The 143,027-nt window shown below is 47.3% G+C and overlaps 2 protein-coding genes across 6 annotated transcripts; both read right to left on the reverse strand.

The window, feature by feature from the left end:
* Positions 1 to 6,846: 6,846 nt before the first annotated feature.
* Positions 6,847 to 66,721, reverse strand: USP2 (ubiquitin specific peptidase 2). 5 transcript variants are annotated; one of them, XM_049856743.1, is made up of 15 exons: positions 63,097 to 66,721; positions 62,674 to 62,772; positions 34,355 to 34,453; positions 24,301 to 25,115; positions 11,760 to 11,810; positions 11,157 to 11,280; positions 10,613 to 10,724; positions 10,404 to 10,514; positions 10,153 to 10,217; positions 9,862 to 9,965; positions 9,692 to 9,772; positions 9,482 to 9,560; positions 9,144 to 9,251; positions 8,828 to 8,948; positions 6,847 to 8,587 (listed from the first exon to the last, which is right to left on the reverse strand). In XM_049856743.1, exons 4-15 carry the CDS (start codon positions 25,072 to 25,074, stop codon positions 8,500 to 8,502), a joined length of 1,818 nt encoding a protein of 605 aa, XP_049712700.1. In that variant the 5' UTR covers positions 25,075 to 25,115; positions 34,355 to 34,453; positions 62,674 to 62,772; positions 63,097 to 66,721; the 3' UTR covers positions 6,847 to 8,499. The 5 variants fall into 5 exon arrangements, with proteins under 5 accessions (XP_049712700.1, XP_049712699.1, XP_049712701.1 ...); XM_049856742.1 differs by having other exon boundaries at positions 62,924 to 66,721; XM_049856744.1 differs by lacking the exons at positions 34,355 to 34,453; positions 62,674 to 62,772; positions 63,097 to 66,721 and adding an exon at positions 33,844 to 33,972.
* A 141-nt stretch (positions 66,722 to 66,862) lies between these two features.
* THY1 (Thy-1 cell surface antigen) lies at positions 66,863 to 72,210 on the reverse strand. The gene is made up of 4 exons (XM_049856747.1): positions 72,119 to 72,210; positions 69,942 to 70,002; positions 68,935 to 69,270; positions 66,863 to 68,420 (listed from the first exon to the last, which is right to left on the reverse strand). Exons 2-4 carry the CDS (start codon positions 69,976 to 69,978, stop codon positions 68,308 to 68,310), a joined length of 486 nt encoding a protein of 161 aa, XP_049712704.1. The 5' UTR covers positions 69,979 to 70,002; positions 72,119 to 72,210; the 3' UTR covers positions 66,863 to 68,307.
* Between the last annotated feature and the right edge of the window lie 70,817 nt (positions 72,211 to 143,027).

Below are 143,027 nucleotides of genomic sequence, written 5' to 3' on the forward strand. Positions count from 1 at the left end.
CACATTGTTATGTGACCCTACTTGCTCTCCCTGTAATGAACAGCACATTCCTCCTTTCCATCCCGGATTTCCCACGTCCGTTCAACCAGCTCCTGTCTCTTTCTGCCTTCTTATCTCGCCTCCAGACCGGAGCTGCCCATCTAGTCTCCTGTATCTACTTGAGCTAAGAAGTGCACTTCCCACCAGTATCATTTTGTGTCTTATAGTCCACTCTAATCTTTGTCTGAAGAGTTGGCTTCAGGAATGGTTTTAGTTCTGGGCTAACAGAGAGTCCAGGGGCCATGTCCTCTGGGGTCCCTCCAGTCCCAGTCAGACCATTAAGTCTGGTCTTTTTACTAGAATTTGAGTTCTGCATCCCACTTTTCTCCTGCTCCATCGAGGATTCTCTGTTTTGTTCCCTGTCAGGGCAGTCACTGGTGGTAGCCAGATACTATCTAGTTCTTCTGGTCTCAGGCTGATGGAGTCTCTGGTTTATGTGGCCCTTTCTGTCTCTTGAGCTCATATTTTCCTTGTGTCTTTGGTGTTCATTTTCCTTTGCTCCAGGTGGGTTGAGACCAACTGATGCATCTTAGATGGCCGCTCACTAGCTTTTAAGACCCCACATGCCACTCACCAAAGTGGGATGCAAAACATTTTCTTAATAAACTTTGTTATGCCAACTGACCTAGATGTCTCCCAAAACCATGTTCCCCAGACCCCCGGCCCTACTACTCTGCACCACGAAGTGTTTGGTTGTATTCAGGAAACTTCTTAGCTTTTGGTTTAGTCCAGTTGTGCTTCCCTTCACCTAAGATAATTCTTGTCTGTTACCTAGGTAGTAGACACTCTTTTTCTTAACTGGCGCTCACAGCTCTGAGCAGATACTGTTATACGCATATTACAGTTGAGGAATTGAGGCACAGAGAGTAAGTAGTTTGTTTGGATGGTTTGCGACTGGCTGCTAACCTAAAGGTTGGCAGTTCAAACCAATCCAGGGTCTGGCAAACTGCTTTTGTAAAGATTACAGCCAAGAAATGCCTATGGAGCAGTTCTACTCTGTGACACGTGGGGTTGCCATGAGTCAGAATTGACTCAGAAGCAATGGGTTTGGTTTTTGGTTTTCATAAATGCTAGCCTCAAAAAAAAAAAAAAAAAAAAGTGCTAGTCTCTGCTGCCTTCTTCTGCTTCCTTCACAGGGGCTTGTTTCTTCCCACGCAACTAGGAAGGATGCAAGGGGAATGGCGCCCTCAGGAGTGGCCGGCCCAGACCTACTAGGGACCAGGTAAGCCCAGACCTGCTAGGGACCAGGTAAGAAGTAGATCATGTTGGTTTTCTCTTGAGTGTGTGTGAATGTAGAGTCACAGAGGTCTCATTACATTTTTGTTCAGCTCGGTTCCTGATAAACTAGAAATCTTGCAAGTATGCTGTCAATTATTCCACCAAAAGGCAGAGTACTCAGAAGGAAAAAGAACTGGGTGGGTAGTCGAGATACCTGGGTTCCATCTTGGCTGTGCCATTGACAAGGCACATGGCCTGCTCTAGGCCTCAGTGTCTCACTGGGAAAAGAGGAGTATGGACAAGGTGACCTCTACGGTTCTAACTCTAAAGCTTTGTAGAAAGTAATTAAAACCCAACTCTTTGCCATCAAGTTAATTCAGACTCTGAGCACTGGTCACTTAAAAAAAAAATAAGTCTATAAAATGGAATAGGGGAACCAGAGGTATGTAAATCCCCTAACTTGAGACTTGGGGCATGTATTTAGAGGAAAAGTGACTCAGAATTGTAACATACGAGCTGGGACCTTTGAGATCCATGAGTCCAATGCCCTTCATTCACAGATGAGGCACCGTTATGGACTGAATTATGGCCTCCAAAATATGTGTTGTAAATCCCAACCTCTATGCCTGTGGTTATAATCCCATTTGGGAATGGGTTTTTGCAACAACATTGATTACCTTTGTGTGGACTTTCTAGCCATGGTCTTGTAACTCCCACCCAAGTGATTGGGTGGAATTGTGCAGAGAGGGTAGTTGTAGCTCACCAAAGGAATTGATCCGTTTCACCATCCTGCTCAGCTTGAAATGAGTCACCACAGAGGAAGGAAGGAGAAGGGCCCACCGCCACCAAGGAAGGAGAGACAGGCAGCAGAGAGAAACAGCGACAGTAGAGGCAGCAGAACCAGGAGACCAGCAGGAGGTGGTGCATCGGTCTTCCCAGCCCACAGAGGGAGAAAGCTGAGTGCCTCAGGGCAGGAGGCTTGCTTGTGGAGTGGGTGCCTCCAGGCACTTGTCGGCAGAGCTAAAGAGCTTTGAAACACTTGCCTGAGCAGGTCAGAGGCCAGGTCGCCCCAAGAGGCCCAAGACAGCTGAGGGGCCGAGAGGCCAAGGGGTTGAAGGCCAGGCCAGGGAGAGGCCTGCCTGTGGGCACAGCCAAGAAGCTGTCCTGACGGAAGAACTGTATCCTGAGTCGAGTCATTCCTGGTCCTGAATTGTAACGTGTTACTTCCCTAATAAAACTCATAATCATGGATATTGTCTGTGAGTTCTGTGTGGCCACTGCAACAAATTATTGAAACCAGCAGAGAAGTACAAGAGTGCCTTGGGAAGGATTGCTGGTGTCATGATTGAAAAAAGGTTGGAGGGAGGAGGTATGGCTGACCTGCTTCATAGGAATCAGCTGTGGGCTGATGATGACGGTGATTCTTTCTCCCCCTTGTGAAGTTAGAGGAGGTCAGACGCCCCTTGTCGCCATGCCATTTTTACAATGTACTTCTGGTGAGGCTTCAAAAGAAAATGATGAAAATGCGATTGGACAATGGAGAAAGAATGAGCATTTTTATGCAGGGGCAAAGAATTTGTCTGAATTATGTTCACATGTTTGGTGGAAGGTAGAACGTGTAAGTGATGATCGTGGTTATCTGGCTGATGAGATTTCTAAGCAAAATATTAAAGTGGCTGAATAGTTTCTCCTTGCCGCTTATAGTAAAATGTGAGAGGGAAGAGATGGACTTAAAAATCAACTGTGTAAAATGGAAACAGAACTTAAAGATTTGGGAAATTCTGTTGTACAGACCAAGGACACGTGTCCTAGAACGTTCACCAAGGATGTGGCTACACAAACTATCGTTAAAGAGAGTAAGCCTGTGACTGATGGATGTAACCACCTACCGCAGCAGAAAACCCATCGGCTTAGACTGAAGGGGACAGAGAAAGAAGGAAAGGAAAAACGTTGTCTGCCTCTTGGATTTCTACAGACAGGAAACAGGCCAAAGGAGCTACATCTGTTGTCCTCCAAGGAAGGAAAAAGACCATCCCTGGAGCAGCTCAGAGATCATCCGAACCGTTGGAAGGAGCATGGGAAGCAGGGCCTTCCTGGTTTCAAAAGGCGGGGCCACAGTCTTCTGGATTTCAAAGGATGGGGCCATGGTTTCCTAGGTTTCAAAAAGTCAGATCTTCACCAGCTAGGTTCCGGAATGTGGGGCCGCCGTTAAGGTGTACCAGGAGAATGGGGCCACTGCCCAAAGTTGAGAGGATGGGGCTGCCATGCCCAAGGGGCAGAAGAAAGGGGCCTACTGGAGCTGAGGGGGTGGAGTCATCACTCAGATGGACTAAGGAAAATGGGGCCGTCTAAAGATAAGGGAACGGAGTTGCCATCCCAGAGGGTCTTGAAGGTGGAGCTGAAGCCCAGGGCTGAGGGGCCTCCACCCAGAATCCAGAGGGTATGGCCAACACCCACAGTCTGGAGAGCGGGGCCATTGCCCAGATGGTCTCAGAGAAGACAGTATTTTCAAGACGAGAGCTAAAGTAATTTGTTCTGCTGGGTTTTGGACTTGCTTGGTGTTCCGCCACTGCTATTTGGAGACAGATAACTTGTGCTCTAGATTTCACAGGTTCACAGATGAAGAGGAATTTTGCCCCAGGATGGAATACGCATAAAGTCTCACCCATATTTGATTTAGATGATCCAGAAGATGAAGTTTTGGGCTTGGAGTTGTTTTAAGACTTCTGGGATGATGTGATGGGGTGAATGTGTTTCACATGTGGCAAGGACATGAATTTGGAGGCGGGGGGCGAAGGGTAGAATGTTATGGGTTGAATTATGTCCCCAGAAATATGTGTTGTAAATTCTAACCTCTAAAAAAAATAGTTTTTTTATGCTTGTGGTTATAATCCCATTTGGGAATGGGTTGTCTTTGTTGTGTTAATGAGACAGGATTAGTGTAGGGTGTATATTGAGTCAATCTGTTTTGAGATATAAAAGAAAAAATGCAAGCAAGCCAGCAAGAGAGATTGGGTAAGATAGATGCTAAGAAACATGGAAATCTCCGAGGAACCAGGAGAGACAAGGACCTTCCTCCAGAGTCGACAGAGAAAGAAAGCCTTCCCCTAGAGCCGGCACCCTGAATTCTGACTTCTAGCCTCCTAAACTGTGAGAAAATACATTTCTGTTTGTTACAGCCATCCACATGTGGCATTTCTGTTACAGCAGCCCTAGATAACTAAGACAGGCTCTAAGGCCCAGAAAGACGGAGCTTCTTGTTCAAGGTCACACAAGAGCCCTTGCAGAGGGAGCACCTCCCCCAGGGAGAGGCCTGCCAGAACCCGAGCCGTCAATGGGGGGAAAAATCCAAGTTGCTAGGAAGCAAAGCTTGAGAGACACAGAAACTTGGGGACAGACCTGTTTGTTTGGACTGGTTGCCATGGTGATGAGAGAGCACTGCAGGTTAAGTACTGAAGGGAGAGCTGGGAACAAGGGTGGAGTTGAGCCCCTGCCCTGGAGGTTAACTATAGTTTGCCTGTTCCCTAGTGGAAGACAACAAAAAGGCACAGTGTGGCCCCTACCTCCAGTGAAAAGCTAGTCAAAGGAGAGGTATAGAAATTTACATTTATTTGGGGCTGGCCCATCCGCATTGTTGTAAACCTACTGGTTCCATTTGAAGGGGGTCCTGTTCACCTGTGGCCTGGGAGAAATCCTCAGCACAGAGATCTTATCCTGGGCCGGTCCACTTCCAGTATCTGAGGCCCCCAGGGAGAGGTCCTGGGGTGTTAGTCACTGTTGTTTTCAATCTCTCTTCTCCACTCTTGGGAAATGCCCAGAACTGTCCCTGTTCCTTTCTCACCCCATGAGGTGGTTGGACAGCAGCACACAGGCCTCCAATGGCAGCAGCTGCTTTTGTCTCCAGGAGTTCAGAACAGATAGGCCTGCTTGGCTTTTCAGTGTCTGGAGTAGTGAAGGCAGTTAGAAAGCATTCCTCTCAAAGCCCAACTGGCGGAGGCTTCAGCTTTCCAAGGTCTAAGATCAGTGGCAGAAATGGAAAAGCTGAACAATAACAAGAATTAAAACCAAGGGAGACAATGTCCCTGACTGCCCCAAAGAGGCAATCTCCTTAAGGGGTCAAATCTGCATGGAATCTTGAAAAAAGCACTTTAGAGAACAAGACTTTTAACACAAGGCAGCTGTTTCCAGGTTATTTGTGGAGAAGACTGAGATCTTTATCAAGGACCAAGTCCTGACTGCTCCACTTCCAGGCACAGCCACTCTGCTCTAAGGGCAAGTTTTGTTGTATTCGGAATCTGCTAGAGGGACCTATGTTTTAGCTCTTCAAAGGCGTTGTACAGGCACCCAGGTGTTTTAACAAACAACCATAAGAGTACCCATATCAGCAGTTAAAAAGTACACAGTTCACAGAGCTGCTGTGGAAAACAGTTTGGAATTTCCTTAAAGAGTTAAACATAGAATTACCCTAGGACCCAGCAATTCTGCTTCTAGCTATGGACCCAAAAGGCTTGAAAGGAGTGATGCAGGTACTTGTACACCGATGTTCATTGCAGCACTCTTCAGAATAGCCAGAGTGTGGGAGCAAGCTAAATGTTCACCCAATGAACAGATAAACAAAACGTGGCACATACGATGGAAGACCACTCTGCCATAAAGAGAAATGGAGTGCTGATACATGCTACAACATGATGAACCTTGGAAACAGGCTGAGTTAAATCAGTCAGTCGCAATAGACAAATATTGCATGATTCCACCTATATGAACTACGTAGAACGGGCAAATGTATAGAAACCAGTTTAGTAGTGGTTACCAGGGATGGAGGAAGGGGGAAGGAGGAAGTCATTGCTTGGGGCCACTGAACTTTGGATAAGTGATGGAAAAATGTGGAAATGACACTGGTGATGGTTGAAAAATATGAAAATGTTACTGAATTCGCTCTTGTTGCCATCGAGTCAATTCCGACTCATAGCGACCCCAGAGGACAGAGTAGAACTGCCTCATACGGTTTCCAAGAAGTGCCTGGTGGATTCAAACAGCCGACCTTTTGGTTAGCAGCCGTAGCATTTAACCACTATGCCACTAGGGTTCTTACTGAATTATACATGTAAAAATGCTGAAATGACAAAACTTTTGTGCGTATAATCACAAATTTAAAAAAAGCTGTCCTACATAAAAAGTTAAAAGTGGAGTTCATTTAAAGACATGTGTACTAGATATGCTCATTTTCTTAGGCGTGAGAACCGTGTTGAGGTTACGTAGGAGAATGCCCTTTTCTTAGATGATAATGAAGTATTCAAAAGTGGAGAGATGACCACTTACTCCTAAATGTTTTGACCAAAAGAATGAAGCGCATACAAACAAATGTGGCAAACTATTGACAATAGGTGAATCTAGACGAAGACTAGGGTGTTGAAAAAAAATTTTTTTTTTTCCTGTAGAACTGAACATTCTAAAATGAAAAAGTGCGTAGTTGACTTTTTCCAGAACTCGGAATTTACAATCTGGCTGAAGCTGTAAAATATGCTAGGAGCCCTTCCTGGGTTCAAACCCCTCCCAAATCAAGATTCCACCACTCATCAACTTCTTTCTCAAAGCTATTATTTATTCTGTACAAGGTTCCACCGTACATCAGACATCCTTCTACTCTTGCTTACACGGTAAACAAGTGTGCATTAGCCCTTTGGCTCAGGTTCACAGGTCTTCCCTGGAGAAGGGCGTCAGGTCAGTTAAGCTTAGGATGTCTTTCTCTGATGCCTCCTCCCGGGAGCCCAGGCTCCGAGGGGCACAAACCAGGCCCAGCTGTGCAGGTGTGCAAAGACACACAGAGCTCCATGCCTTAGTGTCCAACAGCTTTGCTGTCTGGGACAGCAGAGGTTTTCCAATTACTTAGGGCATAATCAAGCTCATGGGAGAGAAGCATACAACTGAGGCAAGATGTCCCCAAACACCCAGGCTTCAGCTCCCAAGATGGACTGAAGACTGATGCCAAGAGGCAGCACGGGCATCCCTGAGAAACTCGGTCCAAAGGGCCTATGTCTAGAGGTTCTGAGAAGGCAGGGGGTGGGCAGGCGGCAGGAAGGTCAGGGAGTAAAACGATGTTAAGGAATAAATTAAAAGAGAGAGAAGCTCTAGGGATAGAGGGCTTGTGCTATCCTTCAAACAGCTGGGGAGTAGACCAGGGGTGGGTTAAAGGAAGTGGGCTGGAAGAACTTGACACAATGTTGTAAGAAATCTCCTTTAACCTATCTTCCTCTTTACCTCATTGCAATGCAAGCCAAGCCAGGGGTTTAAAGGGCATGACCCCTGTTCCCCTCAGCAGGTCTGAACATGGCACTGGGGAAAAGGGAAGAGGTTGAGGGATATTTCAGGGAGGGCAGTTACCCCCTGGTCCCCAAAAGCTATAAGGCACAATTTTTGGAGGCAACTATATTCCATCTAAAACATTAAAAACAAAAAACCTTGTTAGATCCCAGGTCTACTGTGGCTGTGCTTGGGGCCTGGCCAATACCCACCTAGCACCACTGGGGGCTAGCATTAGAAAGTTTTATCTGAAGGATTAAAAAAGAGAAAAAAAAAAAAAAAATACCAGCACAACTTCCCAGCTGTGAAGAGGTGTGAAGGAGAGCATCTCCAGTCTGAGAACTTTAGTTATGGTAATAAAAAAAAAAATGGACTTTTAAAAACCAAAGAGCTTGTTTCAAAGATGTCCCCTAGTCTGTCTCCCTAGAGTTAGCAGCGTTAAGAGGGCTCTTGGCTCATGTGTGTTTTTCTTGCTTCTGGACCAGTAAGCACAGTCCAGGTGAAGACAGGGCCCCGCCGGAGCCAGCATTTCCAGGCAGCGATCCTCTCGTCAGGCTCCAGAGGGCGCAGTCTTCTCAGGAGGCGTGGGAACTGGAGACTGCAGCAAGTGGACGAGGATCTTCTCCCCACAGACTGCTGTTGTTTATTACACACAGGAAAAAACCACAAGCTTAAATAATGACAACAAGAGAAGCCGAGGGAGCACCATACTGACTGGTCTCTGTGTCCTGTGGATCTTCCCCGCCAGGCCATGGCTCAGGAGCACCTGGCTCCTTGCTCCAACCCTGACGAGGCTGCATCAACTCCTGCTCGGCAGCTTTATTTTAGTTTATTTCTCTCTCATTTGTCAGGTTTTTTTTTTTTTTTTTTTGGTCTTTTTAAAAAACTTAGGGTGTAGGGCCACCATGGGGGAGGGAGAGAAAGGGATGTAGCTCCTTGCTGCTACATACGGGAGGGTGGACTGGCCAGTTCATAGAAGAGCAAGTAGGCGTCGCTGGTGCGCACTTGGCTGGAGGACATAGGTGTGACGCTGTGGAGAGAGCAGGGCAGAGTCAGAACCCAGGTGAGGGAAGGTCACTGGGGACACAGCCGAGTGGGCTTTGACCTCTCTGGTTATCTTTTAGAGATTCTTCCAATGGGCGGCAGACTCATACATGTGGCATAGCTTTTTGGGTCTGACCTCTTCTGTCTAACCAAGGTAGAAGCTAGAGAGCTAGATGAGGTACAGGTGTCTGACAGCTAGATGCCCCGCCCAATACCTCTCTCTCACCTGGAGTCATTGAAAGTGTGCCATTCGCCTGTCCCAGGACTCCGGCAGTAGGCTGTATAATGGCCACCCATGGTGGTTCCAGAGTGATTGGACACAGCATACAGGTTGTAAACAGCGTGGTCTGGGGAGGAAATACAAGGTTTTAAGCCTCTGAGGCATTTCTTGCCCCCTCATCCCCTTCCCCTCCTGCCTGTTATTCCCACTGTTTCTATAACTCACTCTTGGGCAGCTTCCCTCTGCCTCCCACCTGTGTCACAGACACACGTGCCTTGCTCCTTCTCCTCCTGCACCTCTCCTTCCTCCTGAAAATACTCACTGGTGTTTTCAGAGGCAAATTCTCTCAGGTCCAGGTCTCTTAGCGGGAAACTCACAAACGTTGTGAGCTTGCTGGTTCGTATCCTGGATTCGGAGAACCGCTTCAGATCTGGTATTGTTGTGAGTCAAGGACAAACAGGGCAGCAAGAACAGAGTCAAGCTAAATGAGGCAAGAATCCCAAATGGGCGACTGCGGTTCTAAGAGAGCAAACGACAAAAGGACACTCTATCCGGTTTTGGTTTCGTTTTTCCCTGCTCTGTTCACCCTCGCTTTCTGGCCCCTTGTCATCAGTCAACCTCTAAAGTCAAGACTGCTGCCCTTTTGAATCCTAAGGATACGGAGCACCAAGATCTTTGGGAACCTCTGGATGGAGAACTTCTTTATACATCGTTTTCTGGCTCCACAGCGACAGCATGTCTGAAAGACAAACAGAGGTAGAGAGGACTTGTGGGAGGTCAACCGGGCCCCAACTCAGCAACTCTGGGGCTGGTTCTGCAGTGCAGCACTTTCCCCAGAGCAGCCCCACTGTGGATGGAAGGGTGACTCACTGGCTTTTCATCTCCATCAAGCACATCCTCTTTGGTGAAAAGCCTCATGCAGTCCATTAACGTCACCTCAGGGTAACCTCGCTGGGAGAGAAAAAAAATAAAGGTCAGAGGTCAGAGACAGGAATGGCTAGGAGTGTGAGTTTCAAAAGCTGGTCAATGGGGGTATGCACCTTAGCGATGGGCAGTGAGAGGTCCCAGAAGGGGTCAAAGACTGTGGAACAGTAACCGCACTCAGTACACGTCAGGGAGCTCTTCAGCTGTCCCACAAAGAGGTCTGAGGAAGAGATGGACAAGAGATGCTCACACAGGGTCTTCTACAGGGTCTTCTGCAGTGTCTTCTTTCCCCAGGTGCTGGGCAGCAGGCAAACACAGTGTCCCTGGGAGCTTTTCACACTCTTCTCAGGCAAAAGCAGGCAACAGTGGAAGTAGGCACTCCCGACGTCCCCCGTCCATGCACTCACCACCAATGCGACTGTCTTCTCGTTCTAGGTATTTCCTCCACATCTGTCTCCCTTTCTCATCATCACTGGGGGACCACACGAGAGGGAGACAATTGGGTCAGAAAGCAAACCATGACAACTTTAAAGGTCTATCAATCTAGAGCCTTAATGCTTAAAAGTAGGTCTGCTTCTCCTCAAATCATTACCCCCAAAGAGTGGGTAAAAAACTCTACTTCGCAAAAGTGTTGCTTCCCCACAGCACTCTTACTTACGGAAGACGATCGAGGTTCTCAGGGTTGGACTTAGGCCTCACTGTTACTCGGTTCACCTCATTGTGGAGCCCATCCAGAAGAAAGCGAAGGAACTCCTGAGCATCCTGCTGACTGAGCCCGAAGAAAAGAAAGTGAGCAATGTCTCTTGTCCCAAGAGCCTGCTGCTGCTGACACCCACCCTGGGGAGGACATGTCTGCAAGGCCCTTACTTATAGCCAACGAAGCGCGGTGCGTATCTCTGAATCTGGGTCTTGAACTCAGATGGGCTCACCACATCATTGGGGGATGACGTCCATATGGTCTGGATTAGTTTTGCAAACTCTATTGGGAGGCGAGGGTAGAGGAGGGTGGAAGGGTGTGGAGGACAGGGGAGGTGTTCTCTATAAGAAACTGCAACTGGAACCCCCACAGAAAGTAGCCAATGAAGGAAAAACAGGAGAGGTACATATATATAAAAGACAGCTATGAGTACAGCAAGAGGAGCCCTGGTGGCACAATGGCTAAGCGCTTGGCTGCAAACTGAAAGGCTGGCAGTTTGAACCCACCCAGCAGCTTTGTGGGAGAACAGACCTGGTAATCTGCTTCCGTAAAGATTACAGCCAAAAAAACCTCTATAGGGCAATTCTATTCTGTCACGTGGGGTCGCTATAAGTTGGAATTGACACTATGGTACCTAACGACAACAGGACAGCAAGACTAGAGTGGCAGAAGTGTCCAGGGGCAACAGGACCATGCCCACGGACGGCTCCCCACCTTCCATGAGGGCTGTGTGCGCACTGCTGCTGTGGCTGAGATCCCGTAGGTAGAGCCTCTGGAGGCAATAATCTCGTAGCTCCCGGGTGTTGCTCAGGCACTGCAGAATCGAGTTCATGAAGCACTGCGAAAGATGACCCGCTCAGTAGTGGGGAAGGCAAGAGCGCTGTCTGGCACCGCTATTTACTTCCCACCAAAGGCTCTCTGGCTTGCTCATCCATCCCAGGAATGGCTCCTCCCCCAGCCTCAAGTTCCTCTTTTCATAAGACAAAGGAGTGAAGTGAGGCAAATTCCCACGACCGCACTGGGGACATAACTGCTTGTTTACTATAGAGGTGTGCAAAACGTGAGGGTGTGTTAGACAGAAGTGGGAAGTGATGGATGTCCCTGAAGAGAAGGACCCAGGAAAGCAGCTGACAGTTAAAAGGGCAACTCCCCTTTGGCAGCGCTTCCTTTAGGGGGTGGGGATGAGACAGAGCCCAGCAATTCTATGAAACACGGGACAGATCAGGAGGTAACAACTGCTCTAGAGGGTAGGGAGTCAGCTGGGACAGGAGGGGACTCTGGTGGCCCCAGGAAAGAAGTGGGTTGGGAAGAACTCACCGTGTTCCCAAGGTTTCGAAGACCAGCCAGACCCTGGGCGCTCTTAGAATTCTGTAAGCAAAGAACATATGGTATATAAGGTTGAAGACAAGGAAGCTGGCCTGTACTAGGCTCTCTTATGCAACATTCTGCTACTTGGAGCCGTGAGCATCAGGCCACACATATTATTCTCTTCAACCTTAGTCTATGTACCTTGTAGAAAAGAGGACTGACGAATGCCTTTCATTTTCAACACACAACAAAAATACTCCTCAGGGCTCTGCTTCCTTTTATTGACAGTATTTCCTTTCATTTTTACACTACTCTTCATTCTCTGCCATAGTGGAGACTGAAGATTAGAACTAGAGACTAGGAATTCACATATCTGGGTCCATCTTTGACTCCTGGCTACAGGAAATGTCACGTTTCAGATCCAGGTGCTACCTCAAATGACCCCTAGATGTCCAATATAAAAAGCAGCTGTCATGATAGGCACTTCGAGGTCTTGAAAAGTTCAATGACAAAACACCGTTAACTGAGTTTAGATTTTCAACTGGAAAAACTCATGTCTGCCTGCCATTCCAAACTGCAGTGGACAGGTGGAATTCCTTCCAGCTGAAATCAGCTCTTAAGGGCTGATTACAGGCTGGGAGAATCCTCCCTGCCTGGCTTAAGTTTCAACCAGGGCTTCAAACTGGTTTGTTTTGATTCAAACTCCTGCTGAGAATTTGTATTTCAAACAAGTTCCCTGATGAGAATTTGCAATTCCACTCCAGATATACTGAATCAGAATTTACATTTTAACAAGACCCCCAGGTGATTCTTATGTACAACGACCTGGGAACTTGTTAGAAACCCAAATTCCCAGCAGGGGTTTGAACCCAAATGAACAGTTCTAGATGCCCTTGTTTCAACATCCTGACTGGCCACTGGCTGCGAACCATTGTGATGGCAGACTGTGTCCAAGCAGAGGTAAACTCCACCTCCTGAAGGTGCCACTCTTGCTCTTGTCCCTATTGTGGAAGCTGGTGAGGGGGTTGGAGATAGAAAAGGTGCTAGGCCGAGGACTCTGGGCACTCTTTGTTAAGGTCTCTTGACTAATCCAGGGCATACCTCTAAGGAGTCAGATAATCTTAGGATTCAAAAGGTTAAAGAAGCAGTTTGCACATGAGCCTGCCACCGTTTCTCTCAGGGAGGGGACCTAGGAGCAGGCAACTCTGGAGCAACACTGGCTGGGGCATGCGTAGGGCCAGCTCAACCCTGATCAGAACAGGAGCCTGAAATAACTCAGCTAAAATTACTCATGCCGTGTGCTGACAGCCTATGAGGCTGTCAGCAGCTCTGAGCCCATGAGGTTGTCAGCGCTAGGGAGGGGAGCGGGGAGAAGCAGGTTCAGGGAGGGCTTTCTTGAGAATTCCTTTGCTGACCCCATAAGAGGATCCCTTCCCTTACCAGGTACCAGGCCTAATACGAACAGGTGGGGAAGAAAACATACCCGGAAAAGCACCCTAGTTTAAACCTGCAGCTTGAGAGAAAGCCTACTGGCAGCAGGTGGGGTATAAGCACCCTTGAAGACTCTGCCAGGGCTGGCAATATATGGTGCCAAACACAAATTTTGAATCTTACCTTCCTGACAGTCTAAACCCTGATGTTCTAGTAAGAGAGCCACCATAGGGATAATTCCCTGGGACAGAGACCTTACCAGCATTGTCAGGTAGACCTGGTGGGTGAAGGACCCTCACAAGGTCCAGCAAACACTGCAAATGTCTCCTTGTCGCCCGTGCAAAACTAAACGTCGCAGCCTGCTCACAACAGACCCCGTCTTATACCTACTTTTGGCACTGCTTTATTAGTTCTTACCCCCTGTACTTCACACGACATTTGTCTAAACAGACTGGAGAAACAAAGCATTCTTCTACTGGTGACCATGTTAGTGTCCACCAAACAGGACCCTCAGCTGAGACAGTAGCGCTAATTAGGGTGGGGGGATGGGGAAACTGGTGTCATCGTTCTACTGAGGCACATCTTAAAAAGATGTTGACACCCTGGCAGAGTGAGGGTCAAGAAGCACATGTCATCATCACTCAGGGTTACTATTCCTGAGAATCTAACACTTTTATCCACCTGGAAGTGGGAAGATGGGGAGGCTCCTCTAGGGAATTGCGAGGACCCTTTGTTAGTTTTTGTTCAGAGTGAGGGTCGTGCCTTTGTCTAAAATTTCTTGAGCTCAAAACCACTTGCCAATTTTTAAGTGTTCTCTGTAAAAGGGCATTGGATAACAGGAGGCAGGGGGTGGGAATGGGGGCTGGGAGAGTAGGGCTGCTTCATGCCCAGGCAGATATTCTGCCATGAATAGGAAATCAGGGGCTCCAGGGAAAGTCTGCACTTTCCATTCCAGAGAGGAACAAAATGTCTCTGGAGTGACCTTTCTTATGGGGGAAAAACAGTCCTACCTCAGGGCTGACAGAGAGGAGCTAGAACCGGAGAAGGTGAGCAAGGCCCTGCCCAGCCAGGCTCACACTGGGAGAGAAGGAAATGACTCCAGCTGTTAGGATGGAGCTCATGTGTGAAGAGTTGAGAAAGTTTTGACCAAGAACCTCCTTAAAATTAAGCCACCAGCAAACCTAATTTTGACTTAACAGCAATCACTGTTCTAGAGAGTAGATGTCACCTCTTTATCAGTAAACAGCATTCACCTTCCATTCAAGAAGCAGGGGGCTTGCAAAGAGCCCTCTCCGAGCTAATGCAGAGGCAACATCTGGGCTTAAGGGCCATAAGAAAGGTTGACTGCGGTTTGTGCCTTCGCGCTTAAGGCCCCAGTAAAGGGGTTTCCTGCTTACTTCACCTGTGCCGTGAGGGTCAGCCATGAGTCCTGGCTGCAGCCAAGGAGCCTGGTGTGGCCCTGGCACGGGGCAGTGCACGCACTGCCAACACGGGAACTGGTGCCTGTTACATAAGACCTGTCAAGCTGTAGCCCCTTCTCCCTTCCCCAAGGGGGCACTACCCAGCTTGTAGCCCCACCATTACTCTGGGATGGCCACTTCATTTGAAGGATCCATTGTCCACTAAGCAGAACTAGAGAGGGGCAGAAAGAAAAGGGAAATTGCCCTTTTTCACCTGTCTGCAACTCCTCTGCCCTTTACAGGGTCAAGGGACCCTTGTTACCAACCCCCTGAGCCCTTCGGTGGGAGCAGTGAGAGGGGAGGCTGCCCCTTTCTGACCAGCCTTTCCTGCTGGGTTTTGGCCTTGGAGGAGTCACACCCGCAGAGTCCGGCGTGGTGCCCGTCCCCTCACACACGGAGAATTAGTCAAGGTTACGCTTTCTTGCACCTGTCCTGATAGGTGCTGGGAATGGAGAGCCCCCTGGTGCCGGGGTCGCGGAAGGGGGAGGAAGGGAAGAGGTACTCCAGGGACTCAGGGGCTGGGACCTCAACAAGGGGAGGGGGCCGCGAGTAAGCGTGGGATCACCTGGGGAGGGGGCATTCCTTGCCGGGAGACCCTGGGAAAGGGAGGGGTGGGGGCTGAGGAATCCAACCCGAGCCGAGGGGCGCGTGGAGGGCGGGTGGGGGAAGCGTCCCGGGGAGGAGGCGGGTTCCCGGGTCCGGCGTGGGGGTCCCGGAAAAGGGTCCCGCGTACCTTGGCTTTGTTGAGCAGCAGCCCCACGAAGGTGGATAGCAGCAGGGAGGGGGAGAGAGGGGAGCGCGGCCGCAGCTCCTTGGCGAGGGCGGGAAAGGGGGCGGCGGGGGGCTCCTCGGGCAGGGTCACGGTGTACGAGGTGCGCATGCTGGGGAGCGGGCGGCGGGCTCGGCCCCACACTTAACGTTGGCTAAGGGGGCACGGGGTGACCCGCGCGGCTCCACCGCCCGGACGCCAAAGCCGTCCAGGCCACACAGGACACTGCGCCCGGCGCCCGGCGGTAAACCGCTACAGGGGCGCGAGCGCGCGCTCCCCCGGCCTCGCGAGACCCACCCGCCTCAACCTCCCCGGCGCGCGCTGCCAACGGCCCCGGCACCCGGCTCTCGCGCCCCGGCGACTGGCGGCCCCGGGGCGGCTCCAGCCGCGTGACGTCAGCGCCAGAGGCGGGGCCCGAACAAGGCTGCCCGGCCTGCCCCGCCCCCCCACCCCCGGCGGCTCCCCCCCCCCCGGCCCGTCCTCCCCCTCCCCCGGCCCGTCCTCCCCCTCCCCCGGCCCGTCCTCCCCCTCCCCCGGCCCGTCCTCCCCCACCCCCGGCCCGTCCTCCCCCTCCCCCGGCCCGTCCTCCCCCTCCCCCGGCCCGTCCTCCCCCTCCCCCGGCCCGTCCTCCCCCTCCCCCGGCCCGTCCTCCCCCTCCCCCGGCCCGTCCTCCCCCACCCCCGGCCCGTCCTCCCCCACCCCCGGCCCGTCCTCCCCCTCCCCCGGCCCGTCCTCCCCCTCCCCCGGCCCGTCCTCCCCCACCCCCGGCCCGTCCTCCCCCTCCCCCGGCCCGTCCCCCCCGGCCCGCCCACGACCCGCTGACCCTCGGCCAGGTCAGCCCTCCGCCAAGAGCTGCAGGCCCCGAGAGGCAAGACCCGAGCACCGAGTCCGGAACCAGCTAAGGGTTGGAACTCTGGAGAATTATCTTTGGGGCCCGCAGAGGAAGCATCCCCAAGAGCGAGTGTCACCCGGGTGAGAGTCCTCCAGGGCAGCAGGCAGTACCTAACTTTTGAGGGCTGATGAAGGGTCGGTGCTCTCTTCAGGGAAAACTGCACGTACGTGCAAACTTTCGTATAGCGTTCAGGGGGTCCTCAGACCCTTTTGAAGCTCAACATCCACAAGGTCCGAGGGCGTTGACCGGCCCAGGTGAAGATCATTTCCATGGCCCTGGATCTAAACTGCTCCTCCCCCCAGCCCTAGTTTGGCACCGGTACCTTAACCCCCTTTTATCTAGAGCCAACGCTCGTATTTTATAAGGTCCAAGAGGTCATCGCTCCTTTTGGCCTCAGGAAAGAACATTTTTTTGGCCTTTTCTAACCAATTACCCAACTCCATCTCTCATGGAATCTCATATTTTGACTCATTTTTTGGGAGGTAGGAGAAAGTAACAGAACGGTGAGCAAACAGGTGCTTGTCAGCTGGCCTGGGGTTAGTGTACTACTCTGTGCCTAATGGCAGCAATGCTTGAGGACCAGGGGGTCTTTGAGCTTTATTTCTGATGCCCTGGCCTCTTCACCTATCTGCCCACAGGAATCTGCCTTAGAGAAAGTATCTTGTTTGGCGCTTGCTGGCTATTTTTAGCCAGTATTTTTAGCATTTAAAAATACTCTGAGCCGTTGCAGTGTGCTGTTGTTACTCATCCGTGGGCTCCTTCTGTCCTCGTCATGCTCATACCCACATGCACACGTGCGCACGCATGACCACAGCCACGTGGGGAGCCGTCTGGGACACCTGTATGGGCTGGACCCTAGGCCACCCACAAAACAGCAACTTGGTGATGTGAGAGGGGAGCAGGGAGGCAGCCCCATGTGCAGCAGCAGTGGTGGTGGGAGGAGGGGCTGGGGGCAAGAGGCACAGGGCATTCTACTTGGTGACTGTCAGGAGCGGCCATCTCCACAGTCACTGCCCTCGCCCATACTTGGACCAAACCTGGACCCTGGACAAACTGTAACAGCCTTCTTCTCAGGGTTTCCCTCCTTCCGGCCACGCCCATTCCAAGCTAGTGCTACACTGTGGCAATATTTGCTCTCTTGTACCCGTTTGATCACATTACTCTTCTGCCCTGAAACAACTAGAGCACTTGACTCTTGAACCCAGTCCAAAAGTCGCAGGTGGCCCTGTCTGTAAGGTCATCCCCAGGCTTCTTCCAGATTCCTCACCCTCACTCTTCAGTGGGAATCCCTGCTCTTTTCCTCTGCTTTAGCACTTGATATTTCTCACTTAAAAAACAAAATTGCCACTCTTTAAGCACCCATTAAATGCCAGGCACTGAGCTAAGTGCTTTATATGTATTATCCCAGTTAATTTCATAGTAATACAATGGCATCCTATTACCTCTATTTTCTCAGTGAAGATCCTTAAGCCCAGAGAAGTCAAATGACTTGCCAAGACCACGAAGCTAATAAATGACAGTGTGGGGCTTTGAACCGACACCTGTCTTATAGCAAGACCCAGGAAATTCTGGAATGCCCTTCCTGTTCCCTACCTTGTGATTCTGCTTCAAGCTCACCTTGTCCACAGTGCCTCCTCTAATTAATCCCACCCAGCAATAAACACCCCAGCCTCAGCCTGCTCCCAGTCACCCAGTGCTGTCGAGTCGACTCATATCAGTTTACACCGTATTAATTCATCTTAATGTGTTTATCTTTGTTTTATAAGTGTTTCTGAGACGTTGTAAATGTTCTTAGATTGTGTGCGGCTTGTCTGGATTGTGCCATTCCACGGAAACCTCCTCAAGGGCAGAGCTGTGAATTCCCTCAGTGGGTGCTTAATAAATGGTGCTGATCTCCTCTAAAGAGGGCCAGGCTCTGTTGGGATCCTGGAAGCCCCCTGAGCCTCAGAGGGTGGGGCGTAAGTCTGGCTTTGCATGCTGAGCAGACATGCTGGGAGGGGGAGGGGGTGGGACAGGCACTTATCCACTGTAATATTTCGGGGTCTCCCTGTGACTTAGACCCAGTGATCTGCGTACACCCACACCAGGACATGTTAGCATTCCGCCAGCCCTTCTTTGCCCTCTTCCTGGGATGCAGAAGGTTAGAGGGATTGCTGGAAGCAGGGAGGCCCAGAGGGGAAAAGCGCCTGCACAGGAGCTCTTTGAGAAGTCTAGGGTGAAGGGAAAGAATTCACACAGGGCTCAGTCTGGTCAGGCAGGTCTGACTGCTGCAGGATATGGCCAGCAAAGAACTGTGGCTCGTTTCTCCTCTACCCAAGCCCCTTAGAGCCCCTTTCTCCCCACTGCTGTTTCTGGAAGCAGGATGGGTACAAAGGCTATAGACTTTTGGGATCCAAATCTGGCTCTGGCTCTGTGACTCTGTGCCTCCAGTACATGGAGCAAATCTGAGCTGGGCTGATTCTTGCAGCCAGAGACTGGGCTTGGCATGTCTCCCCTGTCGGATGAGTGATTTTCTTCACCTCAAATCCTTCCTGGCACAAGATAGAGTATAAACAAAGTCAGGGTTGGCTCTGTGAGGGCCAGGCCTGAGAGTATCCCACTTCCTGGAGATCTTGGTGGGCAGTTTGGTCCAGGGTTTGTCCACGATGCCTATGCCCAGGTAAATGCCTCAGGGCCAGCGGCCCTGCTCCCAGCAGCATCTGCTACCACTGCCAATGGACAGACTGATTGACAGATGGCAGGATTCTGGGATAAGAGTGGAGGGGTAGGGCTGGGCTTGTGGATTCCTGGCTTTCAGCCCCAAGTGTGCCTGGGGCGGGGTGGTCGGTCTGCCCTACCTGCGTTAGGAAGCTCCGCTCCCCTACGTTACAGTTACTGGGGCTCTGGGAGGTGGAAAGCTCTGTACTCCTTTGAGCCCCAGGGCAGTCTGGTCTGAACCAGCTGGATTCCAGAGGCCCACACACTTCCTTCCTTCCAGGGGTGCTAGTTTTACGCATCCACTGAGGTGAGAGGGTACAAGAGGTCACGTGTGCCGCTGTGAGTTCTGAACATGACGTTCATTCCTGCAGCCTATGGTCAGTGGAGCGGGGCAGTTCCCCAGGGGGAGGGAATATTCTTCCAGGTTTGGATTAACTTCTGCCTTGCTGAGCCCTGCCTCAGCACGACATTAACTCATTAAGACATCCTGCGGGGGGGGGGGGGGGGAGGGATGGGGAGGTGCCAGGGAAGATGGAACTGGGCACTGATTGAGAACTGGAGCCTGGGTCAGGCAGCCCCGAGGCCACCAGCCAGGCCACAGCCCACAGGCGGTCTTCAAGAGGATGGAGACATCAGTGTCGTGCTGGCTCTAACCACTATGACTGCCCTTTCCTTCTCAGCAGCTAGTACTGGTCCAGCCATGGGACCCCTCTGGCTGAAAGTCTCCTCTGAGTGACCTTCCCATGCTGTCAATTCAGGTTCAAACCCTCAGGAAGCTCCCTCTTATCAGATGGCTGAGTGAGGGGAGGGCAGATTGGGTGAGGAGAGGCCCCAGGGTCTCAGGCTGCCAGGCTGGACAAACAAGACATGCAATTCAACGGCTGAACAAACAGAGAAGGTAAGGGACAGCAGAGGAAGGTCACAGTTCTCACCCAGGAGCTCTCAGGCAGCCTCTGCTGTCCTCAGCTCAGGCTCTTTGGAGTAACCCCCCTCCCTCACTGCAGGGCAGCTTTCAAGTCCAAAGTCCCACCCCAGAAAAGTCACATGACCTCAGCTTATATAATCTCCCTGTCACTAAACAGCTGGAACCCAAGGCCTGAGGAGATGAGTCAGCAGCCCCAATGGCAAATAGGACCCAGGTGCTCTGGGCAGCGTTTCGTTCTGTTGTGTGTAGGGTCGCTATGAGTCGGAACCGACTCAATGGCACCTAACACCACCATCACCACTCTGGGCTCCCAGGCCCTTTGGTCCTAGAAACAGGTCGCAGAGCAGAGGGCAAGGGAGTGGAACAGACTGTGTAGGGGTGGGAGCAGGTGCCCAGCCTGGTGACTGTACTCTGGAGGGCCCTGGGCCAACCCCTGGCTCATCCTGGGGCGAGGAGAGGTGGCCTGGGCAGGGCGGGGCAGGGCTGAGGCCGGCAGGCAGAATGCCAGGGCCGGGGAGGGAGCAGCTGGAGAGGGTGGAGCGGAGGAGGCTTAGGAGGATTGTAGGGGTTAAAACACAGCCCTGGCAGGGCTCAGTGGGAACAGCTTGTCCTTCCATAGGCCCTGGGAACAGGAGAGGTGGGGTGGAGGGGGTGAGATGATGGGGGCTGGGTACTTGGGCTCCTGGCTCTCTGCGGGTCCAAGCCACCTGGGCTGGCTCAGAGTCCCCACAGAGTAGCGAAAGCTTTTTTCCCACCAGTCCTGGATCATCACGTCCCTTCTCTCCCATCTGTCTGGGTTTTAAGCGGGAGGTGGAGGCTCAGAGCAGCCTTCATTATCCTGGTGCTGAGCTGCACCCCTCACAGACCACTGGTGTTTTGTAGGTGCTTATGCAAGCATGGGGGAGGGCATTTAGAATGCATGCCCCCTTCCCCAGTTCTTTACTCTGCTCAGCTGAGTCTGTGTTACTCCAAGTTCATGTTGGCTGTTAGTATTAACGAGGGAAATGGAGTCTGGTTAGAACTGCTCTACCTCCTGGTCGGAGCCTGCTTTGGACCTCGCTTTATTAAGGGTGTCAGCTGCGGTTCAAGTCAGCTACCCTGAGAGCCCCCTGAGCCAGGATGCCCTGAAGGACCACAGAGGAGTCAGACCCCATTACGCCACACTTTTGCTCCTCTGTCCCTCCCACTTACCACCTCTTGGATCTGACCTGCCAAATGCCCCTTTTCTAGTGTTTGCTTTTTTCTATTAAATTGAAACTAACTATTCCGTAGTTTTTACTGGCTTTGGGTTCATACACATGTATTATTTGCTTTGAGTCTCACGACATCCCTGTGAGGTGGGCAGGGCAGGCACAATCACTCCCTTTTATAGACGAGGAAATACAGCTCAGATGATAGATGTGCAAGGTTAAAGAGGTAGACGGTTCCAATGGTCACAAGCAGCCCATCCCAGCCTCGGACGGCCTCTCCCTTCTCTCACCCCTATCACATTTAACAACACCCAGGGCGACCTCCTCTTGCGGCTGCTTAAGACCTTATTTCCCCAAATTGATTGTGAATGCACCAAGGGCAGGGACCCTGGCTCACACATCTCTTGCCTCCTGCGGCACCTGGAAGGGTTCAGGAGAACTAACACTTATCAGGTGCTGACGGTGGGCCAGGCCCTTTCACATACATTGCCTTTTGACTCCTCACGAAAATCTACGAAGTGGCAACTGTTACGGCTCTCTTAAAAAAAAAAAACGAAACAAAACCCACTGCCTTCAAGTCCACTTGACTCATAGTGAAACTATAGGATAGGGTAGAACTGCCCCAGAGAGTTTGGAAGCCTGCCACGTCTTTCTCCCACAGAGCAGCTGGTGGGTTTGAACCGGCGACCCTTTTGGTTAGCAGGCCAGTGCTTTAACCACTGCACCACCAGGGCTCCTCCGTCTCATTAGGAAACAGGTTCAGAAGTTCAGGAGCGTATCTGAGGTCACACTGTTAGTGAGCTGAGCACGATCAATGAATGAATAAGAAGGGAAGGATCCCAAATGGAGATGTGAAAAGAAACTGGATCCTATTTTGAAAAGAAAGTGGATCCTATTTTAAAAAGAAATGGTCCAGGCCCCTTAGCAGGCTTGTTCCCACCTTGGCAAGATGCAGCCAGCTCCAGAAAGTGAGTGGGCGTGGTGAGGAGAGAGGTGGGGAGGTTAAAGAAGAGTCTGGCCTCGTTGAGCCTTGAGAGCCCTCTCATGGCTGTTTTTCCTTGAACATAAGCTCAGGGTGAAAACTAGCTCAATGGCAGGGGCCTTACTAGCCACTTAAGTGTTCAGTGAGTTGCTTCTGGATAGGAGGGAGGGATGTTAATTGCCTGAGGCTGAGTTTGCCCCAGGGCCATCTGTCACTCCTCTGCAGTGCCCTCTCAAGACAGCAAGACTGCCCTCACCCTGGCCCGGAATGGGATAGAGGTGGAGCCAGATGTCCCCCATGGAAGACTCTAGGGAGGGTGGGATATGTTTGTGCAAAGGAGGCAGAGGCCATCTCTATGGAATCGGACCAGCAGTAAAGGAGAAAACCACCTCCCCCCTCAACAATTGGGGCTAAGGATAGGTCTGCAGCTTAGTCTGTAGAGAGGAGGTTTTCAAACCTTAGTGTGTATCAAGACCACCTGAAGAGCTTGTTAAAAGGGCAGATTCCCAGGCTCTATCCCTAGAGTCAGGAAACCCTGGAGGCGTAGTGGTCAGGTGCTATGGCTGCTAACCAAAGGGTCGGCAGTTTGAATCCACCAGGTGCTCCGTGGAAACTCTATGGGGCAGTTCTACTCTGTCCTATAGGGTCGCTATGACTTGGAATAGACTCGACGGCGCTGGGTTTGGTTTTTTTGGTTATCTCTAGAGTCTGATTCAAGGGGTGTGGGTGGGGCCCAGGTCCTTGGATTGTTAAGCTGTGCAGGTGATTCTGACGCAGGCAACTTGCAGACTCTACTTTGGGGAACACTGCTTACTACCCAGAACCTTTGGCTTCTGAGCAAAGGGCCCCACGGACCCCCGATGGACAACACCAGACATGGCATCCTCCACCCCAAGCAGAGCACACGTGCCTCCAAGAGCACGGATTTCTCTCCCATGCCAGCTCTGGCATGACATATCTCTTCTTCCACTCCTTTTCCATTAACCCTCCAGTGTCGCCAACCCTGCCTTGTCTGAAGGTTCTGGGAGGCCCCAGCTTTTGTATCTCCCATGACATTTCACAAGTGGCCCAGCAAGGCCAAGGCTCTCTTAAGTAATGCTATCAAAGTTGTCTTCTCCCGACCTTTAATTATGACAAGCTTCAAGGTCTGTGATCCTGCCCCGCCCTGCAATCCTGAACCCCTACTTCGTTTGGACAAGCCCCCTAAGCAGCAGTTCCTGCTGTCACGCAGCTGTTGTCTCTAAAAGCAAATGCCCTAGGAATTGGGGAAGGGTATGTAAAGTAATGGAGCAGACACAACACCCAACCCTCCTGCCCATATGCTTGTTTGTCCATCTGTCTATCCGTCCATCCACCCATCCCTCCATCCCATGTAGTCAGCAGGTCAGCTGAGCTCCGCACTATGCTAGGCACAGGTGAGCAATCAACAGATAACATGTGATTTTTTTCTCACCCTCTGGGCACTCTCCACCTAATGGGTACACTGGTAACTACAAAGAAGACAATGTGCGAGTAAGGCTGTGCCAGCCCTTGGTCAGGCTTCAGGGGAGCCTCTTCCTTGTTCCAGCCCAGGCAGGGCTGGAATATAGAGGTATTGGATTGTCTGCACGAAAATTTCTCTACTATTTTCTCTAAAGACACAGGGTAAGAAGAGCTGTCCAGACACCCCAGTCCTGAACCAGCCAGTGCTGGTTAGAAGAGAGCCCCTCATCCCCTGGTGCCTTATGTCCAAATGATAACTCTGGTCTCCAGGGTGGGGATAAAAGCTGGAGCCAGAGCAGAGAGGCCTCTCTTGCCATAGGGAGCGCTGGTGGTCTGGGGGCCCCAGCATCTAGCCCAGGATGGGGCAGGGCTTGCAGGGAACCCAGGCATGTTGGGTGGAAAAGGCAAGAGGAAGAATAGCAGTGTGTGTCGGGGTGCTCAGCATTCCGTGAGAGGGTTGCTGAACAGCCTGAGCACACAGGTTCTGAAGGGGCTTCCCAGGAGAGCAGGAAAGCCCCTCCTCGACGAGAGCACCAGATCTACTGAAGTGATGCTCCTCACTGGCCTCGGCTAGGGCCGCAGGAGCCCAGCCATGAGAGTTGGGAAGCAGACCTCTGCCGTAGCTTATCAGTCACGCTGAGAGCCCTCTCTTCATCCTGGCTATTCTACGTCAGTAGCTCCCTCCCAAGCCCATCACCCGGGTCCCCAAGGGGTAAACTCACCATGGTGTCTCGCCCTGGGGAGCTGGAGCGGCTGGGCCCAGGGGTCTGGCTCTTGGCCTTCTCCCACAGAGTATAGCGGCCACTGGGTCGGAAGGTAGGGCTGAGGACTTCAGGGACTCGGGAGGGAGGAGCCTGGGTGGGCACCTGAGGTGCACTGCCCTTGCGACCATAGTTCTCCAGATAGTCGGCCAGGTACTCGGAGCGGCTGGCTGCCTGGTATAGGCCCTGCAGAGCACACAGCTCCTTGCGCGTGCGGGCCAGCATGGGGCTCCGGCCCAAGTTCCCTGGGTCTATCCGGTAGCTATCTGAGGTCCGAAGGCTGGAGAAATCCCGGACCAGGTCTGAGTGGCTGTTTGATTTCTTCTGGGACAGGTTTATCCCCTGGTCACGAGCATTCACAGGCATGTAGCTGAGGGAGTTGCTGGTCACTCCATAAGTTAATCCACTGCCCCCGCTGAGTCCACTCCCTGAAGCCCACTCAGTGCCCCGTGTCTGGCTCTCTGCCCGCTTACTACCCCCGATGTCGGGTCTCAGTAGGGGGCGCCCCCGGTCATAGTCCAGGATGGAGGAGGGGCCATAGGTTCGGGGTCGGGTGAGGAAGCTGGAGGGGGGGCCCGGCTTGAAACCAAGCTTCTCCTTCTCCAGGAAGGAGGCAGTGAGGTTGGCCCCATACGTGGAGGGGGTGTAGGTGCCGTAGCCTGATTTGGCGTAAGGGGCATCTGTGTAGCGGGCCGATTCTGTGTAGCGCTTCAGGGTGGAGGAGAGCTGGGACATCCTTCAGGGTGGCACTCAGAGGGGACTGGGAGCCTCATGGGCTGAAAGACAAGGAAAGCAGTTGTCAAAGGGCCCTGGGCCAGGTGTTAGACTCCTCCTGTACCTGCTCTCCATCCCCAGCTGGTTCAGAACCTTAGATCTCAACAAGGGACCACAGGATCCATCTCCACGGAAGGCTGGCAGGCTGCTGAGAAACTCAAGTATGCGTGTGTGTACACACACAGGCACACAGGTATGCGTGCAGGTATGCACACATGTATACATGCACCCATGCATTTACAACCCCAGGTGAACAAGAGATGAGCCTGGCTTTGAGAAACCATGCAGTACTTCCTTCATACTCCAAGCATTCCCCTCAAGTACCCAGCATGCAAGTAGGAACTGCCCTACCTCTGCAGCCCTCAAAGCCACCAGGGTATTCCACCCAATCCCATCTGGTTCCTTTCCTCAGCTTCTCATGAGTTGAGGGGATCCCAACACTCTAACCTCCTGCATTGAATATGCTAGAAATTTCAAGAGTTAAAGCCAGCTTTCCCTCCTTTCTGACTTATGTCCTGGGAGAGCAGGAATCTTCTTGGAATCACAGATCATTTGAGCTGGAATGACCTTAGAATCATTTGGTTAGATCCCTCGTGAGAAAAAGGCAGCTCATGAGAGGAAGTAATGAGGGAGGCCCTTGAGGTGGGGGAGGCAGTATGTTGCAAAGAGCGGGCTTGAACTCCACCTCCAGATTCCATCCCAGAATTCTTCTCTGGACACAGATCACCTGATGCTTGGTCCTGCACTGGGGATGCGTGTGTGGTAGAACCCACCCTCTTAACTGTGCTAAGCCTTCTGCTCTAAAGAAGGTTAGGACCCTAGCGCCTCCTCCCATGGGTTCCCCTACCGCCAAAACAAAAACAAAAACAAAAACAAACCCACTGCCATCGAGTCCATTCTGACTCATAGTGACCCTATGGGACAGAGCAGAATTGCCCCATAGAGTTTCCAAGGAGCGCCTGGCGGATTTGAACTGCCAACCCCTTGGTTAGCAGCTGTAGCACTTAACCACTATGGCACCAAGGTTTCCCCCCACCGCCATCACTCCCAAATTGCTGAGGTACTGGACTTGTGCAAAGGGAGCCCCCTAGAGGCCAAAATCTAGCATTGCAGGCAGCACTCCCGGCTCTCCGTTCTTGGAGCTCGGGTGGGTCTAGTGAAGAAACACACTCTATCAATGTGGCACTTAAGAGAGCCCTAAGAGATCACCCATCTTCACCTCTTTGTTGTACAGACGGAAAAACTGATGGTGATTTGCCCCAGGTCACACAGCAGCAAAGCCTGAAATCCAGGTCTTAGATTTCCAGTCCAGAGCTCTCTCCACTTTATCTTGACTCACTGCTCCCCGTCACATTTAAGCTCACTTGGGGACCCAGAGTCCCTCCATCACCCCAAAAGTGCAGCTTTTGTCTACAAGGGGGCTGGAGGGCAAAGGTGCTTTGGAGAAGAGAGCAGGGAGGATTACTAGCAGGATCAGCCTCTTCCTTGAAGGGCATCAGAGGCTCTTGGGGGGCTCCTGGGGGGACCGAGATGTCAGGGAAGACCTCCAGGACTCCCAGCTGGTTTTGACTCTGCCCTGTGGCCCACAAGCTGGGTGATTCTGCACTACTCATTTAACCTCTCCGAGCCTCAATCTCCTCACCTGTAAAACGAGTATCAATCATCTCATCACGATTCCTACCTCACAGGGCTGTACTGAGGAAGAAACTCAATGACAACACGTGAAACAAACACGTGAAAGCACTCCACAATGACGACGGTTATTACCTCCTCCCTCGGCCCTGGGCGCCAGGCTTCCCCTGCAGCCCCCGTGAGATCATCAGGCGGTGGGCAGGCATCTAGCCGTTCAGCAGACACTGACTCCGGTGGCCACAGCCTGCCCTAGGCCACCGGTCCAGCTCATTAGGGTAGAGTAGCTGGTGCCAAGACCCAAATGCTTGGCAGAGAGCTTAAAAAACCCAGTCCACGCAGTGCCTGGGATAGGTCCGGGGTGGAAGACCAGCAGGTGGCAACTTTCATATGGGCCCCAGAACAGCACTTCTGGACCCTGCCAGAAACCTCCGGTGTTTTCTAGTCCAGGCTGACAGCAGAAAGGCCTGGTCTGTGCTTACTACGTCCCTTTTCCGGCCTGGCCCGGGGACCCCCTACCCTTCAGATACACTCTCCTGACCACCGTGCTTCCGCCTCCAGCGCTACTTTCATACCTTTTAGGAAGAGGTAACGGGAGGAAAGGTTAGAGTGAAACTACAAGCTTTCCTCCTATTTATTCAGCTTTTAGGGGCACAGAGAAGGGCAAGAATGAAGGCTGCTGGAGGCGGGGAAGAGACAGAGGCACGGGACCACTGCTGCTCTATTTCACTTTGGAGAACTCCATCAATAATTCAAAGTCAAAGAGACTCCAGGTCTCAGGAGCTGGGCTCTGGGACACCAGGCAACCAATCAGTTACCTGTCCCCTCGCCCCCACGGCGTGAGCTCATGGCTCTTCCCACTGCTCTTACTCGCCCCTCCCCCACACCAAGGCTCGCTTGGAATTGGTATTCTGCAGCCAGTGTCCCAAACCCGTGACCTTTCCCAGACCTGCTAATGACGCAGAAGTGCTGGGGCCAAAGGAGGTATAGCAGAGAGGGACAGACAGCCCTGGGACGCCCCGCAAGTAGCCCTGAGAAGGGCTGGCTGCTGGAGGTGGAGCTACACTCTGGCTCCTAGACCCCAGGAGAGCTCCTAAATCCCCGCTCTCCTGTCCGCTCGGTCGGCAGGAACAGACAGACCTCCTCCCCTCCAGCTATGGGGAGGGAGTCATGCCATCACTAATACCCTCTGGAAGCACCTCGCAGCTCTGACATCTGACTCACAGCTCCCATGTCTGGGGAGAGGGTCCCTACAGGGGCTGAGGCCTTGAGCATGCCTATCTCCTTCCCTGACCCTCCAGTTTTACTCTTGAAAATAGTCCCAGCACCTTCCAGGTGAGAAGACAGCTTGGGTCAGCACCCCTGGGCATTACCTGGCAAGGGCCGTCCCTGAAGGCTGCAGAATGCACCATGGGCGGGAAAGCGAGCTGGGGCCCAGCCGGAGCCTCGGAGCCTCGCTGCGCAAGACCGGGACAGGACGGGCACTCACAGGGCTGTGAGTCTCCCGGTTGCTACAGGAACCAACGGGCTGAACTGAATGGCCCTTTCACCGGGCAGTGGGAGGCGAGCCGATTGGCCGGCATCCCTGACCCCCTCCCTGCCCAGTGTGGGGCCCCTGCTGCCCGGCTCCTTCCACTGTTTACTCTGAGCCAGCAAGCACAGGCATGCAGCTCCAGGCGGCACCTCCCCAGGTGCCAGCCACCTTGGACAACAATGGGGGCAATCCACCTGCCAAGCTCCTCCCTTGTGCCGTCTTCACAGGGCATCTCAACTCTTCCTTTCCCTGTTAGAGATTCCCATAGCTTTGCTCAGTTTCCCTGCCTGGGAGGAACAGCGCAGAGGCACTCAGGTTCCTGCCAGGACATCTGCGCCAAGCAATCATCGCTCTGGCCAGTAGGTGCTGAACACCGATGCACCAGGCTGTGCTGAGCGCTTTACAGGCAGTTTCTCATTTCATGTTAACACACACTTACACAGCCCTCCCCATGTGCCAGGCATTTTCTACAAAAATCAAACCAAACCAGTTGCTGTGGCGGTGGTTCTGAATAGGGCAACCTGGTGTGTTGCACAGTAGAACTGCACTTTATACAGTTTTCAAGGCCGTGGCTTTTTGGAAGCAGATTGCCAGGCCTTTCTTCTGAGGCACCTCTAAACCTTTTAGTTAGCAGCCGAGCACTTAGTTGTTTGTACCACCCAGGGATCCCGGCACTATTCTAAGTGCACTTCATACACTGTCCCAAAAGTCTTAGTGTGGTTTTAAGCTTGAATTGCTTCAGAAAGATAAATGCCTGAAACCCACAAACATTATTTGAAGGCTAATTGTTTATATTACATTAAAATTAAATTAGGATAAAGTTTAGTTTTCGAAATAAAAAAAACTGATTCTTCCCAATTCACAAAACTAAATAAATAGGCAGGAAATTTAAATAATTAAACTTCCAAATGAAGTTTTTCTGAAGTTATTAAAACATATAACTGCTCTAAGTCATTTGGAGCACTGTATACTAACTCACTTAACCCTCAGAGCTCCCCCAAGCAGTAGGCGCTATTATTATACCCATTTACAGACAAGGAAACTAGAGTTCCTGGAAGTGATGTGGATTGCCCCCATGTCAAGCTGGCAGCAGTGGCCCAGCTGCACTGGGAGCTGTGCTCTTTCCATTACAGCCACCTTGAAGACGGGGTGGGGAGGCCTGCCTTCCAGTTCCTCTACTTCATACTTCGCTGGACTTTCCTGAGGCTGGGGCAGGGCTGGGGGGCCTGCTGGGGTTGCGGGGAGGGACTGCTAAGGGCTCCAGATGTCCTCGTGGACTGGGGGGTACAGACTCCCGCCGGAGCAGCCCCTCCAATTTTCCACTGCAGGTGAATGAAAAGGAAGCCAGGTGTAACCTGAGCCTCCGAATAGTACTGATCAGCCAAGAGATGGTCCAGAAGGTCTCCATTTCATTGGTGGTGCCAGGCTCCTGCGTGTCCCCTGGCACCAGCATCTAGCCCCAGCCCAGGGCCCTGGTTCCAAGGCCTTGATACGGCCATGCCCCTCCGGTCCTACCCTCACTGCTGCTTACCCCACTCCCCAAGGTACCCAGGCCAGGTGAGTCAGGGGTTAAAACGAACCCCCTCCCCCTGGGGCAGCCAACTCCCTTGTGTCAGCCACTGTCATTTCCTGTTGCTCACGTGAAGGGCTCCCTAACCTGCCCAGCCAGGGGAGGGACTTGCTCCCCAGGAATCCCAGGCACTCCTGGCCCTGGGGGCAGAGGGCAGGTAGTGTCCCACATCCCAGCAGCGTTCATGGCCCTTCTCTGCCCCATCCACCCTGCCTTAAACGGCACCCCTGTGGGCTTTCTGGGGTGAAGGCGAGCCAGTTTCTGTGGCTTTGCCACTGCGCAAATGGACAGCCCTAAGCTCACCTTCAAGCTCAAGCTCACGTCAAGTTCAGAGACACGCCTAAACAGGGTTAAGTTCCTTCCCACCTACCCAGGTGCCCGGGATAGTTGAGTGGAGAGTCCTAGTCAGTCCCTCCAGGTGCCTGACAACCTCCACAGTGCTGACCTCAGAGCTTCCCAAAGCCATTCGCTAACAACATGGGAATGAGGCACGCTGACTGCTGGCATGCTGACCTGAAGAGTCAGGTGGGCTGACAGGGGCCTTGCTTACTCCATCTACACTTTCCTACACTCACTCCCAGCTGCCCAGGTCATCTGCCTGGGTCACCTGCCTGGGTCACCTGTCCAGGTCACCAGCCACACAGTCTGGGCACAAGTGTCCAGTCTTGGAGGAGTGGATGAGGAATGTCCTAGCAGATGTGGAAGACATGGGTGGAGTGGAGGACGGGGGAAGAGGATATTTGGGCTCAAACAGCCCAGGAATTCTGTCTACTCCTCTCAGCGCCGTGAGCCTCAGCTGCTCCTCCCCCACCCTCCCAACCTCCAGCCTGTCTTCAATAGCTCTACCCATCAGGGGCTGGCATCCAGTGACCCACCAGCTTAGGGCCTAATCCTCTTGCCTGCCTTGGCAGAGGTCATCCAAGGGAATTTTGGTCCCTCTCTGTCTGTCTCCCCATGAGCTGGAGGAGGAGGGAAGAGGTAAAACAAAGAGATTGGAGATTAGAGCAAGAATCCTGACCCGTGGAGAAGAAGTGGGTGGGCCCAGGGCTGTGTGTCTATAGGCGTTTTCTTAATTTGGGGTTGGAAGGCAGTGGACATCTCTACACTTCCAAGGAAAGGCAAAGAAATGGGTCTCCAGGCAGTACTGGTCTCCTTAAACTCTCTTTTCCAACCACCTCCACCCAGACACTTTCTGGGTGCCCGCTTTCTGGGTCCCAGTCTCCCTCCCTCCCCTTTAGGGCTTTACTTTTTCTCTGTCCTCAGCCTCCAGAGCCCTCAGCCTTGTCCACAGCACCCACCAGGCCCAGCATGGTGGCTTCTCCCATGTTGCCCCAAATTCACTAATGCGTGCCACCCGGATGCCAAAAGAAGCTCAGAAGTCGAAGGGGCAGCTACTGACCTGTGTCCTGAGGCACTGGACGGGACCTGGGGGTGCCTCCTTCCCCAGCAGGGCCTGGATGAAGTGGAGAGCCCAGAAGCTGGAGTCTGACTAGGGGCTGGGTAATCCGGAGCTCAGGTTACCAACTCCGATATATATAGTATCTTATCTGACCTCACGGAGATGGTTAGCGCAACTCACTGGCATTCCAAGCCCGGGGAGAATTAAAGGGGCAGTGGCGTGCCTACCTCGAGGGTCTGCCTGGACAGGCCAGTGCCAGGCAAGGAGATCCTACTAGGAGCTATAAAGGGGCATTTTGAAGTGGAACAGAAGGGGGCAAAGGGGAAACTGAGAATTGCAAAGAGATAGAGGGGTGGGGGTGGGAAAAAAACTAGAGAACAAGAATTCTCTGGAGGTGTCAGTCGCAGAATTAGAGAACAGGAAGAAGCCTTAAAGCTAGTCGGACTCTTTCGATTTTGAGCTGGAGTAGGCCTAGAAATGTAAAACAACTTGCCCAAGGACACACAGCTCGTGAGAGGCGGACAGGGACCCCCTCGCAGGTTTTCAGTCCAATGATCTTTTAAGACAATGGACTTCTACATCTGTGCTTGCATTCTCGTTCTTTCCCTTATTGGCTCTGTGGCATTGGGGAAGTCACTTATGCTCTCTGAATTTGTTATTAAATCTGTGAAACAGGAATAATACCAATAATAATAATACTGCTATGCCTCACAAATTTGTGAGGATTAAATAATATTTATAAATTTTGTGGCACATAGTAAGAGTTCAATAAATGATATTATTATATTGAACACACTACTTATTACTATAATTAGCAGTAGTATTAGTAGTAGCACTGTACCCGGTGATCCTTCCCAGGGAGAAAAGGGCCTCTAGCTACCCTTTGGGGAGCTCTCTGTTCCAATGCCAGGGACTAGCCCCCTGGTTTTCTGAATTGGTCCATGTGCTAGGCGTTTACCAGATCATCTGTACTGAACAATTTCACATTTTTTCACCACATCAAAGATTTGGCTTCTAGGTATGGCTGGCATCGGTCTCCCAATCTCACAGCACATCCTACAGATTCAAGCCTCTTTTCAAATTTACAATCCCTGACAGAGGTAGGTGACCCAGTAAGCAAGGTAAACCTGTGCTACCTTGTGCTTACTTAAGTAATCTGTAGTGTAAATTTCACATTACCCACATGCAATTGTGCACTACAAATTAAAAGTAAGCACAAGTAAGCCGGTGCTTACCTTGCTGTGGTGAAATCCATGTGCGTTACTGATTAGTAAGTAAGCACAAGTAAGCCTGTGCTTACCTTGTTTACTAGGTTATCCACCTGGTCTGTGTCCCATAACTGGGGAGGACAAACACGGCTTGCCATATTTCCAGGATGTCCAGTTCACCAAGAAGAGAAGCACCAAGCCCATCTGGGCTGCTGCTCTCTTTGCTTAGAAAAATATATCAAGTGCAGCTCCCCCCAGGGTGCCAAGAGAACACCTGCCCTCCTCTCTGGGCTGGTTTCACTCTACCTGTACCAGGACTCGAGATTCCAAGGCCACAGAGCTAGGCTGGGCAGGAGCACAAGAGAAAGAAGCAGGATTCTCAGCCTCTCCTGCCTTGATGCACTTGTCTGCTCCCCGGATGTCCCTCCTGCTCTGGATGGCTCTCCCTGAGGACTGGGAGTACCCCAGGCAGGTGCCTCCACCCTGTCTCAGCAGAGGCTACTGACTCAGTCCTGGGTCCTGATGATGCACTCCAGAGGACGCCCTCCTACCGGCCCTCATTCCAACTCTGGGCTGGCCGGCAGCTACTGCATCAAAGGAGTAGGAGATGCCTAAACCGGAGCTCAAGGAAGTAATTTCCTGTCTCAGCTTCACAGGATCTGACTAAAACTGGGGCGGGGGGAGGGGAGGGGGGAGAGGAGGGCGTCCTCAGGCCGTGCCTCGAAGGTGAGCAGCCCCTTCCAGCATCTCGGACTCAGCCCCATTCTGACAGCAGCCAGGTCAGGAGGCTGGGATGCTCCCTTCTCCGAGGAGAGCCAGCACGGGTGCGCCAGGGCTTCCCTGGGCTGTAAGTTCAAGTTGCTTGCCTTGGAGCACCGCGTGCCAGATTCTGGTCTGGGACTGGTGGGAGTTTCAAAGATCTCTCCTCCTGGTTTGGGATTAGTGGGAAAAGCTCCTCTTCGGTTTACCTATTGTCCCCCTCCTCACTCTCTTCCTCCCACTTTGGCACACTGACCGGAGACAGCTCCTGGGAGCTTGACGTGAGCCGGCCAGGGGGCAGCACGCACACGTGGGAGGGTGCTGTCAGAGTCCAGGCGTCACTCAGGCCACATACCACACAGGGCACACCGACCTGGACCCGCCAAAGCAGCGTTTCCTTGGAACACCCTGATCAGCACACAGATGGCTCTTCCTGGCACCCTGGGCTGGCAGCTGGCAGCCCCAGTCACACAACTGGTCCCCACAGCTGGAGCTCCCCCGCACCGCGGGCACTCGCCCTACATTTCTAGTGCCCCTTCTGCCACGGCTGTCGTTGACATTCCACTTCCAGAGCTTCCAACCGGCACTGACCTCCGCATCCCCAACCCGGTTCCCGACAGGTGGCACGTACCTGCCTCTTGTCGGAGGATGGACGAGTCGAGCCGGGCACGAGCATGGAGCTGCGGGTGAGTCCCGGCTGGTAGTGGCGCGGCGAAGTGAGCAGCAGCTGACGCAGAGGGCTCCCTGGCCTCACTCGGCTCCCGCCCGCCTTGCCCCCACCTCCGCCCGGGGCTCAGAAAGCACCTCCCCGGGAAATCGGCGCCACCCAGCGGGCAGCCGCCTCATTGCGCCCGGGCTGGCAAAGCCACACCCCGCGCCTCCCGTTACTGAGACGCGTCATGGCTATTGGCTTGTTCCTATTGTGGCGTCATAGGGCCCCGCCCGGCTGGGGCCTCCCGGGCAACCGATGTATACAAAAAAAACCACGTGGAGGGAAAGCCAGCGAGTCTGGAGGGCGTGGAGCTCGAAAAGAAGTGGACCTGGAAGGTACTGGGAAAGAGGAGGGATCTTCAGGAGAAGCCCGGAATTTGAGCCCCGGGGCACACCGATTTTCAGGTATTTGGGTTCTCACCCCTTCTCACCTTGCTAGGGGAGAGCCTGTTTTTCAGCCGCTCCTCTCTTTCTCTTCTCTTAAAGGCACTCCTTGCTCATTTTTCTTCCAGGAGAGCAGTGATGACTTCCTGAGTGGGTAAACAGAGGCACTTAGTCCGTGGAAAGGATTCTCCGGTCTTTCCAAGAAGAAACTAACACAAAATTTGAATTTTTGCCGCTCCCATGCCATCCCATCGCATCGCATCCCATCCCATCCCATCGCATCGCATCCCATCCCATCGCATCCCATCCCATCCCATCCCATGTCTATAACACCCTCCCCCCCCGCCACCCCCCCCGGCCTCCCCCGCTCCCGCGCTTGTGAAAACTACACAACCAGGTAGATGGATGCTAAGACCAATCCAGGTTTTCAACTTCACCTGGACCATCAGTCCTTCCAAATGCCCTTAGTGCCTGCTCCCATTCTCACACAGGTATTTCTATTTATCACCATCCTCCTCAAGCCCCCCCCCCCTTGTCTTCTATTTCCCAGAGAAAATAGACAATCAGGAGAGAAAGCCTTAAATTTCTGCCTACAAACATCTGCTTCATTTCTTTCTTTCTTTAAGTAATAATATTTTATTGTATTTTCAGGGAAGGTTTACACAGCAGTTTAGGTTCCCATTCAACAATTTCTACACAAGTTGTTCAGTGACGTTGGTTACATTCTTCACAATGTGTGAACATTCTCATTATTTCCATCTGGTGTTCCATTTCCATTAATCTGATTTCCTTGCCTCCTTATGTTCTTATCTTTGTGGTAAAGTAATTGTTGACCATTTCGCTTCTTAGATGATTTTTTTTAAAGAAGCACAGTACTTGCTGGTGATATTATTTTTTGAGTCAATTTGTTATTTAGCTACAAGGTGACCTCGGGTTAGTTTTGGTGCAAGGTTTGAGATGTCTAAGAGATGTTCAAATGGAGATGTCGAGAAAGCTGTTGATTGAGTTTGGTGATACCTGGGCTGGGGATGTAAAATTGAGAGTCATCAGCATATAAAAATGGATGTTATTTAAAGCCATAGGACTTGAAGAAATCATCAAAGGAGGAAGAGTAGTTAGAAAAGAGAGGAGCAAAGACTAAATCTTGGGGCCCTATAATGTTAGATGATTTCAGAGATGAATAGGAACCTGACTGAAGAATGGTTAGTTAGAGGGAAAACCCAGGACAAGGTGAATTCTGGAAGCCAGAAGAAGCAAACCTACCAAGGAGGAGGGAAAGATCAATAGTGTCAAATGCTGCATACCAGAAAACCAAACCTGTTGCTGTTGAGTCAATTCCGACTTATAGCGACCCTATAGGACAGGATAAACACTGCCCCATAGGGTTTCCAAGGAGCAGCTTGTGGATTCGAACTGCTGACCTTTGGGTTAGCAGCTAATTTCTTAATCACAGAGCCACCAGGGATCCAAAGGCTGAGCAAAGATTAAGTAACATGAGTCTGAGAATTGATTTAGTAGATTGTTGGTGACCTTGATAACATTGGTATTCGTGGAATGCTGGGGTCGAAAGCCTAATTGTGTGGAATGAAGAAAGAATGAAAGAAGAGGCATGGAAACAAAAAAATATAGATAACTCTTTGGAGGAGTTTTGTTGTAAAGGAAGGAGATAAATTAAGTGGTAGCTAAAAGGAAGTGAGGTCAAAGTTTGTTTGTTTTTACTGTAAAAATAACTACATGTTTGTATGTTGTTGGGAAAGATCTAGTAGAGAGTGAAAATTGATGCTGGAGGAGAGAGTGAGGAGAATAGCTGGAGCAATGTCCTTGTTTAGATGAGAAGGGATGGGACGAGTGCAGAAGTGGAGGAGCTGGCTTTGGTTAGGGGCACAAACACTTCAAAGAAAGAAGAGAGAAGGTATGATATTTGGACACAGATGCATGGAGGTGGATGGATGTGGTGGAAGCTAGTGGAGATCCTCTCCTGATTGCTTCTTTTCTCTATGTGAATTAGGAACCAAGATCAACTGAGGGGATGAAGGAGGAAGGGTTGGAAATTTAGAAAGGAGGAGTTATAATAAAATAGTCATCTAGAACATTACATGAGAATCACCTGGAGAGCCAGTTAAAGCCCCACTTGGAGGTTCTGATTCAGGAAGCCTGAACTGGGCCCAGAGAATTTGTATTTCCAACAACTTTCTAGGTGGTGCTGACTCTGCTGGTCTAGGGACCACCCTGTGAGAACTACTGGGCTGGAGAGTGGGAGAGTGAATGGACTGTGGCAAGACAGTATTAAGGGCCAGGCAGCATTAACGGCTCATTTCTTTCTTTCCTTTTTTTATTGTGCTTTAAAAGGTGAAAGTTGGAAACCCTGGTGGAGTAGAGGTTAAGAGCTATATGGCTGCTAACCAAAAGGTCGGCAGTTTGAATCCACCAGCTGTTCCTTGAAAACTCTATGGGACAGTTCTACTCTGTCCTATAGCGTCACTGTGAGTTAGAATTGACTCAATGGCAGTGGGTTTGGTTTTTAAGTGAAAGTTTACAATTCAAATTCGTTTCTCATACAAAAACTTATACACACATTGTTATGTGACCCTAGTTGCTCTCCCTATGATGTGACAGCACACTGCTCCTCTCCAACCTGTATTTCCTGGGTCCATTCAACCAGCTCCTGTCCCCCTCTGCATTCTTATCTTCCCTCCGGACAGGAGCTCCCCACAGAGTCGCATGTGTCTACTTGAGCTAAGAAGCACACTCCTCACCAGTATCATTTTATGTCTTATAGTCCACTCTAATCTTTGTCTGAAGAGCTGGCTTTGGGAATGGTTTTAGTTTTGGGCTAACATAGTCTGGGAGGCCATGTCCTCTGGGGTCCCTCCAGTCTCAGTTAGACCATTAAGTCTGGTCTTTTTACTAGAATTTGAGTTCTGCATCCCACTTTTCTCCTGCTCCATCGAGGATTCTCTGTTGTGTTCCCTGTCAGGGCAGTCATTGGTGGTAGCCAGATACTATCTAGTTCTTCTGGTCTCAGGCTGATGGAATCTCTGTTTTATGTGGCCCTTTCTGTCTCTTGGGCTCACATTTTCCTTGTGTCTTTGGTGTTCTTCATTCTCCTTTGCTCCAGGTGGGTTGAGACTCATTGATGCATCTTAGGTGGCCTCTTGCTAACTTTTAAGACCCCACACACCACTCACCAAAGTGGGATGCAGAACATTTTCATAATAAACTTTGTTATTCCAATTGACCTAGATGTCCCCTGAAACCATGGTCCCCAGAGCCCCGCCCCTGCTACTCTGTCCTTCAGAGTGTTTGGTTTTATTCAGGAGACTTCTTAGCTTTTGGTTTAGTCCATTTATGCTGACTTCCCCTGTATTGTGTGTTGTCCTTCCCTTCACCTAAGATAATTCTTGTGTACTACCTAGTTGGTGAATAACCCTCTCCCTCCCTCCCCACCCTCAAAACCATTAAAGAATGTTTTCTTCTGTGCTTAAACCTTTTCTTGAGTTCTTATAATAGTGATCTCATACAATGTTTGTTCTTGTGTGACTAATTTCACTCAGCATAATGCCTTCCAGATTTGTCCACGTTATGAGATGTTTCTCGGATTCATTATTGTTCCTTATCATTGAGCAAAAGTACATTCTGTGAATATACCATAATTTGTTTATCCATTCATTTGTCAGTAGGCTGTTTCCATCTTTTTGCTATCGTGAACACTGCTACAATGAACATGGGTGTGTATGTATCTATTCCTGTGACGGCTCTTATTTCTCTAGGCTATATTCCAAGGAGTGGGGTTGCTGGATCGTATGGAACTTCTATTTCTAGATTTTTAAGGAATTGCCAAGTCAATTTCCAAAGTGGTTGTACCATTTTACATTCCCGCCAGCACTGTGTAAGCGTTCCAATCTCTCCACAAAATCTCCAACATTTATTATTTGTGTTTTTTGGATTAATGCCAGCCTGTTGGGGTAAGATGATATCTCATGGCAGTTTTGATTTGCATTTCTCTAATGGTTAATTATCGTGAGCATTTCCTCATGTATCTGTTAGTCTCCTGAATGTCTTTGATGAAGTGCCTGTTCATATCCTTTGCCCATTTTTTAATTGTGTTATTTGCCTTTTTGTTGTTGAGGTTTTGCAGTATTGTGTAGATTTTAGAGGTTAGATGCTGACTGAATTTGTCATAGCCAAGTTTTTTTCCCCAGTGTGTAGGTAGTCTTTTTACTTTTTTGGAAGTCTTTTGATGAGCATAAGTGTTTGACTTTTGGAGCTCCCAGTTATCTAGTTTCTCTTCTGGTCTTTCTGCATTGTTAGTTATGGTTTGTATTCTGTTTATGCCATGTTTTAGGGCTCCAAGCATTGTCCCTATTTTTTCTTCCATGATCTTTAGCATTTTAGATTTTATATTTAGGTCTTTGATCCATTTTGAGTTAGTTTTTGTGCATGGTATCAGGTATGGGTCTTGTTTCATTTTTTTTGCAGATGGATATCCAGTTATGTCAGCACAATTTGTTAAAGAGACTTCCTTTTACCCAATTAATGGACTTTGAGCCTTTGTCAGATATCAGCTGCTCATAAGTGGATGAATTACGTCTGGTTTCTTGATTCTGTTCCATTGGTCTATGTATCTATTGTTGTACCAGTACCAGGCTGTTTCGACTACTGTGGCGGTATAATAGGTTCTACAATTAGGTAGTGTGAGGCCTCCCACTTTGTTCTTTTTTTTTCAGAAATGCTTTACTTATGGGGGCCTCTTTCCTTTTCATATGAAGTTGGTGATTTTTTTCTCTATCTCATTAAAAAATGTTGTAGGCATAAATAAAAAGAGTCACCTGATCATCTCAATAGACACAGAAAAGGCATTCGACAAAGTCCAATGCCCATTTCTGATTAAAAAAAAAAAAACTCTTAATAAAATAGGTATAGAAGGAAAATTTCCCAACATAATGAAGGGCATATATGCGAAACCAGTGGCCAAAATCATTCTTAATGGAGAGAGGCTGAAAGCATTCCCCTTGAGAACAGGAACAAGACAAGGATGTCCTTTACTACCATTCCTATTTAACATTGTGTTGGAAGTCCTAGCTAGAGTAAGAAGGCAAGAAACAGAAATAAAGGGCATCCAAATTGGTAATGAAGATGTTAAACTCTCCCTATCTGTGGATGATATGATACTATACATAGAAAACCCAAAAGACTCCGTGAGAAAACTGCTGACACTAATAGATGCAGCAGATTAACAGGATACAAGATAAACATACAAAACTCAGTTGGATCCCTATACACCAATAAAGAGAAAGATGAAAAGGAAATCAGGAAAACAATACCACTTATAATTGCCCCTAAAAATATAAAATACCTGGGAATAAATCTAACCAGGAATGTAAAAGACCTATACAAAGAAAACTACCAAACGCTACAGGTAGAAACCAAAAGAGATCTACATAAATGGAAAAACATGTCGTGTTCATGGATGGTTAGACTCAACATTGTAAAAATGATAATTCTACTGAAAGTGATTTACAAATACATTGCAATCCTGATCCAAGTACCAACAACATTCTTTAAAGAGATGGAAAAACTTGTAATTAACTTTATATGGAAGGGGAAGAAGCCCCGGATAAGTAAAGCCCTATTGAAGAAGAAGAATAAAGTAGGAGGACTGGCACTACCTGACCTCAGAACCTACTATATAGCTACAGTAGTCAAAACAGCCTGATACTGGTATAACCACAGATACATTGACCAATGGAACAGAATTGAGAACCCAGATGTAAATCCATCCACCTATGGTCACCTGATCTTCGACAAGAGCCCAAAATCCATCAAATGGGGAAAAGACAGCCTTTTTAACAAATGGTACTGGCAAAAGAAGTCCATCTGCATACCTCACACCACATACAAAAATTAACTCAAAATGGATCAAAGACCTAAATGTAAAGCCAAAAACTGTGAAGTTCATAGAAGAAAAAATAGGTTCAATGTTAGAGGCCCTAATACACAGCATTAACAGTATACAAACCAAAACCAGCAACACACAAGCTCCAGAGGGTAAGGTAGATAACTGGGATCTTCTAAAAGTTAAACACTTATGCTCATCAAAAGACTTCACCAAAAGAGTAAAAGGAGAACCTACAGACTGGGAAAAAATCTTTGGCTATTACGAATCAGACAAAGGTCTAATCTCTAAAATCTACAAGAAAATCCAACACCTCTACAACAAAAAGAGAAATAATCCAATTCAAAATGGGCAAAGGAAATGAACAGACATTTCACCAAAGAAGATATTCAAGCAACCAACAGAGACATGAGGAAATGCTCACGATCTCTAGCCATTAGAGAAATGCAAATCAAAACCACAATGAAATACCATCTTATCTCGACATTGCTGGCAAAAATCAATAAAACAGGAAATAACAGATTTGGAGAGGCTGCAGGGAGATCAGAATGCTTATGTACTGCTCTTGGGAATGCAAAATGATACAACCATTTTGGAAAACAGTATGGTGCTTCCTTAGAAAGCTAGAAATGGAAATACCATATGATCTAGCAATCCCAATCCTGGGAATATATCCTAGAGAAATAACAGCTGTTACACGAATAGACAAATGCACACCCATGTTCACTGCAGCATTGTTCACAATAGCAGAAAGATGGAAACAACCTAGATGCCCATCAACAGATGAATGGATAGACAAACTGTGGTACATATATACAATGGAGTATTACCCAAAGATAAAGAACAACAATGAATTTGTGAAGCATCTCATAATATGGATGAATCTGGAGGACATTATGTAGAGTGAAATAAGTCAATTACAAAAAGACAAATACTGTATGAGACTGCTACTGTAAATACTCATGAAAAGATTGACATACGAAAAGAAACAATCTTTGATGGTTAGGAGGGGGGAAGGGAAAAACATTTAATTGACAATATGGAAACTTTGGTAAAGGGTAATACAGCACTCAATGCTGGGGAAGCCAGAACAACTTGTAAAATGCAAGGTCATGGTAGCTCCATAGACACATCCAAACTCCCTGAGGGACCGAATTGCTGGGCTGAGGGCTGTGGGGCCATGGTCACAGGGAGCATGTAGCTCAATTTGCATAACATAGTTTATAAAGAAAATGTTCTACATTCGGCTTTGGTAAGTAGCATCTGGGGTCTTAAAAGCTTGTGAGCAACCATCTAGGATACTCCACTGGTCTCACCCCTTCGGGAGCAAGGAAAAATGAAGAAAACTAAAGATACAAGGGAAAGATTAGTCCAGAGGACTAATGGATCACATCTACCACAGCCTCCACCAGACTGAGGCCAGAACAACAAAATGGTGCCCAGCTACCACCACTGACTGCTCTGACAGGGGTCACAGTAGAGGTTCCCAGACAGAGCTTGAGAAAAATGTAGAACAAAATTCTAACTCAAAAAGAAAGGCCAGACTTGCTGGCCTGACAGAGACTGGAGAAACCCTGATAGTATGGCCCCTGGACACCATTTCAGCTCAGTAATGAGGTCACTCCCAAAGTTCACCCTTCAGCCAAAGATTGAACATGGAACAAAACAGAACTAAGGGGAACAGGAAAGCTGGTAATAGGGAACCCAGGGTTGAGAAGGGAGGGTGTTGACATGCCATGGGATTGTTAACCAATGTCATAGGACAATCTGTGTACTGTTTGATAAGAAACTAGTTTGTTTTGTAAACCTTTGTCTAAAGTACAATAAAAAAAGAAGAAAAAAGTTGGAATTTGGGTCGGGATTGCATTGTATCTGTAGATCACATTGGGTAGAAAAGACATTTTCACAATATTGAGTTTTCCTATCCATGAGCAAGGTATGCTTTTCCACTTTTGTAGGTCTCTCTTGGTTTCTTACAGTAGTGTCTTGTAGTTTTTTTTGTATAGCTCTTTTACATCTCTGGTTAGATTTATTCCTAAGTATTTTATCTTCTTGGGGGCTATTATAAACGGTATTGACTTGGTGATTTCCTCTTCGACGTTCTCTTTGTTGGTGTAGAGGAATCCAACTGATTTTTGCATGTTTATCTTGTATCCTGATACTTTGCTGAACTCTTCTATTAGTTCCAGTAGTTTTCTTGAGGATTCTTTAGGGTTTTCTGTGTATAAGATCATATCATCTGCAAATAGAGATACTTTTACTTTTTCCTTACCAATTTGGATGCCCTTTATTTCTTTTTCTAGCCTAATTGCTCTGGCTAGGACCTACAGCACAATGTTGAGTAAGAGTGGTGATAAAGGGCATCCTTGTCCGGTTCCTGTTCTCAAAGGAAATGGTTTCAGACTCTCTCCATTTAGGATGATGTTGGCTGTTGGCTTTTTATAAAAGCCCTTTGTTATGTTGAGGAATTTCCCTTGTATTCCTATTTTGCTGAGTTTTTGTCATGATTGGGTGTTGGACTTTGTCAATTGCCTTTTCTGCATTCGTTGATAAGATCATGTGGTTCTTGTCTTTTGTTTGATTTATGTGATGGATTACATTGATTGCTTTTCTAATGTTGAACCATCCGTGCATACCTGGTATAAATCCCACTTGGTCATGGTGAATTATTTATTTTTTTTGATATGTTGTTGAATTCTATTGGCTAGAATTTTGTTGAGGATTTTTGCATCTATGTTTATGAGTGATATCGGTCTGTAATCTGTTTTTTTTGTGGTGTCTTTACCTGGTTTTTGTATCAGGGTTATGCTGGCTTCATAGAATGAGTTTGGGAGTATTCCATCCTTTTTTATGCACTGAAATACCTTTAGTAGTAGTGGTGTTGACTCTTTGAAAGTTTGGTAGAATTCTCTAGTGAAACTGCGGGGCCAGGCTTTATTTTGTTGGGAGTTTTTTAATTACCTTTTCAGTCTCTTTTGTTGTAGGCGTGTTTAGTAGTTCTACCTCTGTTTGTGTTAGTTTACGTAGATAGTGCGTTTCTAGAAATTTGTCCATTTCCTCTAGGTTTTCAAATTTGTTAGAGTATAATTTTTCATAGTATTCTGTTATGGTTCTTTTAATTTCAGTTAGGTCTGTTGTGATATTGACCATCTTGTTTCTTATTTGGGTTATTTGCTTCCTCTCCTGTTTTTCTTTTGTCAGTTTGGCCAGTGGTTTATGGATTTTGTTGATCTTTTCAAAGAAGCAGTTTTTGGCCTTGTTAACTCTTTCAATTGTTTTCTCTATTCTCTGTTTTATTTAATTCTGTTCTAATTTTTATTATTTGCTTTCTTCTGGTGCCTGAGGGCTTCTTTTGCTGCTCTCTTTCTATTTGCTCGAGTTGTAAGGATAATTTTTTGACTTTTGCCCTTTTTTCCTTTTGGATGTGTGCATTTATTGATATAAACTGACCTCTGAGCACTGCTTTTGCTGTGTCCCAAAGGTTCTGGTAGGAAGTGTTTTTATCCTCATTTGATTCTATGAATTTCTTTATTTTGTCTTTAATTTCTTCTGTAACCCAGTAGTTTTTGAGCAAAATGTTGTTCAGTTTCCACGTTTTTTTTTTTTGTTCCCCCTTCCTTTTTCTGTCATTGATTTCTACTTTCATAGCTTTATGGTCAGAAAAGATGCTTTGTAATATTTTGATGCTTTGGATTCTGTTAAGGCTTGCTTTATGGCCTAATACGTGGTCTATTCTGGAGAATGTTCCATGTGCATTGGAAAAGAAAGTGTACTTGGCTGCTGTTGGGTGGAGTGTTCTCTATATGTCTATGAGGTCAAGTCGGTTGATTGTGGCATTTAGATCTTCCATGTCTTTATTGAGCTTCTTTCTGGATGTTCTGTCCTTCACTGAAAGTGGTGCGTTGAAGTCTCCTACTATTATTGTGAAGCTATTTCTCTTTTCAATGCTTGTTTTATGTATTGTGGAGACCTGTCGATGGGTGAATAAATATTTATTATGGAAACCCTGGTGGTGTAGTGGTTAAGTGCTATGGTTGCTAACCAAAGAGCCGGCAGTTCGAATCCACCAGGCGCTCCTTGGAAACTCTATGGGACAGTTCTACTTTGTCCTATAGGGTCGCTATGAGTCGGAATCGACTCGACGGCACTGCGTTTGGTTTTTTGGTGGTTTGTGGTTGTGTTCTCCAGGTGTATTGACCTTTTAATCATTATATTGTATCCTTTTCATTTGTGGTCAATTTTACTTTAAAGTCTATTTTGCTAGAGATTAATATTGCCACTCTTGCTCTTTTTTGATTGTCGTTTACTTGATATATTTTTTTCCATTCATTGAGTTTTAGTTTGTTCGTGTTTTTAAGTCTAAGGTGTGTCTCTTGTAGGCAGCATATAGATCGATTGTTTTTTTTTTTTTAATCCATTCTACTACTCTCTCTTTATTGGTGCCTTTAGTCCATTTACATTCAGTGTAATTATTGATAGGTATGGGTTTATTTATGGGTTTAGTGTTGTCCTTTTGATGTCTTTTTGTGTGTGTGTGTGTGTTGTTGACAGTTTCTTTGTTCCACTTAATTTTCTGTGCTCAGTTGTTTTTCTTTTCATCTTTTTCATTGTTGATTTTGCATTTGCTGAGTCTTTATGTTTTTCTTGTTTTTTGTTTTGATATGTAGGATCATTAGTTTCCTTTGTGGTTACCATAATATTTACCCCAATTTTTCTAAGCTTAAACCAATCTTTTATTTCTTTGTATCACCTGACTTTCTCTCCATATGAAAGATCTATTACTACATTTTTTAGTCCCTCTTTTTTGTTTTAATGTTGTCATCTTTTACATACTGATGTCTCTGTTTCCCTACTTTCAGTGTTTTAGCTTTGATTTATTTTTGTGCCTTCCCTATCTGGGTTGATATGTGGTTGCTGTGTCCTGTGTTCTAGTCTTGGGTGTTATCTGATGTTATTGATTTTCTAACTGGAGGACTCACTTTAGTATTTCTTGTAATTTTGGTTTAGTTTTTACAAATTCCCTAAACTCCTGTTTATCTGGAAATGCCCTAATTTTGCCATCATATTTGAGAGACAGTTTTCCTGGATATGTAATTCTTGGCTGGCAATTATTTTCCTTCAAGGATTTATGTATGTCATCCTATTGCCTTCTTGCCTACATGGTTTCTGCTGAGTAGTCCAAGCTTAGTCTTATTGATGCTCCTTTGTTGATGACTTTTTGTTTATCCCTAGCTGCTCTTAAAATTCTCTCTTTATCTTTTCTTTTGGCAAATTTGATTATGATATGCCTTGGTGACTTTCTTTTGTGGTCTACCTTGTGTGAGATTCAATGAGCATCTTAGATAGTTATCTTCTCATCTTTCACAATATCAGGGATGTTTCCTGCCAACAAATCTTCAACAATTCTCTCCGTGTTTCTGTTATCCCCCTCCCCATCCTGTTCTGGTTCTCCAGTCACTCATAGGTTATTCCTCTTCATACGGCCTCACATAATTCTTAGGGTTTCTTCATTTTTTAAAAATTCTTTCATCTGATTTTTCTTCAAATAAGTTGGTGTCAAGTGCTTTATCATTAATCTTACTGATTCTGACTTCCGTTTCCTCAGTTCTGCTACTATGACCTTCTACTGAGTTATCGGATTCTGAAATTTTATTGTTAATCTTCTGGATTTCTGTTTGCTGTCTACAGATTCTTGCATCCTGTTAAATTTGTCCTTACGCTCTTATATAACTTCCTTAAGTTCCTCTATTGCTCCACCTGTGTGTTCCTTCCTGATCTCTTGAAGAGTTCTCTATATTAATCTTTTGTATTCTACCTCCTGTAATTCCAAGAAATTCTCTTTCTCTGGAAGATTTCTTGATTATTATTATTATTTGGGAGCTTGCTGAACCATCATGGTCTGCCTCTTTATATGATTTGATATTGATAGTTGTCTCTGAATCATCAATAAGTTATATTTTTTTATTTTATGTTTGCTTACTGTATTCTAGTTTCTTGTTTTGTCTTGTTTTGATATGCCCAAATAGGCTGCTCATGTGAGCTAGTTTGATTATTGGCACCTTTGAAGCTCTCACGTCCTGTCACCAGGTGGTTAGATCTGTTATTAGGTATGTGAGCCCAGGAGTCCGTTTACTTTTCTTGTATGAATTCAGCTCAGGTGTTCAGGTAGTCAGTCACCAAGTGTGTGGTGCAGGGCCTCACCTACAGTCCTAGGCGGGCAGGAGTGATTGGTGTAGGCACAGATATCTGGCTGCAGTAGGGGGTCATGCACTGAACAAGTCAGGGGCTTGACAGCTGCCCGTGAATGCCTGTGAGGAAAGAGTGTATCTGTTCCCTAGAGCGTGTAGATGGGTGGGTTTTGCAGGTGGACTATGGGTACTCAATGCTGTTGGCTGTAAGGACTGGGAGGTCCCACTTATTCTTAGACCTCTGTTACAGGTGGCTATGTGGCGTGGGTAGAGTCACCAGTCCTCAGGCCCTTGATGTGGGTAGGTGAGGACCCTGCTTAATCGGCAGAGTGGTGTCAAATGTCATGAATCTGCCACTCCACCTTATAGCTGGTATAGTTGAAAATAGGCTTCAGGTGTATATCCAGTTGTACTGTGCTAAGGAGGGCCTACACTGTTAAAATGGGCCCACACAGGTGTATGCGGGGGTGAAAGGCTTTCAAAGTCCGTGGACCCCTTATGCCTGTGCGGAGGCAGAGGAGCTGTGCCTGCCCTGAGTTCTTGGCGTAAAGGAGCTGGGAGATTATTTTTTTCCTGTTTGTTAATTTTTTCCCTCTCCGAGGCTGGGAGAATGGCTCACAGCATATGACAAGTCCTACTTCTGGCCCAGGGGACAAGACAATCTCTGAAGCTGGTCTGGGACCCGGTGCAGAGCAGGGAGTGGGCAGGTAAATGGGAGAGAAGTTTTTCCCAAACGGGTGTTTTTTGATCCACAAGGTAGGTTAGATGCATATACTTATCTTTTGCTGATTGAGTGACACTTTTCACTGGTTCTGGTGGGTTGAGCAGACTTTCCACTGCTCAGTCTCTCTCGATGTGGAAAACGCATCCCGAGTTTCACTGCTTGCCTCAGCGCGCATGCCAGTGGATCTGGCCTGCAGGATGCTGGTTCCTGCTGCGTCAGGTCTAGCGACACTTCACTGCCTCTGAACCATCTCTCCCTCCCCCTGCTGCTCAGTCTGACTCCTCAACTTTGTCTTTGATGTTCAGGGCTCCTAGATTGTCATATATGGTGGATTCACTTGTTTGTTCTGGTCTTTGTTGTAAGAGGGACCACAGGAAGCATCTGACTACTCTGCCATCTTGGCCCCGCCTCCACAGTCCGCTTCTTGCTTTTTAACACTTTAAAGAGGCCTTTTGCAGCAGATTTGCTCAGTACAATGCATAGTTTGATTTCTTGACTGCTGCTTCTGTTGGTTTTGATTGTGGATCCAAGAAAAATGAAATCCTTGACAACTTCGAACTTTTCTCTGTTTATTGTGATGTTGCTCATATGGTCCAGTTGTGAAGACTTTTGTTTTCTTTACGTTGAGATGTAATCCATATTGAAGGCTATAGTCTTTGATCTTCACCAGGAAGTGCTTCAAGTTTTCTTCACTTTCAGCAAGCAAGGTTGCGTCATCTGCATATCAGAGGTTGTTTATGTTTTGGTCACTTACTGGAGCCATCATGGTCTACCTCTTTATGTGATTTGATATTGACCGTTGTCTCCAAGCCATCAATAAGTTACTTTATTTATTTATTTTGTGTTTGCTTACTGTGTTCTAGCTTCTTGTTTTGTTTCGATATACCGAATAGGCTGGGTGTGTGAGCTACTTTGATTGTTGCTGTCTTTGAATCTTTCACCTTCTGTCACCAGGTGGTTAGAGCTGCTACTAGGTATGTGAGTGTGGGAGTCCATTTACTTTTCTTGTGTGGATTCGGTTTAGGTGTCCAGGTTGTTGGTCACCAGGTACGTGGTGCAGGCTCTCACCTCCCATCGTAGATGGGCTGGGCTATGTAGAGGTGATGGGAGCAGGCACAGGTATGTGGCTGCAGTATGGGGTTATGTGCTGAGCAAGGTAGGGGGCCAACAGCTTCCCCTGAGTGCCTAGGTAGAAGGCATGCCCCTGTCCCCTAGATCATGTAGGTGGGTGGGCTTTGTAACCAGACTTTGGGCACCCAATGCTATTGGCTGTAAGGACTGGGAGGCACCACTTGGACTCATGTCGTGGGTGGCTCGTTGTAGTGGATAAAGCCACCAATCCTCAGGCTCCTGATGTGGGTGGGTGAGGACCCTGCTTAATGTGCATGGGGTGTCAAATGTCACGTATCTGCCACTCCCACTTAGCTGTTGCAGTTGAAAATAGGCCTTAGATATATACTCTGTTGTACCGTGCTAATGAGGACCTATGCTGTTGAATGGACCCACACAGGTCTAGGCAGACGTGAAAGGCATTCAGAGTTTGAGGACCCCTTATGCCTGTGCCTTTTCAGAGGGGCAGTGCCTGCCCTGAGTTCCTGGCTTAGGGTTCGTGGAGAATCTTTAAAACTGCAAGACTGGTTTGGCATGGTTAGCCCTGAGGTCCCAGCTTAGGGGAGCCGGGGGTTTCCTTTTTTGTTTGTTCATTTGTTTACTTGTTCCCTTCCTACAGCCAGGAGATTGGCTCCAGTGCAAGGGGTCGCACTTCCTCTGGCAACTCTGCCTAGCTGGCACTTGGGCAGAATGGGGAGGGGGTGCGTGAGGGGAACAGAGGCCCTTCCCAGATTGGGAAGGGTTATTTTGATCCCTCGAGGTAGGTTAGACACTTGCACTTAACTTTTTCAGACTTTTCCAGCGCTGCTTCCCCCTAGCTCTGGACTTCTTCTAATCCTGATGCCATGTTCTTCTTCATATAGTCCAGCTTCTAGGATTATTTACTCACATACAGATTGAATAAGTATGGTGAAAGGATACAACCCTGATGCACACCTTTCCTGATTTTAAACCACACAGTATCCCCTTGTTCTGTTCAAACTACTGACTCTTGGTCTATGTAGAGGTTTCTCACAAACGTATTATCTACAATTTGTTATGATCCACACAGTCGAACGCCTTTGCATAGTCAATAAAATACAAGAATATCTTTTTGGTATTCTTTGCTCTCAGCCAAGGTCTATCTGACATCAGCAATGATATCCCTTGTTTCATGTCCTCTTCTGAATCCGGCTTGAATTTCTGTCAGTTCCCTGTTGATGTACTGCTGCAACTGCTTTTGAATGATATTCAGCAAAATTTTACTTGTGTGTGATATTAATGATATTGTTCAATAGTTTCCACATTCTGTTGAGTCATCTTTATTTGGAATGGGCACATATATGGATCTCTTCCAATTGGTTGGCCAGGTAGCTTCCAAATTTCTTGGCATAGACTAGTGAGCACCTCCTGTGCTGCATTGCTTGTTGAAACAACTCAATTGATATTCCGTTAGTTTCTGGAGCCTTGTTTTGACCAATATCTTCAGTGCATCTTGGACTTCTTCCTTTAGTACCTTTGGTTCTTAATCATATGCTACCTCCTGAAATGGTTGAATGTCAACCCATACTTTTTGGTATAGCGAATCTGTGTTTTCCTTCCATCTTCTTTTGATGCTTCCTGCATCATTTAATATTTTCCCTGTAGAATCATTCAATATTGCAACTTGAGGCTTGAATTTTTTCTTCAGTTCTTTTAGCTTGAGAAATGCTGAGCATGTTCTTCCCTGACTCTGTCTTAGTTCACAGTGTTATTATTATATTTCCCCTGGTTTGGTAATACTTCCTCTCAACACTGAGGATTAAATTTCTGAAAGAGTAGGAGGTTTTGAACTTGAAGATGCTTGATAAGAAATAAGATTTGGAAGATGGAGTGACCTATGAAACACCTTCACTAACATCAAACACTAAAATTTAGCACACTCAATAAAGGAAACATCAATAGACATTTCCAGGTCTTAAGTTAGCAGTAATGTGTATTGTATAATTTGCACTTATCACCCCTGGGTGATTTAACATTTATAGGATTTCCCTTTCCTGATCCTTCAACAGGAGAGTGGTAAATGCAGTTTGCTTTGATGCAGATGGTCTATAGCTAAGTGTTCTCCCTCTGTCTGGTTCTTTATCCAAACATCCAATACCTTCTTGGTTTTAGGCCTTAAGTTGCTATTGCCTCTCCTTGGCCCCATCATGGTCTCAGAACCAGTTTTGTGGAACCTTCTATAAAAGGGGTCCTGCTTGAGATTGGATCCTATGATTTTTGAAAAGTTCATAAGGAGAAGCAGAAAAAACTATCACTTAAAACTTATAAGCATACATTGCAGATGCAGAGCAGAGACGGCAGAATAGACAGACGCTTCCGGCGAGCCCTCTTTACGACAAAGACCCGAAAACAAGTGAAACGAGTACATTTGTGACAAACTGGGAGCCCTGAGCATCAAAGGCAAGCTTAGACAATGAACTGAGGGGCAGGGGAAGGAAGAGACCGTTCAGAAGCAGAGAGGAGTTGCCGGACCTGAATCACGGGGAGCCCTCAGGCACCATCCCTGGACCCGCTGCGGCGGCGGCAGGCTGGTCCTAGCGTTTGGCCTCAGTTTCCTCAGGGAGGAGCAGCCAGCGGCACAGCCCACTCACAAGTCCGTAACCTGAGGAGAACGGTGTGCTCTTGGCAAAAGCAAAGTATTTGCATATATTTTACCGTCCCTCTCTAGGCCTGAGATAGACCCTGGTGAGCACCTGTAGCTGTCCTCCCGGCCTTGGGGAAGGAAAAAAGTTTGCAACTGGGGGGAAAAGATAATTTGCTAGCTCCATTAACTGGAGGAGCTCAGGACAGAAGCGGCTCCTGTCCAGGCATAAACCGTCCATGGACCTTGAGCACCTTTCCCTTCTGCATGGACCTGTGTGGGCCTATTTCAGGAGAATAGGCCCTTGTTGGCAAACTCCAACCATTTCAGTGGTGTGGTGGAGAAGTGGGTGTTTGATGTTTGACATTGCTTTGCCTGTTAAACAAGGTCCTCGCCTACCCACAACAGGGACCTAAGGACTGGTGGCTCCACTTGGATTGCCCAGCCACCCACGACAGGGGTCCAGGGATAACTGGTACCTCCTGGTCCTTACAACAAAAACTTTGGGTGCCCATGGTCCATCTGCAGAGCCCACCCACCAGCACGCTGTAGGGAACAGAGATGCATTTTCCTCAGAGACACTTGGGGGTCGGTTCTCAGGCCCCTGCCTTGTTCAGAGTGTGACCCCCTGCTGCAATCAGATACGGGTATATACGCCAATCGCCCCTGCCCCTCTAAGAGTGTAGGACAGAGGCTGTACCACACACTTGATATCAGCTACCTGGAAATCTGAGCTGAATTCATATAATAAAACTGAATGGACTCTTAGACTGATATACCTGATAACAGGTCTAGCCAGCTGGGGATAGGACACCAGAGCTCCAAAGGCGAAAATAATCAAGCTGGCTTACTCAAGCAACCCATAGGGGTATACCAAAACAAAACAAAGCAAGCAGCTACGACACAGTAAGCAAACGTAAACTAATACAAGAACTTCTAGATGGCTCGGAGACAAGAGTCAATATTGAGTCACATAAAGAAACAGACCATGATCACCTCAACAGGCTCTCAAAACAAAGAATCCAGGGATCTTTTAGATGAAAGTGCATTCCTGGAATTACCAGATACAGAATACAAAAGTTTAATATACAGAACCCTTCAAGACATCAGGAAGGAAATGAGGCAATGCGCAGAACAAGCCAAGGAACACACAGATAAAGCAACTGAAGAAATCAGAAAGATTATTCAGGAACATAATGAGAAGTTTAATAAGCTGGAAAAATCCATAGACAGACAGCAATCAGAAATTCAGAAGATTAACAATAAAATTACAGGATTAGATAACTCAATAGAAAGTCAGAGGAGCAGAATTGAGCAAGTAGAAGATAGAATTTCTGAACTCGAAGATAAATCACTTGACACTAATACATTTGAAGAAAAATCAGATAAAAGAATTTAAAACAATGAAGAAACCTTAAGAATCATGTGGGACTCTATCAAGAGAAATAACCTACGAGTGATTGGAGTACCAGAACAGGGAGGGATAACAGCAAATACAGAGAAAATTGTTGAGGATTTGTTGGTAGAAAACTTCCCTGATATTGTGAAAGATGAGAAGATATCTATCCAAGATGCTCATCGAACTCCACATAAGGTAGATCGTAAAGGAAAGTCACCAAGACATATTATAATCACGCTTGCCAAAACCAAAGATAAAGAGACAATTATAAGAGCAGCGAGGGATAAAAGAAAAGTCACCTACAAGGGAGAGCCAATAAGAATAAGCTCGGACTACTTGGCAGAAACCACACAGGCAAGAAGGCAATGGGATGACATATTTAAAAAATTGAAGGAAAAAAATTGCCTGCCAAGAATCATATATCCATCAAAACTGTCTCTTAAATATGAAGGTGAAATTAAGACATTTCCAGATAAATACAAGTTGAGGGAATTCGTAAAAAACAAACCAAAACTACAAGAAATACTAAAGGGAGTTCTTTGGTTAGAAAATCGATAATATCGGGTATTGACCCAAGACTAGAACACTGGGCAGAGCAACCAGAAGTCAACCCAGACAGGGAAAAAAAAAAAGCAAGATTAAAAAAAAAAAAAGCCCAACATAGGGTAACGGTGATGTTATTATATAAAAGATGACAACATTAAAATAATAAAGAGGGACTAAGAAATGTAATCATACACTTTCCATATGGAGAGGAAGATATGGCAATACAAAGAAATAAAAGTTAGTTATAAATTTAGAAAAATAAGGGTAAATAATAAGGTAACCACAAAGGAGACAAATTATCCTACTCATCAAAATAAAATACAAGGGAAGAATACAAACTCAGCAGAAACAAAATAAACAACAACAAATATAAGGAAAGGACAATATATAAAGAAAATCTACTCAGCACGTAAAATCAAGTGGGAAAAAGAAGCTGTCAACACACAAAAAAAGATCAAAATGACAGCACTAAATTCATACCTATCCATAATTACCCTGAATGTAAATGGACTAAATGCACCAATAAAGAGACAGAGAGTGGCAGAATGTATTAAAAAACAAGATCCGTCTATATGCTGCCTATAAGAGACACACCTTAGACTTAGAGACACAAACAAACTAAAACTCAAAGGATGGAAAAAAATATATCAAGCAAACAACAATCAAAAAAGAGCAGGAGTGGCAATATTAATTTCTGACAAAATAGACTTCAAAGTTAAATCCATCAGAAAGGATAAGGAAGGATACTATATAATGATTTAAGGGACAATACACCAAGAAGATATAACCATATTAAATATTTATGCACCCAATGACAGGGCTGGAAGTTACATAAAACAAACTCTATCGGCATTGAAAAGTGAGATAGACAGCTCCACAATAATAGTAGGAGACTTCAACACACCACTTTCGGTGAAGGACAGGACATCCAGAAAGAAGCTCAATAAAGACATGAAAGATCTAAATGCCACAATCAACCAACTTGACCTCGTAGACATATACAGAACACTCCACCCGACAGTAACCAAGTATACTTTTTTTCTAGTGCACATGGAACATTCTCTAGATTAGATCACATATTAGGTCATAAAGCAAGCCTTAGCAGAATCCAAAACATGGAAATATTACAAAGCATCTTCTCTGACCATAAGGCCATAAAAGTGGAAATCAATAAAAGGAAAAGCAGGGAAAAGAAATCAAATACTTGGAAACTGAACAATACCCTGCTCAAAAAAGACTGGATTATAGAAAACATGAAGGATGGAATAAAGAAATTCATAGAATCCAATGAGAATGAAAACACTTCCAGTCAGAACCTTCAGGACACAGCAAAAGCAGTGCTCAGAGGCCAATTTATATCAATAAATGCACACATCCAAAAAGAAGAAAGGGCCAAAATCAAAGAACTATCCCTACAACTTGAACAAATAGAAAGAGAACAACAAAAGAAACCCACAGACACCAGAAGAAAACAAATAATAAAAATTAGAGCTGAACTAAATGAAATAGAAAACAGAAAAACAATTGAAAGAATTAACAATTAATGTAATCCACCACATAAATAAACAATTAACAATTAATGTAATCCACCACATAAATAAAACAAAAGACAAGAATCACATGATTTTATCAATTGATGTAGAAAAGGCATCCATGATAAAAATTCTCAGCAAAATAGGAATACAAGGAAAATTTCTCAACATAATAAAGGGCATTTATACAAAGCCAACAGCCAACATCACCCTAAATGGAGAGGGCCTGAAAACATTCCCATTGAGATCGGGAACCAGACAAGGATGCCCTTTATCACCACTCTTATTCAACATTGTGCTGGAAGTCCTAGCCAGAGCAATTAGGCTAGATAAAGAAATAAAGGGCATCCACATTGGCAAGGAAGAACTACAAGTATCTCTATTTGCAGGTGGCATGATCTTCTACACAGAAAACCCTAAGGAATCCTCCAGAAAACTACTGAAACTAATAGAAGAGTTCAGCAGAGTGTCGGGATACAAGATAAACATACAAAAATCAGTTGGATTCCGCAACACCAACAAAAAGAACATCTAAGAGGAAATCACCCAGTCAATGCCATTTACAGTAGCCCCCAAGAAGATAAAATACTTAGGAATAAATCTTACCAGAGATGTAGAAGACTTATACAAAGAAAACTACAGTACACTTCTGCAAGAAACCAAAAGAGACTTACATAAGTGGAAGAACACACTTTGCTCTTGCTCATGGATAGGGAGACTTAACATTATAAAAATGTCTATTCTACCGAAAGCCATCTATACATTTAATGCAATTCCCATCCAAATCCCAATGACATTCTTTAATGAGATGGAGAAACAAATCACCAATTTCGTATGGAAGGGAAAGAGGCCCCGGATAAATAAGGCATTACTGAAAAAGAAGAACAAAGTGGGAGGCTTTACTTTACCTGTTTTTAGAACCTATTATACCGCCACAGTAGTCAAAACAGCCTGGTACTGGTACAACAACAGATACATGGACCAATGGAACAGAATTGAGAATCCAAACATAATCCATCCACATATGAGCAGCTGATATTTGACAAAGGCCCCAAAACAGTTAAATGGGGAAAAGACAGTCTTTTTAACAAATGATGCTGGCATAACTGGATATCCATCTGCAAAAAAATGAAACAAGACCCATACCTCACTCCATGCACAAAAACTAACTCAAAATGGATCAAAGACCTAAATATAAAATCTAAAACGATAAAGATCATGGAAGAAAAAATAGGGACAACGTTAGGAGCCCTAATACATGGCGTAAACAGTATACAAAACATTATTAAGAACACGGAAGAAAAACTAGATAACTGGGAGCTCCTAAAAATCAAACATGTATGCTCATCCAAAGACTTCACCAAAAGAGTAAAAAGACTACCTAGAGACTGGGAAAAAGTTTTTAGCTATGACATTCCTGATCAGCGCCTGATCTCTAAAATCTACATGATACTGCAAAAACTCAACTGCAAAAAGACAAATAACCCAATTAAAAAATGGGCAAAAGAAATGAATAGACACTTCACTAAAGAAGACATTCAGGTAGCTAACAGATATATGAGGAAATGTTCACGATCATTAGCCATTAGAGAAATGCAGATCAAAACTAGAATTAGATTTCATCTCACTCCAACAAGGCTGGCATTAATCCAAAAAACACAAAAGAATAAATGTTGGAGAGGTTGTGGAGAGATTGGAACACTTCTACACTGCTGGTGGGAATGTCAAATGGTACAACCACTTTGGAAATCGATTTGGCGCTTCCTTAAAAAATTGGAAATAGAACTACCATACGATCCAGCAATCTCACTCCTTGGAATATATCCTAGAGAAATAAGAGCCTTTACACGAACAGATATATGCACACCCATGTTTATTGCAGCACTGTTTACAATAGCAAAAAGATGGAAGCAACCAAGGTGCCCATCAATGGATGAATGGATAAATAAATTATGGTATATTCACACAATGGAATACTACACATCGATAAAGAACAGTGATGAATCTGTGAAACATTTCATCACATGGAGGAACCTGGAAGGCATTATGCTCAATGAAATTAGTCAGTTGTAAAAGGACAAATATTGTATAAGACCACTATTATAAGAACTTGAGAAATAGTTTAAACTGAGAAGAAAACATTCTTTTGTGGTTATGAGAGGGGGCAGGGAGGGAAGGTGGGAGAGGGGTTTTCACTAATTAGGTAGTAGATAAGAACTACTTTGGGTGAAGGGAAAGACACCACACAATACAGGGGAGGTCAGCACAATTGGACTAAACCAAAAACAAAGAAGTTTTCTGAATAAACTGAATGCTTTGAAGGACAGTGTAGCAGGGGCAGGGGTTTGGGGGTCATGATTTCAGGGGACATCTAAGTCAATGGGCATAATAAAATCTATTGGCAAAACATTCTGTATTCCACTTTGAAGAGTGGCGTCTGGGATCTTAAACGCTAGCAAGCAGCCATCTAAGATGCATCAATTGGTCTCAAGCCACCTGGATCAAAGGAGAATGAAGAACACCAAGGACACAACGTGATTACGAGCCTAAGAGACAGAAAGGGCCACATGAACCAGAGACTACATCATCCTGAGACCAGAAGAACTAGATGGTGCCCGGCTAGAACCGATGACTGCCCTGACAGGGAACACAACAGAGAATCCCTGAGGGAGCAGGAGAGTAGTGGGATGCAGACCCCAAATTCTCATAAGACCAGACTTAACGGTCTGACTGAGACTGGAAGGACCCTGGTGGTCATGGCCCCCAGACCTTCTGTTGCCCCAGGACAGGAACCATTCCCGAAGCCAACTCTTCATACATGGATTGGACTGGACAATGGGTTGGAGAGGGATGCTGATGAGGAGTGAGCTTCTTGGATCAGGTGGACACTTGAGACTATGTTGGCATCTCCTGCCTGGAGGGGAGATGAGAGGGTGGAGGGGGTTAGAAGCTAGGGAAATGGACACATAAAGAGAGAGTGGAGGGAGAGAGCAGAGTGTCTCAGGGGGAGAGTAATTGGGAGTGTGTAGCAAGGTGTATATGGGTTTTTGTGTGAGAGACTGACTTGATTTGTAAACTTTCACTTAAAGCACAATAAAAATTATTAAAAAAAAAAACTTATAAGCAGTTTCAGCTTTTAAAGAGGGAGAAAGACTTCCATTTACCTTGGGACTGATGGTTGGCTTTGGGAAATCACTACAAAGGACTTTTCAATGTAGAGCAAGTACCCACCACTGATCTGAGAGGAAAGTTAAGTGTGGTTCAATGGGAATTGTTTTTTAGGCTTCTTGCTTTTTAGGAGGCAGTGGGGGAGAAAAGCGTTTCTTTGCCTTCCCATGTCTGTGTGAGTTTCAAGTGCTGTGTGCAGAAATGAGAAGTGAGACAGAGAGGACTGGGGTGGGCAGGAGGTGGGAGCTTTGCCTCATCTGAGGGATAGAATGTGAAAAGGATTGGGATGGACTAGAGACACCCCACAGGCCTCTTGATTTCCCACATAACTGGCTAAGATGGACATTTTGGAATGTACTGATTTGACTTGTGTTATGAGTGAGTGTCTTGTTAAGGGTTAGAGGCATGACACAGCCGTATGGGTGGTGGTGTGTCTGTGTTTCCCTGAAGGAAATGGACTTTCTACTGTCAATCAAGCTGGGGCAGGAAATAAAGAATGGAGTGGGGCTGGCCCTAGACTAGAGGTGAGAAGAAACTTTCCTCTCCCTGTCCCTCATGCCACTGTGCTCTCGGCTCTGAGATGTTGGTATACTCAGAGAATTCCTGGAGCTGAAAGTAAGCTGACCTTTGCCTTAGCGAGCCAGGCTGAGGGGTCTTCTTATAGGGGCCTTCTTGTTCTGCCTCCCCTTCATGAGTTTAGTCTCTGATGAACAGCTCTGCCTCATAAGGACAGTGGTTGAAAAAAATCCATATCCATGGGCTAATGCAGCTCTGTCCAATAGAACTTTCTGTGATTTTGGAAATTTTTTGTGCTCTGTCCAATATGGCAACCACTAGTCACATGTGATGTGGCTATTGAGTACTTAAAATGTGGCTATTATGGACTCAAATAATCATGAAGATGGCGAAGGACCAGGCAACATTTTATTCTGTTGTATTTAAGGTCATCATGAGTCAGAGCTGACTGGGTGGCAATTAACAACAACGGTGTGACTGAGGAATGGAGTTTTAATTTTTATTTAATATAATTGATTTAAATTTAAAAAGCCACATTTGGCTAGTGTGACTGAGGAACTAAATGCTTAATCTTACTTAATTTTAATTAACTTAAATTTAAATAGTCACATGTGGCAAGTGGCTACCATACTGGACAACTCAGGTCTAGATGGCAGAAAACTTTATAGCTCCAAAGTCTGAGCCCAGAGCTGTGGTGATGCCTCTTATCACAGGATCTAGAGGCTCAAAGAGGTTTCATCACACCTGTGGTAAGTAATGGAGCCACTCCAGAAGGCCCACACAGTAGGGTGCAGTCTCCTCAGACTGTTCCAAGGCTTAAGCTGCCTGAGAGCAGGCCCCTCCCTCAGCTGACCACGCCATGGGATGGTGCAGCTGTCCCCAGAGGGAGGGACTAAGTCCCTTAGTGTAAACTGATTACCATCTTTCCTCAGTGACTGACTGAACTGACTGTCATGCCACTCTGCCTATCTCAGTCACCAGAAGGCCAGAGAGTCTAAGTAATCCATTATCACTATGTCTCTCACATCGCATCTCCTCATCTGAGCCAACTCTCCAGCTCACCCTGTCCTCCCACACCCTCTCATGACCAGGTACTTCTTTGAGGTAAACAAGCTTCACTTTGTCCTCAACATTTTCTCTAAAGATGCCCTTGATCTCCTTGCCTTAAAGAAACTCGCTGTCTCCTGAGCACACCATTTCCCCTAAAGTCCTTATAAGTGGAGCCTATTTTTATTCTTACTCCACGTACCTCAGTGTCAGGTGGTGAAACAGTGTTCTGCTCCCTTCCGCCTTCCTTCAAACACTCCTGTTCTCTGAAGCTCCTGCCATTTTGTTATTCCGTCGTCACCCTTCCTTATTACTATCATTATCTGGCTTCAAGTCTCTTCGTCTTTCTCATTAGCAGCTAGCTCCTGTCTGTTGTCTTCCTCTCCGCCCCTCTTCCTGCTATCATTCGTAGTAACTTCAGTCACCATGTGATGGATGATCCATCCAACCCTCTGGCCTGTCAGTTTTTTTACTTCTTTTCCTCTACTTTCTTACTTTCCATAATCTGTACCACCCATTGACATCTTCACACCTTTACCCAGTTTAGATTCTATAATGCCTCATTAAAATCTCCCCTTTGCCAACTTCCTCAATTCTTTTGCCCTTCTTTCTCTCTGCTGCTCTTGCATGGAAAAACCTGGATCCTTGCTGAGGCTGTCTTATCCATCCCTCTGTGCCTATTCCAGGCAGATGAATGATAAACCAAACCAAGCAAACCCAGCGCCATCGAGTCGATTCCAACTCATAGCGACCCTATAGGACAGGGTAGAACTGTCCCATAGAGTTTCCAAGGATCGCCTGGTGGATTCAAACTGCCAAGCCTTTGATTAGCAGCCGTAGCACTTAACCACTACGCCACCAGGGTTTCCAGATGAATGGTAGCAGGGAAAAATCACTCAGTTAGGTCTACTTTATATTCATGACCACGAACCTCAGATGGATACACTCAGTACTGCTTTGCATTTCTATTACATTTCTCTGGTATGTTTCCTTCCCCATCATGATAGTTTTCTATTGCTGCATAGCACATTCCCGCAAACTTAGTGGCTTAAAACAATACTCATTGCTGAGTAAAAGAAGCTAGTCACAAAAGATCACATATTACGTGATTCCATTCATATCAAAGTCCAGATAGAGAAATGACAGAATGTAGATTAGTGGTTGCTTAGGGCTGGGGTAGAGCTGGGGAGTAGAAGGCTGACAGCTAATGTATACGAGGTTTCCTTTTGAGGTGATGAAAATGTTTTGAAATAGACTGTACACTTTAAATTGGCAAATAGTATGTTAAGTGAATTATATTTCAATAAAGCTGTTTAAGAAAAACACCAGCACCCATTTATTACCTCACAGTTCTATAGATTGGAACTCCAGGTGGGCTTGGCTGGTTCTACAGCCTGGGTTTCGCAAGGCTAAAATCAAGGTGTTGGCCTGGCTGGGCTTTTATCTGGAGGCTCAAGGGAAGAAGCCACTCGACAGCAATGGCTTTGGTTTTTGGTCGGTTTCCTCACCTAATTTCCCCCCAGCCTTTTCTATCTCAACAAATGATATCACCATCCAATCATTGTTCAAGCAAAAACCCGAAGATCATCTTGGATTCCTTCTCCCTTTCTCTTATACCCCTGCATCTAAACCATCAGAAAGAAAGTTTTTTTTGGGCCAGTATTAAAGTATTTCTTTAAATATATTTGATTTATATTGTTTAGCAAACTAATATGTTCATATAGCCAAAAGTACTCAGAGGCTTATAATGTAACAGAGGTCTGTTACTGCATCTCCTCCCATCCTAAATTCTACTTCCCAAAAACCACTCTCAACTATTTTAGCTCTTTTTCTGCTGGTACTTCTGTTGACCTTGGAGTAAAATTCAAACTCTTCACCATGACCTCTGTCTTAGTTATCTAGTGCTACTATAGCAGAAGTACCACAATGGATGGCTTTAACAAACAAATTTATTCTCTCACAGTCTCGGAGGCTAGAAGTCTTAATTCAGGGTGTCAGCTCCCAGGGAAGGCTTTCTCTGTCGGTACTGGGGGAATGTCCATGTCATCAATCTTCCCCTGGTCTAGGAGCTTCTCACTGCAGGGACCCTGGGTCAAATAACATGCTCTACTCCTGGAACTTCTTTCTTGGTGGCATGAAGTCCTTCTCCTCTCTGCTCAATTCTCTTTTTTATGTCTCAAAAGAGATTGACTCAAGATACAACCTAATCTGTAGATTGAGTTCTGCTTCATTGACATAACTGCCTCTAATCCTGCCTCATTAGCATCATAGAAGTTAGGATTTACAACACATATGATAATCATACCAGATCACAAAATGGTGGACAATCACATAATACCGAGAATCATGGCCTAGCCAAGTTGATACACATTTTTGGGGAACACAGTTCAATCCATAACAACTTCCAGGGCACTGTGGGATCTGGCTCTTGCCTACCTCTTCAATGACGTCATCCCACTCCTCCTCTAAGCGCCTTGAGCTGGTCCTTGCTGTTGTGTTTCCTGCAGCTCTTTCAAAAAGATTTTTTTCATCTTTCAGTTCTCAGCTCAAATGCTACCTCCTCAGGCGCTGCCTGATCATCCTTCTAAAGTGCTGACCGTTATCCTCTACCACTCCCTGCATATAAATGATCCCAGTCCTTAATAGCTTAGTTATTTATTGGTTTACTTGCTTATTAATGTCCATCATCTGCTCTAGAACATAAGTTTTATTGGGGGGTGTTATGGATTGAATTATGTCCCCCCAAAATATGTGTTATAAATCCTAACCTCTATGCCTGTGGTTATAACCCCATCTGGGAATGTGTTGTCTTTCTCATGTTAATGAGGCAGGATTAGTGTAGGGCATATCTTGAGTCAATCTTTTTAGAGCTATAAAAGAGATTAAACAAGCAAGCGAGTAAGAAAGATGGGGAAGAGACACACCACACCACATGAAGATTGCCCAGGAGCAGAATCTCAGAAGAGACAAGGACCTTCCTCCAGAGCCGGCAGAGAAAGAAAGCCTTCCCCTAGAGCTGGCACCCTGAATTTGGACTTCTAGCCTCCAAAACTGTGAGAAAATAAATTCCTGTTTGTTAAAGCCATTCACTTGTGATATTTCTGTTATAGCAGACCTAGATAGTGAAGACAGGGCAGGAACTTGTCTGTGCCATTCACTGCTCTGTTCTCATTGTCCTGCACAGGGCCTGGTATGGAATGAACACTGAGTAAATGAATGAATATTGGATGAATCAGAGAACCTGATGTTGGGCCTGTATGCCCTGAGAGTTGTTCTATCAACCAGCAGTTGTGAGATACTGTAGGGAGGGCTAAGGCCTGTCCTCAGATTAAACTCACAGTGGCTTCCACTCCCTCTATCCAAGTTTTGCAGGATAGAGAAGAAATAAAATTACTTTCTTTGTAATCTGCTTACAAAATAGTTTATATTTTGTGCTAACACCTACTCAGGACTCCTCCTTGGGGAAGCCTTCTATCCTGGCAAAGGTACCCTACATATATATTCCCAAAGCACTTTCCAAACCCAAAACACATAGCCATCGGGTTGATTACAACTCACATTCTAGTCTGCAGAAAGGTGAAAGGGTGAGAAAGGCATGCCTTTTCCCTTTAAGAGCACTTCATAGAAGTTACACATACCATTTTGCGCTTATGCTTCATTGGCTACAACTTAGCCACATAGGCACATCTGCTGCAAAGATGCTGGACCACATATTCCAGTTCTAATTTGTGAGTTCACTGAGAAAGAAGAGGAGCTAGTCACTTAGTTATAAAGAGCGCTGGGGTCAGCCCTGGTCCCTGTACACATGGCCCAGACCATACCCTATTAGCCTCCTCCCCACCCCTCCTCACCCCTTTCATGTCACCTTTCAACTATCTAAGCCTCTACCTTCTGAAGCCCCTCTCCACACTGCCATTTCTGGATTGAATTGTCCATTGAGACAGAGGAATATTTACAGAGGCACAGTGTAAGGGTCTCTCCGACATGTAGGGACTCCCCTGAAAGGCAACGGAATTGCCTTAAGGAGATTCAGGGATTTTCACTAGCCAACAAATTCATACAGTTTCCAGAAGACCTGTGGGACGCATCCTCCACCTTCTCAGCACGATACCGATCTCCTCTCTCTATTTGCAGCTTTGGTGTTGTGAAGGGCATGTCTTCACATGTGAAAGAAGGAAATCAAAGTTAAAAGTAAATCATTTCCTCATTTACAGATGAGGAAATGTTGGGACTGGAAGTCCTTCCAAAAGTCCTACCAAAACCAGCCCTCTTCCAGTAAATCCAGGAGGCCTCCAGAGAAAGGTGGGCTTGCCTTCCTGCCCAGGGCTCTCAGTCCTAGAACTTGCCCCACCCTTCCAGGAGACTCTTATCCTGTGAAGACTCACGGAGAGCATTTCTGCCTGGCAAAGGGAACACTTGGGGGTAGGGGAACACATGGAAGTGGATGGAGGAGGACCAATAGGAGAGTAACGTGGAGGCCAAGTTTGGCTCCACACGAGGATGAGCTGTTGCTTCCAGATCCACCAACCAAGACAGCTACAGTGGGTGTGCTCACCTACGGAGTGAGAGAGCCGAGTGCCTTCAGGCAGGAGGTTTGCTGGTGGAGTGGGATGCCTCTGGGCACTTACTGGCAGAGCTAAAAGAGCTTTTTAGCAGTTGCTGGAGCAGGTCAGAGGCCAGGCCAAGGGCCTGAGGTCTGAGCGCCAAAAGAGAAAGCCTATCCTGAGGGGGCCAAGAAAAGCTTGCCTTCAGGGGGCTGAGATGAGCCCGGCATGGCTGAGAGTAACTGAGAGAACTGTCTTGCCCTGAAGAAGGGAGAATTTGCCTACGTGCTCTCTGTTCTTGATCCTGAGTTGTAACCTGTTGATCCTGATTCCAAGTGGTAACCTGTTACTACCCTAATAAACACCATAAACAATTGTTATCTGTGAGTTCTGTGTGCCATTGCAACAAATTATTGAACCCAGCAAAGAAGTAGAGAGTTCTGTGGGAGGGATGGCTAATGTCAGAATTGGTAGAAGTTTGGAGAGTGGAGGCATGTTTGACTTCCATCTCATATTAATCAACCTTGGGCTGTTGAGCCTGATAATGATTCTCCTCCCCGCTCATGAAGTTAGAGGACCTCTGACTTCCACAAGCCCTTTTTACAATTAGAAAATCAATCAACGTAATACACCACAGCAGTAGAACAAAAGAGACACATAATCATCTCTATGAATGCAGAAAAGGCATTTGATAAAATCCAATGGGTATTCTTGATGAAAACCCTCAAGAAGATTCAAATAGAAGGGAAATTCCTCAATATGATTCAGGGCATATATGAATTCCAAGGGACAACATCATACTTAATGGAAAAGGACTGAGAGTTTTATCCTTGGAATCAGGAACAAAACAAGGTGCCTGCTCTCATCATTTCTATTCAATATTGTATTAGAAGTCTTAGCCAGAGCACACAGACACATAGACCAATGCAATAGAATTGAGAGTTCAGAAATAAACCCACACATCTATGGTCAACTGATTTTTGACAAGGGTGCTAAGTCCTTTCAACGGGGAAAGTAGAGTCTCTTCAATAAATGGTGCTGGGAAAACTGGGTTTCCACACGCAGAAAAAAGAAACAAGAACCATGCCTCACGCTGTACACAAAAATTCAAAATGGATTAAGGACCTAAATATGCAAAGTGAAACCTTAAAATCCTTAGGAAAAAAAGCAGGGGCAATGCTGTCAGGCCTAGCTTTTAACAATGGATTTTCTGATACAGTAACAAAAGCAAAAGACAAAATAAATAAATGGGACCTCAAAAATTAAAAACTTTTGTTCAGCAAAAGGCTTTACTAAAAAAGTGAAAAGATAAGCTACCAACTGGGAGAATATTTTTGGAAACCATATACCAACAAGAACCTAATAACCAAAAAATACATAAAACTTCGACAACAACAAAAACACAACTCAATCATAAAATGGGCAAAGGGCAAAGTGGGCAAAGGAGTTGAATAGACATCTCAGCAAATGGCCACCAAACACATGAAAAGATGCTCAACGTCATTAGCCATCAGACAGACGCAAATTAAAACCACAGTGAAGTACCATTTCACTTCCACTAGGGTGGCTAAGATAAAAATAAAAAACATAAAATAATAAATGTTGGTGAGGATGTGGGAGATTGGAATCATTGCTAGTGGGAATGCAAAATGATATAGCCACTGTAGAAAACAGACGGCTTCTCAAAAAACTAAAACTGGAACAACCGTAAAACGAACCAAACCTGTTGCCATCGAGTAGATTCGATTCGTAGTCAACCCTATGGGACAGAGTAGAACTGCCCCAGAGGGTTTCCAAGGAGCAGCTGATGGATTTGAACTGCCGACCTTTTGGTTAGCAGCTGTAGCTCTTAACCACTATGCCACCAGAGTTTCCAAACTACCGTATGACCCAGCAATTCCACTCTTAGCTATATACCCGAAAGATTTTAAAGCAGAGACTCTACAACAATGTTCATTGCAGCACTGTTCACAATAGCCAAAAAGTGGAAACAAAACAAAACAAAAGGTGGAAAATAGCCCCTGATGTCTTAAAACCAAACAATCGTTTAGCTTGACTAGTAAAGAATGTCTGCCTTGAGCATTATGCTCTTTTAAGATCTATGTAAAAAAAAAAAAATCTATGTACACGGGATCAAATTGACAACAGTAACTTGAAAAATTAAATGGGAATCTTGGGGAGCAATGACAGTACGTTAATGGGGGGAACAACACAGAAAAGGAGGTGAGAATAGCTGCACAACTTGAAGAATGTAATCAATGTCAATGAAACATGTCAAAATTACTTGAATTGGTGTATGTTTTTGATGTGTATGATCTCAACAACAAAGATAAAATAAAGTACTTAAAAAAACAAAAAACCCCTTTCCTCGCCAGAGTAGTCCGAGCTCCAAGCATTGCAGATAAGAGGGGTCTTGTGTCAGTCATTGCACCTGCTTAATGACTGGCACCTCACTCAGGGACAGTCTTTCACACCGGCAGTGTGTTCTCCTCCACCACGGGATTTTCCTTTCCTCTTTGGGCAGGTTCTTTGGGCAGGGTCACTATAGGACCACTGACTAGGCAGAGGCATAGACGGGAGGTGGCAAGAAGAGTGGGAGCCAGTGGCACAAATTTAGATCTGAGGCCTTTAAGCAAAATGCTCAGAAAGAATCATCCTATCCAGTGTTAAATACCAAATGAGTCAGTCTCTGGGCAGTTGCCACCCTCCCCCTCCAAAGTCCCTGGCAAAGCAGGAAGGCTGTCTCACTGACTCCTACGAGGACCTCGAACTCAGAGCCACCCTGTGGCCCGGTTCTAGTCCCCAGTCCCAGGGTGACTTCAATGCTTATCCACATTTTACTCATTACTTTTAGAGGAGGGGGTCAGGGATGGGGTTAGCGCTCCCTCCCTCCCCCAAGGGAATGGTGGTCCTCAGTCCTTTCTTTGGCCATTGCTTTTGGATTTAAGGAGATGCTCACCCTTAGACCTTGGAGACATGGATGCCCTTTCCTGCCCCACCCTCCCCCTATGCTTCCTCTCCACGCTCCTGGTACTTGCCCTCTAAGAAGAAGTACGTTGAGAGGACATTTCCAAAGGAAAACCAGGTCTGAGAAGAGAACACTGCCTACACAGCTCAATGCTTGTTAGCACAAAGCCACTTGCATATTCGTGTCAGTGTCATGTGGCTCAGCCCATACATTGGCAGGTGAGTTTGTGGTTCTAGCCAGGTGAGTCAGCAGAGATGGAACATTCATTTATTTGAGCAAACATTAAATGTTAGTTCTCCTGAAAAGAAGCCCAGCATGCAGCCATAGGTCCTGGGTGGAGGTGGAGGTGGGGGCTGAGGTGCTGCTAGAAGTTGGAAAGAAGGCAAGGCGAGAGGAAGAACTGATGGAAGGCAGGGAAGAGGGAGTATTCCCCAACTTTCAAGGTGGCAAGTGGGACCTCCTGCCCATGGAGACACTGGCTGAGGAAAGGGAGGCGGGCCTAGGCTGATGGAGGAGCAAAGCAGAGATGGGACACGAGGTCGATTCCAGAGGCTTGATTTTATTGTGCAGTTTTCTTTTTCCTCAATGAGATGCCATAAGCTGTGGTGGCACTACACACAGTCACAGGACAGGACAGGGCTGCTGGTGGGGAGCTGGGGGTTAGGAAAAGCCACCTCACCTCCCAAGGCGTGTCCCACCCATGGGTCTCACTCCATGGCCTGCCTCTGGCCCCCAGAGGTCCCTGAAAAGCCAGGCCTGTGGGGCAGGGGGCTGTCTGAGGGGCTCAGGCACCAGCTAGCAGGGGCTGGCACTGATGAGGGAGGGAGAAAAGAACCTCCTGAAGAAACACTTGGGCCAGACTCTGGGGGGCTCTGGGACTCCAGCCAGCCCGACTCCTTGGGTCCAGGTCAGAGTTCTGGATGCTCTTAGGGAGGGGCTTGTTTTCCTCTGCCACCTTCTCTACTGCTGGTCAGGACAGTAGGCTCACATTTCTGGCTTCCTTAGGTAGGGAGGGATGACATGCCCTCGCCTCTTACCCCTTCAGCCAGCCCCTCATCAGCATTGCTCCCATCGCGATCTGCTTTCTAACTGAACTATGCCCCTGGCCCCAGGCCTCTGGGGGATTTCTACGGGGTCTTAAAGAGGGGATTTTTTTTTTTTTGCTTTGGTTGAGGATGCTTTGGAAGATGCTCTGTTCTCTCACGTGATGGCCACAAATGCTTGGGGGGGTCCTTACCTCTGGGATCTTCAGGTGCCATCCCTGCCTGCTGAGGGATGGTCTCAGCATAGACCACACGGGTACCAGCCCCAGACACCCCATCCCCTCCTCACCCAGGTCTCTCCACGGCCTCTGGTCCCCACTGGGCAAGGATGGTCCCCCAGGGATTGGTTATTTTTCTATCCCCCCTGCCCCATCCTCTCACTCTCCATTAGTTCCCCAACCCTGGCTTCCCTTTTCACGAACTCCAGAAGAAAAGGAAGGATAAACTCTAAATAAACCAGACAGAAGCAGCTCTGGAACAAAGAGTACAAAAGACAGCCAGTGGTGTGCAGAGAGGGTGTGAGGGGCTGTGGGGGTCGGGTGGCAGTGGGAGTGGGTAAATAATGGCATGCAGCACTGGGGTTCCTTATGAGAGGTGGGGTCCCTATTCCTCCCCGAGGTGTGTGAGGGACTGGGAGGAGGGGGTCAGCCGACTCAGAGAACTTGGGTCTCTGGACCAGGTCTTGTGGCTTCCTGTATCCTCTGTGGGCACAACCCGTCACAGGGAGATGAAATCCATGGCCTGGAGGAGAGGCAGGGAGAGCAGGAGCAGCAGCAGCCATGAAGTATTCTGGACCAGCAGGCTTATGCCCTCACACTTGACCAGTTTGTCTGTGGAGAGAGAATTGGGTAGGAGACAGGACAGGAAAGAAGAGAGACCAGCATTTAGGTAGGGACAGGCACAAAGTAAGGTGCATTGCCTTGGTATCAAGATGATCATGGGACCAAGTATCAACAGGACCAATCATCCTTCCTTCGAACACACATCAACTTATAAATCCTTCCTAGACATGGTCACAAGAAGACTGTGGGGAAGTAGGTATTATGGTCCCTATTTCCCTGAAGGGGAGGAAGGGGATTGGGGAGGCTAAGTGACTTTCCTAGAGTCATGATGGAAGTGTCTACAACACCACTCTGTCTCTCTGACTGGCACCTTAGCTCCTCAGACCCCCATTCACGCTGAAGGCAGTGGTTCCCCAGGGGACCAGGCAGCAGTTGGAGGACGTCAGGGGAGTGGGACCCCTCTCCCTCTAGTCCAGCCAGGACTGCCTGCTGCCCTCACCAGTCTGCCCCTCCCTAGCCTGTCTCCTCCAGCTCAGTGGGTTTTGCTGGGTACTTGCCATACCTCTGAAGACTGAGATGTTCTTGTTGGAGATGCTGAGAGGCTGGCCAGAGAGGCGGAGCTCACATGTATAGGTGCCCTCATCCTTGTTGGTGAAGCCATTTAAGTAGAGGACCTTAATGTCATACTTGCTAGTGAGGTTGGTCCGGGTGCGATATGAGTGCTCAGGCACTCCCAAAGTGCCTTCGATCACGTGTTTCTTGGTCTCGCGGGTCACGCTGAACTCATACAGGATGGGCAAGGTGGTGGTGTTCTCATGGCGGCAGTCCAGGCGCAGGCTCTGGTTCACCAGGCAGGCTGTCAGGCTTGTCACCTTCTGCCCCCAGGCCACCTGAAAGACTGGCACCAGCAGTGCCCCCTCCGAGTTAGGAAGAGCCTGTGGAGCAGGGGGTCTCCTAACCACATTAAGAGCAGAGATGGGGCCTAGTCAGGGGGGTCACAGGGGTCTGCTCTCTGAGCCCTTCTCCCACCCCAGGGGTCCCCAAGGGTCAGTCCAACTTCCCCACTGAAGACCCTAGCCTCGCTCCCTAGCCTGCTTGAGTCCTGGGTCCCACTAGCATGTTCCAAGGGCAGGAAGTCTTGGGAGTAGATCCAGGTTCCTGGATCCCATTTGGAGATTCTAATTCAATGGCAGGAGCCCTGGTAGTGCTGTGGTTTAGAGCTCAGGCTGCTAACCAAAAGGTCGGCAGTTGGAATCCACCAGCTGCTCCTTGGAAACCTTGCGGGGCAGTTCTACTATGTTCTCTAGGGTTGCTATGAGTTGGAATAGACTCGTGGGCAATATGTATATATTTTTTAATCCAGTGGCTGGGGTGGGCCTGAGGGAGTTGTGTTTCCAAAAACCACCCAAGGCACTCAGATCAGCTAGGTTTGGGGAAATTGCTGACTTAAGGACGAAAAAGAGCCCTCTATACCTCAATCCCCTCCACTGTCTGTAAGGAAGAAGCTAGCTTCTCTGAGGAGGAGCAAGCCAGTGTGGCTGGACTCCCAGCCTTAGCCTTACACAGTACCTGTCAGCAGGAGAGCGATGCAGATGGCGGGGTTCATGGTGCCTGGAGCTCAGCCCTGGATCTGGGGTGGGGACAGGACGGGAATCAGCAAGAGATGGGGCAAGTGTCCCACATTTACTGCCAAGCCTGGGGCCCCTGGGGGATATGCCATAATGTCCATGGGTGGGGCATCCAAGCCCCCTCTACATCCCTCGTTGAATGTGACACTGTCACCGGATTGTGGGGAAACGGCAGGCAGATGGGGGAGGTGGAGAGGGAGAATACCTCCTATAAGGGCCTGTGTCTATACCTGGCCATGAGCCCCTACTAGCTGGGTGATTTAGAATAAGAAACTTTATCTTTACAACCCCCAACCCCCTTCAGAAATGTCCTACCTATGAGGGCAGGGACTTCTTAGTTCTTGTTCAGAAAAAAAAAAAAAAATCCCCAATGCCCAGAACAGTTCCTGGCATATAGTAGGTGCTCAAAAGATAATGAATGAATGGCTCTGAGCCTTAGGTACTCAAAGGGTTATGATCGGGATTAAGAAAGACGAGAAACATCTGGAACTATACCTGCTCCAAGGTAAGTGGCCCCACCAAGGTTAATTTCCTTCCTTCTAGAAGACAACATGGCTAGGGATGATGCCAGGTATGCGTGGGTTTAGGTGCTCCCAGATAATCCTGCACTTGGCACAGAGCTGGAGGTGTTCCTGGGTGTGTGTGAGGGAAGTGAGAGTGCTCTTGGACTGCATATGAACCAAGGATGCTTCCAAATACTCAGCTTTCTGGGATTCCTGGGGCTGCAGTTTTCCAGCCTCTCTTCAGTGGCCTCCCTGCCTAGGCGCTCTGTCTTGTCGTTTTTGCAGCCTAGGTTATACCAACATCCCAGCGAGGTGACACAGAGCAATAACCTAGCCGTCCGCATTGCTGCTCGCAGGGCAGAGGCCGCAGGAGGGGTGTGCGCCTGCGAGTACACGCAAGGCCCTGGCCTGGTGCTTGCGCCCGGGTGTGCACGTTGCGCCCTTGCCAAGACCAGGGCCCGGGGCCCTCAGGCCTGCGGTGCCCAAGGCTAAGGTCCCGCGACAGCTGCGGCTACCATCAAAACCCTCTCCGTCCCATCAGCGGAGCTGCTGCCGCTAGCAGATCCAGAAGCGCTTTCGGAAAGGGGGTCAGCATCTGGCTTTGATTCTCGGACACTGAGTCACTGAGGAGGGTGCGGGCTCGGGATTTAGGAGGGGAAGTGGGAGCGGAGGCCAGAGCAATAAAAGGGAAGAAATGGGATTGGAGGGGATTGTGGTGCCAAAGGGAGTGGGGAGAGCGGTTGACGGGCGCTGTCTGGGTTCATTTCCTCTGCCGTGTGTCTCCATCACGCAGACCAGAGAGGCTCTGCGCTCCCTCCCTCTCCAGCACCCGCTCGACTAGCCCCACCCGGATTCCACTTATATTCCAATTGAAGCCCCACTACCCCCTCTCAAGAAGCCCTGGTGGCGCAGTAGTTAAGCGCTTGGCTGCTAACCGAAAGATCGGCAGTTGCAAGCCATTAGCCGTTCCGTGGGAGAACGACGTGGCAGTCTGTTTCGGTAGAGATTTACAGCCTTGGAAACCCTATGGAGCAGTTCTACTCTGCCCCATAGGGTCGCTAAGAGTCCGAATCGACTCGACTGCAACCGGTATACCCCTCCCCGTCCTTTTCCAGCTCTCCCCTCCCCCGTCTGCCCGCCTTCCTGCCAGCCCCCGCCCGCGGCACTGCGGTTTCCCTTTCCTCGGTGCCCCGCACCCCACCTGCCGCGGGGTCGCGGGGCAGAGATGCTTTTCGGCGGGTCATCATCCGCCTCCCCCTCCACCCCCAATTCCACCCACCTCCCTTTGCAAGCTCAATTTGGGGACGTCTGGATACAGAGAAGAGCCCAAGGCTATCCCTGGCGCCCTACCTCCCCATTCTCCTCTGCACCTCACCATCCCCCCGCAGGCGAAAGCCCCGGAGCCCCTTCCCGAAGGCGAGGGGCGGCGTGGCCCCTGCTCAGCAGTGGCTCCCACTCCCGCCCGCGCCTGGGGAACAGGCCCCTAGCCAAACTCTGCGCGGCCCATTCCCGGGCGCACTCAGACCGTTTGGGTAGGCCCCGGGTTAGCTGAGCTTGCACCGGCGGCTGGGGGCTGTGCCTGCGCCCCTGTCCCCGCCCCAGCCACCGCTCCCACCTGGGCCTCGTTCCTCCGCTGCTACAGCTTCCTCGGGACGCGCCGTCGCCTCCAGTTGCTGCGTCCAGCTCAGTGCCCGCAGTTTTCACCGAGGGTGGGGGAGGTGGGGGGTGGAGAGGGCCCGGGGCTCAGCCAATCAGAGGCTGAGGGGGTAGACAGGATGCGGAGAGAGGGGGAGGAGGCGGTCCCGTATTGGTGCAAGAGAAGGGCCTGCTGCCGCAGGAGAAGGGGACCTCAGCCCTATGGCTGGCAGGCCTGGCCAGGGATGGGAGGGTGCGGGACCCCGGGGATCAGGGTGGGGCACCAGGAGGCGCCGAAGGAACATTCGCCACCTCCTAGAGCCCCGCAATGGCTGCTTCCCTTATAAGGCTTTAACCCTTTCTTCCAACCTATTCTTCAGAAGTCTGTGGAAAAATCCAGGGCTAACGGGAGGACAGAGGCCAGGAACCCGCCACCCTGGGCGTCTTTTCCAGCTGGAGCCCACCTCCTCTGGAAACTCCAGTGAGAGATTTGGAGTTGGAATGTTCTAGTCTTTCTCCCATAGGGAGCCAAAAAAAAAAAAGGAAGCCAGTTGGGTGTTTTTCCATATTGGAGCAGCCCTTCGGAAGCATGGCTGGAGCTGCACCCTCCCAGTCCCAGCCATCATGCCCCACCCCCTCGCCCGTCCCGAAGACCCAGCATTTGAGGAGAGCCCTCAGGGGATTTGTGCTCTGGGACTCTTTCATCTCCCTCAGCTCCTGTGTTGATGCCTGCCACCCAGACAGCTAGAAGGTTCTTCCCGACTCCATTTCCTCCCCAGGCGGTTTGGTCTTCAGACAAGGAAAGGGCCCAGACCTCTCCGTGCTGGGCACATCACATACAGGGCCACGTTTATCCCACAGCAACCTGCCAGGTTGATCATCGCCCCATTTCATCCCATCCCACTCCCCATCCCATCTTTTGGCTAGTCAGTGGATAGATCTGGCCAGTCCACCCGGTACAACTCCAAACCCTTAACGCTAAGCCACTTCACTCTGCTGCGTCCCAGCGCAGGGAGGAGATAAGAGCCGAACTGTGGGAGAGGGGAGGAGGTAGGGACCAACTAGAAAGGAGAAGACTGAGACCAAGCTGTAATCCCCAGGCACCCCCCCCAGCCCGTGAATGTGATGTCACTAGAAGCCCTCTGGTGTTTTTTACAGCAGTTGCTGAGGACTGGTCTCTCCCACCCACAGCTGCAGTGCATTTTCTTTTTTTTGAGCAAAGGTTTATTTGATTGATTTGCATCCTTGTGGCCTCTTTGTGAATTCTGGTCAGGACATCCTAAGGCTGGCCCTGCTTCGCAGCCATCTGCCTGCCCATCTCTCCTATTTCTTCATAGAAGTTAGCCCTGGCACCTTCTTTACAGCTTTCATTACTGTAATGGCACTGCTGGAAGCCAGCCCTGGTCTCCCAATTAACTTCCCTGCCCTCCCTCAGAGGGTTGAGTGGCCTCCTTGCAGTCAGAGTGATGGAACTTTCTATCTGAACTGAGCCTGAGGATGGCTGAGTCCACTTTGGTAAACAGCAGAAGCTCCCAGGGCACTATGGGAAAAACACAGCTATCTCTGCCTGGCTCCCACCTCCCTAATCTAGTAGTAGAGCTGAGTGGGCCTACCTTTTCACAGGCTCCCGCAGGATCTGGGGACTACAGAATACTGACCTGGTAAGACCACCCGTTTTCATAGATGAAGAAACCGGACTTCTCAATGTTATCCAGGTAATTGTTAAGGCTCTGGGAGTCCTGGCCCCTGGCTCCGACCTCCTGTACCTCATCTTCCCCCTTCTTCATTGCCTCTCCCTGCTGCCCTCAGACACACTGGCCTCCTCCATGTCACCCATGCCAGGGTACCCTTTCCTGCTTGACAGCTTTCTGATTCTCAGTCCAGAGATCTTTCCTATCAGAACACAATTGCTTTAACTTGGGGCCTGATTATCACCCCGCAACCAAACACAGCTAGGGGCTGGACTGGGTTCCTTTTTTGACAGGACACGGGTATACCCAGAGAGGCCCCTTGACAGCAGAGGGATCTGGGCTCTGGCCATCTGAACTCTGACTGCTCCATTTCCCAGTCTCCAGCCCTGTCTCCAAGTGCGGCTGGGTGGGCGCCCTAGCTGTGCTATTTTGGTAGGGTTATGAGTACCTGGCCTACTTTCTGGGTACATTGCCTTCAGGAAGGGGAGGGGAGTGTGGACTGTAGAAGGTGTGGCATTTGTGTGTCTGCTAAAGCAAGGTCTCCAGGTGGTATGGAGTTAATGGCTTAGAAGAAATGGTCCTGGGGGCTGGATGGGACACAAGATGGTGAAGGGAAGGAGATTTAAAAATTCCCAATTACTGATGAACAGGATCGAAGTGCTAAAAGTAGGGTTTAAAGGACTCCACCCAAGGCAAGATTTCCTGATAGACTGCGAGGACCTTCTTGGTCCTTTAAATTTCCTCTCCTACCATCTCCAGTTGCCCCAGCTAGAGACACATAAGACATAAACGTCTCTAAAAATGCAAATTCTTATGGGATGACCCCACCCTAGGGGTCATCCTATAAGAATGACTGAACACATGACACCTGATTCTGGACAGGTGATGTCTACAGCAGTTTATTAGTCACATACACTCACAGCCCTGGGGGTGGGAGGAGGACACTGCATGCTACCCAGGGCCTGGTATGGGCTGCACTCAGGAACAACCAGGGGCTATGGGAAGCAGATTTTGTAGTATCAAGAGGGTGGGGTTCCCCCTGATTCCCAGAGGAGGATGTGATTGACTTGTTTGAATAATTCTGCGGGCAGGCGGGGAACTGAAACCCTCTACTCAGAGATAGGCAGGCACTAAGCCTGGTCCCTGTATGAAGGAGGGTTGTTTGGCTAGGAGACCTTATCAGTGGGCGAAGAATAGGGAGGAGAGTTATGGTTAAGCCATCTGAGGCCCTCCTGGTCTTACCGCATGTCAAGGTGGCACATAATATTAATTTTAGGCCTTATACAATATACTGCCCTTCCTTGGGAAGGGCTGTGTTTTTGTTTTAAGGTTATACTTTTCTACTTTTTTTTTTTTTAATTAAAAAAATTGTATTTTAGATGAAGGTTTACAAAGCAAATTAGTTTCTTATTGAACAATTAGTACACATATTGTTTCATGACACTGGTTGCCAATACCACGACATGTCAACACTCTCCCCTTCTCCACCTTAGGTTTCCCGTTACCAGGTTTTCTGTCCCCTCCTGCTTCTTCGTCCTTGCCCCTGGGCTGGTGTGCATTTTGTTTTACGGGCCTGTCTAATCTTTGGCTGAAGAGTAAACCTCAGGAGTTACTTAGATACTGAGTTAAAAGGTTATCTGGGGCCATACTCTCGGGGTTTCTCCAGTCTCTGTCAGACCAGCAAGTCTGGTCTTTTTTTTTTTTTTTTTGTGAGTTAGAATCTTGTTCTACATTTTTTCTAGGTCTTTCTACTTTTTTGGAGTGGTGGTGGGTAGTATGTACGTTTTTAATGTCATTGCTTAGCCCTTCCCCCCAAAATCACAGCTTCCTGTTGATCTTCAAAGCTCTTTGGAAACACTACTAGTCTATGTACTCAAAAAATCTGGGAACCACTGTTCTACACTCTTCTGCTCTTCTAGCTGAGGTCAACTCCCTGAGTGAGGTCGGCTTCCCAAAGAACTGCATGTTTAGTTGGAGACTGTGACAAATAAAACATAAAGGGTATCTATTTTTTTTTTTTTTATTAGAATGCAGGGGCAGAGGGTGAGAGGACAAAGCACCAATGGAGATATAATTTCATTTTCAACAGTTATTTATTTAAAAATTTTTATTCATGGATGCTTAATTAATCAAATAATTACAAGATATTTTTGGGTACCAACAATGTTCCAGGTGTAGGGATGGACCCAGGGAATACAAAGACCAATAGAACACAATCTCTGCCCTCAAAGGCTTGTTCCAATGGGGGAGATAGAAATGGTGTATAGATAATTAGAAAACAGTAGGGTAAGTGCTTAGCTAGAGATGTGTATAGGGTACCCTGTGAGCCCAAAGTAGAAAGAAATGATGACCCGGTCTGTCAGGGAGAGCTTCTTGGAGGAAGTGAGGAATGAGTTGAGTCTTTAACGATGAATGGGAGTTGCCTAGGAGTGGTAGATGGTTACATTCATGGCCTCAGATGAATCATGCCTCCTGATATCCATGCCTTTGTGTGATTCCCTTCCACATTGATTCTGGGCTTAGCCATGTGCCTTCTTTGGCCAATGGGCTGTCAGCAAGTGTGATGCAAGCAGAAGCTTGATAAATATTTGTGCATTGGGGCTTGTCTTATTGGAATTCAGTTGCCACGTGAGGAAGTCTGAGCTAGCATGTGGAGAACTGAGGTGCCCCGGCTCACATCAACTACTCTTTGGAATCAGCCAGCCCCCAGTTCACCTGCCAAGTGACCACAAAAGCAATTGACACCACATGGAACAGAAATGAATCATCCCAAGTAGGCCCACTGTGGTGGTTCTGAAACCTGGATGCAAATTCTTTGACTCTCGTGCACCAAGAGGTGAAGTCTATGTCCTCTCCTCTTGAGTCTCAGTGGGATTGCGACTGTGGAAGTGATGAAGGGACTTCTGAATTTAGGTCATAAAAGGTCATGTAGCTTCTACCTCATTTGGTGGGACACTCAACTCTTGGTGCCCTGAGCCACCATTTAAGTACTCTGACTACTCTGAGGTATTGTGTAGGCACTGTAGATAGTCCTAAGTGAACTCAGCCTTCAAAGTCATTCCAGTCCAGGCTTCAGACATGTGAATAAAGAAACCTCCATACAATTTCAGCTTAAAGCTGTTTGAGTCATCAGCCCGGATGTTTGAGTTTTCAAGCTGAGGACCCAGATATTGTGGAACAAAGAGAAATCTGAATTCCTTGGCCCACAGAATCATTGAGCATGATAAAATGGTGGTTGTTTTAGGCCACTAAGGTTTTGGGGTGATTTCTTATGCAACAGCAGATACCTGATACATAAATTGGTACCTAGAAATGTGGTGCTGCCTTAAAAACCTAAACATGTGGCATTGACTTTGGAACTGGGTGGTATATGAAGGCTGGAAAAGGGGCAAGGAGCCTGTTGCATTGGTTGGAGGAGTGGTGAATGAACTGTGAGGGGAGGCTGGAAGAAAAGTGAAGAAACTGCTTGAGGGCTGGAACAAGGGTGATTTGTGTTATGCGGTGGTGGAACCATTGGCAAAAATGTTGCTTGGGGTAACTTAGAAGATAGAAAATGTACCAAAATTATAGATTTGACCAAAGCGGGTCTGGAGGAAGAATGTCCAAAATGTCATTTGGGTGCTTCTAATTACTATGACAAGCTGTTGTTAAGAGAGAAAGATGAGCCAAACAAAGACCTGTCTTGTTTTCTAGGTGAGAAAAGAAAATCAGCTCTCATTTCCAGTCTCTCTAGCAGGCAAAAGATTCTCAAATCTTTTGGTCAAAGGTAAAGAGTAAATCAAGGGTATGATTGTAGGACCCTTTGTTAAAAACTGAGAAAGATTTAAGGTGTTGCCTAGTAGACTTTCTCAGCTAAGTAAAAGGATTTCTAAGAGTATTAAAAACATTTTCCCACAACCACAGTAGAGAAAGGCCATCTGAAATAATTATGTATGTGGCTCTTCATGCATGGAGTGGACTCCAATAATATTCACAAAAAATTCATAAAGTTTTAAAGAGTATTGTATTGGCAAAAGCTCCACCAGTTTGGACTAAAACGGACTGAGACAATTCAAAATGAAAACAGGCTTCTGGGCCCCCAAATTTCTATGGGCATGAAGCTGGCCCAAGTAAACATGGGTCTTTTCTTATGGAAAAGGAAGGACCTCTCAGAGGGCAGAACCAAAAGCCCAGAGAATGTTAACTAAGAACCAAGGAGAACTGGGCCCTATTCAGGTAACATTCCCTACCTCTAGAGTAGGGATCCTGATGCCATGTGCCTGGCTGGGTTTCAGAATTGCTTGGAACCAGTGTTTGCTATGTGCCTTCTATATCCACCCCTTTTTAATGGGAGCATCTATTGAGGTTATCTTGTCCCTGTTTCACCGTTGTATGCTGGATATGTTTGGGGCAGATATCTTGCCTTTTTAGTTCACAAGCCTCTGGATCAAGAGGACCCACACCTGAGGAGTTGTACCTGAGGACCCTCAGTGACATCCAGACCTGCTGCACAGTATGAGACCATGGACTTTGAGCCCAATGCCATGATCGGATAAGACTCTGGGTGTTTTGGGAAGGGTGGGTGGGAGGAATGTGCACCATTAGGGGTAGAGGACAGACTGTGGTAGATTGCTACATTCATGGCCACTAATGAATTGTACCTCTTTTACATTGACTCTAGGCTTGACCATATGGCTTGCTTTGGCCAAAAGGACTTCTGCAAACATGATGCAAGGGGAGACTTGATAAATATTTGCCCATTTGAGCTTGCATCTTGGAACCCAGCTGCCATATGAGGAAGCCTGAACTAGCCACACAGAGAGCTCTGAAGTGCTCCAGATGACAGCCCCACCCAATTGCCAGATGTTGAGTGAGCCCCTTCAATGTCATCCTGTCCCCAGCCCACCTGTCAGCTGACCACAAACGCATGAATGAGCCCAACCAACACCACATGGAGCAGAGATGAGCCATCCCAGCTGATTCCTGACCAAGTTGCTACCCCACAGAATTATTGTTGCCTTTAGTTACTAATTGGGGTGGTTTTTTACACAGTGTTAGATAACTAATAAACTAGATGAGAGGGGGGAAGGGCATTTAAGATAGGGGAGATAACATGAGTGAAGGCTAAGAGACAAAACAAAGGAAAGTGGATGTGAAGAGATACAGGCAGTATGGGTTGCTCGAGGCAGTGAAGGTTGAGAGCTGACCCTGGAGGAAGGGATGAAGGTTGATGAAGTTGATGAAAGTTGATGAAGCCCCTGTCTGCATGGAACTGGGTAATGAGGGGTCAGAAAAGGCTTAAAGGATGGAAGTGAAATGGCCAAATGTGTTCTGTAGAAAGGTTACCCTGGGGGCGGCTTGGGGGTAAACTGAGGTCACATAGACCCTCTCCTGCCCGGGTAGTTCTTTACTCTTATAGCATATTCAGAGCAGTGATGGGCAGGTGAAAGGCAGCTTCTGGGGGAGCAAGGTGGTGTGATGGATACTTCCTTGAGGTCAGGTCTGTGTCTGTCCTGCTGTATCTCTAGGGCCTTAATAAATAAATCTTTTTTCTTTTTTGTTATTATCGAGAATACACACAGCAAACCCACCAATTCAACCATTTCTTCCTGTGCAATTCAGAGACATTGATTACATTCTTTGAATTGTGCAACCAATCTCACCCTCTTTCCTGAGTTGTCCCTCCCCCATTAACATAAACTCACTGCCCCCTAAGGTTCCTATGTAATCTTTTGAGGAGTTGCTGTTGTCACTTTGATCTCATGTAGATAATTCTTTAAAGAACACAATGCTCAAGGAGACTTCCTTTACTAGTTAAGCTAAATGATTGTTTGGCCTTAAGAAAACTGCAGGGGATATTTTTGGTTTAAATTTTTAAAAATTATCTCAGGGCAATAGTTTCAAGGGTTCATCCAGCCTCCATGGCTTCAGAAGGTCTGGATTCCTGAGAATTTGAAATTCAGTTCTGTATTTTCCCCTTTTGATCAGGATTCTCCTCTAGAATCTTTGATCAAAATGTTCAGTAAAGGCAGCCAGGCACCATCTACTTCCTGGTCTCATAGCAAAGGAGGCAGTTGTTCTTGGAGGCAATTAGCCACACATTCCATATCCTCCTTGTATTCCTGACTCTCCTTCTTCCTCTGTTGCTCCAGGCAAATAGAGACCAATTGTTCCTTGGATGTCCACTTGCAAGTTTTAAGACCCCAGGCACCACGCAGTGAACTAGGAGGTAGAACAGAAACACTAAACATGTTGTTGGGCCATTAACCGGGATGCCCCATGAAACCATGACCCTAAACCTCCAAACCAAGGAACCACATTCCATGAGGTTTTTGGCTATACATAAGCAGCCTCAGCAGCTGCTCCTTTTTTTTTTTTTTCTTTCTTTTTGTCACTGTTATATCTATCACACTTTTGCCAGTTCAACCTTTTACAGGTGTACAACTTATTGACAGCAATTACAATAATCAGCTGTGCAACCCTACCCATAATCAACGTGATTTTTCCATCACCATTAACCCCTCCTTTTCCCCTCCGTCTCACCCCTAATAAACTTTGTTCTCTATACATTTCCCTTTTCTTGTCTTTTTATGTAAGTGAGGTCGTACGATATTTGTCCTTTCATGATTAGCTTATTTCACTCAGCATAATGTCTTCCAGCTCCTTCTATACTGTAGCACGTTTCAAGACTTCATTTCTTCTACTGGCTGAGTAGTATTCCATTGTATGTATTTACCACGTCTGTAAATCCTTTTTGAATGAACGCGAAAAGAAACAAGAGCAGCCCGTATTGTAGGTGCTGCCTATGAAGCAGAAAGGAGGGGATTCAAAGGAGGGTCTGGAAGAAACAACTAAGGGAGTGGTTGTTTTCTGGAAAGTGGAAGAAAGTCATTTCTGACACAGAGAGTCTTGGAAATAAGGGGATGGAGTCATGAACTGCACATTCTGATGTTCCATCTGGATAGAGCATAGAGTGGGAAGAGGGGCAGGGCGAGAGCCAGATCACGGAAGATTTATCAGGCTGAAGATTTTAGACTTTGTCCAGTGAGCAGTGGGGAGCCGTGGACGGGTCTAAAGCAGGGGAGAAGTATGATGAGATTTGCAGTTTACAGGCATTAGTGGAGCTGGGGCAAGGGTATGGGATTGGAATGATGCCTGAGTAGAGGCAGAGGGACCTGGGAGCACAGGGGCATGAGTTCAGATGAGAAAGATCGAGGGCCTGAAATGGGGCCAGAGCAGTGAAGATAGAGAAGATGGGACAGATAGGATAGGCCTTGCATCAGGAAAGTTCACAGTACGTGAGCACTGCCTACTGGGGAGGTATCTCCCAGGCTCCTGGATACTCTGAAGGATGACGTTTCATTCACTGGGAAGAGAGGAGGCAGCTTTGAGGTAGTTTTGGCCAAGCTGAGTTTGAAGTGCCTGTGGGACATCTATGTGGAGCGGTCCAGTTCGGAGCTGAGGAGCGAGGTGTGAGCAGAGGGTGGGTATCTGGTAGTTGTTTGCAAATAGGCGATAACGAACATCCAGGGAGCATGTGTAGACCTAGAAGACAAGAGAACCCAGCATAGGACCCAAAGGAGCACTGATATTTAAGGTAGGAGCAGCAGGGAAGGAGCTGAGGAGGGGCCAGGGGGATGGGAGAACCAGGAGAGAGGAACACCACAGAAATGGGTAAGTTACAGTGAGGGAGTGGTCAGTTGGTATCACATTTGGACTAAAATGTATCCATTAGATTTAGCAACAAGGAGGTTACTGGTGAGGGCAGTTTTAGAAGAGGGTGGGAGCCGAAGCCTGAAAGCCAGGGGTTGGGGAAGTAAGAGTGGGAGAGGAACCCTGTAAGTGAAGGCAGAGACACTTAGGGCTCCCTCTTCTCTCAAGGGTAGTTGGGGGCGGGGATATGGACTGTTGGGTTTCTGTAGCACAGGGTGGCTGAGAGACCTGCCTGTTGGTAAAATCTTCCCTGTGCCTGTCTCCTGGGCAGCTGCGCTTGGCAAAGATGAGCAAGGTTCCTGGTCTGTGGGGCTGGAGGGGCTGTGTGCAGCCTCTACCTCAGGGCTTTGGCTTGGCTGAGCTGAGCTGCTCTCCGTCTGCACAAAGCCTGGGAGCGGAGCAGGGGACAGAAAGGGCTGTCTGAGAGGTGACAATAGCTCCCCTGAGTCCTGACTCAGTCTCTCTGGTGAAGAGAAAATGAATTAGCAGTTTTTTGGCAGGTACGGCTGTGCCTGGGGATAAACAAGACTCATCCTTGTGGAATGTGAGCATAGTTAGCTTTTTTTTTTGTGGCTTTTGGAAAGAAAAAATACAAGCAGTGATCCCACAGCTCTCTGAAGCCACCTCTACCTCAACTTTCCACAGATAGGGCCCATCTCTAGCAAAGCTGCTTTGTAAACAAGCTGCTGCCTCCTGATTTACAAGCTTGTCCTTCTGAAGAGATTGACAATTACCCAACACCTTTTGCCAGCTGGCTTCGGCCAATAGAAGTGCAGCATGCAAATGTAGCATCCGGCAGCTACTGTGGGTCAGGCTGAGCCAAACCAAACCAAAAAACCAAACCCATTGCCATCAAGTGAATTCGGACTCATAGTGACCCTGTAGGACAGAGTAGAACGGCTCCATAGGGTTCCCAAGGAACGGCTGGTGGGTTTGAACTAATGGGGAAGAGAAAAAAAATCTGAAATTTTTTTTTATGTTGGAGACATTTCTGCTGTTTATTGGCAGGAAGGGAAGCAGGAAAATGTTGATGGGTTTTTCTTTTTTCCAAAGTGCATTGCGTAGGAAATCATGTGAGTTCCAGCTCCCCTGGATGAAAGCACGTGGTGAGTGTGTGTGTGTATCTGGGGGTGGGGGTGGGGTGGTGGTGGTGGAGGGGCTGGAGCTCACCGTTCATCCAGGTGCAGCCAACTCTAGGCACCCCTCTCTTCAGCTTGCTCTTAGCCCCAGGCCAGGAAGACCTCTGTCCTTCCAGCCTCCCAGGAGCTTTGGAGGAATGGGCAAAACTGCCAGGAGTGACTCTGAGCATGAAAGCTTTCTTAGCCAAATCTTGGGTGTCTTTCTCTTTCGCCTTCACTCCATTTCCGATCACCCATCCAAGTTTGGATTCTATCTGCAAAATGTCCTTTGGAGCCAGCCTTTCCTCTCCATGCCCACTGACATAACCCTAGCCCTAGTCTGCATTTCTTTCGCTTGGACCATTGCAGTAGCCTGCTAGTTGGCCTCCTACCTTTCTTGTTATCGAAGTGATCTTTTTTTTTTTTTTTCCCAAACAATATTTAAAAATATTTGTATACTTTAAAAATTTTGTAGTACATGCATGTGGTTCCAAATACGATGGTATTAAAGAACATAGAGTGAAAAATAAAATTTTCAATAACTCCTGTCCTCTAGCCATTGCTACTGTTGTTAACAATTTTGTATTCTTCTAGAGATACTCCAAACATAGACCAATACTAGCAAACCTGTTCTTTTTTAGGGGGAGGAGAAGAGCGCACAAATGTGGTCTATTATACATTTTGTTTTGTACCTCGTTTTTTTCACTGAACGATGCTCTTGTAGATCATTCTATATCAGAACTATAAAGCTGACTTATTGTTTTACCAGTTGTATAATATTCCATTTTATGGCTACATTACAATATATTTAACCTGTTCCCTCTTAATTGCTAATTAGGTGATTTATAATCTCTGCTATTATAAACAATGCTTCAATGAATGACTGGAACAAATGTCATTTTACATGTGTGTGATCTACCTGTAGGACAAGTTTCATAGATTCGTGCCTTTAAATATTACCATTAAATGTTTAATTTCAATTAAATTATTAAATCTTTTCTCTCTTTGCAAAAGATAAAGAGCAGGTTTATATCTTTAGTCTAGAACTCTTTTGAGCTCTGACTCATTGATCAACTATTACTTAATATATCCACATGATATCTCAAACCTAGTATGTCCTAAATCAGCCACCATTCTTTTCCATTGTGAAAATGGCCACTTCTTAAGCTGTTACTTAAGCCCCAAATACTGGAGTTGTCCACGATTTCTTTGTTTCTGTCATCATCCACCCATCTAGTCCATGAATGATTCCTGTTCATTCCACCTCCCATAATGCTTTCTTTCCTGCCCACTTCTCTCAATGTGTTGCCTCTTCAGTAAACCTTTTAGAGCCACAGCCCCCTACAGATGCAGAACTACAGAAGGAATTTCCCTGCCACCAAAGTTCACCTCATCTTCCATTTATATGAATGCAGCCATCATACAGTAAGAGTAAATGGCTTATAAAGCACTTGCTGTGTTCTCAGTCTATTACAAACACTAGTTCGTTTTAATTCTCACAACTATCCTGCCATGTGAGTGTACTATTATTATCCCCCTTTTACAAACGAGGAAACTAAGGCACAGAGAAACTCACTAGCTGGTAAGGAGCTGAGCTCTTAAACATGATTGTCCACTGTGCTTTGAGCCTCCTAAGCGATCACCATGATCCCACTTGCGTCCCTGAGTTCATTCTTCAAATCAACACTCTTATAAAGCAGATCCTGTTACACTCATCTTTAAAACCCTTTAATGGCTCGATGCTTTCTCATTTCTCATAGAATGAAATTGGACTCCTACAAGGGACTCCGTACATAGACCCTGCACCTCTCTCTTCCTTACCTAGTGTTGCCTTCCTCATCAGCGTCACGATTGACAATCTGTCTTTTAGCCCCTTTGTCAGTTAATGCTCTTACCAGTGAGGTGAATTTCGACCACTTGGTTAAGGTGGAGTTGTCCAGGTTTCTTCACTGCAAAATTACCTATTTTCCTTGTGTAACAAATAAGTAATCTGTGTGCAGAGTCTTTGAGACAATGTATACCTTGTTCCTCACTGTCGTAGTTATCCAGTGCTGCTGTAACAGAAGTACCACAAGCGGATGGCTTTAACAGAGAGATTTATTGTCTCACAGTCCAGGAGGCTAGAAGTCCAAATTCAGGGGTCCAGCTCCAGGGGAAGCCTTTCTCTCTCTGTCGGCTCTGGGGAAAGGTCCTTGTCATCAATCTTTCCCTGGTCTAGGAGTTTCTCAGTGCAGGGACCCTGGGTCCAAAGGATGCACTCAGCTCTGGCACTTCTTTCTTGGTGGTATGAGGTCCCTATCTCTTTGCTTGCTTCTTTCCCCTTTTATCTCTTATAAAATAAAATGTGATGCAGGCCACACCCCAGGGAAACTCCTCTTACATCTGATCAGGATTATGACCTGAGTAAGGGTGTTGCATCCCTAATCCTCTTCAATATAACCGAATCTTGCCTCATTAACCACAGGCAGAAATGAGGATTTACAATACAAAGGAAAATTACATCAGCTCACAAAATGGTGGAAAACCAAACAATACTGGGAATCATGGCCTGGCCAAGTTGAAACCCATTTTTGGGGGACACAATTCAATCCATAACACTCATTAAATATTCACTTATAGGTCTTAACATCTGCTGGTGATTTTAACCTGAATCAATGATTATTGCAAAATCGTTTCTATGAATCTTAATTTCACCATTCTGAAATTCTACTCAACTCTAGAGCCAGGCTGGGTCAGGCTGTGAGATGCCTCTTGCAGGGTTTCTACCTGTCTCTGGCTCCTGAAGTCATGCTCACCATTTCCAGAAGGTTCAATTTGTGGTCCCACAGGAAGAATGAAAGAGGGATGTGGGTCCAGGGTGGCAATATAAGATACTCTGGACGTGCCTCTATGCCCCTACTCTTGGCCCCAGGGGAACAAGACAATCTCTGGTGAGGCTGGTGTCATTTTGTCTAGCTTCTATACCTTGAACTCTCTCATCTCGGAGATCATAGTCCTGGTCCTGTCTTCGTTCTAAGACCTGATCACTTTAATCATCCTAATCCCAGCCCTGTCATTATCAGCCATTTTCTTTTGGGCAGAGAATCCAGATCTTTGATTCTGAAACCAAATTTGTACTCTTTCCTTTGGAACCCCAATTCTTGACCAAGTTGTTCTCCAGAATCAATCCCAGGGTAAGGGCTGCTCTTAAATGCTTTAATGAGGGTATGTAACTGGGAGAAGGTGTAGCTGATTTGATACCATCTGACTTCTCGACCCTGAATCTTCTCTTCAGGGTGATCCTGCCCATGGTCTTGGCTTGATCTCAAAGCTTCCTTAAGCTCTGGTCTTCTCTAGAATGAGTGTCTAACTCTTCGATTCGGAAACCAAATTCAAATTCTAGACTCTACATCATTGATTTCTAAAGCAAGTTTTTGTTTGGAAGCATAACCTTAGTAAGGTTCTTTTTGTTGTTGTTGAATGTGTTGAAGATTTTGAACTGATTCTCTGTGAATTTGGTGTGATTGCACCTAACAAGTGTAGCTTCAGGCTTGTTTGAAGAGTTGTCCTGCGACATGTTGGAAGACAGTTCTGGTGTTCAAGGATGCATCTAGCCAGAGTGACCTTTTTAAAATGGAAACTGAGTAGTTTTGTGCCTTACTGAAGATCTTAGCTGCCCAAGATCCACAGCATCCCTAATTTTAGACCACTCTATGGGGTAGTTCTGCTCTGTCCTAGAGGGTCGCTATGAGTCGGAATCGACTCCACGGCAACAGGTTTTCTGGTTTACCCCTGGGTCGGCAAGTCCACGTATGCATCAAGCACTTTCATTTTAGCCTTTCTTTAGCACTCAAAATATGGAAAGTGAATATCTTACGTAGAGATCGCTTCTAGCTAATAATACACACAAAACATTGTTGGGTTCATCGTAGCTTTTATCATTGTGCATTCTTTCCATCTGTGGATTCTAAAAATATGACTGTTGCATCAGAGAGATATTAAAAAATATTTTGACATTAAAAAGATTCTTTTTTTTAACTTAAAATTTTTTTTATTGTGGTAAAAAAATACAATACATTTACCATTTTAACTGTTTTTAAGTATACAATCCAGTGACATTAATTATATTTAGTTCTACTCTGTCCTATAGGGTCGCTATGAGTTGGAATCGACTCGACGGCACCAGGTTTTTTGGGGGACCATGTCGTACAACTTCCACTATCCATTTTTAAATGCTTTTCATCACTCTATTCCTCATGCAAGCCCCCCCCCCCCATTTCCCTCTCCCACAGTCCCTGGTAACCCCTAATAAATGTCTCTGTGCATTTACCTATTCTAGATTTTTTCTTTTTGGTGAAAATATACACATCAACACATATACCCATTCAATCATTTTACATGTGCAGTTCATTGATAAGGGTTGCATACTTCACGTTGTGTCACCATTCTCTCTATCTCTGCCCGTATTTTTCACCACCGTTACCTTAGACTCTCTGGCCCTTAATGTTCTCCTGTTTTAGAGTTACTGTTGTCCATTTAATCGCATATAGGTAATTCTTTAAAAGAGTGCAAGGCTCGAGGCAAACAGTTCTTATTAAATGAGTTAAATTGTTGTTTTGTTTAAAGATTACTTCATGGGATAGTTTTAGTTCAAGGCTTAAAAGTTGTTTCCAGACAATAGATTAGGTGGTTCCTCTAGTCTCAATGAATCCAGCTAAGTCTGGTTTCCAATAAGAATTTGGAATAAGGAGTTCTGTTCCACACTTTTTCCTTTCTTATTTATTGTTATTTTTGTACTTTAGATGAAGGTTTACAGAATAAACCAGCTTCTCATTAAACAATTAGTGGACACATTTGTTTTGTGACGTTGGTTACCAGCCCCACGACATGTCAACACTCTCCCTTCTCAACCTTGTGTTCCCCATTATCAGCTTTCTTGTCCCCTCCTGCCTTCTAGCCCTTGGCCCTGGGCTGGAGTGTCACTTTAGTCTCGTTTTGTTCTATGGGCCAGTCTAATCTTTGGCTGAAACTTTTCCCTCTTTTTGATCAAGATCCAACTATTGAGTCCTTGGTTCTCAGTCAAAATGTTCACTAATGGTAGCCGGGCACCATCCATTTCTCTGGTCTCATGGAAAAAGAGGTAGTAGGAGGTGATTAGACCTGCAGACCATTTCCTTGTTCAATTCCTGGGTCTCCTTCTTCCTAGATTGTCATTTTATTTAAAGGGTGAGGGCCTGGAATGGAGTGGGAGCCATGGATTGGGAAGGGGAGTGTCATGTGGCATGGGGCGAGATAGGAGTAAAGCTCCGAAAACTCCAAAAGCCCAGGCTATTGTGTCTCCTTCTTAATTTTGCATATAGTTAGCTCATACGATTCTTTTAGCAGCCCTTCAAGTAGGTATAATATTCCCATTTTACAGATGAGGAAACTGAGCCTCACAGAGTTCAAAAGTCTTGCCCAAGTCATACAGCTGGGACGCGGGGATTCTAACCTAGGTCTTCTGACCTCTTCTGACCCCAGGATCAGAATACCATTCTGATTTTTTGTGGCAGAAACACAGCTTAGATATGGCCCCTGCTTTAAGAAATGTGGCAAAGAGGCACAGATGGTCTGAAATGTCCCCTGTCTCCTGAGCATGCCTGAGGTGAGGAGGGAAACTCAGAGCATTGGCTCCTGCATGAGTTCCCTCCATTTCATCCAGCTGGTGCTGTTTCTTTCCAGCTTGGTGCGGATTTCCTTGTCAGCAACTGGCACATCCGCAGGAAGCTGGGTCAGGACAGAGGTGGGTCAGGGGCAGAGCAAGGGCTTAGGACACAGCAACCCTATGTAGCCCTCAGACCAAAGGACAAGTGTCTTCCTTCTGCTAGGGCAGTCCCATTCCCCTCTTTCTCCTCCAGCAACTCTTGGCCTTGTGTGACCCTGGGTGAGGTCTATCATCTCACTGGCCTCAGTGCTGTTCCCTGTAAAATGGGCTAATGTCTGATCCCCTGCCTCTCAGAACATGTATGAGCAGCCAGTAGATCAGGTCTTTATCTGGAGGCTGCATGCTAGGTCCTCCCACATGCTGGGTCCTCATGGAATAAACCATCTGCTAGGAGATTTTCAGACACTGCTGCAGTTGAATAAATTATGCCTACAAAGAGGGCAAGCTCTGGGTGGGCTCTTCTGAAGCCCCAGAGGTGTGGGGGGCTGTTGTCCTTCTCCATTCCCCTCCACCAGCCACTCTTCTCCACACCAAGTCTGTTCTTCTCCCCTTCCCAGGCTTCTCTCCTCCAGAAAGTTTCCTTCCACCAAGTGACTGCACCTGCTCCACCTCTGAAGTCCTCAATTTTTCCTCTTGTTTTCTGTGTCTTGCTTCAGTGCCCATTTCATTCAGTTTTTAGGAAACACCAATTGAGTACCTGCTTGGGGTGGGTGAAGGGGTAGAGGGTAGAGGGTTGAACAAGGTGGTTCATCACTTCAAGCTGTTCATCCTCTACAGGGTTTTAAAGCAAGAGTGAAACCCCGCAAACAAAGGTCGTATGTGTGTGATAAGAGAGATGCCAAGGAGCCCTGGTGGTGCAAGGGTTAAGCACGTAGCTGCTAACAGAAAGGTTGGTGATGTGAACCTACCTGGCAGCTCCAAGGGAGAAAGACCTGGTGGTCTGTGGGAGAAAGACCTGGTGATCTGTTCCCGTACAGGTTACAGCCAAAGAAATTCTATGGGGCAGTTCTCTTCTGTCACATGGGGTCACTATGAGTTGAAATCAATTGAATGGGACCGAACAACAACAAAAGAGATGCCAGAGAGAGCTCGGAAGAGGGTAACCTCATACCCAGTTGAGAGGATTGAGAGAGGCTAACGGAGGGGGTGCTGGCACTGGCTTCTCCATGCTCTTTTTCCCATGTCCCTGTCCTCCATTAATCTTTTCTCAAACATGCTCTTCTGTACCAAAGTCTCTGTTAGGCACCAAAAGATACAAGTGCACTGATTGTAATTAATTAACTTGGATATGCAAGAAATAATACATTTCTTTATTTTTTTTCCAGACAACTTAATTTAGAATCCAAGCCCCCTTTCTGTTGTGTTAGGGAAATTCATCTTTGTCCTCTTGGAGCCTGCTGACCAAGGTTATACAAAGGTTCCAGGTCATCCAGAAGGCTGTGCCTATTGTTAGCCCTCAGTTTACCCTTTGCGCCTGCTCTGCCTGGCTCCCTGGGGTTCAAGCTCAGGGCACAGGAATCTTTGGCCTAGCTGGGAACAATGCAACTGTTTCTCTGTGAACCTGGTCACCCTCTTGGGAGCTACCTGGGAGCAGAACATGGTCCCCAATAGTTATAATCCTCCTGTTTGCCTCCCTGGCTCAGGGGAAACTCTTTTTAGTCAGGAAGAACCTTTCTTTTCATGTTTCCAAGCATGTCTCCTCACCCTCAGGGACACAGAAGTCAGAAGTCAGGAAGAAAAGTGTATTAGTTAGGATTTGTGTTTGGCTGCTGTAACAAAGGAACCCAAAATAAGTGGCTTAAACAAGATGGACCAAACCAAAAACTAAAGGCGTTGCCGTCAAGTCAATTCTGACTCATGGTGACCCTATAGGACAGTAGAACTGTCCCACAGGGTTTCCAAGGAGTGGCTGGTGGATTTGAACTGCCGACCTTTTGGTTAGCAGCTGAGTTCTTAATCGCTGCATCACCAGGGCTCTAAAAAAGATGGAAGGACATTTTTATCTCATGAAACAGTCTAAGTGTGGGCATCAGGGCTGATGTGGGGCTGGGGATTTCCACTTCTTCTGACTTTTTGCTCTGTCGTCCTCTAGGGTCTTGTTCTTATCTTCGTGATCTCAAAGAGCTTCTGTCCTGTCCCTGGGTCAACACTCTGGCCAGCGGGGAGGGGAAAAAGGAGGGAAGATAGTGCCCTTTCCTTTTAAGAGCAAGAAACCGTGAAATGTGCTTCCAGAGCACAGAGGAAAGATCATTTTCATCTGTCCAAGGGAGTCATCGAAGAAAGTGTTACAAATGAGGAGACACTTAGGAGTACATTTGCCAGTTGGAGAAGAGAGGACTAGAAATCCCAGTATTGTTATGAAGCATCAGAAGGCTTTAAGCAGAGGGAACTGGATTGGATCTGGGCTCTAAGAATGACAGGGATTAAAATCTTCTCTGTAGCTGTGAATGTTCACAGCCTTTCTCCTCCTCTGCTCACTAAAGTCAACTTTGTCTTTTCCAGAAGATCTTCTCCCTTATCCTGCCCTCCATGGAGATGGTTGCTAGCTTGCTCCCTGGGTCTTTGTGAAGCAAAAAATTGGTGAAAGGGGTAGAAAGAGACAGAGAGAAGCCAGGATGGGGACATGTATGGAGAAAGACTGAGATGTACTCTAAATCCCGAGACAATTAAAATCCTGAAATAATTAAAAGGGATAAGGCAGATGGAGATGAACTATCAACTTTATGAAGGAGCTGTTGTTGGAGACTGTGACTTTGTAATGGGGGCTTCATAACACCAAACTCCAGAATTAGATGGGATTATCTGCCTAGTCCCAGGCGTGCTGGGGCAGGGCCTTCATAAACCTTCTAGCATGGAGGACAGAGTGAGAGATGCACACTATGGAGGCCGTTTGATTTTAGGAGAAAGGGAACTGTACTTTTTCTAACTCAGAGAGATGCAGGGGAGAAGCCAATCATATTCTTGAGAATCTTGAAGGAGGCAAATACTCCCCTACCTTTGTGACTTCCTCCAGTGTTTTCGAAGTACAAATCAATTTAGTAGGCTGTGACCATGATTTCAAAAAAATAAAATGGATTATAATAGTACTGGATAGAATAGAATTGAAAATATTTTTTAAAAAGTGTAGTACCGGAGAGAATAGAATTATAAATATGAAAATAGAATAAAATAAAAAATATGGGAGTGCATTATAAGATAAAGCAGGGATTGTTTAGTGAAAATTGTGTGTGTGTATTTTCACTGCATTGCTGTGTAAATTGAATATTTTACTGTGAGTTACAGTAAAAAAAAGTCCAAAAAATTGACTTACCCTGCTTAGCTGGACTGAATTTCAACTTCTCTCTTTTCTCCTGTAAGGGAGTGAATTCATATAGTAGAGTATACATAATCAAGGAATGAGGAAAGGAGAAGGCAGAATAAGCCCATTAATTAACCACTTGGGGATTATGGATCAAGAGTTTTATGTGGGTGGTATTTTGCAGAAGTATGCATCCAAGGGTATGAAAGTAAATAATTGCGCTCGTGTAACTGGCTGTCATTTTTTCTCCACACCCTTGCCAGAACAGGAAACCCAAGAGCCATGTGAAGAGTTCGATGCTCCGTCTTTCCTCTTTCCTGTGTCTGGGAAGCTGGCCTGTGTAACCCCAGTGCTGGTTATTGTAACTAATTTTAGTAATAGCAATGCTATCGGCAGTAGTAACATTCTTGTAAATTTATTGAGTTATTTTTAGCTTCCAAAGGTCTTTCTTGCTCTGTGGGCCTCTGCTGTTGCTATTTCTCTGGTGCTGCTTCTCACAGTCTTCAGTCTTACAGCTTTGTCTATCGATCTCATGGTTTCTGTAGCTTCTCAGCGCAGGGACCCCAGGTCCAAAAGATGCGCTCCACTCCTGGCTCTTCTTTATTGATGGAGGTGAGATCCTCCCTTCCTGCCTCTGGGATAGCTCATTTTAAGCCTAGTAGGATGGCAAAACTGACCAGTCCCTTCGTTGGGGTTCCATATACCTTATTTGCATAATCCCACTCAATCATTATGTTTGAGTCACAAAGGCTATGGCTAGAAGGGCCATATTAGGTAATTCATTGCACCACACCTGGAAATAACTTTTGAAACTTGAATCAAAACTATCCTTGATGTCATCTTTGAACTAAACAATTTACCTCAATAAATAAAGAATGTCTGTCTTGAGCTTTGTGCCCTATTGAAGAATTACCTACATGAGATTGAAATTACAATGGTAACTCTAAACCACAGATGAGAACTTTAAGGTGCAGAGAATATAAGTTAATGGTTGTAAAACAATAGGGGTAGAGATACTGAGATGTTGACATAATGTGAAGAATGTAACCACTGTCAATGCACTGTACATGTAAAAATTGTTGAATGGGTATATGTCTTGCTGTGTATATTTTCACACACACACACAAAAAAAGCCCAATAAACAAACTAACTCAATGGGTAGGTTTAGGCACAATTTAGACACAGTTAAAGAAAGAATTAGCAAATAGAAAGATATATTTGAAGAATTTATCCAAAATACAGCAAAAGGAGAAAGGAAGTGGAAAATATGAGAGATTAAGAGACATCAAGGATAGAATATATGTCTAATTAGGATCCAGAGGAGAAACAAGAAATAATAGAGGACAGGGAATATCTAAAGAGGTATTGAAGTTAATAGATAGATAAAGAAATATTAACAAGTTCTCCATCAGGTAGAAGTTTTCAATATTCTTCTCTTTATCATTGATAAAGTCAAATAGACAAAAATATGTCAGCAATGATATAAAGATTTAAAAACCACAATTAACAAGCTTGTTCTAATGGATCTATATAAAACTTGGGATCTAACAGCTAGAGAACACATTTTCTTTAAGCATACTTGGAGCATTTATAAAAATTAATCACATACAATTTCTTTACACATGTCAAAGAATAAGTATTTGTGGTGCAATGAATTGCTTTTATATGGCCTTTCTAGCCATGGTCTTATAATGCCAACCAAAAGATTGTGTGGGGCTATGCAAATAAGGCTGTTGTGGCCCACCAAGGAATTAGACAGCTTGCTAATAATTCAAATAAGGTGCCTGGTATTCTTGTGGGGGTGGGGCCATGCAAATAAGGTGTATGGAACTCTAGTGAGGGGATTGGTCAGTTGTGCCATCCTACTAGGTTTAAAATGAACCATCCCAGAGGTGAAAAGGAGGGACCTAACACTAAGAAGAAGAGATGGGAGCGGAGTGTGTCCTTTGGACCTGGGGTACCTGTGCTGAGAACCTCCTAGACCCAGGAGACAGAGAGAGAGAGCTGTAACCTCAAAGAAGGTGAGAAGCAGTGGCACAGAAATGGCAGCAGCAGAACCAGGAGACCAGCAGTAGACGACACTGTGGGCTTCCTGGCCCATGGAGTGAGAAAGCTGAGCGCCTTTGAGCAGGAGCGGAGTGAAGTGCCTCCAGGCACTTGGTGGAGTTAGATTCTCTAACCCATGGAATAAGAGAGGTGAATGACTTCGAGCAGGAGGCTTAATGGTCGAGTGGGGTGCCTCTGGGCACTTCTCAGCAGAGCTAGGCTTGCTGACCCATGGAGCTAGAGAGCTGAGTGCCTTCGGGCTAAGGCTTATTGGGAGAGTGGGATACCTCTGGGCAGTTATTGGTGGAGCTAAAGAGCTTTGTAACACTTGCCCAAGTAGGGCAGAGGCCAGGCTGAGGGACGGAGTGGCCGAGGGACTGAGGGGCTGAGGGCCAGAGAGAGGCCTGCCTACGGGCATGGCTGAGAAGAGGCTGTCCTGATCAAATAACTGTGTCCTGAATTGTAACCTGTTACTTCCCTAATAAACCCCATAGTTATGTACAGTTTGTGAGTTCTGTGTGGCCATTGCAACGAATTATTGAACCTAGCAGAGGAATAGATAGTGCCGTGGGAGGGACAGCTGGTGTCAGAATTGGTAAAAGAAGTTGGATAGAGGAGGTATTCCTGACCTCTGCTTCACAGGACTCAGCCTTGGGCTGATACTGATGGTGATTCTCACTCTCCCTTGTGAAATTAGACAAGGAGGTCTGATGCTGCTGCCACACCACTTGCACAGTATTATAATAGAGTCTGTTCAAAAAACAATTCATTTAAAAGTTAATAACAAAAGGATAATTAATTTTTTTTATATATTTAGAAATCTAAAAAACATCAAAATGTCTCATGAGCAAAGAAGGAATCATAACATAAATATAAAAGTACCTAAAACTGAACAATAATGGAAATACTACATATAAAAACTTATGGAATGCAGCAAAAACAACGTTTCAAGTGAAATTATAGTTTTAAATTCTTACATTAAAAAATAAAAAAGACTGAAGAATATTTGCATAAGTGCCCAACCTAAGTAGTTGGGAATAGAGTGATGCAGTAGGCCCAGAGAAAGTAGAATGAAGGACATAATAAAGACAAAAGCAGATATCGGCAAGATAGAAAACAATTGTACAATAGATAGATTCGACAGAGCTTAAAGTTGGTTTTTCAAAAAGATTAATGTCATGAATTGAATTGTATTCCCCCAAAATATGTGCCAACTTGGTTAGGCCATGATTTTTAGTATTGTGTGGTTGTCCTATATTTTGCAATTGTAATTTTATGTTAAAGAAGATTAGGGTGGGAATGTAAGGTCACATTCCTGATCCAATGTAAACGGAGTTTCCCTAGGGTGTGGGCTGCACCACCTTTTATTTTACAAGAGATAAAAGGAAAGGGAAGTGAGCAGAGAGGGAGGACCTCATACCATCAAGAAAGCAGTGCCAGGAGCAGAGTGCATCCTTTGGACTTGGGGTTCCTGCACAGAGAGCTCCTAGTCCTGGGGAAGATTGATGACAAGAACCTTCTTCCAGAGCCGACAGAGAGAAAGCCTTCCCCTGAAACTGACATACTGAATTTGGACTTCTTGCCTACTAGAGTGTATGAAAATACATTTCTCTTTGTTAAAGCCATCCACTTGTGGTAATTCTGTTATAGCAGCACTATATGACAAAGAAAATTAACAAACAGACAAACCCCTGGTGTAAGTAATAAAAAGAGAGAGAGAGAAATATATAATATTGTGAATGAAAAGGGGACATAACTACAAATGTAATAATGCTTAAAAGTATGATAAATTATTGGGAACCATGGCCTCGGGGAACATCTAGCTCAAATGGCGTAGCATAGTCTATAAAGAAAATGTTCTGCTTTGGTGAATCCCCAACGGAGCTGCAGAAAAATGTAGAACAAAATTCTAACTCACATACACACAAAAAGACCAAATTTACTGGTCTGACAGAGCCTGGAGAAACCTTGAGAGTATGGCCTTCGGACGCCCTTATAGCTCAGTAATATAGTCACTCCTGAGGTTCAGACAGGCCCATAAAACAAAGCAAGACTAAATGGACTAAATGGGCACACCAGCCCGGGGGCAAGGACAAGAAGGCAGGAGGAGACTGAGAAAGCTGGTAATAGGGAACCCAAGGTTGAAAAGGGGAGGGTGTTAACATGTCATGATGTTGGCAACCAATGTCACAAAAGAAAATGTGTATTAATTGTTTAACGAGAAACTAGTTTGCTCTGGAAACCTTCATCCAAGGCACAACAATAAAAAAAAAAAATGATAAAATAATATTGTCAACGAATAATACCATCAATAAATTTGATACTGGATACAATGGACAAATTCCTAGAAAATACGTAACTTACCAAAACTGAGTTGAGAAGAAATGGAAATTCTGACTAATCCCACAACATCAAAAGTTTAAAATCTTTCCGTACATAAAACAACACTCTCATAAGTTTTTACAAGAGAGTTCTATCAAATTTTTAAGGAACAAGTTATAATTGCAATTTTATTCAAGTTGTCCAGATAGTAGAAAAAGTTAGTATAATCTTGATATCAAAACCAGGCAAGGATAGAATGGTTTGAGAAAATTACATACCATTTTAAATTATACATGTAGCTGCACAATCCTAAACCAAATATTAGGAAATCAAATTAAATAATGATAAAAAGATAAAATTCACATCCAACATGTTTTTTTAACAAATAAAGGAGAAAATCTTATGATCCTTTCAATAGATGCAGAAAAAACATTTCATAAAATTAAACATCTATTGATAAAAAACTCTTAGTAAATAGAGATAGGCTGGAATTCTTAAACCTGAAGAAGGGAATTAGCAAAAAAGCTTACAATAGGAAGAAGGCAGCACGAGCAGGTCGAAGACTGTCACCCTGCCACATGAGCATCAAGAAAGGCAATGAAAAATCTGCAGTCTCAATTCTGCAAGAATCCTGAAAAGTATGTGGAGGATTGCAGCAACTAATTGCAAGCTGAAAGAAGAAAAAAGGTGACTTTTAAATGGCAGGCAAAAAAATTTGTCCGTTGTTTCTGCTACTCCTCCTGGTGCAGGGGCCATGGCTGTGGCTAAAGTAGAGGTAGACCACAGTTTGTGTTCTCAGACACAGGGCTGATCTCTGGCTCTGTGGTGAAAAGGGCAAACTTTGCTGGTGATGTGTTCAGCATATTTGTTCTGATCTGTCTGGAGGCTACCTGAAGGACTGAAGACTCTGTTTGGCCTGAATCAGAACTCAGACAGGGTAGAGGAGGGATCAGCAAGCAAAGACCGAAGGTTGTGACTGCCTCAGAGTTACCTGTAGAAATTAACACTTTCAAAAGCACTGTGTATAAGGGGAAAATGAAAATACATACACATGCTCAGAACTAACACATTGTAATATTCTAATATCCCAGTTTCAACAAAAAAAAAAATCACTGATATACAAGGAAACTGGAAATGATGGCCCGTTCAAAAAAAAAAAAAAGATGAAGGGAAGAAATTATCTGCATGGAAGTGTGGTTAATGGACAGAATAGAAGACTTTAAATCAACAGTATTAAACATACTCAAAGAACTAAAGGAAAACGCAAACAAAGAACTAAAGGAAATCAGGAAACCCACATGTAGTCAAAATGAGAATATCAATAAAGAGATTAAAAAAAATTTTTTTTTATAAAGAGATAAAAAAAAAACTTTTTTTTAAGGAACCAAACAGAATTAATGGAGCTGAAAAATATAATAACCGAAATGAAAAAAGATTAATGGAGGGACTCAACAGCAGAAATGAGCTGGCAGAAGAAAGAATCAGTGAACTAAAGGATAAGACAATATAAATTATTTAGTCTGAAGAGCAAAAAGATAACAAAATCAAGAAAATTGAGCAAAGCATAACAGAATTGTGGGACTGTATCAAGTGAATCAACATATGAGTCACAGGAATCCTAGAAGGAGAATAGAAAGAATATTTGAAAAAATAATGGCAGAAAACTTCTGAAAATTGATGAAGGGCATGAATCTACAAATCCAAGAAGCTCAACAATCTCCAACCAGGATAAACCCAAAGAGATTCACACCAAGACACATTATAATCAAACTCTCGTAAACCAAAGATAAAGAGAGAACCCTGAATGTAGCAAGAGAGAAGTGAATATCACATACAAAGGATCCAATAAGATTAAGTGCTGATTTCTCTTCAGAAAACTTGAAGTCCAAAAGGCAGTGGAATGACATAATAAAAGCACTGAAAGAGCTGTCAACCAAGAATTCTATATCCAGCAAGACTGTCTCTCAAAAATGAGGACAAAATTAAGATGCTCTCAGATAAACAGAAGCTGATGATGTTTATGATGATTACACCTGCCTTACAAGAAATGCTACAGGGAGTTTTTCAGATAGAACTGAAAGGGCACTAGACAATAACTTGAAGCTGTATGTAGAAAAGAAAGATCTCCTGTAAAAGTAATCTCATGGGCAAATGTAAGGGCTAGTTTCATGGTATTTTTGATATGTAACTTTAGTAGTTACATCCTACATGATACATCCTACATGATTCTAGAAGACAAATACATAAAACATAAATTTAAGCTATTTGGCACATAATGTATAAAGATGTAATTTATGATAACAACTACATAAAGAGGGGAGGAGCAGTCTAGGAATAGAAGTTTTATATGCTACTGAAGTTAAGTTGGTATCAATTTAAGCTAGGTTGTTATAAATTTAATATGTTAAAAAAAATCCTCATACCACAAAGAAAGTATCTAAAAAAATATACACTGAAGGAAAGGAGAAGGGAATCAAAATGGATCACTACAGAAAATCAACTAAACACAAATTATGGCAATATTGAAGGAAATGAGGGACAAAAAAAGTATAAAACAGAAGAAAACGAGTGGCAAAGTGGCAGATAGAAGTCTTTGCTTACTGGTAATTACCTTAAATATAAATGAATAAAACTCTTCAATCAAAAAGTGGAGAGTGGCAGAATGGATTTAAAAAAAAATCAAAACACTGTCCCTCTATATTTTGTCGACAAGAGACACATTTTAGACCCAAAGACACAAACAGGTTGAAAATAAAAAGATGAAAAAAAAAATTCCATGCAAATAAAAACCAAAAGAGACCAGAGGTAGCTTTATCAACATCAGACAAAATAGACTTTAAGCCAAACTCTGTTACAGGGACAAAGATGGACACTATATATTGACGAAAGGGTCAATTCATCAAGAAGATATAACAATTTTTGATATGTATGCACCTAACACCAGAACAACAACAACAGCAAAAAAACAAATACATTGCTGTCAAGCGGCTCATAGTGACACTACAGGACAGAGTAGAACTGCCCTATTGAATTTTCAGGGAGTGGCTAGCGGATTCGAACTGCTGAATTTTTGGATAGCAGTGCCACTAGGGCTCCAGAGACCTAACATCAGAACTCCCAAATACACGAAGGAAACACTGACAGAACTGAAGGGAGAAACAGACCATTCTACAATATTAGTTGGAGATTTCCATATACCATTTTCAGTAATGGACAGAACACCTAGAAAGAAGACCTATGAGGAAGTAGAGGATTTGAACAGCACTATAAAACACCTAGACCTAACAGACATTGTAGAACTCTCCACTCAACAACAGCACAATATATATTCTTCCCCAGTGCAAGTGAGTCATTCTCCAGGATAGACCATATGTTAAATCAAAAAGCAAGTCTTAACACATTTTAAAAGATTGAAATCATACATGGTATATTCTCTGACCACAATTGAGTTAAATTAGAAGTTAATAACAAAAAAACAAAACCCAGTGCCGTTGAGTCGATTCTGATTCACAGTGACCCCACAGGACAGAGCACAACTGCCCCATAGAGTTTCCAAGGAGTGCCTGGTGGATTTGAACTGCCAACCCTTTGGTTAGCAGTTGTAACACTTAACCACTACGCCACCAGGGTTTCCATTAATAACAAAAGGAAATCTAGAAAATATACAAATATGTGAAAATTAAACAACACACTATTCAACGACCAAAGAGTCAAGGAAGAAATCAAGAGAAATATCAGAAAACACTTAGAGTCAAATGAAAAAGAAAGCACAACATACCAAAACTTATGGGACATGGCAAAGACAGTGCTCCAGGGAAATTTATAGTGGTAACTGCTTACACCAAAAAGAAAAAAAATCTCAATTGGTTAGATTTACAACTTGAGGAACTAGGAAAAGAAGAGCAAACAAAGCCCAAAGCTACCAGAAGAAAGGAAAAAACAAAGATCAGAGCAGAAATAAGTGAGATAAAGACTAGAAAAGCAACAGAGAGAATCAATGAAACCAGAAGTTGGTTTTTCGACAGGGCTCAATAAATTTGACAAATCTTTAGCTAGACTGACAAAGAAAAAAGAGATGTAAATAACTAAAATCAGAAGTGAATGGGGGACAGTACAACTAATCCTACAGAAATAAAAAGTATCATAATAAAATACTATAAACAATTGTATGCCAACAAATGAGATAACCTAAATGAAATGGACTAATTCCTAGAAACATAAATTATCTACATTGATACAAGAAGAAATAGAAGGTTTCAACAAGAATAGATAGTGAATCAATGACCTCTTAAAAATCATTGGAGAATTCTATCAAACATTCATAGAAGAAGTGACACCAATCTTTCTTAAACCTTTCCAGAAAAGAGAAGAGGAGGGAACACTTCCTAACTCATTCTGTGAGGCTAGCATTACTCTGGTACCAAAGCTAGACAAAGACACCGCAATAAAACTACAGACCGATGTTCCCTGTGAGTATAGGTGCAAAAACCTTCAAAAAATACTAGCAAACCAAATCCAAAAGAATATTAAAAGAATTATACAGCATGATCAAGTGGAATTTATCCCAGGAGTGGTTCAACATTTAGAAAATCAATCATTATAAATGTATCGCATTAACAGAACAAAGGAAAAGAACCACATGATCATTTCAATCAATACAGAGAAGGCATTTGCCAAAATCCAACACCTTTTCATGATAAACACACTCAACAAGCTAGGGATAGAAGAGAAATTCCTCAATCTGATAAACGGCATTTTTGAAAAACCCAGAGCAAATTTATACTCAATGGAGAAAGACTGAGAGCTTTCCCCTTAAATTCAGGAATAAGAAAAGGATGCCCACTCTTACCACTGCTATTCAGTACTATACCAGAGATCTTAACCAGAGCAACTAGGCAAGAAAAAGAAATAAAAAGTATCCAAATCAGGAAAAAAGAAGTAAAACTATCCTTTTTTGCAGATTACTTGGTCCTATATATAAAAGAAAAAAAAATTTTTTTTTTATATATAGAAAACTGCAGAGAATCCACAAGAAAGCTAATAAATAAATTCAGCAAAATGGCAGAATACAAGGTCAATGCAAAAAAATTGGTCAGGTTTCTATACATCAGCAATGAGCATTCTGGAAAGAAAATGAAGGAAACAATTCCATTTACAATAGCATCTAAAATAATAAAATGCCTAGGAAACTATTTAACCAAGAAGTGGAGAGACTTGTACACTGAAAACTATAAAACACTGCTGAAAGAAATTTAACAAGACCTGAGTAAATGGACGGACATTCCATGTTCACAGAGTGAAAGGCTTTCTTTTTCTACAAAGAAGGCTGTTAGAATTTTGATAGGGATTGTGTTGAATCTAAAACTTGCTTTGTTAGAACTGACACCTTAACATCCATCCATTCATCTGTCCATCCGTCTATCCGTCCGTCCATCCATCCATCCATTCATCCGTCCATCCGTCCATCCATCCATCCATCCATCCATCCATCCAATGACTGGTTTAAAGTTGTCAAATGTCAATTTCTATTTCACCCTGTGCTAGGTACCAGGAACTGGAGAAGGGGCAGAATACAGAGATAAGAAAATTGTGCAATGGCCCTTTCACTCAGAGCTCCCAAGCTGCTTCACAGAACACATATTCTCCCAGGTTACATCCTGGGGAAAAAGAGAATTTTTCAATGGTCAATCATCATAGCTCCTTTGTTAGTACTCGGGATGCATCTCAATATCAGGAGCTAAGCACTCATAGGAGCATTCAGGGCATCAGCTCCTTACCTAAGATTCAATGACTTAGGATCCTTCCATCCTGCAGTTTCTCCTTAATGTACTATTGTCTTAGTCATCTAGTGCTGCTGTAACGGAAATACCACAAGTGGTTGGCTTCAACAAAAAGAAATTTATTCTCTCACAGTCTGGTAGGCTACAAGTCCAAATTCAGGGCATTGGCTCCAGGGGAAAGCTTTTTCTTCTTGGCTCTGGAGGAAGGTCATTGTCATCCATCTTCCCCTGGTAAGGGAGCTTCTCAGCAGGGACTCTGGCTCCAAAGGACGAGCGCTCCTGCTCTTCATTCTTGGTGGTATGGGGTCCTCATGTCTTTCTGCTTGCTTCTCTCTCCTACATCTCAAAAGAGGTGGGCTTAAGGCACTATTCAGACCTGTAGATCTCATCAATATGACTGCCACTAATCCATCTCATTACATCATAGTGATAGGATTTACAATACATAGGGAAATCACATCAGATGACAAAATCGTGGACAGTCACACAATACTGGCGATCATGACCCAGCCAAGTTGACAAATATTTTTGGGAAACACAATTCAATCTATGACAACTATAAAGGCAAAATTTCCACACTTCCTATGTCCCTCAGAAAGGTCAGTAGATGGGTGCGAGGCCTATAAAAAATCTCCTCTACCAGGACAATAGCAGCACTTTAGGGGTTGATTTTGGAGTTCACAGCAGCTGCAAGTACCTAGTTGGTTTGCCAACATGCCCTCCATTTATTTCATTAAGTAATTAACTGACTAAAGAGGTTCTGGAAGTACTTCAAGTCACTGCGGCAGCCTCTTCCCGGCAGGCGAAATCTCAGCTTCTCTGCTTCTCTGTTCGCAGCTCACCTCTGGTCGCCTGTCTCACCTCCAGAGAGGGGAGGGGAGGGTGGGATCCGAGCGAGCGATTGGCCTCAGGTGTTGCCTTGGCTATTATAACCTCGAGCCCAGCAGGAGGTGCTCAGAGTGCTCATCTTTCTTCCCTCCACATGTGGTTCTAGGGGTCAGAAAGCTCTAGCAGCTCTAACTGAGTTTCCTGTGGTGGGAATGGTTCCAAGCAGGGGCAGATTTATCCAATGGGCAAGGTAAGCACGATGCTTACCTTGCTTACCAGATCATTGGTAATGAACAATTTCACATTTCTTCACCACATTAAAGACTCTGCTTCTATGTATGGTTGGCATCTGTCTCTCTTCCAACCCCAGAGCGCATTCCTACAGAATCGAAGCCTCTTTTCAAATTTATAATCCCTGACAGGGGTGGATGGCCCAGTAAGCAAGGTAAGCATGGGCTTCCGTTGTAGTGATCAATTCACATAGGTTTCACCACATCTTTAAAACCCATGTGAAATTGTTCACTACAGATAATGTCGTAAGCAAGGTAAGCACCGTACTTACCTTGCCTATTGGATAATTTGCCCCAAGAGTCACCCTGCTGTTTCAGCCATGGCTGACCGTGAGGCCCTGGCTCACCAGGAATGTCATTAAGGCTCTTCAGCAGCAGCCTTCAGGTGAGTCCTGGGCAGCTGTGCTGGGCTGCTTCTGCTTGCTGATAACACACGGTAATCAGAGCTTCCCAAGCAGGGTGTCAGGGGTGGGTTACGGATATGCTGAAGTACTGGGTGGAGCCTGGGATGGCTGGAGCCCCCAGGCCTTTTGCCTCCAGCTCTAACCATCTTTGTCTACTTACCCCACAGTGGCCTAAAAAATGTCATTTTCTGTGGGTGAACTGATATGAAAAAGTTAGGGGAATACTGTCCTGGTTGTCTATGACCAGATAGTAGCTGAGTGCCCTGTTCCCTGGGACTGGCCCCAAGCATGGTACCTAAATCAAGAGATGCTCCAGTTTCCTTGTGTATAAGAATCTCTTGGGGAGCTCATTTAAGATGCAGATACCCAGAGAGTCTGATTCCACAAGTCTGAGGTGAGGTTGAGGTGCTGCCACTGGTGTCTGAGGACCCCTTTTAAAAAATGTGGTAGACTATATAAAAACATTTCCCAATTCAACCATTCTTGTGTACAATTTACTGACATTAACTACACTTACCATATTCTGTACCCATCACCTCTATTTGTTTCCAAAATTTTCATCACCCTTCACAGAAACTCAGTGCCCCTTAAGGAATAGTTCTCCCTTTCTCCCTCCCCTCAGTCCCAGTAACTACTTTGGTCTCTATGCATTTGTCTATTCTGGGTATTTCACATAAGTGAGATCATGCAATATGTTTCCTTCTGTGTTTGACTTATTTCATTCAACATGATGCTTTCAAGTTTCAGCCACGTCGTAGTATATATCAGGACTTGATTTCTCTTTATGGCTGAGTAATATTCCATTGAGTGTATATATACCACATTTTGCTTATCCATTCATCTGTTGATGGACATTTGGGTTGTTTCCACTGGGGACACCATTTTAGAACTAGCACAGAAACTCATTCCATCTTTCTGCATTTACCGAGACCCTTCCTGACACACACAGGACCTGTGTTGGGCCCTGTGGCAGCAAAGCTGAAAATGACACTTGAAAGATCAAACAAGTGATTTCAAGGCTGTGTGTTGAGTGCCAGGATCTTGCAGCACAGAGTGTCCTGGAAGCTCTGAAGAGACAACCACTCCGCTGGGGAGACTGAGTGACCTTCCCAGGAAAGGCTCCATTGGCTAGTCTTAAGGAATGAGAAAGAGGTCAGTGAACAGAGAGGAGAGGATGTTCCAGGCAGAGGAGGCTGTATGCAGAAGCACGGGGTGGGAGAGAACTCAGTTTGTGAAGGCAAGGACAACCATCCCACCTGGCCAAAGTAGAAGGTGGGCTGGGACAGTTGGGGAGAACCTTGGATGCCATGCCGAGGAGTCTGGCTTTTGTTTGGAGAGCACTGAGGAGGTAATGGACTGGCATGATCAGAATTGCATTTGGGGAGCAGGTAGGCAATGAATGGGGCTGAGGCATTGGAGTCAGGCAGACCTAGGTTTCAAACGCAACTCTACCCCTTAGTGGCTTCAACACTTGGGGAGATTGCTTAACCCCTTCTGAGTCTCAGTTTCTTCATTAGTGCAAACAGGTATAATAATATCTAACATAGAGGGTCCTTGGAGAGTTAAATGGGATGACATATGAGAAGCCCTTAACATAGTGCCCGACACGCAGTGGCTTCCAGTAAAATAAGGTCCCTTCCACTCCCCAGCAATGTGACTGTGGCAGCAGGTAGACAGGTAGAGGGTGGATGGGCATGAAGCTGGTGGGCGGCCGCAGGCCTGGTTACCAGGCCTGAATAAAGGCAGTGGTGGTGGGACTGGAAGGAGTCCCTGGGTGGCACAAATGACGAAGCATTTGGCTACTAACTGAAAGGTTGGTGGTTCAAACCCACCCAGAGGAGCCTCAGAAGAAAGACCTGGTGATTTGCTTCTGAAAAGTCACAGCCTTGAAAATCCCCTTCTCAGGTCACCTCCTCCCAGGGATGCCTTGTGTGTACCCGCTGCTACCGCCCCGTATGTGCCGAGTACGCCCAGAGCTGCATCGGTTCTCCTCCCCCCGAGGCTGCCCAGTCCTCCGTCCAGTCCCACCACCTACACATCAGTTGCTACAGAGTCGACCCTGACGCAGGACGGCCCCGTGTCAGAGCAGAACTGTGTTCCACAGAGTTTTCAGTGGCTGATTTCTCAGAAGCAGATCCCTCGCGCCTTCTGAGGTACCTCTAGGTGGACCTGAGGCTCCAGCCTTTTGGTTGGCAGTTGAGCATGCTAACCGTTTGCACCACCCAGGTACTCCCATTAGTCTTTAAGAAAATGCAAATCAAAACCTCAATGAGATACCACCTCACCCCCCACTAGGATGGCTGTTATCAGGCAAATGGAAAATAATTAGCGTTGGCGAGGATATGGAGAAATGAAACTTTCACCCATTGTTGGTGGAAACGTAAAATGGTGTAGCTGCTGTGGAAAACAGTTTGACAATTCCTCAAAAATTTAAACATAGAATTACCTTATGACCTAACAATTTCACTCCCGGGAATATACCCGAAAGAACTGAAAGCAGGGACTCAGACAGATACTTGTATACCAATGTTTGCTACGGCATCATTCGCAACAGCCAAAAGGTGGGAACAACCCAAGTGTCCTTCAACAGAGGATTGTTGCTGTTGGGTGCTGTCCAGTCGGTTCCGACTCATAGCGACCCTATGCACGACAGAAGGAAACACTGCCCGGTCCTGCGCCATCCTTACAATCGTTGTTATGCTTGAGCTCATTGTTGCAGCCACTGTGTCAATCCACCTCGTTGAGGGTCTGCCTCTTTTCCGCTGACCCTGTACTCTGCCAAGCAGGGACTGATCCCTCCTGACAACAAGTCCAAAATATGTAAGACGCAGCTTCACCGTCCTTGCCTCTAAGGAGCATTCTGGCTGTGCTTCTTCTAAGATGGATTTGTTCGTTCTTTTGGCTGTCCGTGGTATATTCAATATTCTTCGCCAACACCACAATTCAAAGGTGTCAATTCTTCTTCGGTCCTCCTTATTCATTGTCCAGTTTTCACGTGCATATGATGCGATTGAAAATACCATGGCTTGGGTCAGGAGCACCTTAGTCTTCAACGTGACATCTTTGCTCTTCAACACTTTGAAGAGGTCCTTTGCAGCAGATTTACCCAATGAACGGAAACACAAAATTTGGCACATGCATACAATGGAATTTTATATAGCAATAAAAAGAAACAAAGTCCTGATATATGCTACAACATGGATGAACCTTGAAAACATTATTCTAAGTAAAGTAAACCAGACACGAAAGGACAAATTGTATATGATTCCATTTATATGACGTATCTAAAAAAAAAAAAAACCTAGAAGAGGTAAATTCAAAGAGACAGAAAGCAGAATAGTAGATACCAGGGGAGGTGAAATACGGAGTTACTGTTTGATGGGTACAGTTTATTCAGGGTGATGAATAAGTTTTGGAAATTGATACTGGTGATGGTTGCACAACATAGTGAATGAAAGTAATGCTACTGATACATACACTTAAAAATGGTTAAGATGGGAAAGTTTATGTTATATGTCATAATTTGATGTTATCCTGGGGTAATGAGACCTCCGCGTACCATCGCTTCCTTCTTTTCCCACTCTGGGACTGTGGTCCTCTGCCATCCTTTCTTGGAGAACACCACGTCTCTACCTACCTAATGGAAGTTGGCAGTAAAATCAAATTCATATTCCATATGCAACCTTGCTGGCCGCCTTCTCCACGTGGGAGAGCCAAGAGGAGAGGTGGTAGTTGTTTACAGCCAAGCCTGAATGACTACACGTTGCTCTTTGGGCAGAGAGGGGGCATTTGAGTTGGGCTGGAGGAAAGATGGGTGGATTTTCCCAATACTGGAGAAAGTGGAGGGCCAGTGTGCCCACCTCCACCTCTTGAGTATGGAAAGGAAGAAGGCTCTGAGTGACGTAGCCTTTGGGAGAGCTAAAGCGTTGAGGTTTCCTATGTGGATACTGGCTGACCCTGAAGAAAGTCAAATCCCAATTCTTAGGGTTTGCAGTGTAGAGGGAAAGTCCCACCTAAGACTCAAGACTGGACTTTGAAGCCTCAGTTGTCCCCCTCTGGATCTCTCCCAGCTGGCTTTAGGTGGCTGGCCCAGCCAAAGCTCCAACTGGGGCCACTGTCTCAATTTCCCTAAACACAGCTGAGTCAAGATGGGCATATTTAACAAAATGTCGCTGAAGGTTCAGGAGGACAAAGGGGAACTAAACACACAGAAAGTAACCTGAAACCAGCTAGTTGGCCAGGCCAGGTACAAGGATGGCTACTCCTGCTGGAGGGCACCCCTGGGGCTCATCCCTGGGTCCTTGGTCCCTCACACTGTGGCAGAGACCACCTTTCCCACCTCTCCTGCCCCTGGGGACATAGCTTTACCTTGAGGCCCCCCCAAAGGACAACGTCCTTAGACAACATCAAACAAAGCCCATACAAATAATGAACACAGAGGACAGCAGGAAGCTTGATTCCTGACTCTCCTCCAGCCTTTTCCTTTCAGGCCAAGAGCAGGAGGTGAATGCATGTTTCCAGGCTCTTCTTTTTACTTTTGTTTTATTTCTCAAATTGTCCAGAACTCAAACAAGGTGCTTCCCCTGGGTGGTGATTGGGGGCCTAATCAGGGGCACGTCACTGGAATCAAGATTCAAATGTGACAGTTAAAAACAATCACCCAAACAAAGCTTAACTCACAGGCTATAGATGAGTGTGCTTTTCAAACACAAATTTTGTTGAAAAAAACTTCCTGGCGTGTTCTTGGTTGGGGCTTCCTTCCTGGAGTTGCCCTCTCCATCAGTCACCATGAAGAGGTTGAGTCCTAGGAAGCTCTGGCCCACCCCAGCGCACCCAGGCATGCAGAGAGCAGAGTTGAGGAGAGAAGGCAGCTCCCCTGGGTGGAGGGAGAACTGGTGAAATACATGTTCGAAAACAAGGGCTGCAAGACTGGAACCATTCCCAAAGCCAACTCTTCAGACAGGGATTGGACTGGACTATAAGACAGAAGACGACACTGGTGTGCAGTGAGTTCCTTGGCTGAAGTAGACACATGAGACTATGTGGGCAGCTCCTGTCTGGAGGGGAGATGAGAAGGCAGAGGGGGACAGGAGCTGACTGAATGGACACAGGAAATGCAGGGTGGAGAGGAAGGGCGTGCTGTCTTATTAAGGGGAGAGCAGCTGGGAGAACATAGCAAGGTGTAAGTTTTTATATGAGAGACTGACTTGATCTGTAAACTTTCACTTACACACAAAGAAAGAAAAAGAAAAACCAAGGGCTGTGGCCTTCCCTTTCGGGCCTCTCAGAAGTCAGTCGTGATCACAGGAAGGGAAGGGAGTGGAGCTGCTGAGGGCCCAGCGAGATGGCCTCGAGCTGAGGATAAGAAGACATGGCAATGGGAGCCTGGAGCTGGTTAGGGTTGGTGATTCACAGGTTGGTCCCTGTTTTCCTGAGGTTCTTATTCATTTACTCCTATGAAGCTCCCACTTTCAGGAAAGCAGGTGGTGCAAGCAGTTAACCCACTCAGCAGGCATTCGAAAGGTTCAAGGTTCAAGCCTGCCCAGAGGTGCCTCAGAAGAAGGGCCTGGCAGTCTACTTCAAAAAATTAGCCGTTGAAAACCCTAAGGACAGTACAGAATTTCAAATTCTCATGGCCTCCAGGCTTTCTGGAGTCAGGGAGGCTGGATGAACCCCTGAAGCTGTTGCCCTGAGGTAAGCTTTAAAGCTTAAACCAAAAATATCCCTGAAGTCTTCTTAAAACTCAGCAATAGCTTGGTTTAACTAGTAAAAAGTGTCTGCCTCGAGTATTATGTCCTTTTAAGAACTATCTATATGGGATAGTTTAGGGTTGCTATGAGTCGGAATCAACTCGATGGCAATGGTAATGGTTGATGGTAATACGGGATCCAAGTGAAAACAGCAACTCGAAAGATAGGAACCTCAGGGGGCAGTGAGTTTACGTTAATGGGGGAAGACAACTCAGAAAAGGAGGGTGAGAACGGTTATGCTACTTGAAGAATGTAATCAATGTCACTGAATTGTACATGTAGAGGAGGAGGAGGGGGAGGGGGAGGATGGGGAGGGGGAGGGGAGGTGGGGGGAGGATGGGGAGGGGGGGAGCGGGGGGAGGACTGAATCTGGCTGGTGGAGAGGGGGAGTGAAGCTATGGCAGAGAGAAGCAGAGATGGCTGAAAAACCACTGCTAGACCTGGCTCCGTGCCTCAGTGCTCCCAGTCTCACTTCTGGGTGTCCAAGCAGTAAACACCCTTGGTCCTGAGGCTGGAAAAGCCGTAAGTAGAACCTGTATGCAGTTCACACGAAGCTTTAGCTCAGGGCCTGGCTCATAGTAGGTGCTCAGTAAATGATGGCGATAACGGTGATCAGAGGCCAGCCCAGGTGCAAGACATCTCAGGAAAGCCCTTCCATCATGCACCACTTCACACAAGCCCCTTCGGGACCCCTGGGGCCGCATGGCACAGGCACAGGAGGGGTGAGCAGCTCCACCTGTTGAGATCCCCTCCTACTCCTCTTAGCAACACCCTGTCCCTAGCAGTCCCCAGGCACTTTCAGATGCTCCAGAAGTCGCTGCTAATCGGTCGGGTGATGGAAATATGCACACAGGGACCCCCAGACATCAGGGACAGGAGCTATGGAGACCTTGCCCCATTCAAATGCACTTCAGTGTCATCTGGACCCAGAATGCCTGGATCTGATCCTCTGAGTGACCTTGGGCAAGTCCCCTAATCCATACCTCAGTCTCCTCACAGTAAAATGGCGATAATAGTGGAACCTATTTCCTAGGGTTGGGGGATGGATGGGAAGAGGCCAGAGGGGCCATGGTGTGCCTAAGCTGTGAGAAAGCAGAAGGCAAAAAGTAGATAATGCTGAACAAGGAACAAGGCTGCGGGGTACAGCTGGTCCCTGGAAGAGAAGCAGTTAGGTGGAGACACCAAATTTCCTTAAGGGAGAGGGGACTGAGGTGGCCTGGTGATGGTGCTGGGCCACCCTCCAGCCCTGCCTTGGCTCCACTCCCTTACCCTCCACCCACAGCCTTGCTGCCCACCTGCCCCTCTCTCACACCCACTGCCCCTTCGGTCCTCAGGCCCCTGCTCTAAGGCCAGCTCCTGGGGAGGCCTCCCTGGTGGTGCTCTTCATCCAGGCCTGTGGGTCCCTGCCTCAGACCAACAGTGTTTATCATAAAGTTCGAATGACAGGAAAACCCTGCAGTAACACAGATCCAGACAGGTGCCTCCAGCCCCCCTCACCCCTGCTCCTGAAAGCGAAAGCTCGGAGCTCACGTCTTTGGGGGAGGGGATGAGGTAACCTCATGACTGTTGGGGACTTTCTCATTTCAGGCATAAGGACAGTTGTGCAAGGTATAAGTAGCGCTATCTTTGCTTTTTGTGGTAGAAAAATAATTCATTTTTCATTGACCTCAGAGGAGGTGATTTCTCATTTTCTCTCAAATGTTGAATCATTTGGCATCTGTTAGCACAAGATGGTGAGATTTGAATCTCCCCCTCCCCTCCCCTCCCCTCCCCTCCCCTCCCCTCCCCTCCCCTCCCCTCCCCTCCCCTCCCCTCCCCTCCCCTCCCCTCCCCTCCCCTCCCCTCCCCTCCCCTCCCCTCCCCTCCCCTCCCCTCCCCTCCCCTCCCCTCCCCTCCCCTCCCCTCCCCTCCCCTCCCCCCCTCCTCCCTTCTCCCTCCCCCTCCTCTTCCTCCTGTGTGCATATTTCCATCACCCGACCGATTAGCAGCGACTTCTGGAGCATCTGAAAGTGCCTGGGGACTGCTGGGGACAGGGTGTTGCTAAGAGGAGTAGGAGGGGATCTCAACAGGTAGAGCTGCTCACCCCTCCTGTGCCTGTGCCATGCGGCCCCAGGGGTCCCGAAGGGGCTTGTGTGAAGTGGTGCATGATGGAAGGGCTTTCCTGAGATGTCTTGCACCTGGGCTGGCCTCTGATCACCATTATCGCCATCATTTACTGAGCACCTACTATGAGCCAGGCCCTGAGCTAAAGCTTCGTGTGAACTGCATACAGGTTCTACTCCAACCTCAGGACCAAGGCTGTTTACTGCTCGGACACCCAGAGGCGAGACTGGGAGCACCAAGGCACGGAGCCAGGTCTAGCAGTGGTTTTTCAGCCATCTCTGCTTCTCTCTGCCATAGCTTCACTCCCCCTCTCCACCAGCCAGATTCATTGGTCCACGTGATGTCTGCTTCCCCGTAACTTCTACTCTAGCAAGCCCCTTTGTGGCAGCGTTGGCCCTAACATCCTGTGGCGTTTTGCTCTTAGAACCCATCAACAACTGCCATTTCCTTCTGTATCTGTTAGTGCAAATTGCTGAGAAAAAGGAGGCCCCACCCAGAGCGTGTGGTTACTTGGTGCTAAATCTGGAGGTGCCCTTTAATGTGGTGGTGTGGGGGGCGGGGGGGGGGTGGAAGCTTCCCTTGGAAGGGGTGGTGAGTAGGCCAAATGATGATAGCTGTACAATACCGCCATTTCCATCTTACAGAAGGGGAAACTAGGATGAGAGAATTTAGGTAACCCGTCTAAGGTCACACAGCAAATTCTGGACAGGGTTAGAATTAGGATGCAGGGCCATTGGACACCACAGCCTCTCCTCCTCCAGCACAGGATGTAGGGAGTCCTCGGGCCTCAATTCTAACTTGTGACACCTCTTCTCATCTCTACCACCATTATGTTCTGTTCCCCCAGGCTCTCCAAGCCCTGTTCCTTCTCTTGTTCCTGGAGGGGCAACTCCTCCACATGCTGTCTCCCAACCTGGGAGGGAAAAGAGACAACTGAGCAGTGGTAGAGACCCCAGGAGCCCTCTCCAAGCGTGGGAAGCATGCAGGAGCACCCATGAGTGAGAGGGCAGGGTGATGGAGGGGGAAGCGAAGGGCGCTTCCGTGAAGTGACATCTCTACTCTGGAGGTGGGGCAGTTACCTTGGGACAATGCTGGCCTCCCTTGGCTCTTAGGAGGGGTCTCCCTGCCCACCACCACTGCTCATCATAACCCTATCCCACCAGGCAGACCCTCAGGCCTCAGCCCCAGGAGGCTGGACCAGAAAAGGTGAGGGAGTAGAGGGCTTTGAGTGGTATCAGTTAAAGGAGGTGATTTATTCATTCATTCACAGTGATGTATTGAGGACTCTGCTAGGAAATATAACAGTCAGCAAGACAGGTAAACCCTCAAGGGTTACTGCCTAGTATAATAAGTTCTACAATCACAAAACAACAATGCTAGCTAAATAACTTTTTCCGTGGATTCGCCTGTATTCATGGCACCCGCTTGTGTGTCAGAGCAGAACAGTACAGGATTTAAAAAAATTTTTTTATTTATTTTGTTGCTGTTGTTAAGAATATACACAGCAAAACACACACCAATTCAACAGTTTCTACGTATACCATTTTGTGACATTGTTCAAGTTGTGCAACCATTCTCACTCTTTTTTTCTGAGTTGTTCTTCCTCCATTAACATAAGTCCACTGAACCCTACGGTTCCTATCTAACCTTTCAGGCTACTGTTACCATTTCGATCCCATACAGACAGTTCTTAAAAGAGCGTAATGCTCACGGCAGACATTTTTTACCAGTTAAACTATTGTTTGGTTTTAAGAAGGCTTCAGGGGATATATATTTTTTTCTTTTTAATTTATGTATTGTGATTTAGGAAACCCCGGGGGCGTAGTGGTTGAGTGGTTAAGGGGAAAGTTTACAAATCAAGTCAGTCTGTCATACAAATAGCCATGCCCACCCCACCATGCACTGCCAGCTGCCCTCCCCTTAATGAGACAGCACACTCCTCCTCTCCACCCTGTATTCTCCATGTCCATTCAACCAGCTCCTGTCCCTCTCTTCCTTCTTATCTCACCACCAGACAGGACTTGCCCACATAGTCTCATGTGTCTACTTGAGCCATGAAGTTCACTCCTGACCAGCATCATTGTCTAACTTATAGTCCAGGCCAACCCCTGTCTGTAGAGTTAGTTTCGGGAATGGTTCCAACCTTGGGTTATCAAAGGGTCTGGGGACCATGACCGTCAGGGTCCCTCCAGTCTCAGTCAAACCATTAAGCCTGGTCGTTTTACGAGAATTTAAGATCTGCACCCCACTGTTCTCCTGCTCCGTCAGGGATTCTCTGTTGTGTTCTCTGTCAGGGCAGTGATCAGTGGTAGCTGGGCACCATCTAGTTCTTCTGGTCTCAGGCTGATGGAGTCTCTGGTTCATGTGGCCCTTTCTGTCTCTTGGGCTCATATTTACCTTGTGTTTGGTGTTCTTCATGCTCCTTTGCTCCAGTTGGGTTGAGACCAATTTATGCACATTAGATTGCTGCTTACTAGTGTTCAAGACCGCAGATGCCTCTCACCAAAGTGGAACACAGAACATTTTCTTAATACATTTTGTTATGCCAATTGACCTAGATGCTCTTAGGGGATATTTTTGGCTTAAGTTTTAGAGATTATCTTAGGGCAATAGTTTCAGGTGTTCATCCAACATTCATGACTCCAGGAAGTCTGGAGTCCATGAGAATTTGAAATTCAGTTCTGCATTTTCCTCCCTTTTGATCAGGATTTTGCTATAGACTCTTTGATCAAAATGTTCAGTTATGGTAGTCAGGCGCCATCCAGTTCTTCTGGTCTCAAGGCAAAGGAGGCAGTTGTTCATGGAGGCAATTAGCCACACATTCCATTTCCTCCTTCTATTCCTGACTCTCCTTCCTCTGTTGCTCCAGGCAAATAGAGACCAATTGTGTTTTGGATGGCCACTTGCAAGCTTTTAAGACCCCAGGCACTACAAAATGAGCTAGGAGGTAGAACAGAAGCACTAAACATGTCATTAGGCCAATGAACTGGGGTATCCCATGAAACCATGACTCTAAGCCTCCAAACCAAGGAACCAAATCCCATGAGGTTTTTGGTTGTACATAAGCAGGCTCAGTACCTACGCTTTTTTTTTTTTTTTTTGTCATTGTTGTAAATATATCTATCACATAACTTTTGCCAATTTCAACTTCTTTACAAGTGTACAATTTATTGACAGCAATTACAATAATTGGCTGTGCAACCCTATCCTTAGTCAATTCAGTATTTCTATCACCGTTAACCCCGCTCCCTTTTCCCTCCATCCTACCCCTGGTATCCACTATTAGACTTTAGTCTCTCTCTGTTTGCCTTTTTTTGTTTTTTTATATAAGCGAGGTCATACAATATTCATCCTTTTGTGATTGACTTATTTCACTCAGCATGATGTCTTCCCGCTCCATCCATATTGTAGCACGTATGAAGACTTCATTTCACCTACTGGCTGAGTAGTATTCCATTGTATGTATGTATCACGTTTTGTTTATTCATTCATCTGTTGACAGACATTTAGTTTTTTTTATATCTTTTGGCTATTGTCAATAGTACTGCAATGAACATTGGCGTACAACTATGAGTCTCTGCTTTAAGTTTTTTTGGGTATATATCCAGGAGTGAAATTATTGGATCATATGGTAGTTCTATTTTTAGTTTTTTGAGGAAACCTTTCACTGTTTTCCGCAATGGCTGTACCATTTTGCATCCCTACCAGCAATAGATAAGAGTTCTAATTTCCCCATATATTTTTTAAATAATTTTTATTGTGCTTTAAGTGAAAGTTTACAAACCAAGTCAGTCTCTCACACAAAAACCCATATACACCTTGCTACACACTCCCAATTACTCTCCCCCTAATGAGACAGCCCGCTCTCTCCCTCCACTCTCTCTTTATGTGTCCATTTCGCCAGCTTCTAACCCCCTCCACCCTCTCATCTCCCCTCCAGGCAGGAGTTGCCAACATAGTCTCAAGTGTGCACCTGATCCAAGAAGCTCACTCCTCACCAGCATCCCTCTCCAACCCATTGTCCAGTCCAATCCATGTCTGAAGAGTTGCTTTGGGAATGATTCCTGTCCTGGGGCAACAGAAGGTCTGGGGGCCATGACCACCGGGGTCCTTCTGGTCTCAGTCAGACCATTAAGACTGGTCTTTTTACAAGAATTTGAGGTCTGCATCCCACTGCTCTCCTGCTTCTTCAGGGATTCTCTGTTGTGTGCCCTGTCATGACAGTTATCAGTTGTAGCTGGGCACCATCTAGTTCTTCTGGTCTCAGGCTGATGTAGTCTCTAATTTATGTGATCCATTCTGACTCTTGGGCTCATACTTACTTTGTGTGTTTGGTGTTCTTCATTCTCCTTTGCTCCCTGTGGGTTGAGACCAATTGTTGCATCTTAGATGGCTGCTTGCTAGCGTTTAAGACCCTAGTGGTAAAGTCTTTTGATGAACAAAAGTTTTCAATTTTTATGAGGATGGGGCAGGGCCTGGCAGTGTTTCGTTCTGTTGTACATAGGGTCACTATGAGTTGGAAGTGACTCAATGGCACCTAACAACAAAAACCCATTTATTTATTTTGTCTTTTGTTGTTTGAGCTTTTGTTATTATGAGGGTCATTGTTAAAAGCTAGGCAGCATTGTCCCTGTTTTTTCTTCTAAGGATTTTATAGTTTTAGTTTGCACATTTAGGTTCTTAATTCATTTTGAATTCTTTTTTGTGTATGTTGTGAGGCAAATACCCAGTTTCATTTTTCTGCATGTGGAAATCCGATTTTCCCAGCACCATTTACTGAAGAGACTCTTCTTTTCCCATCAAATGGACTCAGCACCCTTGTCAAAAATCAGTTGATCATAGATGTGTGGGTTTATTTCTGAACTCACAATTCTATTGCATTCGTCTGTGTGTCTATTATTATACCAGTACCAAAGTATTTTGATTACTGTGGTTGTATAGTATGTTTTAAAACCAGAAAGTATGAGTCCTCTGACTTTGTTCTTCTCTTTCAACATTGCTTTAGCTATTTGGAGCCTCTTGACATTCCATATAAAGTTGAGGATTGTTTTTGCTATTTCTGTAAAGAAAGCTGTTAGAATTTTGATCACGATCACATTGAATCTAGAGATCGCTTTGGGTAGTATTGACATCTTAAGAATATTAAGTCTTCCAATCCAGTAACATGGAACATCTTTCCATTTATTTAAGTCTTCTTTAATCTCTTCCAGTAGCATTTTATAGTTTTCATTGTATGAGTCCTTCACATCCCCAGTTAGATTTATTCCTACTAGGTATTTTTTAGGCATTTTATTCTCTTAGATGCTGTTATAAATGGAATCATTTCCCTAATTTCCCTTTCATATTTCCCATTGCTGGTGTATAGAAACCCAACTTATTTTTGTTTGTTGGCCTTATACCCTGAAACTTTGCTAAATTCCTCTATTAACTCTAGAAGTTTTCTTGTGGACTCTGAGATTTACTATATATAGGGTCCTATCATCTGTGAATAGAGATAATTTTTCTTCTTCTTTTCCAGTCTGGATACCTTTTATTTCTTTTTCTTTTCTTATTGCTCTGGCTAAGAGTACAATATTGAATAGAAGTGGTGAGAGAGGGACATAGGGTTTTCAATGGCTGGTTGTTCAGAAATAGATCTCTAGGCCTTTCTTTTGAGGCACCTTGAACTGCCAACATTTCAGTTAGCAGCCGAGCAAGTGTTTTAATTGTTTGCACCACCAGGGGCTCCAGTAATAATAGCTACTGATGGCACAGTGGTTAAGAGCTCTACTGCTAACCAAAAGGTCGGTGGTTCAAATCCATCGGCTGCTTCTTGGAAACTCTATGGGGCAGTTTTACTCTGTCCTATAGGGTTGCTATGACTTGGAATTGACTTGACAGCGATGGATTTTTTTTTTTTTAATGTATGTATTTATTTGAGCTCTGGCTCTATGCCAGACACAGTACCAAGTTTCTCATTCGATTCTCAAAATGACCATATGAAGTAGATACTAGTAAAATTCCCATTTTGCACATGGGAGATGGAGACTTGGAGAAATCAAGTAAGTTATTCAGGGTTGCCCTGCTAGTAATGAAGGGGCCAGGATTTGAAGGCCATCTCTGGACTCTGACTCCACCCTTAATCACTGATGGCCTCATACCTTCAGAACACTAGTGGTGTGTGAGGAGGTAGGGGGGTGGGTATAACCAAACCTTGGGGGTTCAAGGAAATCTTCCCAGATGGAGTGCCATCTAAGTCAATGTTACTCCCAGAGGATTGGAGTTAAGTAGGCAAAACGTTGTGTGGGAGGGATTGGATGGGTGTGGGGAGGGAACCGGTATTTCTGGCAAGGTAAACAGCATGTGCAAAGGTCAGGAGCACCTACTCTGTGTCCCATCTGGTTGGTGTAGGTGAGAAGCTACAAATACTAACCCCCTAGGATGGTGAGGGCAAGGACTGTTCTTACTCCTGCATGTATTCCCAATGCCCAGAGAGATCAGGTACTTTGTAGGGTTCATAAACATTTCTGGGCTAAGGGGAGCTTTAAGGAGAGGTGTTGAGTGATAAGGAGGCAGAGCTGTCTGGGAAGCTTTGCTGTACCCCCTTTCCTCGTGCCTTGGCAGATGTTCCAGGAAAACAGGCCCATGCCCTTCCCACGAGCCCTAGGATGCTGCCCTTGCCTGAGTTTGGACACAGAGTTCAAAATATCTTCAGCCATGGCTCCTAACCTTTCTGAGACCATCCATGCCTTTGAGATACTTGAAAAACATTTCCTGCTAAAAAATGCACACAATGCACCCACATGATCGAACACAGAGGGCCCTGGAGGTCCTTGCCCCTGAGGTCCCACTGGGGTGGAGCCCCTCTGTGGCACTCAGAGCCTCTCCTTCTGTCCCTGCTCGGCCTTTCTCCCTCTGGACTCTGACACCTGCTGGGAAAGCTTCTGACCAGGCTCTGCCTCTTCCCGTGCTCACATCTGGGTGGGGCACAGCCTGCTCCCACAGTCCAGGCTGCTCTGCCCCGCCCTCCTAACTCAGGCTTCTAGACTCTGAACCTCAGCCCCCAGGCCCCTCCCATTCTACCCTGCCCCACTCTTTCTCTTCTGCTTCTGAGAGCTGCATGGGAAAAAACAGAGTTCAGGATCTGACGTTGTAATGGGCCGGTTCCTGCCAAGGGCTCAGCCAGCACTCCTGGCCTCCAGTAGTGTGATGTATGTGGTCTGCGTCCTCCCATCCAGCTCCCTCCTCCAACTATTTCCACAACCAGAGGGCTCTTTTTCTAATGTCATTGGGCCCTTTTGTTTTCTCTTCCTTCTGTCTTTGTTTTCCTTCCTAGTTCTCTTAGATTACATCATTTCTGTCACTTTCTTGCCAAAAACTCTAAACCTTTGCCCTTTTGCTGCTCCTGGCCAGCAAACCCCCAGCCCTACATGGACTTGCGACTGAGTTTCCTCTCCAATGACATCTGATTGTTCTCGGGGCATCTCTTGTCCCCTCTCTCACTTGGGCTCCAAAATCCCCTGCCCTCCTACCCCTTGCAGGACTGTTTTCCGCTTCCCAGAAAAGAAGAGAGCGAGGACGGGGTGCTGGAAAAATGGCCAGAGCCGGGGAGTTGGGAGGGGTGCAGAGAGGAGGAGACCCTGAAGAGGAGCAGTACTTGGCGGTACTCAGAGTTCTGGCAAGTATTCACTAGTACTCTCTCGGGCCCCTTCCCACCACCTGACTTCCCCTGTGGACACCTGCCATTCCACTGGCCCGTGAGGTGGGGCTTGAATGCCCTGTATGGGGCTAGGGCAGGAAGTGAGAACTATACCCCTTGATCGGTCATCCTTTAATCAAGGTAGAATGAACAGAACCGCACATGAGGCAGGTGGACCACTGCCAGACCCAGCTACCCTCTCTCCTGTGCTGTCACCCGAGTCACATGCTGCTGGAAGGAGTCACCCCATCGGCACTGGGTCCACTCTAAAGCCATCATCACAGGTTTCACTTGCGCCTTAGTTACCTAGTGCTGCCCGAAAAAAATACCACGAGTGGCTTTAAAGAACAGAAATTAATTTTTTCCCAGTTCTGGAGGCTAAGAGTTCAAACCAGGGTCTCAGCAATGTCCATTCCTTCTGTGGACCTGTCTCCTAGTTTCTGAGGGCTCTTGCAATCCTTGGTGCTTCTTTGCTGCTTCATCTCCTTCCACCGTTGTGTGGCTTCTGTCCCTGTGGTCTGTCTCTCTGTGTCTCTTCTTTTATAAGATACCACTCAGAAGGGACCCGCCCTATTCTGGTACGGCCTCATTAACATAATCAAAGAAAACTATTTCAGAACAGGATCATATTTACAGGCAGTGGTGTTAGAACTTCAACATAACTTTTTTGGGGGGAGAGGGTACACAATTCAATCCATAACATCTGCTTAGCAACCCTGTGGTGTGTCTCTGCTGTGACTATTTCAAAACTTCAGCTCCTTCCTCCAAACTCTTCCCTCTTCTCGTCTCACAGTTCAGTGGAGAACCTTGCCACCTACTCAGAGAGAAAATAGAGGCCTCTGATGAAAGCTGCCTCAACTTCTCCATAGGCAGCCTCTTTGCCCTGCACCCACCCATCCTTCTTCCAGAGAGGCCCCTGGGCCCACCTCTCCCATCAGGAGACTATTGAGGAACATATTTCTTGCCTGTGTCTTTGCTTTCTCTACTGGCTTCCTTTCATCAGTATTTAAACGTTCACAGACTTCCTCATCTCAAACAAAATTTCTCTGAATCTTTTTCTCCCCATCCCTCCCACTTCACAAACTTCTTGAAAGAGTGGCCTTTGCCCTCTCTCTCCGTTTCTTCATCTCCTTACACTCCCCAACCCAAGCTTAGCTTATGTTCTCCCCTGCCACCAGACAAAACTACTCTTGCCAAGAGTACTCATGGCCTCCCTGTCACTAAACCCAGTAGACCATCTTAGTCCTTCTTTCCACAGCTCTCAGCAGTGTTGGCAATGCTGCGTCTCCTCCATCTCCCAAACCTCCTCTGCCCTCGGGTTCCACAATGCAGAACTCTCCTGGGTTCCTCCTCAGTCTTTTTTTTATCAGCCCTTCTTCTCTACTGAGCTATTAACTTTATTTTTTAAATATACTTTATTTTTTAGAGCAGTTTTAGGTTTATAGAAAAATGGTGCAGAAAGTAGAGAGAGTTCCCACATGCCCCTCCCCTGCTGCACAGTTCCTCCCGTTATTCACACCTTGCATTCCTGTGGTACATTTGTTACAGCTGTTGAAATGATACCAAAACCAAACCAAACCCATTGCTATCAATGGATTCTGACTCAGCAACCCTGTAGGACAAGGTAGAACTGCCCCATAGAGTTTCCAAGGCTGTAAGTCTTTACAGAAGCAGATGGACACAGCTTTCTTCCACTGAGTGGCTGGCGGATTGGAACCACCAGCCTTTCAGCTAGCAGCGAAGCGCTTAACCACTGCATCACCAGGGCTCCTAATGAAAAAATATTGGATTATTATTAACACAAGTCCATAGTTGACATCAGGGCTTGCTCTTTGTGTTGTACAGTCCTATGGATATTGACCAATTCATAATGCCACGTGTTTACCATTACAGTATCCTACAGAAGAGTTTCACTGACCCTAAAAATGCCTGTGCTCTGCCTATTTACCCCTCTCCCCTCCCCTTGTGCCCCCGGGCAACCACTGACCTTTTCTTTGTCTCTAGAGTTTTGCCTTTTCCAGAATGGTCAGAATCAGACAGCATGCCGCCTTTCTAGACTGGCTCCTTTCACAGAGCTGTTTGCATTGAAGATTCCTCCAAGCCTTTTTGTGGCTCGATAGCTCATTTCTTGTTATTGCTGAACAGTACTCCATTGTACAAATACACAGCTGTTAACTTTTAAAGCGCCTCAGGACTGGTTGGCCCTCAGTCCTGCCCACAGTTCCTCCCAGTGGCGTCTCAGTGATGCCCAGGTATCCAGTTCCTATCTGTTGAGTGGGAATCCCAGTCAAGACTTGACTTGGGGATCCCAGGCCCACATATCCAATAGCCTGTCTGACATTTCCCTTTGGGCATCTCTCAGGGATCTCATCCTCAGTGTGTTCAAAACCACAGTCTGCTTTTCTTCCCCAAACCTGTTTCTCTGTCAGTCTTCCCTCGCCTCAGCAAATGGCATGCTGTCTACCCCAGCGTTACCCTTGGTGCCTCCGTCTTCCTCCCTCTCCGCATCCTGGAGACCAGCCAGTATGACCTTTCTTTCTCAAGATCCCACAGACCCAGCCACTCCCCTGGTTCCTGCTTTGTTCCTGTCCTTTACTCCTCACTTCTTACCTGGACTCCTCTCCCACAGCTCCTGCAGCAGGCCTGATGTTCTCTCCCCTAGTAAGTCCCCATCCCATCCTGATGTCCCCAGCCTCCTTCTCTGATCACATCTTTTGCCTGCTTAAAGCCCATCAATGGCTTCCCATTGCTGCCAAGGTGAAAGTCACCTCCTCAATCCGACCTCCGAGGCCCTCCCTCCCTGTGATGCTCTGCACTCCAGCCATTCAGTCTTCTTGCAGTTCCCTGAATTCTGCCCTAATCACTTCATCCGCTCTGTCTGCCCAGCACCATCACCCGTGGCCAGAAGTCAGTTGGTGACCCCTGCATAGGGCACTCTGGGCAGATGCAGAGGAAGCAAGAGGGGTGGGACGAACACCTGCAAGAGACCCAGGAGCGAGGGGGAGACTCACACCTCACCCTTCACATGAGACTGTCACATGGGGACAGAAGGTCCACCATGGTGGTTCTGTTTAGGTGGTCCAGAGACATGGCCACTCTCATCAGCATCTTCACTAACACCAGCATTGTTGGCAGTGAGGATGGTCTCACTTAACTGTCCCTACTGACATGAGGCTCAACAAGGATAATAACATACCCCAGCTTCCACAGATAATAAGGCAAATTTCTTTTTGTCAGACGCCACAGCCCAAGACCTCCAGAACTATGTGCACTGCCTCTTTTGGATCTGAGCACTGGGAGAGACCTCAGAAGTCATTTCCTGATCCATCCACTTCTTTGTACTCAGGGCAGATGAGATGAAGTGCAAGGCCACAAAACAAGCCCAACTCTGTCTCCTCAGGCTGGGGCCCTGCTGCCACTGAGGTGCTGAGTGGGGGAGAGACGGGACGGGGAAGGAGAAAGGGAGAGGGCACCTTAGGCTTCCTGGGGCAGGGAGGGCAGTGTGCTCAGGTGAAGAGAGGCCTGAGAGAACAGAGCCTTAGCGTGTGTGAGTGTGTGTGTGTCCGCCTGTGTGTGCACACACGTGTGATGGTGATATGGAAAGGTGTGATAGTTAAGGTTGTGTGTCAACTTGGCTGGGCCATAATTCTCAGTGGTTTGGCAGTTATAATGTAATTTGGTAGGTATGTAATGATGTAATCACCTCCATGATGAGATCTGCTATAAGCAGCCAATCAGTTGAAAGAGAGTTTCCTTGGGGGTGTGGCCTGCCTCCAGTATATAAATGGATGTTCCAGCAAGGCTCTCACTCTGGATCCTGCATCTGGCTCGTCATCATCTGACTTCTGGGTCTTGGGACTTGAGCTAGCAGCTTACCTGATGTTACTAGTTATCTAGTGCCCCTATAACACAAATACCACAAGTAGATGGCTTTAACGAACAGAAACTTACTCTCTCACAGTCTAGGAGGCTGGAAGTTCGAATTCAGGGCACCAGTTCCTGGGGAAGGCTTTCTTTCTTTGTTGGTTCTGGAGGAATGTCCTTGTCATTAATCTTCCCCTGGTTTAGGAGTTTCTCAGTGCAGGGATCCCGGTCCAAAGAGTGTGCCCTGCTCCTGGAGCACCTTTCTTGGTGGCATGAGGTCCCAGTTCTCTCTACTCACTTTTCTCTTTTATTTCTCAAAAGAGATTGACTCAAGATACAACCTAATCCTGTAGACTGAGTCCTGCCTCATTAACATAACTGCGTCTAATCCTGCCTCATTAACATCATAGAGGTTAGGATTTACAACACAGGATAATCACATCAGATGCCAAAAAGGTGGACAAACGCACAGTACTGGAAATCGTGGCCTAGCCAAGATGATACACATTTTTAGGCGACACAATTCAATCCGTAAAACCTGCCAATCTTGGGATTTGTCAGCCTCTATAGCCTGTGAGCCAGCAGCCTGCTGTCTGACCTGCCAATCTTGGGTTCATCAGCCCCTGCAGCTGCATGAGTCAGGAGAAGCCTCCAGCCTGACACCTGACCCATGGATTTGGGACTTGCCAGCCTCTACAATCATGAGAGCTGTTTCCTTGAGATAAATCTCTCTCTCTGTATATGTACGCTTCACTGCTTTCACTTCTCTAGAGAACCCAGCCTAAGACAGGAGGGAAGTCAGGGAACAAACATTGTACCCTTCCCCCAGGAGCAAGTGGAGGAGGGAAAAGGGGTACCTGGGAGCCTGCCTGAGAGGTACCTCTGAAAGCTCCTGACCTGAAAAGGGCTGGCTAGGGCATGAAGCCTTCTGATGGATGAAGGGAGAGTGGAAAGAGAGAAGGCTGGACAAGGAAGAAGGGAGGCTGCTTGATCCTTGCTTTTCACTGTCTCTATAGTTTTGCTCTAATGGAAGTTGAAAGCAGAGGCATTCAGCTCAATAGGAGGAAGGAGTAACCACAGGTCAGACCTGTCCACAGGCTGATGGGCTTCCTTCCCCAGGAGGCAGGGAGCCTCTGTGCTCCATATGGGTACCTGTGCATCCACTCAGCACTCACTCACTCTGTCACTGCCTCCTGCAGGCTCTGCTCCAGGGGCTGGAGGTCCAGTACTGACGGAGATGGTGACTCCCAGCCCTCTAGGAGCTCACAGTCTGCTGAAGATGACAGACATTCCGAGCAGAATGACACCATGATTTAGCACGCTGCAGCCCTGATTGGTGCCAAGGAGCAGTTCAGAGGGCTATGGAGTATGGGCAGGAGTTTGCGGCACCGAGGGAGAAAGAACTGGTGGCAGAGGGAGCCGTATGTGGGCTAGCATGGCTGGGTGGAGGGCGGAAAGTCCTGGTGGCTGGAGGAGAGTGAGGGGACCGGGATGCGAAGGCCTGAGAAGAAACGCAGCTGGGGGAACGGGGGCTGGGTCATCAGGGCTGCGTGGAGGACAGCAGCATCTTGAATTTTTCTCTGAGAGCCACAAGAAACCACTAGAGGGGCTTAAGCAGGGAAACGTGTGTTTCGAGAACACTCTGGCTGTGGTGTCGGAAGGCATGAATAGCAACAGAGAGCAGAGTGCAGATTCGAGATCCCTTGAATTGGCACCTATGAGCGAAGGAGTTAGAGATTTGATCCGTCTTTGGGAACCTGGGCACCTGGCTAGTGGGCTGGAGCAATGCCGCCCCCTGGTGGGCGGCTGTGCAAGTGCAGTCAGCGGATTTGCTGGAGAGCGGAGTTGCCGTAAGGGACCCCACCCCAACCTCCCCTGTGTGCCTCTGGTCAGTTTGGTCGGCTAGTCCTTGGATGTCTCTGTCCTGTCTTTGGCAGTCTGTCAGTCTGTCTCCGCCTATGTATGCCTCGGAATATTCCATTGTCTTGGTTTGTATTAGCCGTTGCTGCTTGGTGTATCACTGTCTGCGATGCAGGCTCGGGCTGTCTGTCGCTTCGTCTGTGTTCAGCATCTCCTCTCTTCCCGTCAGTCTCCACTTTACTCTCCTTGGTTCTGTTTCTGTTCTGGGTCTGTCTTGGGCTTGTTCCCGGCCCCCCCCCCGACTGTCCCCGTGTCCCAGAACTGGGGTCAAGGCTGCCTTTCCCCAGCGTCGGAGCCGATTCTTGAGAACTTGTGCTTTCCTGCTTTTTCCCGGATGAGTCAGGAACTCCTGGAGGGATGAGCAGCGCAGGCCCCACCCAGCTGAGGCCTCAGAGAGCGTTCGGGGACGTCAGAAGAGTCTCAGGCTGACCCTCGGACTTTGACAGATTTTCCGAAATATGCCGCTCGGGGCCAGCAAGGCTGGGTGTGCCCCAGCGGACGTGCAGGAAGAAGAGGAATGCCAGGGCTGGCGGGGGAGGGTGGAGCTGTGCGGTGGGGCCTTGGGCCGCGGGTCCCCATCTCCCTCTAGGGAAGGCCCGGCAGGCTTCCTGCTGGTAGCCACATGGGCTGTTCTGGCTGCTGTGTGCGCTCAGGGCTTTCTTTTCCTCAATCCTCAACAGCTTTCGGTTGCCTCGGGAACTTTGCATAAGCTGTTTTTCCTTCCTGGAATACTCTTTCCTTTTAGAATAGTCTTCTCACCGTAGAAACCACTTCTTCCAGGAAGTCTTCCCTGATTTACAGTGTCTGAGATGGAACCCTCTTGTGTGCCAGGGCAGCAGTCTACACTGTATTAACATTGTTGTAGTTGTTGTTAGGTGCTGCCAAGTCATAGTGACCCTATGCACAACAGAGCGAAACACTGCCCAGTCCTGCGCCATCCTCACAATTGTTGCTATGCTTGAACCCATTGTTGCAGCCAGCGTGTCAATCTATCTCATTGAGGGCCTTCTGCTTTTTTGCTGACCCACAACTTTACCAAGCATGATGTCCTTCTCGAGGGACTGATCCCTCCTGATAACATGCCCAGAGTATGTGAGACATAGCCTCACCACCCTTGCTTCTAAAGAGCATTCTGGCTGTGCTTCTTGCAAGACAGATTTGTTCATTCTTTTGGCAGTCCATGGTATATTCAATATTCTTCTCCAACACCACAATTCAGAGACATCAATTCTTCTTCAGTCTTCCTTATTCCTTGTCCAGCTTTCACATGCATATGAGGCGATTGAAAATACGATGACTTGGGTCAGGTGCACCTTAGTACTTAAGGCGACATCCTTGCTTTTCAACGCTTTAAAGGGGACTTTTGCAGCAGATTTGCCCAGTGCAATGTGTCTTTTGATTTCTTGACTTCTGCTTTCATGGGTGTTCATTGTGGATTCAAGTAAAATAAAATCCTTGACAACCTTTATCTCCTCTCTGTTTTTCATGATGTTGCTTATTGGTCCAGTTGTGAGGATTTTTGTTTTCTTTATGTTGAGGTGTAATCCATACTGAAGGCTGTGGTCTTTGATCTTCATCAGTAAGTGCTTCAAGTCCTCTTCACTTTCAGCAAGCAAGGTTGTGTCATCTGCATAACGCAGGTTGTTAATGAGTCTTCCTCCAATTCTGATGCCCCGTTCTTCTTCATATAGTCCAGCTTCTCAGATTATTTGTTCAGCATACAGATTGAATAGGTATGGTGAAAGGATACAACTCTGACACACACCTTTCCTGACTTTAAATCATGCAGTATCCCCTTGTTCTGTTCGAACAGCTGCCTCTTGATCCATGTACAGGTTCCTCATGAGCACAATTAAGTGTTCTGGAATTCCCATTCTCTGCAATATTATCCATAATTTGTTATGATCCACACAGTCAAATGCCTTAGCAGAGTCAATAAAACACAGGTAAACATCTTTCTGGTGTCCTCTGCTTTCAGCCAGGATCCATCTGACATCAGCAATGATATCCCTGGTTCCACGTCCTCTTCTAAATCCAGCTTGTATTTCTGGCAATTTGCTGTAGATATTTATACTGCTGCAGCCACTTTTGAATGATCTTCAGCAAAATTTTGTTTCCATGTTATATTAGTGATATTGTTAGATATTTCCACATTTGCTTGGATCACCTTTCTTGGGAATAGGCATAAATATGGATCTCTTCCAATTGGTTGATCAGGTAGCTCTCTTCCAAATTTCTTGGCATAGATGAGTGGGCACTTCCAGCTCTGTGTCTGTTTGTTGAAACATCTCAGTTGGTCTTCTGTCAGTTCCCAGAGCCTTGTTCTTTGCCAATGCCCTCAGTGCAGCCTGGACTTCTTCCTTCAGTACCACCTGTTCCTGATCATATGTTATCTCCTGAAATGGTTGAACATCAATCAGTTCTTTTTGGTATAGTGACTCTGTATTCCTTCCATCTTCAAGTCCCATGTATTAACATTAAACCCAGTGCCATCCGACTCATAGCAACCCTATAGGACAGAGTAGAACTGCCCCATAATTTTGTATTAACATTACCTGGTTATAATTCTGTGTCCAATTTGTGAGTCTGTTGCTGTCTCATCAGTGCCTGACCTTTTCTGGCCCTCCATCAATACTTGTTCAAAGAACATCTTGGAGTCCCACTGGCCCCACCCAAATGTTGCCTCCTTCCTGAGGCCTCCCTTTCCCTCTCAGTGCCCCTACAGATCTTAGAACTGTGCTGTCCAAATACAGTAGCCACTAGCCAAGCGTGGCTATTTAAATTAAATAAAATTTAAAATTCAGTTCCTTAGTCACACTAGCCACAATTCAGATGCTCACTGCCCGGGGGCCTGTGGCTAGTGTACCTTATTGAACAGTGCATGTATAACACATTGGCATCATCACAGAGAGTTCCATTGGCCAACACTGTCTTAGAACAATCTTTGTTCTTTCCTCAGGTTCTTTTCCACTCTCAGAGGGAGGACAGGGTTATGATGGGTCCATCGCAGGATCCCCAGGGCCAGGCACATCAGCTACTATACATTGGTTCAATGGATGGTGTTACGTGTGTCAGCTTGGCTAAGCCATGATTCCCAGTACTGTGTGATTGTCCTCCATTTTGTGATCTGATGTACTTTTCCAATGCATTATAGATCCTAACCTCTATGATGCTAATGAGCCAGGATTAGAGGCAGTTATGTTAATGAGGCAGAGGTTGTATCTTGAGTTAATCTCTTTTGAGATATAAAAGAGAGAAGGGAGCAGAGAAAAGAGGGACCTCATAACTACCAAAAAGAAAGAGCTGGGAGCAGAGTGTGTCCTTTAGACTGGAGTCCCTGCACTGAGAAGCTCCTAGACCAGGGGAAGATTGATGACAAGGATCTTCCCCCAGAGTTGACAGAGAGAGAAAGCCTTCCCCTAGAGTTAGAGCCCTGAATTTGGACTTCTAGCCTCTTAAACTGGAAGAAAATAAATTTCTTTTTGTTAAAGCCAGTCACGGTATTTCTGTTATAGCAGCTCTAGATAACCAAGAAAGAAATTTTGTACCGAGAGTGGGGTGTTGCTATAACAGATGCCTACAATGTGGAAGGGGTTTTAGAATTGAGTAATGGGTAGAGTCTGAAAGAGTTTTCAAGTGCTTAATATTAAAACCTAGATTGCCTTGAAGAGGCTGTTGATGGAATTATGGACATCAAAGACAATTCTGGTGAGGGCTCAGAAGGAAGTAAGGAGATGGTATAGATGGCAGAGAAACAGCAACAGTAGAAGCAAGAGACCAGTTCGAGACAGTGCGAAAGCCAGCCCACAGAGCAAGAGAGCTGAGTGCCTTTGTGCAGGAGGATTCCTGATGAAGTGGGGTGCCTCCAGGCACTTACTGGTAAAGCTAAAGAGCTTTGGAACATTTGCCCCAGCAGGACAGAGGCCTGGCCAGCCCCAGAGGCCTGAGGGGCTAAGGAGCTGAAAGGCTAAACAACTAGAAAGTAGAAGCTGAAGAGAGAAGGAACACAGGAAGCAGAGCTTTCTTGGTCTCTAAGGGTATGGTGCTCTGGGGTCTCAAAGGGTGAGGTCATGGCCTCTTAGGTTACAGAGTCAGATCTTCAGCAACTTGGTTCTGGAGTGGGAGGCCATCTTTCACAAGTGCTAGTGGGATGGTGCCAGATCTCTTGCCCAAAGCTGAGGGGGCAGGGCTGCCATGCCTAAGGGGCTGAAGAACAGGGCTTGCTGGGACTGAGGTCGTGGGGTTGCCTCTTAGATGGACTAGGAGAATGGGGCTGCCCAAATTTGAGGCAACAGAGCTGCCATCCCAGTGAGCCTGGAAAGTGGAGCTGAAGCCCAGGGCTCAGGGGCCTCCACCCAGAATTCAGAGAGTGTGGCTAACACCCGGAGTCTGGAGGGCAGAGCCATTGCCTAAATGATCTCAGAGAACAGAGGATTATTTTCAATCCTTGAGAACTAATGTGATGTGTTCTAATGATTTGCCTGGTACCTGTTATCCCTTCTTTCCCTCCAATTTCTCCCATTTGTAATGGAAATGTCTACCTTAAGCCTGTTCCACCATTGTACTTTGGAAGCAAATAACTTGTGTTATAGATTTCACAGATGAAGAGGAATTTTACCACAGGATGAAATTTACACTCGGAGTTGATTTAAGACTTTTGGGATGATGTGATGGGTTGAAAGTGCTTTACATGTGGCAAGGATGTGAATTTTGGGGGGTGAAAGGGTGGAATGTTATGGACCGAACTGTGACCCCCAAAATGTGTGTCAACATCCAATATTGTGTGGTTGTCCTCCATTTTGTGATTTGATGTACTTTTCCTATGTGTTATAAATCCTAACCTCTGTGATGTTAATGAGGCAGGATTAGAAGCAGTTTTTTAATGAGGCAGGACACGATCTACAGGGTTAGGTTGTAATTTATCTTATGCTGGGTTCTCTAGAGAAGCAAAACCAGTAAAGTATATATGTATATATGGAGAGAGAGAGAGATTTATAACAAGGAAACACCTCATGCGATAGTAGACACTGGAACATCCCAAGTCCGTGGATCAGGATAGGGCTTTTCCTGATTCATGTAACTGCAGGGGTTGGTAACCCAAGATCGGTAGGTTGGAAAGTAGGACTCTTGCTCACAGGCTGTGAAGATCAACGAGTTCCAAGATCAGTGGGCAAGACCACAAGGTTTCTCCTGATTCAGTAGCTGCAGGGGCTGGCAAACCCAAGATCGGCAGGTAAGCTGCTAGCTCAGGTCCCAAGAACTGGAGGTCAGATGAACAAAAGGCAGCTGCAGGATCCAAAACAACCACAAGCCTTGGCAAGGTGAGCAGGAAGGAAGTAGGTGGCGGAGGGAGGAGAGATGAAGGCTGAGGGGGCAGTGAGCCACCACAGGGTCTGCCCCCACGGGTACCACTCAGCAGATTCCATCGTGGGAGTGATCATATATCATATTTCAACAGGGAAGTGATCACAACATTATACAACTGCTAAAACACTGAGAATCATAGTCCAGGCAAGTTGACACACAATCTTAACCATCACATACCTTGAGTCAATCTCTTTTGAGATATAAAAAAGAAGCGAGCATAAAGGAGAGGGACGTCATAACCACCAAGAAAGAAGAGCCAGGAGCAGAGCTTATCCTTTGGACCCAGAGTCCCTGTACTGGGAACTCCTAGACCAGGGGAAGACTGATGTCAAGGACCTTCCCCCTATACCAACAGAGAAATAGCCTTCTCTAGAGCTAGCACTCTGAGTGGACTTTTGGCCTCCTAAACTGGGGGAGAATATATTTCTCTTTGTTAAAGCCATCCACTTGTTGGTATTTCTGTTATAGCAGGACTAGATGACTAAGACAGGTGGATAGGTGGATGGTTGAATGGAAAAGTGCATTCCTGAAACCCCTACCCTGGGACCTGGGCAGGGGGTAGAGTACCTCTGAGCTCGCCAGGTGAGCTCACTCCCTGGTCTGTGGACATGTGGCTTTGCTCCAGGGTCTGCAAATGAACGGAGGGCTTTTAGTGACCATTAGCTTGAAAAACTGAACTTGTAGGGTCATCAGGGTCTTGGGCTTTGAGAGCTTGCAGGTAGAGGTGATGGACTGAAGGGCTTTGCTGTAGGGTGGAAGTGGCCACGATGGCTGGCTGTAACTAAACTGCAGGAGAGGGAGCCAGGTGCAGACCTCAGGGATGGGCTGCTGAGCCCACCCCTCTGGAGACTGGAGCCCTAAGAGAGGGGCCAGGGCACTGGGAGAGGGTTGGGCAGCTGCGAATCTGGAGTCCATCCCAGCCCAGGGCAGAAATGAGTCGAGGCAGGCTTTGGGAGGACCACCATTCCAAAACCTTAACCAGCAGCTCAGCGTGGACAGCCAGTGCTGGCAGGTCAGAGTGGAGAGTGGCCTCTGTTCTGTGCCTGTAGGATCCTTTCCGCTCAGTACCCCCAAGAAGGGCGGCAGAACAGCCTTCTTAGGCTGCGCTCAGATGACAGGGATCTGCCCACCGTGGACAGGAGAGAGCGTGGTCAGTGGTCAGGTGGTCAGACCCATGTCCAAAGAACACGCACACTCACATAGGGACACACACATACAGAAACACACACATACACATGTACTTACACAGACATACACTTGCACAGACACACATTCAGAAACACACACACGCATATACATGTACTTACATAGACATACACTTACACACATACATACATGTACTCTCACACACAGCCAAGCAGGTACAAACATACGCCTAAAGACACACACACACACGCGTGCTCTCACACACACACACAGTCAAAGCCCCCTAGTGGCTCCCAGGTCCTCCCTTGATAAGCTATAATTTTGTCTGAGGAGGCTGGAGCTGCCCTCAATGAGCTGCCCACATCACTTATGCACACACACACACACCCCACACACAGTGAGGAGCCAGCTAGTGGTTCAGCCACTGGCTTTGGGGCTCCAGGGATGCTGCGGAAATTTGAGGAGGCCCCTGACAACCTGCAGTGGGCACAGGAAGCTCTGAGGGGATAGCACTGCCTCAGGCCCTGGAATTTGGGGAGAATTCAGGCAGGGGTGGGGCGGGATGGCTGCTTTCCGGTGCAGAGGCAGGAAGCAGCCACGCTCCAGGGACAGTGGGGTGGTGCAGGGGACGTCAGCAGCTCCAGCAGTCAGGCAACAAGTCCCACCCCCACTTGCCGCACTGGTCCCTGTCCTGCCCTTTCCTCCCCCTGGTTTCTCAGTATTCTTGTGCCACAGGCCCCAGTGGTTCTGAAAAAGACCCTGCCTGGCCTTTGGCCCAGGGACAGGCCCTGAGGAGGAAGTGGGCAGGGCTGCCTTCTCATTGTCTGTCTGTCTGTCTGGTTCTCTGAGTTGGCAGCCCAGGCCTGGGGCACTGGGGTGGAGTAGGGGGGTGGGGTTGGGGGTGCTTGCAGACAGAGCCCTCCTGGGGCTCTTGAGTGAGTGCATGTATCTGAGTTTCTGTTGTGGGGGGGCCTGGCGGTGCCTTCCTGAGGTTCTCAGCCTTGGTCATGGGTCTGCTGGCAGCTGGGGGTGCACCTCACTGGAGGGTTCAGGGTCCTGGCAACTCCCAAATGTATCCCAAATCCCCTAAAACCTAACCATGTGCTGTGGTGTCTATCCTGACTCATGGTGACCCCATCTGTGACAGAGTAGAACTGTGCTCCATAGGGTTTTCTTGGCTGTAATCTTTATGGAAACAGATCACCAGGCCTTTCTTTCACAGTGCTGCTAAGTCGGTTCGAACCACCTTTAGGTTAGTAGCTGAACACCAACCATTTATACTTCCCAGGGACCTAAATATATTCGGCGGAGGGAAAAGGAAAGAAGAGGGTCTCATCTGAGGTGTGTGTGGTGGGGGGGAGTGGAGGCAAGAATGAGGACTGGACCTGGTCCCACCTTTGCAGCCGGAGGTCTGCCATTTTCTGGCTGTGTGATCCGGGAACTGGTGATGGGGTTCTGCCTACTTCCCAGCACTGCTGGGGGCCCTGGTGAGGGAGTGTGGGTGGGATGTTCTAAATGGTGGGGGGATGTGTCTGGGGAGAGAAGGAGGAGCTTGCAGTGCGGAAGCCCAGGAGCTGATGGGGATCACTCCAGCAGAGCTGGGCATAGGACCCTTGGTTCACAGACCTGAGGCAACTGCCTCAAATCTGAGGGTCAGCCTGGAGCTGCTGGCTGGGAGTCCAGGAGCTGGGCAGGGCAGAGCTGGGCCCATCTGGGTCCCAGCTCAGGATTCCTGGGTCACCAAGCGGTCTTGGAGCATGGTGGACTTGGATTCCCAGCTGGACGACCTTGGCCCTGCCGCTGGCCTCCGTGGGCCACAGATCCCTCTTCTTTGAAGAACGAGACACCAACACCCTCCTTGCGGAGTTCTGGGAATTAAGTGTGGGAGTGCTGGTCTCCCTCCGTCTCTCCTCCCACTTACTTTTTGTTTCCAGCCTGTCCTGAGACCTCCAGGCTGGGTAAACAAAACTGTGAGGTGCGGGGGGATTGCCCTTTGGCTGGCCCAGCCCATGGAGACTCCTGGGAACCCCCACTCAGGGCCTCCATCAGACAGCCCTCTCCCAGGCCACACCACACAGAACCCCCACATGGCACCCCTGTGCCCACATGGCTGTGTTCTTCACCTGTAGCCATCTCGGTGCCAAGGCTTTTGACTGGGGGGACAGGAGCACCTTCCTCATCCTCCTGACACCCAGCTGAGCAGGGGTGGCCCCTGTGGATGTTGGAGCCACACAAGGATATTGTCCCCGGGTGGAGGGCGGGAGCTGTGAGGCATCAGGTGAAACCCTGTATGTGCCTGGGGTAGGGTGGAATCAACACTCGCGGGGACATAGCTGGTCTTCACGTCCAGGAGAGCAGGTAGCCGTGGAAGCTCCCCCTGATGTCCTGCCCTGGCCAGCACTGACCATCCTTTGAGAGTTGCTCCATTGAGGTGAGCCACAGCTGAAAGGGCGGTGCCTTAGTGCTAGTCCTGAGACGGAAGTAGAACATAATCTAGTCCACCCCTCATTTTATAGATGAGGGGACAAAGGCTAGAGGGGAAGGCACAACTCACAGGGACACTGCTGGGGGAAGGGGCAGAGTAATTCATTCAGCAAACACGTGTTGAGCACCCCCTGTGTGCCAGACATGTGTCAGGTGTGTTCCAGGCATGTGTGAGCTGTGTTCCAGGCATGTGACAGGTGTGCCAGGCATGCCAGGCATATGCCAGTTGTGTGTCAGGCATGTTCCAGGCATGTGCCAGGTGTGTTCCAAGCATGTGCCAGGTGTGTGCCACACGTGCTCCAGGTGCGTACCACGTGTGTGCCAGACATGAGCCAGGCATGTTCCAGGTGTGTGTCATGCATGTGCCACAATGCTCCAGGCATGTGCCATGTGTGTGCCAGGTGTGCCTGGTGTGTTCCAGGTATGTGCCAGGTGTGTGCCAGGTGTATGCCAGGCATGTACCAGGTGTATGCCAGGTGTGTGCCAGCTGTATGCCAGGCACATGCCAGGTGAATGCCAGGTATGTGCCAGGTGAGTTCTAGGCATGTGCCAGGTGTGTGCCAGGTGTGCCTGGTGTGTTCCAGGTATGTGCCAGGCATGTACCAGGTATATGCCAGGCATGTGCCAGGTGAATGCCAAGAATGTGCCAGGTGAGTTCCAGGCATGTGCCAGGTGTGTGCCAGGCATATGCCAGACGTGTGCCAGGTGTGTCAGACGTGTTCAGGAGCTGGGTTCCAGGATGAGGCAGCCTTGCTTGGAGGGCCCATAATTAACGAGGCCACGTGACCCGGAGCTGGAAGAGGAGCGGAGAGAGAGAGGGAGGAGGAGCCAGGCCCGCAGAGCAGGGGCTAGGATGCGACTCTGCAGCCACATGGCTTCTTCCCGTTCTGGCTTCTCCACTTACGAGCTGGATCACTGTGGGCAAGTTACTTAACCTTTGCACCTCCTTTTCTGTTTTTTTTTTTTTTAATCCGCTATAAAATGGAGACAGTCATAGCTTGGAACCCCCAGGGTAATGTTGTGAGGCTTGAATGAGTTAATACATGAGAGGTGTTCGGAACAGTGCCTGGCACACAGCAAGCGCTACATACCAGCTGCCGTAGAGTCGAATTCAACTCGTAGTGACCCCGCGTATGTCAGTACAACTGTGCCTCATAGGGTTTTCAGTGGCTGATTTTTTGGGAGCAGATAGCCAGGCCTTTTTTCTGAATCACCTCTGGGTGGATTTGAACCTCCAGCCTCTGGGTTAGGACTACATAAGCACTCACTATTATCATTATTGCAGTTGCCTCCCTCAGTTTGGGTGCTGGGGGAACCACCAGATTCTTTCCTCCCCAGGGAAGCGGATGGAGGAGAACAGCAGTGTGGGGGAGGAGGAGGGAGGTTTAGGGGCCAGAGATGTTGTCTGCTTTTCGAAGCCCACCCCTGCCTGGAGGTGGGAAGAGGAGTGGTCAGGTCCCGGCTGGGGCTGGGCTGCTGCCTCCAGGGCTGGTAGGAGTTGGACAGCGCAGAGCGCTGGCTGGCAGGGAGGATCCTGGCTGTGCTGGGCTCCCTGGCCTGGGAAGGAGTCCTAAATTATAAAAGCGTTATGTGCTCCATGTTAAAAGTTTCAAAAAATAGAGTGGCATATAAAATAAACAGTAAGCGTCCCCCTTCCAAACCTGCCCCTGGGGGCTAACCACCATTAACAGTTTAAATTGCATCCTTTCTAGACCTTTTCTGTATTTTACCAACCTCGACACATACACATACGTAACAATTTTCTGTTGTTGTTTAAAAAGGGAAAGGAAATAATATAATAGTCCCCACCTTGTTCTGCCGCCTGACTTTGTCCACCACACGCTATGTTTTCAGGAGTGTTTCCAAGTCAGCACATATGGGCGACTTCATTGTTTTTACTGCTACAGAGCATTGCACAGTGCGGATGCCCCTAATTTACTCCACTATTTCCCGGTAATGGGCATTTAGGTGGTTTCCAGCCTTTTGTGATTACTGACAATGCATCCATGGACATCCTTGTATGTACACCCTGTGTCCACAGACAAATGGGATTGCAGAGTGAAGGCGAGGTGTGTGTAAAGTCGTGTCGGCATACTTTTAGGGGCTGTTGCTTCGAGATCCCTGTGTGTACCTGTACATTCAGGGAACAGGTGAGCTGTGCTGGGGTGGGGGACACAGTTCCAGTGATCTAGGTTCCCCACACTCTGCAAGGTACTGGGGCCACCTGGTGCGGGACCCCTTTACCACACCTATTGCTCCTTTGCTTCACTCACAGTGGCCCTAGTGCTGCCTCACAATCCTACTAAATTCTCCCAGCTTGTTCATTCCCTCTCTCTTGGACAACTGGTTTGTACCTTTGCTTCTTCTCCTGGACCTGCCCTCCTCGCTCTCAGCTGATGACCTCGCTTCCTGCCGCACTGAGAAAATAGAAGCCACGGGGCAGGTGGAGCCCACAGTCACCCCCCCACCCACTCATCCCCTGCATCAGTGCCCCATCCCTTGCCTCTTCCTGGTGCCAGGCAGCCCCTCCACGCTGCACAACCGGCTCTTCGTTATTGTTATTGAGATGTCATCCATGTGCCAGAAAAGCATCCTTTTAGTGCACAATTCAGTGGTTTTAGTATATTCACAAAGTCGTGCACTAATTCTAGAACATTTTCATCACCCCAGAAAGGCACACTGTACCTGTGGGCCGTCGCTTCCATTCCCCTCCCCTCTCCCACCCTCCCCTCCCCCTCCCCCTCCCCCCCCCCCGCCCCGCCCCTGACAACCACCTATCTACTGTCTTTATGGAGAAAGCTAGTCTCTATGGATTTGCCTGTTCTGGACATTTCACGTAGGTGGGATCATACGCTATGTGGCCTTTTGTGTCTGGCTTCTTTCACTCGGTGTAATGTTTTCAAGGATCATCCATGCTGTAGCAGGTATCAGCTCTTCATTCCTTTTTATGGCTAAATAACAGTCTCTTGAATGGATGGATATACCACATTTGGTTTATCTATTGGTGGAAATCTGGTTCGTTCCTGCTTTCTGACTGGTGTGAATAATGCTGCTGTGCACATACATGTACACATGGTTGTGTGGAAGCATGTTTTCAGATCTCTTGGGTATATGCCTAGGAGTGGACTTGCTGGATCATATGCTAACTCCACGATTCACTTTTTGAGGAACTGCCAGACTGGTTTCCACAGTGGTGGCACCATTGTACTTTCCCACCAGCGATACACAGAGCTCCGTGTATTGCTCGTCTTGATTGCAGAGGGTGAGAGGTGGTGCCTCACTGCACGGATCCCCAGATCTCACCCCCCACCTGTGGGAGGACAGGGCCCTCGGAATCCCCCCATCTCTCCTGCAACATGGTGTTTCCTCTCTGCTGAGTCACCCTCATGAGCAGACAAACAGGCTCTTATTTTTCCCACCTAAAAAAAAAAAAAAAACCGCTCTCTTGACCACACCCCTCCTCTGGCTACCCCCCCATCTCTCTCCTCCCTTTTACAGCAAAACTCCACAAAGGAGCTGTCTTAACTTGTCTCCTTCCACTCTCACTTGAACTCACTCCTATCTGGCTTTTGCACCCTTCCTGCCACCGGACTGCTCTTCTCAGGGTCTCTGGGGTCATCCATGTTGCTAAACCCAGTGGACCTTCCTCAGCCCTACCCAAGCATCAGCAGCCTTTGACATGGTTCCAGGGTGCCACGCTCGCCTGTTCTCCTCTGTTGGCTTCTCCTCCTCGCCCCCTTTGCCATTCCTCTACATCTTCCTGACCTTGAAATGTCGGGGGCTCCAGCTTAGCCCTGGGCCCCATCACTTGCCTGTCCACCCTCATCTCTTGGCTCTCAGACTTTAAATGTCATCCAAGTGCTGACGGCTCCCAGATTTGTAGCTCCAGGCAGCCCTCTCTGCAGCTCCAGGACTATCTACCCAAGTGGCCAACTGACATCTCCTCGGGCATCTAACTGGCAACTCTGACCCCACGAGTCCCAGGTAGGCTCCTGATTCCTTCTATCACGCTGGCTCGTCCCACACAGCTTGGTCAAGGGCAGCACCATCTTCCTGTAGCTGAGGCCCAGGCCTTGGGTCCTCCTTGCTCCTCTCTTTCTCTCCCACCCCAGCAAGCCCTGCCACTTCTCCCACCGCCACAACCACCCTCAGACCATGCCACCATCACCTCCTGCTGGAGGGGGCAGTGGTCTCCTGATGCTGCTGCTTCCACCCACGACCCGCAGCCCATTCTCAACACAGTGCCCAGAGGGAATCTTTTAAAACGTGTCAGGCTGTGGCATTCCTCTGCTCCAAATCTGCCAAGAAGCCCCATTTTACAGGCTCAAAGCCAAAGTCCTTACCCTACAGGCTGTGGTTCTACCTCCTACTAGGTCCCCTGACCCTCCTCTTACTCATCACCTACCCCTCTGTTCCTCCCATGCACCAGACACGGCCTCTGCCCGGCCCCCCTCCTTCCGTCTAGAACCCTCTTGCCCAGCACTCTGCAGACTCTCCCTGCCTCCTTCCGGTCTTTACGGCCTTGGGGAGGCATCTCTGCCCATTCCACCTAAAATCGCAGCCTCCCAGGCACCTTCTGCTTTATTTTTCCCCCTCGTGCTTTTACATCTTGGCCTTATTTATTATGTTTCCTCCACTAGGATGTAGCTCCATAAGGGCAGGGATTTGGGTCTGTTTTGTTCATTACTGTATACTCAGCTCCTAAAATAATGTTTGCCACACAGTGGGTGCTGAGTAAATGTTTGTTGAATGAATAAATCAATGCCTATAATTTGGAAGTTCTTCCTAACCTACCTCATGCTGCCCCTTGGAATAGCAGCCTCTACTTGCTATTCCAAGAACATCCAGAAGGTGGCACCATGACTGCAGAAATGGCAGGATGCAGGCTGCGCAGCCACTTTACTCAGCCCTCCACCCCCATCCACGACCCTGCTTCAGAGGTAAAATACTAGGGTGTGTGGTTGACAGGGTATGTGCCTCCCAGGTCAGCCTGCTTCCTGTTCCTTCTATCTCCTGGCAGGACTCCAGAGAACCGGAGATTATTTCTGGGCAGGTGAGGGTCACAAACCCCATGCCCCACCCCAGCTCCAGGCGCAGGTGATGGTGAGGGGTGTGGACCTGGCCCCCCGCCTCCAGCATCAGAGTGGAATTAGTGAGACTCTGGGGGATCTTTCAAGCAGTTCCGGAAGATGGTGTGGGCTTCCCTGCCCACCGCCTTTCTGCTCTCTCCTCAGCCGTAAGCTCTGTCCCAGGCCGCCTTGCATCTGGCTTGATGGCTCTCAGCAAATGAGAGGGCCTTCTTTCCCTCTTTGGGAATGAGGAGACCTAAGGATCACTCTGCCCTGTGTCCCAGGGCTTCTCACAGCCTGCATGTGGAGGCAAGAGCAAGCACTCTGGGCTCAGACCAGGCCTCGTTCCTGGCTCTGCCACTTGCCACCTGGGTAACCTTGACTAAGAGCTGAGCCTGTTTGGTCATTTGTCCAGTGAGAGAGATGTGCCGGCCTCACTGGTTGTGGGAAGGTTAAATGCTCTTAAAAACCCCTCTAGTTCAGGGCCTGGCCCACAGCAGGTGTTCTCAGGAAAGGAGAGTTCTGGGACCACCTTGAGAGGAGGCAATGTAAGGACCAGCTGGGCCTGTGCGGTGCTGAGATGGGTCCCGCAAGAGAGGGTGGGCCAGCTGGGTCATTCGGCACTCACTCATTTATCAAATCTATGTGAATGCGCTTCCCACGGTCCCAGGGGTGTGTGGGGCTGTGGGGAACAAAAAGACTTTGTGCCTGTGTTCAAGGAGCTAAGAATGAATGCAAGAGAAAGGCCTAAACTTACATGGAAAAAGCTAAATAACAAATATGAGATGAAACACAAGAGCTGTCAGGAGGCTGCTCATGATTAATTGCCCAGTGAGTGGGACAGACAGGAAAAGCAGTCAGTCTGGGTGGGAGGGGCAGTGTGGCTGTGTGGTCAGGGAAGCCACGGGTGGGCGTAGGGGAGGAGGGGGCAGAGGCCATGGCTGTGGGGGCACCAGCCTGTGGGAATGCCAGCTGCTTCCCCACGATAACACACACCTTGATGTCCTGTCCTATCCCCTGGCTGGTGGCCTGGGGCTGGTTTCCAGAAGCTGCCCCTGACTGATCCATGGGACAGGCTGGAATAGGGTGGGCTGGAGATCTCCTGTGGCCAGGCTGGGGCTGTGAGTGCTGTTTGCTGAGACCAGCTGGAATCTGATCTGGCCCAAGCTCAGGGAACAGCTCCAGGGATGGTCCTGCTGTCCACAGATACAGAACAGACCGGGATGATGCTCAGGGCAAAGGGCAGCCTTTCCTCCCCTCCCTCCCCCTGGCAGGTGGAGCTCACCGCTGCCCCCCTCCTGATCCCCCAGGGGTGGTCCGTTAGGACACTTCAGATGCTGGAGCTGATGCCCTCCAGCTGAACCTGGGGGTGAGATAAGATGAAGGACACTGCCATTCTCCTCTCAAGTCCTCTTGTCACCTTTAAGAACCATAAAACTGTTGGCAGCCTATGAAAGCAGCTACTGTACTGACAGTGGACGGCATCAAATGATGCGTGCCAGGGCCTGGTGAGACCTCTGCCACCCAATCCAAGAAACCTGCAAACCGCTCCCCTCTCCTATGGGAAGTCCAAGGTGAGAAGCCTTCAGGATGATGAGCTTAGCCGGGGGCAGGAAGGCGGAATAGCCACCACTCTGTCCAGCCTTTCTCCTTTCTCAGAACACGCTGTCCACACTTCCTGCCAGCATCCTGGAGCAGTGCCCAGTCTGTGCCTGACTTTCTATACAAACCTCAGACCTGCCTCTGTTCTTCTTCCCACCTTTCCCCTTCTTTATCCTGGTGTGCCCAGTTTCCTTGTGGGAGAAATTGAGGCAGCAGCAAAGGGCCCAGGAGCTGTGGATGCTCCCTGCACCACCCCTGGAGACACTGCACCTGGCAAATCCTGTCTCCTCAAACATCTGGCCTCCATGGCCCCATCTGCTGGTAGAGCCGCCATCTTGGGGGGCTCCTGCAGGCACTGGGCAGAGAGGCCCGGGCTGGTCCAGGAGGGCCTGGCTGCCTCTGCCCCTGTCCCTGCTGATCTGGACTTGGTGTTGCTTTGCCCATGTCCTTGCTTTGCCCAGCTGCCTGCCTGGCACAGAGACCCTCTGCTGACCCCAGGGTCTGCGGGGTGGGGTGCTGACTAGGAGGGGAGTCTGTGTACTCCCCCGTGCCCTCCCCCATGGCACACAGCAGAGCACTCAGATTAATTAATCTGCTGCCCAGCCTGCTCCTCCGACCCATCTTTTATTCATGGGCAAGCTACGTTCTCTGCTTTACCAGGACTCGGGCATCAATATTTCATCCTCGCTTTGCTGCCAGCTCTGCTCCCACCTCCTTCCTACCTCCCACTGGCTCTAGGACTCAGAAGGCAGGGCCTGCGGGTCTAGACCTTCATCATCACGGGTGCCCACTCTATCTTCTGGGGGCCTCAGCCCGCTGCAGGCCACTGTTGGCAGAGCCAGGGCCCAGGACCAGAAGCCCCTGGGTAAGCGAGCTGAAGAGGCATAGAAAGCAGATGGGCCTAGCCAGGGGAGCATCTGGGTTCAGGGTTCTGAGGGACACGGGAAGACTTCCCCCTGGGGCAGGTCTGCGGTAGACACAGCCCCGTCCTCACATCAGCATTTGCTGGCCATGGTCAGGATGGACCGTGAGGCCTGTGAAGTGCCTGGCACAGACCCTGGCACATAGGAAGTGCTCATTTTCCTTCTTCTTTCGGATCAGGTGTCTCCTTCATTCCCTGCTGCCCACCCCCCGCCTAAGCAGTTGAATGAATGACTGATTGAAAGAATGAAGTGATACCACACTCAAAAGCACAGGACAAGCCCCCCGCCCCCACCCAGGAACTAGCCCTTCTTCTCACCTCATGAGCTTCCAGACTCTCTCCAGGCTTCCAAGTAGGTGCTGAGGGCCTCAAGGGCTGGACTTCAGTCTGGAGGGGCCTTACTGGGGCTCCTAGCCCAGAACTCTTCACCTGGCTTTGAGAAGGGCCTTCTGGAGGTGGATGTGGACCCTTGAAGCACAATATAAAGTGTAGTGTGAGATGTGTGTGCAAGTACACGTGTGTGTGTGAATGGGTGCTTTTCTGGAGGAAGGTTTATGATTTTCATCATCTTCGTGGGGTCTGTGAACCTGTGAGCCAGACAAGGGCACAGATCATGAAATTCTAGACGAGTCAAATCTCTTTTTAATGTGGAAAGGGAGAGGTGATGAGCTTACTCATCCAGGGAGCCCCCATGTAAGGTGTGTAAATGCGTGCAGGTATGTGCATTATAAAGGCTCAAATATGTGTGTAAGAGTGTGAGTGTGTGAGTGAGTATGAGTGTATGTGTGATAGTGTGAGTGTATGTGTGCGAGAGTGTGAGTGTGTGTGAGTGTGAGTGTATGTGTGTGAGAATGAGTCTGTGAGTGTGAGTGTATGTGTGAGAGTGTGTGGGTGTGACTGTATGTGTATGAGTGAGTGTATGTGTGTGAGTGAGTGTATGCATGTCAGAGTGAGTGTGAGTGTGAGTATGTGTGAGTGTGTGAGTGTGAGGGTGTATATGTGAGAGTGTGTGTATGAGTGTGTGTGAGAGTGAATATGTAAGTGGGAGTGTATGTGTGAGTGTATGTGAATGTATTTGAGTGTGTGCAAGTGTGAGTGTATGTGTGTGAGAGTGTGAGTGTGTGAGTGGGTGGGTGCGAGTGTGTGAGTGAGAATGTGAGTGTGTGTGTGAGTGAGAGTGAGTGAGAGTGTGAAAGTGAGTGTATTATGTGAGTGAGTGTGAGTGTGTGAATGTGAGTGTACATATGTGAGAGTGTGTAAGAGTGTGTGAGTGTGAGTGAGTGTGAGTATATGTGTGTGAGAGTGTGAATGTGAGTGTATGTGTGTGAGAGTGAGTGAAAGTGTGTGTGAGTGAGTGTGTGTCCCTTCCCAGGCAGCCAGCACCCATTTACCTCTGTGTGGACTGGCTGGTCAAGAGTGCCTGCTGGCTGGGTTGCCACCTGTGGAATTGCTTCTTAGCCTGCCCTGGCTGGGCAGGGGGACAAGGTGAGAGCGGCCACGCTGAACTCGCGGCTGTGCTCGGTGAGAGGCTTTGTGAGAGCAACCGTGACTCCCTGCTTTCCTCACCGCCTGTATCCAACGGGCCAGGAAACCCTGCCAGCTAATCCCCGGTACACCAGGCTCCGACCACTTCTCACTCTCCTCACGGTGGGCTCCCCCTGGTCTCCTGCTCCCTCCTGTGGCCCCTGCCATCCTCCTCAGCATAGCAGCCAGCTATGTCCTCAGCACAACATCCAACTATGTCCTCTGAGATGATGTATCCTCCCTCTGCTGGGGGTTAAAGCCAGGCCCTCACCACCCCTACAACCACCCACGGCCTGCTGAGGCCTTCC

Source organism: Elephas maximus, chromosome 17 (assembly GCF_024166365.1).
Source record: "Elephas maximus indicus isolate mEleMax1 chromosome 17, mEleMax1 primary haplotype, whole genome shotgun sequence".
Taxonomy (NCBI): Eukaryota; Metazoa; Chordata; class Mammalia; order Proboscidea; family Elephantidae; genus Elephas; species Elephas maximus.

Bases quoted from the DNA above. Each gene is read 5' to 3' on its own strand.
- USP2 (XM_049856743.1), bottom strand. From the start codon at position 25,074: ATGTCCCAGCTCTCCTCCACCCTGAAGCGCTACACAGAATCGGCCCGC. The intron at 9,773-9,861 runs GTGCATACCCCC...TTTCTCTCCCAG, and splicing joins TCTCACTGCCCATCGCTAAG to CGAGGTTACCCTGAGGTGAC. The intron at 8,588-8,827 runs GTGAGAGAGAGG...CTCTCTCCACAG, and splicing joins CACACTTTCAATGACTCCAG to CGTCACACCTATGTCCTCCA.
- THY1 (XM_049856747.1), bottom strand. From the start codon at position 69,978: ATGAACCCCGCCATCTGCATCGCTCTCCTGCTGACAG. The intron at 69,271-69,941 runs GTACTGTGTAAG...TGCTGGTGCCAG, and splicing joins CATCGCTCTCCTGCTGACAG to TCTTTCAGGTGGCCTGGGGG. The intron at 68,421-68,934 runs GTATGGCAAGTA...CTCTCTCCACAG, and splicing joins GAACATCTCAGTCTTCAGAG to ACAAACTGGTCAAGTGTGAG.